Genomic DNA, 120,966 nt, shown 5'->3' on the forward strand with positions numbered 1-120,966 from the left:
TTGCTTTTTTTGCAACAGCATCACACTGTTAACTCATATTTAGCTTGTGGTCCACTATAATCCCTAGATCCCTTTCTGCTGTACTCATTCCTAGAAAGTCTATCCCCATTCTGTATGTGTGAAACTGATTGTTCCTTCCCAAATGGAGCACTTTGCATTTGTCCTTATTAAACTTCATCCTGTTTACCCCAGACCATTTCTCCAAATTATCCAGATCATTTTGAATTATGACCCTATCCTCCAAAGCAGTTGCAACCCCTCCCAACTTGGTATTGCAACTGCTGATGAAGAGCTGATGAAGGGCAGGTGAGGGAGGAGAAAGGCAGATGCACTTTCTGAAACAGAAAATCCTTCGAGGAGCCTTGATTGTCTGGAGTTGGCTTTGCTATGAAAAGAAGCTCATCAGGCACCTCTCAGAGGTACTAGTTGGCTTCAGTGAGTGGCTCACTAACAACCAACAGGCAACTATTAAGTGCCTGTGCACCAGCACTGGATGCTGATGAGGTTTCTAAGGAAAATCTCTAATCTCAGCTGGAAACCATTTCATCAAAGACCCCTAAAGGAAACAGAACCTTTCGCCGGGGTATTTCAATGCACATGTTGGAGGAGACTTAATTTTTGTTAATCAATTTTTGCTGGAAAGAACAATTTCAAGAACTTCTTAACCATCACAACATGACTTCAGATGAAGTCCTTGAGCAAATCCCTCAACGTCCTCCGAGGGATGGGCTTGAAGACCCTCCCTATTTGCATGAGGGACAGAGTGCTATTAAGCAGATAAAGAACAACAGGGATTTCCGCTGAAAAGTTTAAAGATGGTGGGCCAGAGCTAATTCGGCAGCTGTACCTGCTCATCCTGAAAAGCTAGATGAAGAGGAGGTACCCAGTGAAACGAGGGCTCCCCTGGTTGTCACCTTCTTTAAGAATGATGATAAAGCAGACTGTGGAACGCATTGTGGTTTCTCTCTCCTTCACTCAAGTAACTCAGCTCAGGCAAAGTTGTGGCCTGGATCTTTGCAACTCACCTTCTGCCTTTGTCAGAAGAAGTTTTGACAGAGTCACACAGTATTTTCCCGATCATGTTGCAGAATTAAGGAGATGTCCTTCACAGCCCAGCAGCTGCAAGAAAACTGCTGGGAGCAAAACCAGCCACTGTGCACAGCTTTCATTGATCTGATTAATGCCTTTGATTTATAGAGAGGATGGAAAGCTGTTTAGGCTCAGGAGGCTGAAAGCTAAGAGTAAGATTTCCACCACATCTATCTTGGAACTTCAGTATGCTGATAACAACACATTTTGCCCACTCTGAGAAAGATCTTCAAACTGTCCTGAATATGTTTGCCAGTGCTTACACATGTCTTGGTCTCACCCTCAACATCAAGAAGACCAATGTGCCCCCTCCATCAGCCCCCTCCAAATGAGGTGCCACATGCTCCAGCTGTTACAATCAGTGGGGAAATACTGGAGAATGTTGACCATTTCCTCTACCTTGGAAGTCATCTCTCATCCAAGACAGATACTGATGCAAAAATCCAACACCATGTGAGCTGTGCAAGTACAGCTTTTTCTGGTTTACAGTACAGGGTTTCTGAAGATCACAACAATCAAACAGACACTAAGCTTCTTGTTTATCAAGCTGTTATACTCCCAACATCGTTGTATGGGTCTGAAACCTGGACAACCTACAGGCATCACTTGAAAGTCCTTCAGAACCGTCACCAGCACTGTCTTGGCAAGATCTTGGAGATCAAATGGGAAGATGGATGCACCAACCTAAGTGCTCTGGAAGAGACAAAGACCACCAGTATTGAGGCAATGATCATCTGTCAGCAATTCCGCTGGGTTGGTCACGTTGTTTGGATGCCAGACCATCAACCGCCAAAACGGGTCCTGTTCTGTCAGCTGAAAGAAGGGTATCGTAACGAAGGAGGCCAATGGAACCATCGTAAGGACTTCATCATCATCATCAATAACTGTAGGCTCAACTCCCATGGGTGTCTGATTCCTCTCTCACTATTTCCTTCCATCTTTCCCTGTCCAGTGCAGAGTGCCTTAGTTTCTGCAGACTAGCTCCGCACCAATCTACTACGCCATCTATCCATTCTCTATGGGGTCTGCCTCTCCTATTCCAACCGTCCATTATGCTGAATACCAGGGTCTTGATTTTTCGTTCGCTGTTCATTCTGCAGATATACCCAAATAGTTGTAGCTTCCATTGTATAACCTTCTGCAGCAGGTTCTCTTTCGGCTGTATCTTCCTAAATACTTCCTCATTGGTGACCTTCTGCATCCACCCTATTCTCAGAATCTTCCCATAACAACTCCTTTCAAACGCCAATATTCTTCTTTTCGAATCTTTTGTTATCACCCATGTCTCACATCCGTACAACATGCTGCTGAATACACATGTTTTCAAGACGCCCAGCTTCGTTCTTAAGCTAATTGCTTTGTTTTTCCAGATCTTATCCATCGCCTTCAAACTCACTCTTGCTTTCGCTGTTCTAGTTGCTATTTCCTTCTTACAGTCTAGATCATACTTTATGTTGCTCCCCAGATATGTGACCTTCTTTACATTTTCTAGTTCAATACCATCCACACTGATTTTTCTTCCCACTTCCTTATCTCCAAATGCCATTGTTTTTGTTTTATCGATGTTCATAATCAGTCCGTACCACTTCCCTTCTTCGTTTAACACCTGTAAGCTGTGTCTACACGTGCACGCTACTTCGAAGTAGCGGCAGTAACTTCGAAATAGCGCCCGTCGTGGCTACACGCGTCGGGTGCTATTTCGAAGTTAACTTCGACGTTAGGCAGCGAGACATCGAAGTCACTAACCTCATGAGGGGATCGGAATAGCGCCCTACTTCGACGTTCAACATCGAAGTAGGGACCGTGTAGACGATCCGCGTCCCGCAACGTCGAAATTGTGGGGTCCTCCATGGCAGCCATCAGCTGGGGGGTTGAGAGACGCTGCCTCTCCAGCCTGTGTGGGGCTCTATGGTCACCGTGTGCAGCAGCCCTTAGCCCAGGGCTTCTGGCTGCTGCTGCTGCAGCGGGGGATTCATGCTGCATGCACAGGGTCTGCAACTCGTTGTCGGCTCTGTGTATCTTGTGCTGTTTAGAGCAAGTGTGTCTGGGAGGGACCCTTTAAGGGAGCGGCTGGCTGTTGAGTCCGCCCTGTGACCCTGTCTGCAGCTGTGCCTGGCACCCTTATTTCGATGTGTGCTACTTTGGCGTGTAGACGTTCCCTCGCTGCGCCTATTTCGATGTGGTGCTGCGCAACATCAATGTTGAACATCGACGTTGCCAGCCCTGGAGGACGTGTAGACGTTATTCATTGAAATAGCCTATTTCGATGTCGCCACATCGAAATAGGCTACTTCGATGTAGGCTTCACGTGTAGACGTAGCCGTACTGTTTTCGCTGGCTTCTTGTCATCTTCCTCAATGATAACTATATCATCCGCAAACCTCAAGTTGTTAATTCTTTTCCTGTTCACAGATACCCCTTCTACCTCTTCCTTCTTGTCCATCGCTTTCTCCAGATGTGTGATGCAGATACTTGGCGATATTGGATCTCCTTGTCTCGTACCTCTACTTGTTTTAAACCAACCTCCCAACTCCCCACATGTTCTAACCGCTGCCGCGCTATCATTGATATCTTTCAACAACCGTATTAGTCTTCTATTCACTCTGTATGACTCCAACTCTGCTCAAGTCACTTTCTGACCTATACTGTCAAATGCCTTTTGAAAATTGACAAAGCAAGTGTATGTGTTCTTGTTCTTTTGTTGAGCTTTCTCCGCTATCAGTCTTAGTGCCAATATCTGCTGTATGGTACTTCTATCTTTTCTGAACCCCGCTTGCTTGTCTGCTATATGTTCTTCTATCTGCAATCTTAGTCTCTCAATCAGTATCATCATCAGCACCTTGCCTAGATGACTCGTTAGGGCAATGGTTCTGTAGTTCTTGCACTCCAATGTACTTCCTTTATTGGGTATTGTCACTAGCACAGATCTTGTCCATTCCTTAGACTCCTTCCCTTCTTTCCATGCTATGTTACATAGTTGGTGTATTTCCTGAATCATGCTTTCTCCGCCATATTTGATCATCTCTCCCATGATCTTATCATTTCCAGGGCTCTTGTTGTTCTTAGTCATTTCACTGCTTTTTTCTACTTCCTCCTTCAAAATATCAGTCTCGATCTCAATGCTCCGGGGAGATCTCTCTTTCAGTCCTTCAATCAGTCTCTCTGAGACACTCGGGTCCAATTGTGCTTTGTATAGATCGGTGCAATATCTCGTCCATCACTGCACAATCTTCTCCCTGCTCATGAGCACTTCATTCTCATTTAGATCACCATCTGCTTTGGTTGCCATTTCCTATTAATATTCTTAATTGTCCTATACACCTCCCTGGTCTTACGTTCGCCGTAATACCTCTTTGTATCTTCACAGTGCTCCTCTAACCATTTCTCCTTATCCTTTCTGGCTTCTTTCCTTACCTCATTGCATTTCACCCTATGTTGCTGTTCTGCCATCTCAGAGACATCTCTTCTGATCCTCAACACTCTCTTCTCTTGAACCAACTTCAGTGTCTCCTGGGTAATCCACTTCTTATTGATCTTTTCTTCTTCTGGAACAGTCTGCTCAATTGCCTCTTCTATAGCGATGGCTATCCCTGTGACTCTCTTATCTAGGTCTTCCTCTGTGGAGATATTCTTAATCTTCTCTTCGAGCATTGCTCTTTATGCATTCCCTGTTCCTCACATAGCCTCACCACATCTCTTCTTTTCTTAAACTGTGTCTTACATTTTCTTTCGAGTTTTATCTTGATGTTTGCAATCACTAGACTGTGGTCTGAGTCTATATCTGCTCCTTGGAAAGTTTGCCACTGATGTTATCCATCTTCTTCTTATCAAAATCATATCTATCATGTTCTTGGACTTCCCATCATTTGATTGCCACATCCACTTCCTACAGTCCTTTTGTTGGAATCTCGTGTTGCAGATCACCATATCATGCTCTGTAGCAAACTCTAGTAGTTTCTCACCTCGTTCGTTTCTTTCTCCATATCCAAACCTTCCAATGACTCTCTCCCAACCTTCATTACCTGGTCCAACCTTCGCATTCCAATCTCCTCCAATGATCAATAAGTCTTTCTTCGGTATCTCCTCCACCGTCTTTGTCAAGTCTTTATAGAATAGCCCAATCTCTTCCTCCGTACTGTCTGAAGTAGATACATACACCTGAATGACTGAGATGTTGGACAGTTTTGCTTTGAATCTCACTACCATCATGCTTGCAGTCACTAGTTTGTATCCTAATAATGCTCTTCTAGCTGTTTTACTAAGAAGGAATCCAACTCCTGCTTCGTGTCGTTTCCTGACCAAATGACTTCGCAATTGCATATCTCTCCTGATCCTGTCCAATGCATCTCTGTCAGTCCAAGTATATCGCATCAGTATCTCTCCATCTCCTTTCGAAGCAGCTCTAATTTTCCAGTTGTCCACTGTGTTCGGACGTTCCATGTTCCAACGGATAGCTTATGTGTTAGTTGTAATTTTCTTTCAGCAGCCAACTAATTGACCCAACCCCCATTGCTCAACTGGTATCACGCACCTTGTTCATCCGGGCAACATCCAAGCTGGCATCTTTACTTGATGAAGGATAACTTGAAGAAGTACAATATTGACATTGACACTTGCCCAGGATTGCTGAAAATGGAGATAAGTCCTATGCGATGGTCTCCAGCATTCTGACCATGGACACTGACAAGCTGAGGCAGACAAGAGGCACAGGAGGAAGGGTAGACTGGCTTCCAGTCATAGTTAATAGCCTCCAGCTGTACCTGGAAACATCTGCCCTCCCTGTCATTGAACTTGTGGTTCAAGGATAGGCCTTAGCAGCCAACCGAGGCCCCACAGCTCCCATGGAAGATGATCATGCTCAGCAAGAAGTGATCACCACGATGCCACCTAATTCTTCTAATGCAGTCTCTGTTCAAGGTTACACCTAATTTAACCGACATAGACAATTGGAAGTGTCTGTGTTATTTCATGATTAGGTTTATCTGGGCAAAGAAAAAGGTGACCCAGATGGCAAATTTGTTAATGGACAGAGATTTTTATGAGTTTTAATGACAACTAATTAATGGGTTTCCTGGTTGTGACATTATTGGATTTTAAGATGAACATGCAAAGCATTGTTGCAAGCACTGTGCTATGTTTGCACCAAATCTTGTGCAAAATGGGCCAGGTCAGGTGTCTGCTGAAAGCTTCTGATTCACTGATTCTGTATATGCTGCTCGTGTTCATGTATCATTTTTATGTCTGAAGATATAAGTTTTGGCTCTGTGCTTGTATTTAAATTTTGTTTCTGGGAGACTTCAGTAGGAGGCTTGGCAACCTATTGTGAGAGGTTCCTAGTCAAGGGAAGCCATACTTGCAGACAAAGAACATTATCAGGTTCCAATCAACAGCTGAGGAATTTGGCTGTGACCCTGCGGTCCAGCGGACGGACAATGGCTGATGACCTAAAAAGGACTTGGACAGGTGAGCTGCCCATGTGACAGGCTCCATCTCAGCTCTGCTTCCACACAGGGAGAACAAAGGAGTTCCCTCCACATGGGCAAGGAGATAAAGAGGACCCCGAGGTTCCTTCATCTTTGTCTTCAGTCCAGCTCATCACTTCAGGAGCATCTCTGCTATCAGAAGGGTTGATGACCCATCCCAGTAGAGGATGCTCTCCAGAGACTGTAAGAGACTAGCCCACTCCACCTCTTCTGCAAGCCTTTGTGACTGGTGTGTGTAATGTGTGAAGTCAACCTTACCTCAATTCCTGGGAAAATAATGGAGGGGATCCTCAAGGAATCAATTCTGGAGCACTTGGAAGAGGGGAAAGTGATCAAGAGTAGTCAACATGGATTCACCAGGGGCAAGTCCTGCCTGACCAATCTGCTTAGTTTCTATGATGAGGTAACAGGGTCTGTGGACATGGGGAAGTCAATGGATGTGATATACCTTGACTTCAGCAAAGCTTTTGATACAGTCTCCCACAACATTCTTGTCCATAAGTTAAGGAAGTATGGATTGGATACATGGACTATAAGATGGATAGAAACCTGGCTTGGCAGTTGGGCCCAACGGGAAGTGGTCAATGGCTCAATATCTGGATGGCAGTGAGTTGCAAGCAGAGTGCTGCAAGGCTTGGTTCTGGGGCTGGTTTTATTCAACATCTTTATTAATGACCTGGATGAGGGACTGAATTGCACTGTCAGCAAGTTTTGCGGAAGACACAATACTAGGGGGAGAGGTAGCTGTTGGAGGGTAGAGAGAGAATCCAGAGTGACCTGGATAAATTGGAGGATTGGGCCAAAAGAAATCTGATGCAGTTCAACAAGGAGAATTGTAGAGTCCTGCACCTGAGGTGGAAGAATCTCAACCATTGTTATAGGCTGGGGACTGACTGGCTCAGAAGCAGTGCGATGGAAAGGGACCTAGGGGTTATGGTGGATGAAAGGCTGGATATGAGTAAACAGTGTGCCCTTGTAGCCAAGAAGGCTAATGGCATGCTAGGGTGCATTAGGAGAAGCATTTCAAGCAGATCTAGAGAAGTGGTTATTCCCCTCTATTTGGCACAGGTGAGGCCACATCTGGAATGTTGTGTCCAGTTTTGGGCCCCCCTACCCCCGGTATAAAAAGGATGTGGATTTTCTGGAGCAGGTTTAGTGGAGGGCAACAAAAATGATTACGGGGCTGGAGCACATGACCTATGAGGATAGGCTGAGGGATTTGGGCTTGTTTAGTTTACAGAAGAGAAGACTGAGGGGTGATTTAATAGCAGCCTTCAACTTCCTGAAGGGGAGCTCTAAAGCGGAGGGTGAGAAACTGGTGTCAGTGGTGTCAGATGGCAGAACAAGGAACAATGGTCTGAAGTTACAGACAGAGAGGTGTAGGGTGGATATTAGGAAAAATTACTTCACCAGGAGGGTGGTGAAGCACTGGAATGCGTTGCCTAGAGAGGTGGTGGATTCTCCATCCCTCGAGGTTTTTAAGTCCAGGCTTGACAAAGTCCTGTCTGGGATGACACAGTTGGGGTTGGTCCTGCTTGAGGCAGGGGGCTGGACTAGATGACCTCCTCAGGTCCCTTCCAGCCCTGTGATTCTGGGATTCCATGAGATTGCATTAACAATTCTACTCTCAACCTGTTCATTCTTTCTTCTTTTTATTAAAAAACCTTTAGACTTTAGACTCTAAAGGATTGGCCCAGCATGCTCTTTTGGGTAAGATCTGAGGTATATATTGACCTGGGAATGTGGCTGGTCTGCAGGCACCAAGATGGGCATAAAGCCCATCTCCCTGGGTTCCAGGCTGGGCACACCTCCCATCCCCAGGGGCCACAGGATGGGCACTGCTCTCTGAGTTCAGCCTCAGCTCCATCTGGTCCCTGCAATGGGGCTCAGACCTCATGGACTCCAGCACGTGAGGAAGCCTTCCTCAGCCCCACCAGTCTGCAGGTACATGCCTGTTCTCCATCCATGTAGCCTGTGCACCCCTCCACAGAGTTTGCTCTCAGGGTGGGAACTCTGTCATGGGAGAACTATTTCGTATTTTCATTTGTTCACATTCCCAGAATGAAAAATGAATTGCAAGCTCGTAAATACAGGGCTGAGCTCCTCATTTACATATTTCTGTGGTTGTTGGAGCAGGGGCAGCCGCTCTTGTGCCAGCCATGTCCTAAGCCTCCCCGTCCGTGCACCTTCTAGGCAGCCTGGCCTGGCGTGTGCACCTTGGCATGTGTTCCCTGCAGAATCACAGGACTCAGGATTCTTATGTCACCCCACTGCCTGCCAAGCATGTCTAGGAGTGACAGGCTCTTGGCAGGGCCAGAGGTTATTTGGAGAAGTGGGGATGGGGAGGCACAGGCCTGGCGGGGCCAGTAGAGACGCTGGGTAAGCCCTGGGCCCACTGGAGTCAACAGCAGAGCTCCTGCCAGCCGCCACAGGGCCAGCGTTCCTCCTGGTGTCGAGGTGTAGGGCTGCCTGGGGCTTGCCTGGCCCCCAAGGGCTTGGCCCAGGGCAGGGAGCTCCAGCCTAGATGCATGAGGGGACCCCGGAGAGCGGTGGGGGGAGTGGGGCAGGCAGGGGGGAGGCAGAGGGCAGCAAAGGGCAGGTTGGAGAGAGAGCAACGTCCTGGCCCAGGTGAGGAGTGCCGGGGGGTGGGAGAAGCAGGGCATCTCGGATGTATGCACGTGAGGAGTGTCTGCCAATGGGGAGAGCATCCCATAGAGACTTCCCTCTCCTGCCCCACGGTGCCTCATTGCCACCACCTGCCCCATCATCTCCTGTTGCCCTACTCATCCCACCCACCCACCCTTCGCCCTCCCCCACCCCCTCCTCCCCTTCTCCCTCTCCCACCCCGCCCCCTCCTCCCCTTCGCCCTCCCCCACCCCACCTCCCATTTGCCCTTCGCATCTTTCATTTCTCCTGAGCCACCCACCCCCCTCCTGTCCCCCTTTTCCCGCCAGGGATGGGGTCGGAGGGACCCCAGGTTCAGCTGCCCTGGCTCTGTGGGACAGTCCCCACCGGAGCAGTTTACCAGCAGAGGATGAGCAAGCCCGGCTCGGGAGACAGTGGTGGGTCATGGTGGGCGGGGGGGTGGGGCAAGGCCAGTGAGGAGGAGGTGAGGTGAGCGGGCACTCGGGCCAGGCCTTTCAGAAGGGCCCAGCACCCTCAGCTGGGGCCAGAGGTCCCAAGGGCCAGGAGGTGGGGTGCATGGCAGGTGCTGAGCACTTGTACTAGACTGGGAGTGTCCTCGACCGCCCCGGCCATCGCTCCCTGCCGCTCCGGGGCTGAGGCGCTGTCAGCCCAAAGCCCTGGCACAGCTGGCGCAGTGAGCGGGGTGGCTGTGGGGCTGGCCAGCCCCACTCTGGCAGCCCACCCGCAAGCAGGGAGAGGGGGGCACTGGGCATGGGCCCTGCTCACTGCCACAGCTGCTGCTGCTCCTCAGGGGTCCCAGCCCTGCTCCCCTGCCCCCAGGAGGTGAGACCCTGCCCCTGCGCGGCCCATGGGCTGAGCCCAGGTTTCAGGCCCACGCCCAGAGCCAGGCGGCTGGTGCAGACAGGGACCGATGGCAACACTGGGACCCACCCTTCCTTCCTGGGCACCCGCTGCCAGGCGCTGACTGTGCCGGGCCATGTTTGCTGCTTGTGCCATGCAAGGGTTAATGGCCGTAAACTCCAGGGCTGGAGCTGACTTCTGGTTTCAATTTAACTTCCCATCTGCGTGTGGATTAGACTCAAGGATGTTCATAGCCGCTTAATAATCCCCCCACTTCGGTGCTGTGGAGCTGAGCTGTCAGCCACCGAGCCAGGAGAGGAAGGGGCACGTTAACCCTCTGCTCCCAGAGGAACAGGGCTGCTCCCCGCCCTTTGCGCCCACGGGACTCAGGCTGGAGGTGCCGGCCAGCCGCACAGGCTAGGCCTGCAGGAGGGGGCTGGGCTGGTGGTCGGCTGTTTGTGGGGCACAGTCAGGGACCCCGCCTTGGCCTCACCCCTACAGAAACAACTGGTCCAAACTGGTGCATAGAGTGCCCCGCCCCCCCCCCGCACCCAGCCCCCTGCCCAGCCTGGGCTGGGCCAGAGGAACAGGAATGCCTCTGCAAGGGAGCCAGCCCTGCGGCGTGGGAGCCAGCAATTACCCATCCAAGCCCACCGAGAGCAGGCCAGGCCGGCCCTCCACAGCCCACCGGGAGCCAAGGTCAACACGGCTCTTGTCGTCTGCTCGGCCCCAGTGCGCAGACCCCGAGGAATGCGCCTTGGCTTGGGGCGCGCGCACTTGACGAGCAGCCCGAGCCGTGCAGAAGATGATTTTGGAACTGAAACAAGAGCGTCCTGCTAAGTTGTCTAAACATAGCCAGGGAGAGGAACGTGGGCACTGACGCCTGGCCCTGCGTCGCAGCGCCCCGCCTCCCCAGCCGGGCTTGGGGGCCACAGGCTCCGGCCGCAGCCCCATACAACGGCAGCCAGCAGAGGCGGCAGCTGCCCTGCAGAAGCTCTCCCCGCCCTGGGGGTCCCAAACAGCCCCGTGAGCCCCTTTCTGCTCAGGCTCCGAGCGCACTCCCCAGCCCTGCCGGGACGTCCCTCAGCCCAGGCCTGCCGAGATCCCAGCCAGGCCTTGCCAGGCCTGTGGGCAGAGCCTGGGGGCAGGAAACGCCCCTGCAGACACGTGGGCAGTGGTGCGGTGATCAGATCCGCAAGGCAGCTTCTGTTCCATCTCAGAACTCCACCCCACACCAGGGACCTGCCCCATGGCCCATTCCTCTCCCTGGCATCGCCCCACGGCTCATCCCCCTCCCCATCTCCCCAGCACCACCCCACGGCCCATCCGTCTCCCCAGCACTGCGCCACAGCTCATCCTCCTCCCCGGCACCGCCCCACAGCTCATCCCCCTCCCCATCTCCCCAGCACCACCCCACGGCCCGTCCGTCTCCCCAGCACTGCCCCACTGTGATGCAGTGGGGGCAGTGCAGGTGAGACTCAGGCTGGATGTGTGTGAGACAAACAGAGCAGCTCCCAGTGGCTAAGGATGACCCTGGGGCTATAACCTAGGCTGGCAGGTAACACCTCTGCCCTGAACAAAGAGGAGGGAGGAGCTCAGCTGGGTGTGAATGGAAGCGGCAGTTAGAAGCTAGAGGGGAGAGGGAGCTGGAAGGCAGCCAGCCAAAAGCTACACCCCAGAGGGGCACCCCTCAGGCTCCTCTCCCCAGGACGGGTTGGAAGGACTGTCTCTGACTGCTGCACTGATGTTTCTATGAGAAACTGGGCATCTGTTGCCTAATAAACCTCTTGTTGTACCTGCTGAGTGAGAGTCACTCCTGCCATTGGACAGGGTGCAGTGCAGGGGGACCCCTGAACCGCATCACACTGGTGTCAGCAGTGGGATGCACTGCACCCACGGATGAGCTCCCAGTGGTGGCTGACTGAGCGCAGGAGAAGGAAGGAGCTTCACAAGAGCCGGAGGGGGAACAGAGCGATTCCTGCAGCTGCTGCTGGTGAGTGGATACCCCGGGAGACAGCAGGGAGATGGATTATACCCAACTCCTGAAGGCAGAGCTAGCAGGGCTGTGCAGAGAGAGAGGCCTGACCGCGGGGAAGGCGACCAAGGCCCAGCTGATTGCCCAGGTGGAAGCAAATGACCGATCCAGGGGCGCAGATCCTGTCCCGGCAGGAACTGGCCATTCACCTGCTGGAAGCGTTTCGGATTCTCAGACAGGAGCAGGGGCTCAACGCTGTCAGACAGACACGGTGCCCACCAGGTCGCACTCAGCTAGCGGTGGTCCATCACGGGCAGAGTCACCCGCCGCAGAGCTGCGACGGCTGGAGCTCGAGGTGCTATTAAAAGAACTGGAAACCCACGAACGGCAGAGGGAACATGAGCGCCAGGAACGGGAAAGAGAGCGTGAGCACGAGTGCCAGCTACAAGAGAGACAGCGGGAGGACAGAGAGCGAGAGCGGGAGCATGAGCGGTCCATGGGGGAGGTGAGACGCCAAGAGGCCCCAGCTGCGGTAAGCAGGGAGAGGGCCAGGCGGCTTGGGATGGCCAGTCACTTGGAGACGCGCGTGCTGGACCAGTGTCAGGACCCAGGGGACATGGATGAGTTCCTTACCGCCTTTGAGCGAGCCTGTGAGCTGCACGAGGTTCCCCCAGCCGAACGGCTCCGACACCTCACCCTCTTGCTGGGCCAGAAGGCCGCAGTGGTGCTCAGCCAGCGGAGGGGCTGCAGCCTGGGGACTATGAACAGGTCAAACAGGCCCTGCTGCATAAGTTCAGGCTGACTCCGGAGAGGTACAAGAAGAGGTTCCAGGAGGCACAGAAGAGGCCAGAGGAAACCTATGTAGATGCAGCCTCCCGCCTGATGCAATACTACCAGAAGTGGGTGTTCGGGATGGGAGTCCAGTCCATAGAGGACCTGATCGAGCTGGCGGTCCTGGAGCGATTCTACGAGATGTGCTCACCTGACCTGAGGCTGTGGCTCGTGGACCGGAGGCCTGGGGATTCACACAGTGCAGGGAAACTGGCAGATGACTTCACAAACAGCCGGGCCATGTTTGAAAGTGAGCCCCACAAAGAGAGGGAGTCCCGGAGGGAGAGGGAGTCCCGGAGGGAGAGGGAGTCCGGGAGAGACCGAGAATCTCAGAGAGACCGGTCCCTAACTGTACGACAGAGGGGACCACCTCTTGGGCAGGCCCAGGAAAGAGGGGCCAGCCACCCACCCCCCAGAGAGCCAAACAGAGCCCGGACAGAGCAGCCGGCCCGAGGGACACAACAAGACCCAGGCTGTTACCGCTGTGGGCGAAAGGGGCATAGAGCAGCCCAGTGCCCCAGGCTCCCAGACAGGTTGAGCAGGCCGGGGGGTCATGGAGTCAACTGGGTGGGGTCCCAGAAGTCAGAGGGGCTGGCGGCCAAGGTGGGCGGTGCTGACAATGGGCACTCGGATTGGGCCAAATCCGCCGCACAGACCAGCTCCTCAGGGGGACCAAATGCTCAGAGGTCAGTTTACAGAGTGTGGGCGGCAATGCCTCTGTGGAGTGAGTGTCTCACACCCCTCGAGGTAGACGGGAGAAAGGTCACAGGGTTCTGGGACACAGGCGCTGACGTGACGCTGGCCCGACCCGGGGTGGTGGCACTGGGCCACATGATACCCAATTCCCACCTGACGGTAACAGGAATTGACGGGACCCCTTTCAAGGTGCCCATGGCGAGGGTGCACCTGAAATGGGGGAAGAAGGAAGGCCCCAGGGAGGTGGGCGTGCACAGCCATTTGCCGGCGGATGCACTGATGGAGGTGACCTGGAGAACAGGCCAGGTGAATACCCTCGTGCCCTGGTCTTGACCATAGCCAAAGAAAACGAGGGGTGCGCTCCCCAGATTCAGGGGTACAGGCCCAGCCAAAGCCACAGGAGCCACAGAGGCCAACCCTGAGAGAAAGGGGGCCCCCAAAAACCAGATCTCACAGGCCGGTGGTTCTCACTCAGGCAGGAAAGGGGAAGTGGCTTCTGCCCCTGCCCCAGCCGAAGAGTTCCAGGCAGAGCAGCAGAGACCCCTCCTTGCAGAAGCTGAGGGAATTGGCCAGTCTCAGCCCAGCTCCACAGCTGGGGGAGGGCTGCAGGGAGAGAGTCCTGTGGGAAAAGGGATTCCTGTACCGGGAATGGGCTCCCAGACTCAAAGCGGAGCCACGGAAGGTCCAGAGGCAACTGGTCGTTCCCCAAAAGTACCGGCACAGGTTGCTGTACCTAGCCCATGATGTCCCGCTCGCAGGACACCAGGGGATCCACCGCACCAGGAGAAGGTTGTTACAGAACTTTTTCTGGCCAGGGATCTTTGCAGCTGTCCGTCTGTATTGCCTGTCCTGCGATCCCTGCCAGAGGGTGGGGAAGAGCCGGGACAAGGGGAAAGCTGCCCTGAGGCCACTGCCCATCATAGAGGAGCCTTTCCAGAAAGTGGCTATGGACATAGTGGGACCCTTCAGCAAGGCAACGTGTTCGGGGAAGAAATATATTTTGGTGGTGGTAGATTTTTGCCACGCGATACCCAGAAGCAGTGGCCTTGACCTCTATCGACGCTGACACCGTGGCGGATGCACTGCTGTCCATTTTCAGCAGAGTGGGGTTCCCCAAGGAGGTCCTCATGGATCAGGGGTCCAACTTCATGTTGGCCCTGCTGCAAAGCTTGTGGGACAAGTGTGGAGTCCGGCACACCTGGGCCACAGCCTACCACCCCCAGACCAATGGGCTGGTGGAGAGGTTCAATGGGACTCTGAAGCAGATGCTGAGAACCTTCATGAATCAGCACCCCCATGACTGGGACAAGTACTTACCCCACCTGCTGTCTGCATACAGGGAGGTGCCCCAGGAATCCACGGGGTTCTCCCCGTTTGAGCTGCTGTATGGAAGGAGGGTATGGGGACCCTTGGACTTGCTCAGAGAAGAGTGGGAGGGGATGGCCTCTCCTGATGGGGAATCAGTGGTACAGTATGTACTGACCTTCCGGGAAAAACTCACCGAGCTCATGGGCCTGGCCAGGGAGAACCTCTCCATGGCCCAAAGGAAGCAAAAGGTCTGGTATGACTGTAACGCCAGGGCCCGAGCCTATGCCACCGGGGACCAAGTGATGGTTCTCGTACCCGTGTGGCGGAACAAGCTGCAAGCGGCCTGGGATGGCCCCTTCAAGGTTGTCAAACAGCTGAAAGAGGTGAACTGCACAGTGGAACTGTCAAACCGGGCCCACAGCCACTGGGCCTGTCATGTGAATATGATGAAACCTTACTGGGACAGGGAGAACTTGGTGGTGGCCGTGTGCAGGCACTGGGAGGGGCAGGGGGATGATCCCTTGGTGGATTTGCTCACAGGGACTGGAGCCGGCTCCTTGCTGGAGTCTATTCCCCTTTCAGAACAGCTGACCCCTGCCCAGCAGACGGAGATCAAGGAGGTGTTGCATTCACACCAACAGCTGTTTTCTGACAGACCCAGATGCACTGACCTGGCTGTCCACCTCATAGAGACAGGCACCCACGCCCCTATCAAGTGTGTGCCATTCAGAGCCACAGGGAAGACGGCTCAGGACATAGAGCGGGAGGTTGAAGACATGCTGGCTCTGGGGGTGATCCAACCCTCGTCCAGCCCCTGGGCCTCTCCCGTGGTGTTAGTCCCTAAAAAAGATGGTTCTGTTCGGTTTTGTGTGGACTATCGCTAGCTCAACGCCATCACTGTATCAGACGCCCACCCCATGCCCAGGCCTGATGACCTTTTAGACAAGCTGGGGGGAGACCGTTACCTCACCACCATAGACCTCACCAAGGGGTACTGGCAAGTGCCATTAGACGAAGATGCCCGGCTCAAGTCGGCTTTCATCATCCTGTGGGGCTCTACGAGTTCCTGGTCCTGCCCTTCGGCCTCAAGGGGGCACCCGCTACCTTCCAGCGTCTGGTGGACCAGCTACTGAAAGGGACGGAGAGCTTTGCCCTGGCTTACATGGACGACATTTGCATCTTCAGCCAAACGTGGAAGGACCATGTCCCAGGTCAAGTGGGTCCTGGACTGACTTCAGAGGGCCGGGCTGACTATCAGGGCAGGGAAGTGCAAGGTGGGAATGGCTGAGGTGACCTACCTGGGCCACAAGGTGGGCAGCGGCCGCTTAAAGCCAGAGCCAGCTAAAGTGGAGGCTGTCAGAGATTGGCCAACACCCCAGACTAAGAAGCAGGTCCAGGCCTTCATTGGGATGGCGGGGTACTACCGGAGGTTTGTGCCCCACTTTAGCTCCATCGCAGCACCCCTCACGGAGCTGTGTAAAAAGGGAAAGCCTGACAAGGTGGTCTGGACCGAGCAGTGCCAAGAGGCCCTCTGCGCGCTGAAGGAGGCTCTGGTCAGGGCCCCAGTGCTGGCAAATCCAGACTTCAACAAGCCCTTCCTGGTGTTCACCGATGCCTCAGACGTGGGGCTGGGGGCTGTGCTAATGCAGGTGAATGACAAGGGGGAGAAACACCCCATCGTGTACCTGAGTAAGAAGCTGCTGCCCCGGGAGCAGAACTACGCAGCCATAGAGAAGGAATGTCTGGCCATGGTGTGGGCACTGGGGAAGCTGCAGCCGTACCTGTTTGGACGGCGTTTCACCGTGTACACCAATCACTCACCCCTGACCTGGCTGCATCACATGAAAGTGGCCAATGCCAAGCTCCTGCGCTGGAGTCTGCTCTTGCAGGACTACGACATGGAGGTGGTCCATGTGAAGGGGAACAACAACACCATAGCCGATGGCCTGTCACGCAGGGAGGGCCCCGAACTTCCCCAGGTCACTGGCTAAGTGACCTGACTCAGTTCGGTCTGGAAGGGGGGAGAGATGTGATGGAGTGGGGGGAGTGCATGTGTGAGACTCAGGCTGGATGTGTGTGAGACAAACAGAGCAGCTCCCAGTGGCTAAGGATGACCCTGGGGCTATAACCTAGGCTGGCAGGTAACACCTCTGCCCTGAACAAAGAGGAGGGTGGAGCTGAGCTGGGTTTGAATCGGAGGGGGCAGTTAGAGGCTAGGGGGAGAGGGAGCTGGAAGGCAGCCAGCCTGAGAAGGGGGAAGCTACACCCCAGAGGGGCACCCCTCAGGCTCCTCTCCCCAGGACGGGTTGGAAGGACTGTCTCTGACTGCTGCACTGACTCTTCTGTGAGAAACTGGGCCTCTGTTGCCTAATAAACTTCCTATTCTACCTGCTGAGTGAGAGTCACTCCTGCCAGCGGACGCGGTGCAGTGCAGGGGGACCCCTGAACCCCATCACAGCCACAGCTCATCCCCCTCCCTGGCACCGCCCCACGGCCCATCCCTCTCCCCAGCACCACCCCATGGCCCGTCCCTCTCTCCCTCTCCCGGGCACCACCCCATGGCCTGTCTCTCTCCCTTCTCCCACTTTGGTGGATGCCCATTGGCCTGCCTGTCTGAGGACTGGGCCATTTCCCCCTACAATCAGTTTGAATACTTTTTCTGAACTTTTTGTGGGGGGTCATTTAACTCCTGCCCCATGGCCCTAAGCAGCCTTGCTCTTTGCTGTAGCTTCCTTCGGGTGGGGCCGAGGTCATCTCCTGTAGCTCCCCCCAGGCGGAATTCCCTGGTCTGTGGCTCAGGGGCTGCGGACTCTGCCTCGCAGAGGCTGGGTGGTCCGTGAGCTGCTCAGGGTCCCAGGACGGAGAGCTGCAGGCATTTTCCGAGCCTCCTCCCCACGGGCACTGGGGCTCGGAGCAGCGGTCGGTACACGTTGCTGGTGACCCCCGTAGAGCGTGTGGAATTATCACCGTCCCGCACTATCCCCTCAGCCCCTTCTGGCCAGGTCTGCGCTATGCAGGCAAGTGAAGGCAGCCAAGAGCTGCTGCCCTCTGCATAGCACCTGCACGCCTGGCCTTGCCCATACTAGGCAGCAGTGGCAAAGCCCAGTGCCGTGCCCCCGGCTTGCTAGCCCAGCAGGCCACGCTCTGACGCCCAGTGCATTTTCTTCTGGGAAATTTTCACCAGCTGCGGTGGGAGAGAAGCAACTTGGCCAGCAGCCCCTGGGAACAAGGCATCAATTCCCAGCGTGCGACTTGCTCCACCCATAGCCTGCAATTTTCATATCGATTTGTTCAAAGTTCCCCCAGCCTGGTTGGGGTTTGCGCTCGGTGACAAAGCATGCAGCCCCCGTGCTCTGCACTAGTCAAGCGACCGGTGCAAGTCCAGGCTGCGGGTGTCTAGCCACAGACCCTGCCCCTCTCCTGCAGGAAGGAGAGAAGTCACAGGCACCACAGCAATCTCGTCCAGGACGGTTTGCTGAGGGACGCAGTGAAAACCAGTTCTGGGTTGTTGCTCTTTGGCCAGCTGCAGACAGGCCAGTGCTGCTGCTGGGCCCGTGAAATGAGCCTGCCTGGTAGGGCTGCAGCCCACTGCGGGTTTGGGGGGTGAGTGGGAGCTGCAGCGCGGGAATGCGATAGGTTGCTTTCCTGGCTCTGTGTGCCCAGCTCGCCCCAGCCCTCCAGCACAGCGACACAGCCCGAGAGCGGCACTGACAGTGGAGAAGTAAGTGATGATTGCGCTCTGGACGCCAGCAGCACCAGCTTGAGGCTGATCCATGGAAAATCATTCCAGAGTCGGAAAATGCCCAGTGGGGCTCGTTGTCCAGCAAGTGTGGCAGGTCATTAATCACCCCCTGCTCCATGGGACTTTGATTCTTGGAGAAATAGAGGAAATAATGGCTGGATCTGCCCCCCAGGGGTTTTGGAGTGTGCTGGGACAAGAGCTGGCACATGTATCCCTACTGGGCACCAGAGGATGTAGCCCATAGCCACCAGCAGAATGGGTGACTTCCCATGATAATGCCAGTATCGGTCAGTTACTGGGGATGCAGTAAGCTGGCCTGGGAAGATGCATGTGGCATGAAGCTGTGGGAACACAGGGGTGTTTAGGGAGCTCCAGCCGCAGAAAGAGGCGCTATTGAAATGCCAAGTGAGTCCGGGAGACCCAGCCTGACTCTTTCCCCACCTCATGTGGCCATAGAGGGGCCACCTCACAGCACCAAGGGAAGCATCAGCTCTGGACTCAGCAGGGCAGAGTATCAGTTGGATGCACTGTGGCGGAGTGACAGGGCATGGGTGGTGATTATTCACTAGCCTGGATCGCAGTGATCACATCCCCATGGATATCGGCGCCTTCCGTGTCTTGCATAACAGCTGTGAGGCAAAGGGTGAAACCTGCTGTCCCAGGCGGGGGTGGCCTGGCCAGACAGAAGGGCTGTGAGAAAAGTCCCGTGTGGAGCTATGCAGCTGGTAGAGGGTTGGAAGAGCACTCCAACAGGCAGGGATCAGGCACTCCAGTCTAGGCTGTAGCATTCCCTGGACCTAGGCCTGGGCCTGCAGCGGCTGCTAAGAACTTGCACATTTATAAACACCAGAGGGATTTCCCAAAGCTATGAATTCTGTGCACTCACGAGCCCTGTTTGCTTTGACAACGGCTTTGCATTCTGCACTCTCAGTTGTGAACTAAGGAAGACAACCTGATTCTCCAAAAATGGAACTTTACCGAGCAACAAAAAATAGCACCGAAATCTCCCCAGGCAGCATAATACAAACTTAACCTCACTTAACAGGCTGGCAGTGTGTAATTAGGAAGGCGGTAAACATTTAGGTCCATTTCAGGGTACAACCCTAGTATGCTGTGGCCTCATGTACACAGCTGGGGTTCTCGCAGGTCAGGGCATGGGACACTGGGCTTTCCCTGCTGCCCATGGCTCATCTGGCAGGGTGATGCTGGCTTAGGGGCCACGTGGAAAGATGAGGACATGAGGTGCAGGGACCATGGAGTTCTCCGAGGAGCTCAAAGGGTGGATCGGCTGGGAGTTTGCACCTGTCAGCCAGCTTGGATCTGCCTGAGAACACCTGTGCTGACGTGGTGCATCTCCCTCTCCTCCTGGTGGGACTCTTGGGCTTTTGTCCCATCCTCTCTTTCCTTCTCCAGGCTGCCAGTCATATTCACCGCCCAGCATGGCACTGCCTTGCTTGACCTTCCTTCCCATACTCCATAGTCCCCTTCTTCCTCTTGCGCTTCAGCAGCCCACATTCTGTGGGCATGGAGGGGCAGGCTCCAGGCTGCTGTGCCTGAAGGTGCTGACAAAAACAGGCACGTTTTTATGGTGGATTTACGTGAGGGTAACGTTAAACTACGAAGCTTCCTCCCCATTGCCAGAAACATGTAATGAGAAACGCTGACTGACACCAGCTTTGCACGCATGGGGTCTCCTGGGCCCGACTGCAAAACTGCTCGGCCGGCAGAGGCCCCGCGAGCTGTGAATTTGCAACCATTTCTGGCAAACGTGTGTCTAACCAGCTTTTCAAAATCCCCAGTGATGGAGATTCCACAACCTCCCCAGGCAATTTATCCCAGTGCTTAGCCACCCCAGCAGGAAGCCCGACTCACACCTCCCTTGCTGCAATGGAAGCCGTTGCTTCTTGTTCTACCAATTCTCCTTGGTGTTAATAAGCTTTTAGGTTCTTGACAGCTGTTACCAGGTCCCCTCACTGCCCTCTTTTGCAGCCAAAACAAACCCTATTTTTTCAACCTTCCCTCATAGACCACGTTTGGGAAGGATGAGGTGCGGAGCGGTGGGGAAGGGTTTTCTGTCGCACAAAGCCATGAAATGTTGGCCTCTGTTCCGTGGGTACAAGCCGAGGGTGACAGTGCTGAATACTGGCCAAGTTTTCCACAGGCAAAGGGGTTTGCTGATCTCTCACTTGAAAGAGTCACAACAGCTCCAAGAACACAGCTGCTACTGCTGTCCGGAAGTCGCCTGGGTGTGGAGGCCCCTAGCCTGTGTTCTGCCATGAAGCCAGGCCGACTGACTGCAAAGGGGCGTGGGAAAGTGTCCCCGCACGGAGGACCCCACCCCTACACATCTTGGGGAGAGGCTTGCAAGTGTCTGCAGGAGCGATTTGTGGAGCTCTCTCAGGAGAGAGGATACAAGGGATCTCCCCAGGTACTTAAACCAAGAGCTCCGCCGGCCCCTGCAGAGGAACGAAAAGGTGATGCCAAGTCTGCCTCTCAGTGCACAGGTAAGACGATGAGAAGCAGATACCTGCATCTTGTTTGCCAGAAGCTGGCGTGACCACGTGGGCGCTCGCACCCCAGAGGCATGAGCCGCCAGGTGTGCTGGGCAATCGGGAACAGGCAGTTTGTTCCCGCTGGTTTGTGGCTTGTAGCCCGTGTAACCCAGAGACCGCGGAGGCCATGCTGGTGCCCACAGCAGTCCCTGGCAGAGGGAACAGGGCCCTGCGTGGCCTCAGGAGGCTGGGCGTGGCTTTGCTGCATCCCTGTCCTGGGACAGTCCCGTGGCCTTCGCGGGACACGTACCTAAGCAGGTCAGCACAAGGGGACTCCCGCTGACCCGATGTCACGGGGCCAGGCCTGGTGGCCCCCAATATGTTACCCATAACCCCTCTTGGGTCTGCCTGAGCCGGGTTCTGCCGCTGTCCCACGCCCTGCTGTTGAGCCCGGGTTCGTGATGCCCTGAGTCGTCTCTTCCTAATGCCCCCTTCGTCCACCCCAACAATCTCCAAAGAGAGCATCCCTCGGGCCAACACACGGTCCTCCCCACTCCCCTGTGCCCCCAGCTCCCCCTCTACATCCCTCAGTCCCCCATAGCTCCCCAGCATCCACCTCCCCATGTCCCTCAGTCCTCCCTGCCTCCCCAGCACCCACTGGGCCCCCAGCTGCCTCTTGCTCTGCCCCCACACATCCCTCAGTCCCCTCTGCCCCCCTGCCTTAACCACCCCCCCGCCCCCAGCTGCCCCACAGGCTCCTTGGTCCCACCTGCTGCCACCCCCGCCTCCTCCGGCTCCCTGGGTTGTCTGGGCACTACCACAGCATCTGCCGCAGCGGGTGAGAGACCAGACCCGAGTGTGGGACTCGGCTCCGCCCCACAGTCGTTCCAGTGCCTCCCTGCCCAGCCCTGCTCTGCAGCGCTCCCTTCGCGCTCCATGATACCCCCGGCTTCCTTCACATCCCCTTACATGGCCAGGAGGCCAACGGCGTTCTAGGTCGGGAACTGGCTGGGATTTAACTAGGCTTTGACTTAGCCCCCAGAGCCTGGCTCCCCTTTTGGCACAGCCAGGGGACGGAGGGTGGGACCGAGGGACCGGCAGGGGGCATTGGCTTGTACCATATGCCTTAGAGGACGCTGCCCCACGTGCAGGGGCAAATGGTAACTCTGCTAGTGGGCAGCACAGGTGGAGGGGCACGCATGCTACCCCCTTGAGAGCAAGGAGCACCTTTGGCTCAGGGCCCAGCAAGCGGTGCCCAAACGCAGCTGAGACACGCGACAATGCTGCCTGGGAAGCGTGGGACGGAGGCGGCCCTGGAGTCAAGCTTTCCAGAGGGGCTGAGAACATACGACGAGAGGCGGAGAACTCAAAGGGTTGGTCTCAGGAGTTAACAGTGTGCAGCGCTCGGCAGCTGCCCTGGCAAACCGCAGAGCAGAGGGTCAGCCCTTCGACGTCAGTGGGCCGGCCTTCAGCGCGCGGGCTGCCCAAAGGCGCGGGAGGCCACTTGCCAGTTACCTGCGTCTCACTCGCCCACCGCAAACAGCTCGCAAGGGGCGCTTGGGAAATCGGACCCTGGATGAGCAATGGCTGGTGCCAACGGATGGTTGGAAATGGACCTAGTGACAGGTAACCCGGACAGCACTGCTCAGGGTAAGTACCGCCTGCCCTGCCGACGTAGCACAGCGTGGTGACTTCCAGCTCCGACTGCGGTAGAGGCCCATGGCTTTAGCCCTCAAGGTCACAGGTTCAACCCCTCCTGCCCCCTGGCTGGGTCTCTAGCTGCAGAGCAGAGCTCCTCCTGCGTTGTCACTGGTCTCAGCCCCGCTGGGGTTACAGACCCTTGAACGCAGGCGGAGAGCCAATACCACACGACAGCATGAACTGGGAGAGAGAAACTCTGGGGCACCCAGAGGATGCTGGCCTCAGGAACAAGAAATCAGCCTGGGTGGGGTGCTGGACCCAGCCCGGCCTGAGAGAGAGCTGCTGCACATTTGCACTGTCTCTCCAAAGGTGCCTGACAACTGAACTCAGATGGCTCAGACATGAGTTGTCACCTGGCTTGAGCAGTGGGCGGAGGCCTGGAAACACCAGCAATGTGCGGAGGACAGAGGAACAGCCCCGGGGGGCATTGCCAGGCCCTGACCTGGGGCCGCTGACATTTATCATCCGGATTGTAATGCTTGGATTTATGATCTGGAAGAAAGGGGTGGCCAGAACATTCTTCAGCTCGCAGAGGGCGCCAAGCTGGGACGTGTTGTGAATGCAGAGCCCATAAAGAGGAGCTGGAAAGTCAGAAAGGGGCGGCGGAAGTGAAATGAAATGCACCCTGGGGAACCTCAGCTTGTTCGTGCTTCCTGCGGCCGGGGCAAAGCCGCACTGCATTCAGATGGTGTCAGCTCAAGCCCCTCTCCCCCAGGCCCTGCTGGGTGCGGGACTCCCAGACTGGCAGCTGTTGACAGACGGGCTTTTCTTTTCTGTGGTTTTTTCCTTTCTCTCCTGGACTGCAGGCAAAGCAAGTGCACTCAGCCCGGATGGCTGCATCAGAAGGTGGCGAAAGGGTGACAGCAGCTGTCCCTCTACTGGTGGCCTGGGCCAAAGCCGTTGCAATCAAAGGCTGGGGTGGCTGGCTCCATCCCAAGCAGGGAGGGTGCTGGATGGACCCCGAGCTGATCCAGAAGGGCAGTTCCTGTTTCCTGTTTTCCTCTGGAGTCCAACTGCCCGGAGGGGTTGGACCCTGGTGGCTAAGACAGCAGCAGACACACTTGGGTGTTCTCCGGTGAGAAAGGCTGTGGGCTCATGGGCTCCCATAGGCAGTGCACAGTCTTCTGCTATCTTCCCAAGGAAGACAAACCCAGCGGGAGGGGGCTACACCTGTCTCATACAGCTGGAAGGGACCTTCAGAGGTCATTGAGTCCAGTCCCTGCACTCACAGCAGGACCCAGCACCATCCCTGCAGGGAGCCAGTGAGGTTGCACAAAGGATGTTCACTGTGGCATCTCCTCACTCGTGAGTCTCCTGCTGCACTGCCCAGTGGGATCTGCAGCAAGTTCCTCTCTCACTTGGCCTTTTCCACCAGGAAATCTGGGCCCCCATGGAAGCTCGCGGCTGTGCCCCTGCACCCCCAGGGTCTGGCCCAGGCCGGCCCATCTCTCCAGAGCCGCACAGCATGGGAAGGTCACTGCGGGCATTGAAACCACCCGACAATTCACCCTTCTGCTGTCTGCAGGAGCAGGAGCTTCACAGTCACATGGGAGCAGAGCAACTATGTGCCCAGCAGCCTGTGTGGGGAGTAGCAGGGCCCAAAACACCTCACCCGGCTGAAGCCTGAGTTCCGGAGGGGGTGGCAGGAGAGCCCATTTGTGACGGCTATTAGCACATACCTCCAACAGCCGCTGAGGAGACGCAGGCTGGGATGCCTCTGAGTGACTCTCCTGGGTGTGCGGCTACGGTTCCCGGCAGCAGCTAGCCAATCACCACGTTTGGGTCAGGAAGAGATTCTCCCCTCTGGTCAGATGGGCAGAGATGCTGCTGCACAGGCGGGGGTGACTTGCAAGTTTAACTTAATGCAAAGGGTCCTGTGGCACCTTATAGACTAACAGAAAAGTTTAGAGCATGAGCTTTCGTGAGTAAACTCACTTCTTCAGATGCTGACCAGCATCTGAAGAAGTGAGTTTATTCACGAAAGCTCATGCTCTAAACTTTAATGCAAAGGGTGAATTCTCAGCACCCAGGAGCCGAGTAACTCAGGTGGAGGCGGGGGCCTGTTTCAAGCGAGGGTGAGGTTCTGTGGCCTGCAATATCAGCCGGAGCAGCATGCAAAAGCCTGAACAGGCTGGCGTGCTCTCGTACAACACGTGTACGACAACTTGGACGAGCAGTGCCGCGTACGCCTCATTGGTGCTCGTGAGAGGAAGAAAGCAACAGCAGCAGCCACACCAGCAGAGCCAGGACAATTCCCTGGCCCCCACTGGGAGCGCCCGTGCCATTCCAAGCTTGGACTCCTCAGCCACATGCGAGTCCACAACCCACGGGCCTGGGCAAGCTTAAGACATCATCATCGAACACGACGGACGACCTACTACAACCTGCAGGTGGTCAGACTAGCTGAACACGATGCTCCCTTCCGGCTGTAAAGCTGGAGACAAAGTACAAACCGGGGACTGACTGGCCCAGTGGCAGCACTGCGGGAAAATCATCCGACTCCACCAGACCACAAATCGAGGCCCTGGTTCTAAGAGCACCTGGGCCAGAGCCAGTGGGTGGAGACCCCAGCGTGAGAGGGGTCACAAGAGGGGGAATGTCCCTCTGGGGAGTGTGGATCGTAGTGTTGTAAGGGGGAGTCGGGAGGTGATTGTTCCCCTGGTGAGCACCCTGCTGGTGCGCTATGTCCGGCGTTGGGCCCCACTGAAGAAAGTGAACAGACTGGAGCAAGCCCAGCAGCAGGGGACACAACCGGCTTTCAACAGGTGACAAGTTGTTCCGAAGAGGCTGTGGCTCAGCTGTGTTCCAGGTGCCCCAGGGTCGGACAAGAACTAATCAGCCTAATTTGCAGCAGGGAAATTTGGTAGCTGTAACGCAGATGGCACCTTCCGCTCCCAGTCACCCGCTCCAGCTGACTGCGCCCGCAGTCCTTAAACAATCCTGGGGTGATGGGTGTGAAGCTGGGCTGCTGGTGCTCCCGGCAGCAGGGGGTGAGATGCTGAGTGCTGGGCACAGCCAGAGGGCCACATCCCGCAGAGAGCACCCTGGTGCTGAGAGCAGCCTGGGGCCAGAGCCAGTGGGTGGGGACATCAGTGCAGGGCAGTGACAGCTGAGACACCCGCCAGAAGGGGGCGCCCTGCTCAGGCCTGAGCTAATTCCCGGTATGACCAGCAGGAGGTGCCGCAGCCCTGAGTCCAGTCCTGTTACAGGGCCCTACCCACAAGGCGTCCACCCGGGAGACGCCGTCTCCTGCAGGTTTTCCTGGGCTCCGTCCCTGCTCAGTCCCCACCGGCAGGTCGCCAGCAGCTCCCTCAGTGCTCCCCTGCCCATGCTGAGCTGGCCCTGGCCCTGGCCCTGGCCCTTCCTTCTGCAGCTCTGACAGGCCACCGCCTGCTGCTCTGGGCTTCTCCTTTCCTGGGATGGTGGGGCAGAGCCTGGAGGCAGGGGGCCTTTGGCCTAGTACACCCCACCCCACCCCACCCCCAGGATCGGGGCAGTAGGTCTATAGATGGCGCTTTCCCATTGGCCCCACATTCGCAAGGCCTCCCTCCTGGGGGGCCAGTAGTTGTAGACTCCCGGTGCCCCAATCTAGCGGGTCCTTTTCTCTCTTCGTCCTCTCCACTTGCAGCAGAGCTTGGTCCCTGAAAGCTCCCTGTCTGGAGAGCTAGCCAGGGTCCACATCAACACACGCCTCCGGGCACAGAAAATTATTGCACATGCTGATGGAAAAGATTTGCAGGAGCCTGGCTCCCAACCCCTGCTCCGGCACTAGGGCAGACCACCCACGTCCCAGGCACGACAGTTTTCACAGTGCACTTAAGCCACAGGTGTGAGCCTGCCGTGAGCAGAGTGGCCCTGGCTGGTGCTCTGGGAGGACCGCCTGCCTCCGGGCACACTTCTGTGCTTCGCAGGCCTGGGGATCGTCCAGCTGACCTTGGAGAACAAACTATTGTGGGAGCATTTGTACTCCAGGCAGTTGCACAGCCCTGTCCCCGGTGCACCTGCAGGAACGGGGTGGTGGCAACTGCCAGGGACTCTGGGCATCTCCTGATCTTGATGCATGCGCAGTCCTGTGCTCTTGGCCTGCAAAGGTGAGTCTGGTCGCCAGCTGCTGCGTGGCAAAGCCTTGCCCCGAGCATCTCCCTCCTTGGCCTGTGACTGTCCAGGGCTGTTGAGCTGGGGGCCCTTCCCCCAATCCATCTTGGAGCTACTTAACAATGTGCACTGTGCTTGCCTGGGGTTAGGCTGACCTAAGAGAGCTCTGACGGGGGCCGGGCCCTATGCCCTGCCTCAGAGGCGCACGTCCACCTGCTCCCACTGATGCAGACTGGAGGGAGCAGAGCAACTGTGCCCATGGGGCCGGCAAGAAGAAATGCATGTTGAATTAGCTGGTGGAGACACATCCCTGCATTTGGAACCCTCCTGGGTCTTCCCTTCCATATAGACAATGGGGTATGGGAAGGAACTTGCAACTCTCCAATCCAAGTACTGTGACCTCTGCAGAACTGCCTCCCAGCCAGCCACTGCAGGCAGATGTGTGCCATTTACAGCTCAGCCCCATGACAAAGGAATACTGGCGCACGCTCAATCTCTGCTTTTATTGAAGTAAGACCAGTCTCTCCAGCTCTGCTTGTCCCAAACAGACACCCCCGGGTCAGGGAAAAGAACGCTACAATCACACAATGCTAGGACTGGAAGGGACCTCGAGGTCATCAAGTCCAGTCCCCTGCCCTCCCAGCAGGACCCAGCACCATCTGCAACATCCATGCTAGATATTTATCCAACCTGCTCTTAAATATCTCCAGCGATGGAGATTCTGCAACATCCCCAGGCAACTTATTCCAGTGCTTCACCACTCTGACAGGATGTTTTTCCTAATGTCCGACCTAAACCTCCCTTCCTGCAATTTAAGCCCATTGCTTCTTGCCCTGTCATCAGAGATCCAGGAGAACAATATTTCTCCCTCCTCCTTATAACACTATTTTAGCTACTTGTAAACCTCCATCATGACCCCTCTCAGTCTTCTCTTTTCCAAGCTAAACAAGCCCAGTTCTTTCAGTCTTCCCTCAGAGCTCATGTTCTCTAGACCTTTCATCATTCTCGCTGCTCTCCTCTGGACCTTCTCCAATTTCTCCACATCTTTCCTCAAATGCGGTGCCCAGAACTGGACACAATACTCCAACTGAGGCCTAATGAACACTGAGCAGAGCAGAAGAATGACTTCTTGTGTCTTGCTCTCAACACTCCTGCTAACGCATCCCAGAATCATGTTTACTTTTTTTGCAACAGCATCACCCTGTTGACTCGTACTCAGCCAAGGTAAGCTGTGAGCAAGAGGCATGGCCTGCTCACAGAACTTTGGCATGGACAGGGCTGACAGTGAAGAAAATACTAGTTGGTGCAAAACTCAGGCCACAAGCACGTCCCAGAGGGATGGTAATGGAACAGCTCATTAACAAACAGCTTGGAACCAACACGCTCCCGCAGATAACTGGATCAAACCGCCCCTGGCTCACCACAGACCCTCCAGTGACAGCATGATGGGTAGTGATGTTTCGATTGAATCCCCATGCATGAGGTAATGGGAGGTATCCAGGGACATCAGAGGACAGCAACCTGACACGTCAGGAGTGATGTGTACTTCATTTGTACCTGTGTATAAAAACGTACCCTTGGGCAGGAGTGGTCCTGGTCCAGCCAAGGGGGCAGTGAAGGATCCCATCACTGGCTGAGTTTAGCCCATTGCTACGGGCACGCGTTCCTAGAGTAACTGTAAATATTGGCTCCCCAGAGCTAGGACTGTGTTCTGCGGAGACAAACCCGGCCTGGCGCCGTTGCACTGTACCTGATTTTGTAGTCTTTGGGATTCCCCCCGCATGTGTAGTGAGCAGAACCAGCACGCCCCGCGAGGGGTGGACGCACGCCAGCGAGTGGCTATCCTCATTGGGCACCGCACCAGTGACTTCTGAGCACACGGGCAACCGGCCCTTTTGGTCAAGAAGGAAGATGGCAATCTCTGACTGTGGGCTGAATTGTAGCCCAGTACTCCTAGTTCCTGAGCTAGTGGCACCTGGGGGCAGCGTGTATATGCACTAAGCTGAACCCTTGAGGTTCGTACAGCCTTGTGAGAATCCCAGAGGGATAGAGACATGGACGGCATCTTCAGGCCCCGGCATGGCGCTAAGAATGCCTTGTGGCATCTTTCACCTTGACCAATGCCCCAGTCAGATCAGACCATTGTATAAACGCGCTGTGAGATGTATCGCACCAGTACCTGGCAGTCTGCCTAAAAGGCCTATTGATCTTCAACTCCCTGCAGCAGCTGATCACTCATGTCCAAACAGCCCTGGGACTCTTATGGCAGCACGGAGTTTATGCCAAGCTCAAGGAACATTGCCTGTGATTGGACCTTCCTGGGCTTTCTTGTATCTCTAGAAAGGATCCATCCAGACCAGTATGTGGCCTAAGCCACCCAGGGCTGGGCTGACCCCACAGTACACACCCTGTGATGCTGCTGGGTTTGCCCATTTTTATTGACAATTTAGCCTTAACTTTTCAAACCAAGTCAAACCTCCCCTCCAGAAAAATGCCCGATCCTGTGCCTCTGCCGAGGTCCAACAGGCTGAACCAGCTGAAATGCGCCTTTACCTCAGTACCCAGATTGGCTCACCTGGGTGGCACGTGAGGCTTCATTGTAGAAGCTGATGCCTCCAAGAAGGCAGCTGGGGTTGTTCTCTTCCTACAACCTTGTCCCCAACAAGCGTTACATTCATGTGCTTATTACTCGAGGAAGTCCACCCTTGCAAAGCTGTTACGGCATGCCTGGCAAGAAACTCCTGCCAATCCAAACAGCTCTGCAGAAGAGAAGGCTCTCATCACCCAGCCCAGGTACCCACTGGCCAGGCACTGCTGGAAGGACGGGGTGTTCACCCCAACAAGCCTCACAGGGGTTAATGGGGCTGAGCAGAGACCAATTCCCTGGAGAGCCACAGCTGAGAGGAATTAGCTGGTCCAAGCAACCCCTGAATGATGAGAGAACCTAGCTGGGAAGGACCAGTCAGGGCTGGAATTAGAAAGGGGCTGCAGAGAAAGTGCCTCCTGCCACTAGACATTGTGGGGAAATGGGGGGAGGGAAGGCTTAGGGAAAATGCAGCAAGGGTTTGGAGGGTGCAGATCTCGGCCCTGAGCAGGAACCTGGAGCAGGGAGGGGCCCAGGTCCCCTTGCCAGCTGCTGGGAAGGTGGCACTGGGACTGGCCTAGGCCTGGCACAGCAGGTGGGCCCCTGATCCTGTGGGAATTGATACTCTGGAAAGCAGCAAACATACACTGTCCTTGGCAGAGGACCCCGCCGCGCAGACAGGTACCTGCGCCGAGACAGCGAGCGAGAACAGCAGCAGAGCTAACCCTGGGACACGGCCGGTCGTGCGCGGCCCCAGGACATCATAATATCCACACAGGGCGAAAGCCACAAGCCAGTGGCGGCTTCTCTGACCACACTGGTCTCCCACTTGGTAACATTGCCAGGTTGCCTCCAGCAGCCCTGGGATCCACTTGGCAGAACGCTGGGAATCCTCATTGGTCCCAGCTTCTGTTTAAATCAGCGGGAGGCAACCTGCAGGGGCCTCCACCTCTCGCCCCCAAGGCACTGGCACCTCATGCTTTGCACTCCTCCCCCTCCTTCCCAGCACGTTCAGACCCACTGAGTCGCACCGCATCCCCCTCCTTCCCCTCCCCCTCGCCCAGAGCTGGAACGCTGCCAAGCAGCTGTTTGCAGCTGTCCAGCTGAGGGAGGGAGGGAGGGGACGAGCAGGTAAATGCAGGGCCCAGTGCCCCACTGAGCGAGGGGTGCGTGGGGGGAGGGGCAGCCAGGGGGACACAGGGCTGCAGGTGAAGCCCCAGGGGGCTGCAGACTGCTGAGGCCCCCTGAGATGAAGGGGGCTGTTCAGGTGCCCCCCCCACTCATCTTGGTTGCCCGTGGCTGGTTTAGACCATACACAAGCCCAGAAAAGGTCCATGCAGCTGGGCTCTCCTGCTTGGAATTGCTTCTCCTGTCCCTGGGGTGTCACAGCCTCTCCCCTCCTCAGAGCTGACCCAACTCTGCGTCTGCCTTCTGCTCTGACCACTAGGTCGGGCCACCCAACTCCTAGCTGTGACACTAGGTCACCTCACCGCAGGGCTGGCCTCTGCCCGGAGTCCACATCCCTGCTGCCCTCCTGTATTTCCAGCCTGGGTTACAACTGACCCTGCAATGACCTGCTGGAAACTGAGCCTCCGTGACTATCTCTTTCTCTGTTTTTCACCCTACAGCAGAGTGTGGTTCCCCCCACCCTCACCCTCACACCCTCAACCCACAACAAGCTCCTCCCTCATACCATCATGGTGCCACATCTAGTGACGGCCAATAGACCGAGATTTCCTTAAAGCCCCAGCTCCCAGAGTCAGACCAACATAAGAATGCCATACTGAGTCCGTCCAGCCCAGTCTCCGGTCTTCTCACAGTGGCCAATGCCAGGTGCCCCAGAGAGAATGAACATAGCCTACTCTGTCACCCATCCCCAGCTTCTCACAGAGGCCAAGGACACCATTCCTGCCGATCCGGGTTAATAGCCATGGATGGACCAGGCCTTCAGGAATCTATCTAGGTCTTTTTTGAACCTTGTTAAAGTCCTGGTATCCCGCAGTCCAGTGACTGTGGGGGAATCATAGAATCTAGAACTGGAAGGGACCTCGAGAGGTCATCGATCCAGCCCCCTGCCCTCACAGCAGGACCAGTCACCATCTAGACCATCCCTGATAGACGTCTATCTAACTGGCTCTTACATATCTCCAGTGAACCTCCCTAGACAATTTATTCCAGTATTTCACCACCCTGACAGTTAGAAGCTTTTTCCTGAAGTCCAACCTAAATCTCCCTTGCTGCAGTTTAAGTCCATTGCTTCTTGTCCTATCTTCAGAGGCCAAATAGAACAAGTTTTCTCCCTCCTCCTTGTAACACTCTGGCTACGTCTACACTAGCTAAAAACTTTGAAATGGCCATGCAAATGGCCATTTCGAAGTTATTGGCTAATGTAGACATGGCCTCTGTGAGGTACTTGAAAATCGCTGTCATGTTCCCTCTAAGTCTTCTCTTTTCTAAGCTAAACAAACCCACTTCTCTCAGTCATCCCTCGTGGCTCATGTTCTCTCGATCTTTCATCATTCTTGTTGCTCTTCTCTGGACCTTCTCCGATTTCCCCACATCTTTCTTGAAATGTGGTGCCCAGAAATGGACACAGTGCTCCAGCTGAGGCCTAATGAGCACTGAGTAGAGCAGAAGAATGATTTCTTGGTTCTTGCTCACAACACTCCTGTTAACGCATCCCAGAATCATGTTTGCTTTTTTTGCAACAACATCACTTTGCTAACTCATATTTAGCTTGTGGTCCACTATGACCCCTAAATCCCTCTCCACAGTACTCCTTCCTAGCCAGTGGCTTCCCTCCACTCTGTATGTATGAAGTTGATTGTTCCTTCCTAAGTGGAGCACTTTGCATTTCTCCTCATTAAACTTCAACCTGTTTGCCTCAGATCATTTCTCCAGTTTGTCCAGATCATTCTGAATTATGACTCTCTCCTCCAAAGCAGTTGCAACCCCTCCCAGCTTGGTATCATCTGCAAACTCAGTAAGCGTAGTCCCTATGCCAATATCTAAATTGATGATGAAGATATTGAATAGAACTGGGCCCAAAACAGACCCCTGAAGAACTCCACTTATGATGCCCTTCCAGTACGTCTGCAAACCATTAATAACTACTCTCTGAGAATGGTCATCCAGTCAGCTTTGCAATCACCTTACAGTGGCCCCATCTGGGTTGTACTTGCCCAGTTTATTGATAACATTGTGCAAGACTGTATCAAATTCCTTACTAAAGTCGAGGTACACCACATCCACCGCCTCTCCCTTACCCACAAGACTTGTTATCCTGCAAAGAATCTCAGGTTCGATTTTTAAAAAGTGAGTTGCTGGTCCTGTTTGCAGAGAAGGGCTGGGAAACGTAACCCACAAGGGCTGAGAGGCTAACAGACTGATACAGGGACCCGACATCTGTTGTCCTTTAAAAAGCCCCTGGGTAAGCCAAACGTCGACTTCTGAAGTCTGTGATGCTGCATCCAGGAGCCCCCAGAGTGATCCAGGCAGGGTGCGGGATCTACGCCTGAGGGGTGGGTAGCAGGAGGACTCAGTGGGCAAAACCATCCTCCGGGGGAGTCTCTTGGGAAGGCAATGCGAGCGCGAGCACCCTTTCTGTGCACCCCCCTGGGCCGTAGCTCTCAGCTGAAGCAGGAGCAAGCCTGGGAGGTAAGTGCGCCTGAGCATTTCCATCCCCGTTCCCCTTTCTCAGATGCTCAGAACATGTCCGCCTATGTTCAAGGGGGGCAGCGCTCCCTGTTAGCTGAGCGCGTGGGCGGCCACGCAGGAGAGAATCAGGTGCTGCCCAGCTGATTAGCAGAGCCCCTTGTATTTCTACCAGTGGTGCACATCTGTAATGCTTTGGTGCCCATTCGAAAATTTATTCCACACGTGGTTGGAAACAGCTAGAGGGAACCTGGATGGGAACTCTGCACATTGGCAGCTCAGAAGCAGCCTCATGGGGGTGTTTGTTTCAAAAAAGGGGGAGCCCAAAAATGCTGCTTTCAGGGCTGGGGGGAGACCTGGAGAACTCCCAGGATTCCTGGTCCATTGAAGTGGGAGACACTTGAGCCGGGGATGTTTTGACAGCAGTGGGGATGGAAAAGGAAAAGGAAAAAACTGGGGGCAGGCATCAGCAGCAGCCCCCGGGAACTGTAACGGCAATGGCTGGGGAAGTCTGGCAAGGGGGAGAGTCAGCCACAGCTGGCAAGGCTGTAACAGGCACCAAGGTAAGCGGGGGGCCAGTGGCATTATTGGAGGGGTGCCAGAAACAGAGCCAAAAAGGAGAGACTCTGGAAAGAAAGAGAAGACAGAGGGTAGAAGCAGCGGGGGCAGCCACAAAGGGGCCGTGTATCGAAGGACGACAGCCAGTGGTCTGGGTGGGAAGTGAAGGGAAAACATCTAAACAGTCTCTAAGTAACCGACGCGCTCAGCAGAAACAGCGTTAGAAACCAGAAGGTGGCAATAAAAGAGCAGCTGTCGTTAAAGAGAACAAGCCCCAAGAAAGATGGAGGCTGAGCTGCAGTGACATAACAAAAACCAAAACATTGGGACAGGACCTGCAGGCACACGGGAACAGGGCGACGGTCAGAGAGCCTGAAAGGAGAGGCGGGATTAATGCTCCATCCGCAGCGCATCGAGGACTACAAGTCTGGCTCTGAGCTGGAACTCAAACTTGTAAACAAAGATTGTGCAAGAGGCTTGCTCAAGATGTAAGGAAACATCTTGCAAACGTTTCCTCTGAACGGCGGCCGTAAAGGCTGAAGGCTGAGACGCTGACCAGAGACCGTCCAGCCTGGGAGCATGTGCTCTACTGGACCGGCTGTCGTTCCAAATTCTCTTATTCCACCAAGTCACCTGCCACCTGGGCCGGCAGGCTCATCCCAGCGCTGGGATGTAAGATACGGTAGCTAGCAATGGATTCGTTTACAGCGTAAGCCCAAGTAGCAGTTCCTGCAAAAACAACCAGCTCTGAGTGACTTGTGATTATTCCTCCCTCCCTCCCAACCCCACTCAGTTGAATTTTCCTTTGCCTCCAAGCGACTGAGATAAAACATAACTTCCCCTGCCTCTGATGCTGAGTGCCCCTCCTTACAACTTTCCAACCCTTTCCTCTTTGGGTTGATATTTTGCAGGCTCACTCACCGCCCCGGAGCGATTTGTTTGGGCAGCTGATTACAAATCTGTCCTTTCTGAGTGTGAGTGAAAAACAATCTACTCTGCTCCACCATAAAAATCCACTTGCTTCATAACAAAAAACAGCTTTCCACATTTTAGCAGCTCTGCTGCAGAAATTGCTGGGGGCAAAGAGCTAAGACTTGGCATGGATTTGGTGCTGATTGAAAAGAACTTGTGAGGGTTCCAGTAAACATTGTGTTTGACTTATGGAGAATTAGACTCCACACGTGCCCAGTGCATGTTTAAGTGATGGCACCTTTTAATCACCCTTGGAAAGTACATGGCCAGCACGCAGACATACAAAAGGTCAACAGAAGAATGTCACAGACTAGCCTGGACGACCTGTGCTCTAGAGCAAGAGAGGAAACACCAGGAGCAGCTCCCACCGCAGAGGTACCAGTGCAAAGGAAACCTGCAGCTCTCCTGGAGAGTGAGCAGCGAAACAGGATGCTGGAGCTGTGGAAGCATGTTCCCTGCCAGCTGTGGGACCCTCTGCTGAGACAGATCCAAACGGTTCAGGCCGCATAGGCGGAGACACATGCCCAGTGGAAGCAGAAAAGCCTGGAGCCTCAGTATCTCTGTATGTCTGTGAGCTCCAAGGAGGGCCAGCGCCCCTGGGGGCAAAAAGCAGCGCAGGAGGCAGCGGTACCGATGGCAGAGGAGAAGCTCTGTGCGATGCTACAGGCACAGAAGCAAACTGAAACCTAGAGCAGGATGGAAGCATGCGAGGTCGTGTAGCCCATTCCCCTGTGCCCAGACAATTCCTGGGCCTGTGCGTGCTGCCAGGCATTCCCAGTGGCAGTGGTGTGACAGCAAGCCTTGCTGGGGTACAGCCTCCAAAGGACACTGTTACACGTGCCCTGCTTCATTTACATACCTGCCCTGTGTGCCTCGCGGCGGCAGCAGAATCCCTCTCTCCAGCCACCACCAAGAGGGTATTGCTGGAGGGGGTGCCAGGGTGGGGTATGGTTCAGGCCTCCGCAGCTGCTCTACCAAACCCAAACACACCCCAGGAGTACACCAGCAACGAGCTCCTCCAGCAACTGAATGGCTTGGCGGGGATGGGCCAGCTGGGGTGGTCCCCGAACAGCCCCCGCAACGCTGGCAAGGCAGCAGTGTGCTTTAAGAAATCCCCAAGCCTGGGGCATAGACGCCGGAGCAGTAAGAACACTGAGATCCTACCCAGGAGATACCCAACCGTTTGCCTTGGCAGAAGCGGTCTCTGGCGCGTGCCAAGCCCCACCCAGGAGCCTAGGCAGCAAAGCAAGAGCAGCTGCCACCTGCCCAGGAGAGCAGGGGGAGATTTCATATGCGGAGGGAAAGAGACGATGGAGGGGAGGGGCCATAAAGTTGTGACTGGCGCGGGAAGAGGGGAGGCAGAAGTGCTACTTACTCCTTCCCCTACACAAGAACCAGGGTCACAAATGGAGCGTGACAGGCAGCAGCTTGAAACCAAGCAAAGGAAGATTTTCTTCACGCGGCGCAGAGGTAACCCCAGGAACTCCCTGCCTGAGGATGGTGGGAAGGCCAAGCCTAGAATGGGGTTAAACACCAGCTAGACACAGTCATGGCAGATAGGTCCAGCAGTGGGTGTTAGCAGAGCTGTCCCCTCTGGGGTGGCTACCCTAGGCCCTGCCCCTTGGGGGCACTGTGGCAGCTGCTTCAGTGGCCCTACAGAGGGGCCCCGTTGAGCCCAGAGCGACCTGGGGGATCACATGGGCACTGGTGCTGGATGGCAGCAGCGACTGGGCCCCCTGAATTCAACGTGATGGCCCGGAAACCTGCTCCACCCTCATTTCCCAGGTCCCTGTACATGTCCTTCCTCCTCCGCCTCGACTGACCTGGGCTGCCTCCGTTCAGCTGGTTCTTCCACTGGAGCATGCAGAGCAGAGGAAAGGAGGCCTGGCCTACTGGGCTATTGGCCTGTCCCCGTTGGCCCAGTGTGAGGTCGGTACACCCCTTCCACACACGCTCCCCCTCAAGTCAGGACTGGATGGGTCCCCTCTTCTCCCTCCCCCCATCTGCCCACGAGAAGAAGCCCACTTTGTGTGGGCTCACCCTGAGTGGTGAAGTACCTCAAATTCTTGGGTAAAAGGGCAAGGTACCACCTCACAATCCTGCCGTTAGTGTCTGGAGCCATCGGAGGGCCTGGCCTGCAGGGGATTCCCAAGCACACAGCACCCCAGGGCTCCAAAACCCACTTCACAGCCAGTGCCTCTGTGATGGAGTGGGGGGAGTGCATGTGTGAGACTCAGGCTGGATGTGTGTGAGACAAGCAGAGCAGCTCTCAGTGGCTAAGGATGACCCTGGGGCTATAACCTAGGCTGGCAGGTAACACCTCTGCCCTGAACAAAGAGGAGGGAGGAGCTGAACTGGGTTTGAATCAGAGATGGCAGTTAGAAGCTAGAGGGGAGAGGGAGCTGGAAGGCAGCCAGCTGGGGGAGGGGGAAGCTACACCCTAGAGGGGCACCCCTCGGGCTCCTCTCCCCAGGACGGGTTGGAATGACGGTCTCTGATTGCTGCACTGACTCTTCTGTAAGAAACTGGGTCTCTGTCGCCTAATAAACTTCCTGTTCTACCTGCTGAGTGAGAGTCACTCCTGCCGGAGGCCACGATGCAGTGCACAGTGGTCCCTGAACCCCATCACACTGGTGTCAGCAGTGGGATGCACTGCACCCATGGATGAGCTCCAGCGGTGGCTGACTGAGCGCAGGAGAAGGAAGGAGCCTCACAAGAGCTGGAGGGGCCAGGGGTGGAACAGAGCGATTCCTGCAGCTGCTGCTGGTGAGTGGATACTCGGGGAGACAGTGAGGAGATGGATTATACCCGAATCCTGAAGGCAGAGCTAGCGGGGCTGTGCAGGGAGAGGGGCCTGACTGCGGGGAAGGCGACCAAGGCCCAGCTGATTGCCCAGCTCGAAGAGAATGACCGATCCGGGGGGCCAGAGCCTGTCCCAGCAGGAAGCGGCCAGTCACCCTCTGGAAGTGTTTCGGATTCCCAGACAGGAGCCGGGGCTCGACGCCGTCAGACAGACGCAGCACCCACCAGGTCGTGCTCAGCTAGCGGTGGTCCATCGCGGGCAGAGTCCCCCGCCGCAGAGCTGCGACGGCTGGAGCTCGAGGTGAGATTAAAGGAACTGGAAGCCCAGGAATGGCAGAGGGAACATGAGCGCCAGCTACAAGAGAGACAGCGGGAGGAGAGAGAGCGAGAGCGAGAGCATGAGCGGGCCACGGCAGAGGCGAGATGCCAAGAGGCCCCAGCTGCAGTAAGCGGGGAGAGGGACAGGTGGCTCAGGGTGGCCAGTCACTTGGAGACGCGCGTGCTGGCCCAGTGTCAGGACCCAGGGGACGTGGACGAGTTCCTTTCCGCCTTTGAGCGAGCCTGCGAGTTGCACGAGGTTCCCCCAGCCAAATGGCTCCGACACCTCACCCCCTTGCTGGGCCAGAAGGCCGCACCGGTGCTCGGCCAGCTGGAGGGGCTGCAGCCTGGGGACTATGAACAGGTCAAACAGGCCCTGTTGCATAAGTTCGGGCTGACTCCAGAGATGTACAAGAAGAAGTTCCAGGAGGCGCAGAAGAAGCCATGGAGGAAACCTATGTAGATGCAGCCTCCCGCCTGAGCCAATACTACCAGAAGTGGGTGTTCGGGATGGGAGTCCAGTCCGCAAAGGACCTGGTCAAGCTCACGGTCCTGGAGCGATTCTACGAGATGTGCTCACCTGACCTGAGGGTGTGGCTCGTGGACCAGATGCCTGGGGATCCACACAGTGCAGGGAAACTGGCAGATGACTTCACAAACAGCCGGGCCATGTTTGAAAGTGAGCCCCAGAAAGAGAGGGAGTCCCAGAGAGAGAGGGAGTCCCGGCGAGACCGGGAATCTCAGAGAGACCGGTTTCTGGCCGTACGACAGAGAGGACCGCCTCTTGGGCGAGTCCAGGAAAGAGGGGCCAGCCATCCACCCCCGCAGAGGGCCAGCCAGAGCCTGGACAGAGCAGCCGGCCTGAGGGACACAGCAAGACCCGGGCTGTTATCGCTGTGGGCGGAAGGGGCATAGATCAGCCCAGTGCCCCAAGTTCCCAGACAGGCTGAGCAGGCCGGGGGGTCATGGAGTCAACTGGGTCGAGTTCCAGAATCCAGAGGGGCTGGCGGCCAAGGCGGGTGGTGCTGACAGGGTGTCCTCAGATTGGGCCGAGCCCACCCCACAGACCAGCTCCTCAGGGGGCCCAAACGCTCAGAAGTCAGTTTACAGAGTGGGGGCAGCACCGCCACTGCGGAGCGAGTGTCTCACACCCCTCGACGTAGACTGGAGAAAGGTCACAGGGTTCTGGGACACAGGCGCTGACGTGACACTGGCCCAGCCCGGGGTGGTGGCACTGGGCCGGGTGATGCCCAATTCTCACCTGACTGTAACAGGAATTGACGGGACCCCTTTCAAGGTGCCCATGGTCAGGGTGCACCTGAAATGGGGCAATAAGGAAGGCCCCAAGGAGGTGGGCCTGCACAGCCATTTGCCTGCGGATGTACTAATGAGGGGTGATCTGGAGAACTGGCCAGGTGAACGCCCTCGTGCCCTGGTCCTGACCCGTAGCCAAAGAAAACGAGGGGTGCTCTTCCCAGGTTCGAGGGTAGATTCCCAGCCAAAGCCACGGAAGCCACAGGAGCCAACCTTGAGAGACAGGGGCCCCCAAAAACCAGGTCTCACAGGCCAGTGATTCTGGAGCCAGGCAGGGAAGGGGAAGTGGCTTCTGCCCCTGCCCCAGCAGAAGAGTTCCAGGCAGAGCAGCAGAGAGACCCCTCCTTACAGAAGCTGAGGGAACTGGCCTGTCTCAGCCCAGCTCCACAGCTGGGGGAGGGCTGCAGGGAGAGATTCCTGTGGGAGAAGGGATTCCTGTACCGGGAATGGGCTCCCAGACACAAAGCGGAGCCATGGAAGGTCTAGAGGCAACTGGTGGTTCCCCAAAAGTACCAGCGCAGGCTGCTGTACCTAGCCCATGATGTCCCGCTCGCAGGACACCAGGGGAAGGTTGTTACAGAACTTTTTCTGGACAGGGATCTTTACAGCTGTCCGTCTATATTGCCTGTCCTGCGATCCCTGCCAGAGAGTGGGGAAGACCCGAAACAAGGGGAAAGCTGCCCTGAGGCCACTGCCCATCATAGAGGAGCCTTTCCAGAAAGTGGCTATGGACATAGCGGGACCCTTCAGCAAGGCAACGCGTTCAGGGAAGAAATATATCTTGGTGGTGGTAGATTTTACCACACGATACCCAGAAGCAGTGGCCTTGACCTCTATCGAAGCTGACACCGTGGTGGATGCACTGCTGTCCATTTTCAGCAGAGTGGGGTTCCCCAAGGAGGCCCTCACGGATCAGGGGTCCAACTTCATGTTGGCCCTGCTGCAAAGCTTGTGGGACAAGTGTGGGGTCCGGCACACCTGGGCCACAGCCTACCACCCGCAGAACAATGGGCTGGTGGAGAGGTTCAATGGGACTCTGAAGCAGATGCTGAGAAACCTTCATGAATCAGCACCCCCAAGACTGGGACAAGTACTTACCCCACCTGCTGTTTGCGTACAGGGAGGTGCCCCAGTAATCCACAGGATTCTCCCCGTTTGAGCTGCTGTATGGAAGGAAGGTACGGGGACCCTTGGATTTGCTCAGAGAAGAGTGGGAGGGGACGGCCTCTCCTGAAGGGGAATCAGTGGTACAGTATGTACTGACCTTCCGGGAAAACTCACTGAGCTCATGGGCCTGGCCAGAGAGAACCTCTCCATGGCCCAAAGGAAGCAAAAGGTCTGGTATGACCATAATTCCCGGGCCCGAGCCTATGCCACCGGGGACCAAGTGATGGTTCTCGTACCCGTGCAGCGGAACAAGCTGCAAGCGGCCTGGGATGGCCCCTTCAAGGTCGTCAAACAGCTAAATGAGGTGAACTATGTGGTGGAACTGCCAAACCGGGCCCACAGCCACTGGGTCTATCATGTGAACATGAAACCATACTGGGACAGGGAGAACTTGGTGCTGGCCGTGTACAGACACTGGGAGGGATGGGGGATGATCCCTTGATGGATTTCCTCAAAGGGACTGAAGCTGGCTCCTTGCTGGAGTCTATTCCCCTCTCAGACCAGCTGACCCCTGCCCAGCAGATGGAGATCAAGGAGGTGCTGCAGTCACACCAACAGCTGTTCTCTGACAGACCCGGACGCACTAACCTGGCTGTCCACCAAATAGAGACAGGCACCCATGCCCCTATCAAGTGTGTGCCATTCAGAGCCACAGGGAAGACAGCTCAGGACATAGAGCGGGAGGTTGAAGACATGCTGGCTCTGAGGGTGATCCAACCCTCCTCCAGCCCCTGGGCCTCTCCCGTGGTGTTAGTCCCTAAAAAAGATGGGTCTGTTCGGTTTTGTGTGGACTGTCGCAAGCTTAACGCCATCACCGTATCAGATGCCTACCCCATGCCCAGGCCTGATGACCTCTTAGACAAGCTGGGGGGAGCCTGTTACCTCACCACCATAGACCTCACCAAGGGGTACTGGCAAGTGCCATTAGACGAAGATGCCCGGCTCAAGTCGGCTTTCATCAACCCTGTGGGGCTCTACATGTTCCTGGTCCTGCCCTTTGGCCTCAAGGGGGCAACCGCTACCTTCCAGCGTCTGGTGGACCAGCTACTGAAGGGGATGGAGAGCTTTGCCCTGGCTTCCATGGACGACATTTGCGTCTTCAGCCAGACGTGGGAGGACCATGTGTCCCAGGTCAAGCGGGTGCTGGACCGACTCCAGAAGGCCGGGCTGACTGTCAAGGCAGGGAAGTGCAAGGTGGGAATGGCTGAGGTGAACTACCTGGGCCACAAGGTGGGTAGCGGCCACTTAAAGCCAGAGCCAGCTAAAGTGGAGGCTGTCAGAGATTGGCCAACACCCCAGACTAAGAAGCAGGTCCAGGCCTTCATTGGGATGGCAGGGAACTACCGGAGGTTTGTGCCCCACTTTAGCTCCATTGCAGCCTCCCTCATGGAGCTGTGTAAGAAGGGAAAGCCTGACAAGGTGGTCTGGACCGAGCAGTGCCAGGAGGCCCTCTGTGCGCTGAAGGAGGCTCTGGTCAGCGCCCCAGTGCTGGCAAATCCAGACTTCAACAAGCCCTTCCTGGAGTTCACCGATGCCTCAGACATGGGGCTGGGCACTGCGCTAATGCAGGTGAATGACAAGGGGTAGAAACACCCCGTCGTGTACCTGAGCAAGAAGCTGCTGCCCCGGGAGCAGAACTACGCGGCCATAGAGAAGGAATGTCTGGCCATGGTGTGGGCACTGGGGAAGCTGCAGCCGTACCTGTTTGGATGGCGCTTCACAGTTCACACTGATCACTCCCCCCTGACCTGGCTGCATCACATGAAAGGGGCCAACGCCAAGCTCCTGCGGTGGAGTCTGTTCCTGCAGGACTACGACATGGAGGTGGTCCACATCAAGGGGAACAACAACATCATAGCTGATGCCCTGTCACACAGGGAGGGCCCCGAACTTCCCCAGGTCACTGGCTGAGTGACCCTGCTCAGTTCGGTCTGGAAGTGGGGAGAGATGTGATGGAGTGGGGGGAGTGCATGTGTGAGACTCAGGCTGGATGTGTGTGAGACAAGCAGAGCAGCTCCCAGCGGCTAAGGATGACCCTGGGGCTATAACCTAGGCTGGCAGGTAACACCTCTGCCCTGAACAAAGAGGAGGGAGGAGCCGAGCTGGGTTTGAATTGGAGGGGGCAGTTAGAAGCTAGAGGGGAGAGGGAGCTGGAAGGCAGCCAGCTGGGGGAGGGGGAAGCTACACCCCAGAGGGGCACCCCTCGGGCTCCTCTCCCCAGGACGGGTTGGAATGACTGTCTCTGATTGCTGCACTGACTCTTCAGTAAGAAACTGGGCCTCTGTCGCCTAATAACCTTCCTATTCTACCTGCTGAGCGAGAGTCACTCCTGCCGGCAGCCAGGGTGCAGTGCATGGGGACCCCAGAATCCCATCAGAGCCTCTTTTTCTGGTGCTGAACACCTTGTCTCACACCAGAATAGCTTCCTACTCAGGGCACCCTCATCCTCTTGCTCAGTAGCGGGTCCATAAGGCTTTGAATTTTGCATATCCCAGATAGTCCGGCCAGAAGAGATCATCACCCAGCACATGTAAGTACCTACCAGGCAGACCTGAACCTGAGACCTCTGGAGCTTAGTGCAGGCACCTCTTCAGCTTGAGCTAAAGGCCACCTGGCTCTCAGCTTAGGCTGTGGAGGAGGCTTATTTGTTCTCTGTGAAGTGGTCTTGGTACCACTACGTGGGACAGTTAGCCACACCGAGGTGTGTGGGTTACACATGCAAACCAGGAGATCACATTTATTTTCCAAAAATCTATGCAGAACCTCCTGGAGCCATCTGGGTTTGGAACAAGGATGACAGGACTTCTCCACTCCCTGGAGGAGTTTTCCACAACTCCCATTGCTTCCAGCTGCTCCTTGCTGATTCCCCACGTCTCACTGGGTAACAGCTGCAGGTGATCTCACATCTCCTGTCCTGGGCTGGTGCTGTTCATTTGTCAGGGCTGGGTGACAGAAGGGCCAGAAATGTCTGGATGAATTGTTGTGGTTGTCACCCTTGTTCTGCACTGTGCTCCTGTCCCAAGGCAGCCGTTGGTGTGTTGGGAGACTTTGGGGCGGTTTGCTCAATTCAGAGTCAGCCAGGGAAGAGCCAATTAGCTCCTGGGCCTCCCAGAACGCTAAGAGGTTTATGTGGTACATTAAGGTATCACCCACCATCCAGGTAACCTCATAGTCTGCCAGACCCAACCTTTCAGCACTATGTTTGGAACCGGTGAGGCCACATCTGGAATATTGTGTCCAGTTGTGGGGGCCCCCCCCCGGCATAAAAAGGATGTGGATGTGCTGCAGCGGGTTCAGTGGAGGGCAACGAAAATGATTAGCGGCAGGAGCACATGACCTAGGCGGAGAGGCGGAGGGATTTGGGCTTATTTAGTTTGCAGAAGAGAAGACTGAGGGGTGATTTAATAGCAGCCTTCAACTTCCTGAAGGGGAGCTCTGAAGAGGAGGGTGAGGAACTGTTCTCAGTGGTGACAGACGGCAGAACAAGAAGCAATGGTCTGAAGTTACAGAGGGGGAGGTGTAGGTTGGATATTAGGAAAAACTACTTCACCAGGTGGGTGGTGAAGCACTGGAATGCGTTGCCTAGAGAGGTGGTGGATCCTCCATCCCTCAAGGTTTTTAAGTCCCAGTTTGACAAGGTCCTGGCTGGGATGACTTAGGTGGGGTTGATCCTGCTCGAAGCAGGGGGCTGGACTCAATACCTCCTGAGGTCCCTTCCAGCTCTCTGATTCTATGAGCCTTTGGACCACTCCAAACAGCCCCTGCCACATAGCGAACAGTTTGAGCTCAGATGAGCGAAGACCTGATCACCAGGTATGAAGGTCAGAGAGAGGCCCTGACTGTATCATGCTCCTGAGTCTGCTGTGCTTTGATTCACTTATCCTGAGCAAACCTCCAAACCTCTTAAAACTGACAAGATAACTCATGAGTCTTGTTCCTCCCAGGGCTCTCTAAGAGTCCCAGGAGCGTCCCGGGTTTCATCCCATGCTAGACACTTTGCTGGGGGAGATGCCTCACCCAAACACAAGCTATTCGGCTCATATGGGGCAAGTGGATGACATTTTCCTGCGTGTGTTAAACAGGAGGTCACACTGGATGATCTAATGATTTCTGGCCATAAGCTCTAGGAGGCTAGGAAAAGTGCTCTTTTCAAATACTGCATTGTGTGTGTTTAATGACAGGCTCAGCAGGATTCATGTGTATTGTTTTACAAGTTTGATGAGTGATGACATTTTATGCATTTTTTTCTATTTTTAATCATTTAAATTTTCACACCTTTGCAAAATGGAGGCGTTCAAGCGTTTTTGCAGTTTTTATCTATTTCTATTTCACCGTTGCAGAAAATTATGTGAGGCAATGGAAGAAAACGGTATGAGGCAGTAGTTAGTTAAGGAGAGTAGAGAGTGAGCTTCGAACCCAGCTAAGGCACCAACGGTCAACATCACCTGTCAAACAACACGAAATTCAACTCCATTAGGAAGTTCTCACGCAGCATGCTCTTCACGCTGCCTTTCCCTGCACGCTGCTTATTGTCCACGGAAATCCTCTTTGTGAGTTTCTGCGTGCACAGTGAAACCCACATTTACCCACAAGTAGTGACAAAAACCAAATCCTTCCAGACATAATCCTGAGATGGATGCCCGCTCTGCCCTGCTGAGTGGAGCCCTGCCCCCTGGCCTCTGCTGCCCACCCACATCCTCAATCCACTTGCTGTACTCACTCGTCCTGTTCGATCAAACCAATGACACAGCAATGTCTGGGGTTGGGAAGGCCCTGGTACGTATGCACAGGGATCCCAGCACAGTCTTTTTTTCTCAGTATCAAAGCCCCTAGTTCATCGTCAGAAACGTCTATAAAATTCCTGTCGCACAGGAAGCATCAAAGTATCGCTCTGCAGGGGCACCGGTGAGTCATCATTTCTGTTCTTTGCATTCAGCCTCGTGTTCCCCAGGCCAGGTCTACACTAGACTTTAAGGTCGACTGTAGATGTGCAATTCTAGCTATGGCAAGTGCAGAGCTAGAATCCACTTATGTCTGATCAGCTTACCTGGCCGTCTCCCGAAACTCTCCCGTTGACCTCCCATACGCCCCGTGATATTGAGCAATGCAGGGTCGACTGCTGACCCGACAGGTCGATTTTGCACATCCTCGCTAGGCATGCAATATCGAACCCCAGAAGATGGAGCCAGTCCCACAGTGAAGACGCGCTCTCAGTCTACTCCCATTCGGTCCCCCTGGAGCGGTAACTTTCCAGGGTGCTTTAGCAGTCCGAGGATCAATTAATTTCCCAACACAGTCACTGCACCTATGACCCTTTCTAGACCCTTCTGTCGACTGGGGCCTGGCGTTCATAGGGCAGCTGCTGTTCTTGGCAGGATGTGGTCGGATACCACCTTCTGAGAGTCTCCCCCAAACACAAGAGTTCCTTTTCCTGGACTCAGTGTTTTGCTTTATTCGCTTGCAGTCCATTTTCCCCAGCAGGCTGCAGGGTTTGTGCAAGCCGATCTCTGTGCCATGTTCCACTGTGTCCCGTATGAGATAATATCTACTGACACCCTGATTCAGCCAGCACCACCCTGGAGCTGCCAAGTAGTCCTCTGGAATTCTTTGGAAGCACAGCAAATTCCTAAGAGGCGATGTTGGGAACAGAGCCTGCCCACAGGCGTGTTAAATGGGCGCAGTTGGGAATTCTTGAGTTGGAAGACTTTGCCAGACCTATTGCATGCATTGAAACTGGTGAAAAATACGTCACCTGCACCACTCTCTAGGGTTTTATATCTGGCTGAGTGGGAAATGCTCCTTCCTCTTGCTGGCTTTCCATTTTCTGGGGTCTAAATATAAGCACAGAGCTCACGATTCCTCCTCCGCCATCACCAGGAACTGTACTCCTCTTCTTAGCTCCTCCACTTCTTCTGTCATGTTCATTGTGATGGCACATGGGAGTGCTTTCGGCAATGCCTTTCTCGGCATCACAGCCGCATATAGGACTGGTCGGTGCCTTGCCTCTTGCAGTGCCTTACGATGCTCCCATTATCATGCCAAATCTTTGGAATCAGCCCTTCCCATTTCTTCACCAAAGTTCTCACATTCTGAGTCAAGACTTGCTCTATGGCCACGGTGTCCAACCAGCTCTGAAGCAGCAGCCACTATAGTTGGCTTAAACAATAAACGTATTTTCAGAATAGTGTGGCTTGTTTCCTATAGCAGCAGCCACCCTAGTGAGTTGTTACAGCGAACTAGCCGCATTATTCTGAAAGTATATTTACTGTTCAAGCCAACTAGCCACACTCACCCAAACAAACAGCCACATGTGGCTAGTGGCTAGTGTGTTGGACACCACATTTTACAGTAAATTACCTGCATCTCAACTGATGGCTCGACTCCCAGCCTAGGATAGGGCTTACATCCCCTGTAACTTGGGCAACGGTGCAGTTTATTCTCCAAGGCAACAGCTTCCCACTGCCGACATGGGCGGCCCTCTGTCCATTTGCAGGTGGGTTTGTTGCTCGGCAGACTGCACCACAGCCTGGGAGTGCGGGGGGTGGTGTGATCTGGGTGCCAGAGGCGTGCCATCAAATGAAATGGCCAACTGGTGTCTGCCAGTGTCAGCTGCTACCTGGAATTGACACTCAGTGCGTCATCCCCAGGGCTGTCCCTGGAGCTCTCCATCGCTTGTGTGGTTTGTTTGCCTACATTTCTGTACCCAATAGTTGTCCTTCCAACAGACTCTGCTCCTTTGCCCAGCCCTGGACAATCTCTGTACAGAGAGAGAGAGACAGAGAGAGAGAGAGCCTCTTTCTTTGCCCCACCTGACTGATTCCAACACATCCACCCCATCCTCATCCTTCCTCTTCTGCCAGCGACCTCACGCGTGGTTTCCAAGCTCTCCTCTTCCTCCCACACCACCTGCCCGGCAGGTCAGCCGATTGCACTGCCCCACAGGTTTGCAGGGCTTTTTCTGATCTCAGCTGTTCAGACGCTCCCAGCAACTGCTCACTGCAGCCCCCAGGGGCTGTCCCTCAGCAGGGAATCCGGTAGAGCCAAAACGGCGGTATTGGTATCTTAGCCTGACATCTGCAGCTCGCTCCCCCATCACTTGTGCCTTCGGTATCTGGGCGCAGCAGGGATTTTTCAGAGGCCTCCCTTGTTCTCATCACACAAAGAGCTCTGAACTGGGCTGGGACTTTGTCCAAATCCACACTGTCTGCAGGTGAGAGTTGGAAGCTCTTCTAAATCTCCGGCTGTACCAGCTATGATTAACAGTAAGGCCACTTCCCTGGCATGCTCAGTGTGTATGCATACATTGCAGACATAAACACAACGAACCTCTGTCTGAAATGCTCCCAAACCTTCAGTCTCATAGGGGTATCAGACTGTCCATCCCTACTGGCTGGGTATGCGCAGTTCAGGCATCTGGAATGGCTGTGAAAATTCTTCTTGCTTACATGCAAATCCCTCCACTCCTTGCCCTGCGTGACTTTCTGCACCCAAAGGCAGGAGATCTTGCATTTAACAGCTACGTTCCGTTTGTTTAAACATTCCATCGCACAGCACGGACATCAGCCGAGCAGCGCGCTCTGCTCTTGCCCACTGCCCTTTTCTCCATGGCCAAGCCTGCATCATCACGCTTTCCCTGTGGGGGGGGGTTGAGAGTTTGCAAAGGGAAAGCAAGAGCAGGTGAAATAAAAAGACCACCTGAGTGAAGACCCTTCCCCCAGAGCTGAGACCTGGCCCTGCTTGTTTGGGTTTCCATGCTGTGTGCATCTATTGGCTTCGCACCTTCCAGCAGACGTTCCCAGCCCGGAAGGAGACACGCCGCCCCAGGCTGCAAACTGACCCCGGGTCTCCTGCAGCTGCAGCTCCCAGCTGCTTCCCTCTCCAGTGGGCCCAGACAGCCGCAGCACCAGCCAGGAGTACCCAGGCCTGTGAGCAGCACTTCACAGATTCGGGAGCCATGTGTTCCAGATTGTTGGCTCCCACGAAGGAGTGAAATGAACTTGCTGCTAATTTGCAAGCCCCAGGGGGTATCAGTGTCCCTCGGTGCCATGCCTGGCCCAGCAGGAGAGCCCAGTGGACACCAGGCACTTGCCAATGAGGGCTGGGCTCACAGAGAACCAGCACTGCCGAAGGCCCCATGTGCCCAGCCGGGGGGTTTCCAGCCATTGAACAGCGTGCAGCAAGTGGCACCTGATGCTTTGGCTGTGCCACCTGCTGAGGAATGCAATGACCCGCTGGACCCAGGAGGTGCTGCGTCCCTGCCCGGCCTACAGCGGGTACACTCGTCTGCCCACAGCTGGTCCCCCCTGCACGCAGGGGGCAGCAAGGACTCAGCACACTGAGGATGCCTGTGGGCACAGCCAGTTCTGGGCTCTCTGCAGCCAGCGGGCGGTGGAGGGCAGCTCCAACCCCCGGCTCTCTGCTGCCAGCAGTGGGACACAGCCCCGGCCCCGGCTCAGCCTTTCACGCGTCTGGGCAGCTGCCAAGGCTGCCCACGGGCCTGACTCGGGTCCCTCCTGCCGCCCGCGGGAAGGGACCGGCCCTGGCGCTACAGCAGCTCCCGGCTCAGCCCCGCGCGAAGCTCCACTGCCGGGCACCTGCTTGGACGCCGTGCGGCTGCCCCCTGCTGGCCGCCGGCCTCGCCGCAGCCCTGCCCCGCCGCTCGCTCCAGGCGCTGGGCGCAGCCAGCCGGAGACCCTGTACCCCCCCGGCTGCCCCCCACAGGCTGCTGTGATCCCCCGTACGCCCACCCGCGAGTCTGCCCCCCACGGGCTGCTATGACCCTCCTCGTATCTGCACTCCCGGGTCTGTCCCCCCACGGGATGCTGTGACCCCCCTCGTACCCCGACCCCCGGGGCTGCTCCAGGCGCGGGGCGCAGCCAGCCGGAGACCCTGTATCACCCCTCCCCGGGTCTGTCCCCCCACGGGATGCTGTGGTCTCCCCCGTACCACCCCCTCGGGTGGTCCCCTACGGGCTGCTGTGACCCCCCGTACCCCCACCCCCGGGTCTGCCCCCCCAAGGGCTGCTGTGACCCCCCCTCGTATCTACGCCCCCGGGTCTGTCCCCCCACGGGATGCTGTGACCGCCCTCGTACTCCCACCACTGGGGCTGCTCCGGGCGCGGGCGCGGGGCGCAGCCAGCCGGAGACCCTGTATCCCCCCCGGGTCTGTCCCCTACGGGCTGCTGTGACCCCTCGTTCCCCCACCGTCACGACATCTCCCTCATGCACCGCTCCCACCCCGCAGCCCTCCCGGTCTGGCTCCTCCCATTGGGCGCTCCGACCCTCCCCGTCCGCACCCCCCATCACACCGCCCCTCACCGCATTCACCCCCGGGGTGCTGGTCTCCCGCTCCCTGCCCCCCCACGGCCCTGTGCCTCTCTCTGCCCACCTGCGCCCTGCCGTGCCCGGGAGCGGGGCCCTGGGGCGGGGCGGGGCTGGACGCTGCCCTGGGCCCGGGAGCGGGGCCCTGCGGGGAGCGAGCGAGCGCCTCCCGGCCCGCCAGCCTGGGGCCCAGCCCGGCCTTCGGGCGCGGCGGAGGCAGAGCGGGGGGCGGCCCGGGCCTCGCCCGCCCCTCGGCCACGGCTCTTGGCAGCTGCCCGCGGGCTTGGCCGAGGCGCGTCGGACCTGGAGCGTGATGGGAACGGGAAGGAGCCCAGCCGCCCGGAGAGGGTGTGCCCGTGCCCTGGGCCATGACGTCGCGTCCCGGCCCCCCGCCCCCGCCAGCCCCCCGCCGTCCCTCCCCCCCCGCCTCGCCAGTCCCCGCGCCCCGGCCAGCCCCAGCCATCCCCTCCCCCAGCCCCCCCGCCGTCCCCTCCCCCGCCCCCCGGCCAGCCCCCCCTCTCCCCCAGCCATCCCCTCCCCCAGCCCCCCCGCCGTCCCCCGGCCAGTCCCCCCTCTCCCCCCGCCCCGGCCAGTCCCCCCGCCGTCCCCTCCCCCCGCCCTCCCTGCCGTCCCCTCCCCCGCCGCCTCCCGCCGGCCCCGCCCCCCCGCTCCCCTCGGCCCTGGAAGCCACCGGCGCGCGGCGCGGGATAAAACGCCCCGGCGGGAGCGCAGGGCGCAGAGCGAGAGATGGCGGGGCAGCTGGCCGCGTCCCTGCTCCCCGGCGCCCTCCTCCTCCTCGCCTCGCTCCCCGCGGCCCGGCCAGGAGGTAAGGAACCGCGGCCGCCTGCCCGCCACCTGCTCGCCCCGCGCACCCCCTGGGGAACGGCCGCACCCTGCGCTGGCCCGGGCTCCCCTCCCCAGCCGCCGCTCGGTGTGCGCGGGGTGCCCGGCGGGGCGGGGCGGGGCGGGGCGCTCTCCCCGCAGGTGCGGGTGTGAGGGAACCTGCCCGGCCCCCGGCTGTGTGGGTGTGAGAGACACACCCCGCCTGTCACCCCCGAGTGCGGCTGTGCCAGGCGGGAGACTCCCTGGCAGCGTGTGCCACAGCCTGGCAGAGACAGCCCCCAAGTGTGCTACTCTGTGCACGGGCATGGCACAGCCCGTGCGGACCACTCTGGGGGTGTGTAGCTGTGACACGGCCTGTGCGGATCTCTGTGTGCAGGTGTGACCCAGCCAGTGCAGCTCAGTGTGTGTAGCTGTGACAGCCTGTGTGGATCTGTGTGTGCAGGTGTGACACAGCCCGTGCGGACCCCTCTGGGTGTGTGTAGCTGTGACAGCCTGTGTGGATCTGTGTGTGCAGGTGTGACCCAGCCAGTGCAGCTCAGTGTGTGTAGCTGTGACAGCCTGTGTGGATCTGTGTGTGCAGGTGTGACCCAGCCAGTGCAGCTCAGTGTGTGTAGCTGTGATGCAGCCTGTGTGTCTCACTCCTGAGGGCCGGGAGCGCGGTCTGCCATTCCCCAGGCACAGCCGCAGACTGGCGGTTTGGCAAGCGGGGGGGATGTAGCCGTTGGCTGCACTGCCCCCTCCCTAGAGAAGAGCCCGTCAGACTTAAGCTGGGGGTCAGAGACCCCTGGAATGTGCAGGGCAGGTGTCAGGACTCATGAGCCTCTGCAGGGGGGCAGGTGCTGTTATGGCCAGGCCACCGGCTGCCCAGACCAGTCACGAGTCTCTGCCCTTGGCTGCCCGGAGCCGGGCCAGGAGGCACTTTGCAGGGCTGCTGTGGTTTGGAGGGTACCTGGGGGGTGGGGCGGATGCTGGCAATCACTAGGGCAGATTAGTTGCTCCCACCTCCCCTCATGGGCCAGGCCGTGCCTGGAAGGGCAGATCCCAGAGGCATTTTCAGGGACATTGCCCTGCCCCCAGCAGAGGCTCAGCCCCAGGCCTGGCGAGCAAGGCTCCAGGCTGGCACCACATGGTGGATGTTCGGCTGGGCGAGAGCCTGGTCACTGAGACGGAGCGCTGCTGCGGAGCTCTCGGTGGGCTGCTCCAGTGCCATGCAGGGCCTGCGGGAGTCAGCACTGCTGGGCAGACATACAGGCTGGAGGAGTGTGCACCTGCCAGATGAGACTGGAGCTTGGCCCTGCCATCAGGTGGGGTGAGCGTGGCCCTGGTGTGGGGTGAGGTGAAGCTGGGCGAGCATGGCCCTTGTGTGGGATGAGCGTGGCCGTGGCATGGGGTAAAGCTGGGTGAGCGTGGTCCTGGCATGGGGTGAGGTGGGGTGAGCGTGGCCCTGGCGTGGGGTGAGGTGAAGCTGGGCGAGCATGGCCCTTGTGTGGGATGAGCGTGGCCGTGGCATGGGGTAAAGCTGGGTGAGCGTGGCCCTGGCGTAGGGTGAGGTGAAGCTGGGCGAGCATGGCCCTTGTGTGGGATGAGCGTGGCCGTGGCATGGGGTAAAGCTGGGTGAGCGTGGTCCTGGCATGGGGTGAGGTGGGGTGAGCGTGGCCCTGGCGTGGGGTGAGGTGGGGTGAGCATGGCCCTGGCGTGGGGTGAGGTGAAGCTGGGCGAGCATGGCCCTTGTGTGGGATGAGTGTGGCCCTGGCGTGGGGTGAGGTGGGGTGAGCGTGGCCCTGGCGTGGGGTGAGCTGAAGCTGGGCGAGCATGGCCCTTGTGTGGGATGAGCGTGGCCCTGGCGTGGGGTGAGGTGGGGTGAGCGTGGCCCTGGCGTGGGGTGAGGTGGGGTGAGCATGGCCCTGGCGTGGGGTGAGGTGAAGCTGGGCGAGCATGGCCCTTGTGTGGGATGAGCGTGGCCCTGGCGTGGGGTGAGGTGGGGTGAGCGTGGCCCTGGCGTGGGGTGAGGTGAAGCTGGGCGAGCATGGCCCTTGTGTGGGATGAGCGTGGCCCTGGCGTGGGGTGAGGTGGGGTGAGCGTGGCCCTGGCGTGGGGTGAGGTGAAGCTGGGCGAGCATGGCCCTTGTGTGGGATGAGCGTGGCCCTGGCGTGGGGTGAGGTGGGGTGAGCGTGGCCCTGGCGTGGGGTGAGGTGAAGCTGGGCGAGCATGGCCCTTGTGTGGGATGAGCGTGGCCCTGGCGTGGGGTGAGGTGGGGTGAGCGTGGCCCTGGCGTGGGGTGAGGTGGGGTGAGCATGGCCCTGGCATGGGGTGAGGTGGAGTGAGCGTGTCTCCCAGGTGGCTCTGGAGACAACACTCAACAAGGTGCTGCTGGGGGGGCCAGTGCTCTGTGGGACTGGCTCTTCTGTGGGGCAGGGGGTGAGAGGTCTCAGGCCAGGCCATGGAGGAACAGCTGTGGCCCCCTTCAGCAGGCTGCATGAATGTACTTTGCACCGGGCTCTCAAGGGCCCTGCTCTGCTCTGCTCTGCTCTGGCTGTGCCCACTGTGGGTGAGGCCAACATGTCCAGGGAGATCAGTTCCAGGCACCCAGGGGAAGGCGCAGGACCGCAGTTCTCATATGTGCCGAGGGCCGTGCCATAGGGGACTCGTCGGCGAGCCTGGGCTGGCTGCCTGAGTGGACAGGTTGCCAGCACATGACCTGTCTCTGTGGGGCCCGTGCCATGTCTCAACTTTCTGCCCAGTGGCTTGGCTGTCCTGCCAGTGGCAGGGGGCCCAGATCCTGCCTGCTTTGCAGCCTGAGCCTAGGTAGTGCCCATGCTGGCTCAGCAAGTGAGACTGGGCCTGCCTAGAAGGGAGGTGCAGGGGATCTGCCACTAGTGGGCTCGACCCTGCCAGGTACTGAGTGCGTGCAGATCCCACCACAGCATGTGGCAAGGGTGCTCAGCACCTGCACTTGGGAACTGCTCTTTGTCCTGACTCCTCTTGCCCTCCTCCTGTGGGGTTGCTGTGCCCACAGGGCTGGCCCCCTCCGAGACACTCTTGGAGACTCCGAGCATGGCTCGCCCTGCCCCAAGGGGGTGGAAAGGAGTTGGGGAGAGCTGGGGTGGCAAGCACTCTTTCCCCAGTTCCATGGGGGAGCCCTGCCGAGCTGCTGCCTGTTTGCAGACATACATTGCACTCCACGGCGCTAGCCACAGCATCAGGCATGCCCAGGTCAGGCAGGGTGCCCTGCCCTGTCGGATCTGGTCCACAACAGCAGCAAAGGACAGGACCATGGAGCAGAGACCATGGAGAGAGATTCCCATGCCCGGCAGGAGCCAGGTGTGCAACCCAGGGCTGGATCACATGGGCCTGGAACTCAGCCTCACACCTTCCAGCTGCAGCTCTGGGGATACTACAAGTGTGCCCACGGTGGACCCAGAGCCCCCCGAAGAGCCTGTGTCTCACCTGCCTGCCCAGCTCCACACTAAGGCGATTAGCACAGGCCACTGCTCTTTGAGCAGACTCAGTCTGTGACAGTCACATGCTCACCCAGCAACTCAGAGGCAAGTGCCAGGTGGTGAAAAGCCAACCTGCTTGCAGGGAGCGTCTGGGGGACTGGCAGCTCCTGTCACCATGCTCTCAGCTCTGTGTCAGAGCATCCTCTCTTGAGACACAGCAAAACAGAGAGACCTTTGTTCTGGAAAATGCACTCTCCCCACCTGGGCTCCCTCCTCATGTGGGACTCTACCGAAACGGTGCCCCCACCTCCCAAATCATTGGCAGGCCATCGCTTAGAGAACTACCTGGGAGCTCCCCTGTAGCCAGCATTGCTGCATTGTCCGTCCTGTGCCTCCTGCTGGGACAGGTGGGAACTGGAGCTGCTCTGTGCTGGGCAGCGCCTCCTGCTGGGACAGGTGGGAACTGGCGCTCCTCTGTGCTCGGCAGCGCCTCCTGCTGGGACACGTGGGAACTGGAGCTCCTCTGTGCTCGGCAGCGCCTCCTGCTGGGACACGTGGGAACTGGAGCCGCTCTGTGCTCGGCAGCGCCGCCGGCTGGGACAGGTGGGAACTGGAGCTGCTCTGTGCTGGGCAGCGCCTCCTGCTGGGACACGTGGGAACTGGAGCTGCTCTGTGCTGGGCAGCGCCGCCTGCTGGGACAGGTGGGAACTGGAGCTGCTCTGTGCTGGGCAGCGCCTCCTGCTGGGACACGTGGGAACTGGAGCCGCTCTGTGCTGGGCAGCGCCTCCTGCTGGGACAGGTGGGAACTGGAGCTGCTCTGTGCTGGGCAGCGCCTCCTGCTGGGACAGGTGGGAACTGGAGCTGCTCTGTGCTGGGCAGCGCCTCCTGCTGGGACACGTGGGAACTGGAGCCGCTCTGTGCTCGGCAGCGCCTCCTGCTGGGACAGGTGGGAACTGGCGCTCCTATGTGCTCGGCAGCGCCTCCTGCCGATGGAACTGGGCTCCCTGCAGCCAGGGCTTGTGCACTCTGCCCTGCACCTGGAGCAGCCTTTCACAGACAGTGATGCTCCTACTTGTGCAGCACCTCCTACTGGCTGTGACCTCAGAATTGCTCTGAGTTTACCCTGCCCAGCCTCTTGTGCAGCAGATAAGTACAGTGCACAGCAGCTGTCTGTGGGACAGGACCTCCTGTTGCCCATACCCAGGCAGCTAGCTGGCGTCGTGTGCCATCCAGGTGTCTCCCAGTCTCAGGCTGCACACCTGAGGATGGCTTGTGGGTTCTCAGGGACGGCCAGTGTCACGGAGTGTGGGGGGGTCACCGGATCCTGCCCCCATCCGCAGTCACACACCTCACTTCGTCACAGCCAGCCTCTCCTGCTCAGTTGTTTGCCTTTTTCCTGCTCAGGAACTCTTGCCGGAGCACATCTTTCACTGAGAGACGTCCATCTGCAATCCAGTCGTGGCCCACCCAGGCGAGTGGTCTGGGATTCAAATCCAAGTGCCCTGGCATGGACACAAGCAAGGGCCTAGCATGTGGCCCCCTTCTCCCCATGAAAGCCCCTGAGAAGAGGCCTGGCCCTGCAGGGGCTCGGCCGGCCAGCTTTGAAAGAGGGGCTGGCAGTCCCGTGCCATGTTTCTGTCTAAAGGAGTCCAACTCAGTGCAAAGATTGCCAGTGTGAACACTCTGTGTGCTTCCGTTAACCCTCTGCAGCGCCGCCAGCTGTGCAGCCCAAGGCAGCAGCCTGGAAGGGAGTCCAGGCAGGAGTCCCGGACAGCCAGAGGCGATGAGAACCCACAGGGCTGTGGTTGGAAACTGCTGGGCACTGTTCACCATGGCAAGACAGGAAGGGAGGGAGAGGCACAGCTGCTGGCCAAGGCAGTGCAGAGCTCCAGGCTGGGACATGGCCCTTATTCAGGACATGTGCACCAGGCTGCTGCAGGGCTCCGTGAGCTCTGCTAGACTCAAGTTGCAGCATGTGGGGCAGGGTCTCAGCGTCACTTCCCCCTTCTGTCCTGTAGGCAGGGGCAGGCAGACTGGGACTGCAGCTGGCTAGCTCCCAGGGCCAGGGCTGCACGGCTTACTGCTGGGGTGGCTGGAAGCCACAGAGGGCCCCCAGCTGGACATGAGCTGCTCTGAGCAGCCAGGGAAGGGGTGCGTGTGAGGTGAGTGCCCCAGCCATTTGCTTCTGCCAGACTATCTCTGCCTGTGGTCTCCCAGTGCGTAGCTCTCAGGCCTGAGGTGCAGCCTGCAGTTCTGCCATTTCCAGCAGCTGGCCCTTGGAGTGAGGCTGTGGCCCAGACAGGGCACTGCTGTGGGGAAGCACGCCGCTCTGCCATCCCACTGCACCCTGCCCTGGGGAGCTCCCCCCAGCTCACCACGGTGCTTTCAGCAGCTGTGGCTGTGTTGGTCGGCAGTGCAGGACAGGGTGGGGCTGCACAGACACTTTGCGTTTGTTTTTACAGAAGGAATTATCAGGGATTTGTTTTTCCGAGGCAGCAGGAGGCAGGCAGGGCAGGAGCCAGGGCTCTAATCCCTGTTTGGAAGGGTCAGAGCCAGCCAATAACATAGCTTCTGCAGAAGGAAAGTGGGGCAGGGCCAGGCTGGGGAGCCCAGGGGACGGACAGACGGACAAACGTGGGAGTGAGTGTCTTTGGCTGGGGGAACGTGTTATCAGGGTCTGAATTCCACGCAAAGTGAGATCAGCTGGTGTGGAATCTGGAACCAATTCCAGCGCCTGCCGAGGCTGTGTAATGTGCTCCCCACGGGGCAGGCTCCCTGCAAACTGCGCGCCGTGGGCCTCGGGCAGGGTGTGCGAGGGCCTAGGAGAGCGGCACAGACTGCTGGGCTCTGCCCGCCAGGGCTTCTGAACACTGTGCTGCATCTGGAACCACCCCCTCGAGCTGGGAGGGGCAATGCCTGGGCTGTCCACCAGGTCATGGGTGGGAATGGGCCTCTGCCATCCATCCACCCACTACTGCTAGTGGCCAGTGCCCATTTGGAGGCTGGAAATTTGATCCCCTGACTTATGTGCACCATGGGACTGTGCGTGTGAACCCTGCACTAGTGTCTTGTGTGTGTTTGGCTCTGGGAGCACAAACCCTGGCCCTTGTGTTCTGTGGATGCCTGGGGCCTGGGAGTGTGAACCCTGGCACTCATGCCCTGTTCATGCCTGGGAGCTGGGGGTCTGGCTGCTCAGGATTTGTCACCTCCCCAGGGGCAGGAGCGGCTGAAACGGAGCTCTAGGAAGGCTTGTCCCAGCTGGAGCTGTGCCCAGCCCAGAGCAAGTGAGAGAGCTGCTGTAGGGAGCCCGGCTGGGCCTCAGCGCGGCCAGTGGGGAGGGAAGGAGTAATGCTAACCCAGCGACAGCAGCCGCACCCAGCTGGCTCTGCCTTGGCCCCTGAGGCCCTGGGAAGCTAGGGAATCCCCAGCTGTGTGTGTTGGCAGAGACTGGGCAAAGTGCCCACTCAGCTGGGCTAATGTGTGGTGGCTGCCAGGTGGGAGCAGCGCCCCTCAGACCAGCCCTGGCCCAGCCGGGTGCACAGGGACCAGGCCAGCTTCTGCAGGCAGTAGAGAGAGTATTTATGCCTTCCAGCTCTTACCACAGAGCGCAGCCTCAGGAACCAGCCCGGGCATGCAGGAGAGCCATGTGCTTCATTTCACACAGAGCCGGACCAGCCCCCAGGCAGAATGAGGTGTCCACACAGCTAACCCTGCGCTGCACAGAGATCCTGGGCCTGCCTCTAAGGTGCTTGGTGGTCTGGGCCTGGGGCATCCCAAAGGCCGTGCCCCATTCGGGGTTCTCAGGCGGACTCAGAGAGGCCGTGCAGCTAGAGGGAGGGTTCACTCCCAGCACTGTGGCAAGACACGACCTGCCCAGCACTCTGCACTCTCAGAGGAATGGCACTCCCATGCAGCCTGGCCCCGGTCTGTCTCCCTGTAGGGGCACCGAGCTGCAGCAGGGTGATGGGCCACGTTAGGTCCTGTCCCGGCTCTGCATGGGCGCTGCTGTCAGTAGGGTTGGGGCCAGGATCCTGCCTGAGGGCAGCAGTGGGGCTCTGCTAGCCCCATGGCAGTGCTCTGGTTTGGTGGGGCTCAGCCTGCCCTCTCCAACCAGAGACATGGGCTGACTTGAATCCGAGGCTGGCCAAGAGCCTGGGATGCACCTGCATGCCTCCTCTTTCCAGGCCTGTCCCCAGACCCAGCCTGGTGGGGTGTTCTCTGCCCACACAGGTACAGCTGCCCAGAGATCAGAGCCCTAGAAATGGGCCTATTATCCCCAGACAGGGCCTGGGGCCACTGCCCCCCATCAGAGGAGACGCTCCTCAGAGCCTGACACCAGCCAGATGACTTAGAGCCAGGCCAGCATCCTGCATCAGGCGGGGAGAGCCAGGCAGCCCCTTCCGCCAGTGTGCACAGCCCTCCGCCAGGCCCTCAGTGGTGCATGACATCCACCAGGGTCCTCAGAGGGGTACGGCCCTGTGCCAGGGTCCTCAGAGGGGTACGGCCCTGTGCCAGGGTCCTCAGTGGTGTATGTCCCTTTGCCAGGCCCCATATGGTGTATGGCCTTCCACAGGGTCTGGGGCCAGTGTTTTTTAACATCTTTATTAATGACCGGGAGGAGGGACTGGATTGCACTACCTGCAAGTTTGCGGATGACACAAAACTAGGGGGAGAGGTAGATAGGTTGGAGGGTAGACCTAGGATCCAGAATGACCTGGATAAATTGGAGGATTGGGCGACAAGAAATCTGATGCGGTTCAACAAGGAGAAGTGTTGAGTCCTGCACCTGGGGTGGAAGAATTCCAAGCATTGTTACAGGCTGGGGACAGACTGGCTCAGCAGCAGCACAACGGAAAGGGACCTAGGGGTTATGGTGGATGAAAGGCTGGATACGAGTAAACAGTGTGCCCTTGTAGCCAAGAAGGCTAACAGCATATTAGGGTGCATTAGGAGGAGCATTTCGAGTAGGTCTGGAGAAGTGGTTATTCCCCTCTATTCAGCACTGGTGAGGCCACGTCTGGAATATTGTGTCCCGTTTTGGGCCCCCAGTATAAAAAGGATGTGGATTTGCTGGAGCACATTCAGCGAAGGGCAACAAAAATGATTAAGGGGCTGGAGCACAAGACCTATGAGGAGAGGCTGAGGGATTTGAGTTTGTTTAGTTTACAGAAGGGAAGACTGAGGGGTGATTTAATAGCAGCCTTCAGCTTCCTGAAGGGGAGCTCTAAAGAGGAGGGTGAGAAACTGTTCCCAGTGGTGTCAGATGGCAGAACAAGGAGCAGTGGTCTGAAGTTACAGAAGCAGAGGAGCAGGTTGGATGTTAGGAAAAACTGTCACCAGGAGCGTGGTGAAGCACTGGAATGTGTTGCCTAGAGAGGTGGTGGATTCTCCACCCCTAGTGGTTTTTTAAGTCCTGGCTTGACAATGTCCTGGCTGGGATGACTTAGATGGGGTTGATCCTGCTTTAGGCAGGGGGCTGGACTAGATAACCTCCTGAGGTCCCTTCCAGGCCTGGGATTCTATGCTTCTATGATGTACAGCCCTCCGCCAGGCCCCTCAGTGGTGTACAGCCCTTTGCCAGGCCCTTTGGTGGTGTACAGCATCCGCCAGGCCCCTCAGTGGTGCACGGCCCTGTGCCAGGCCCCTCAGTAGTGTACGGCCCTGTGCCAGGGCCCTCTGTGGTGTACAGCCCTGTGCCAGGGCCGTCTGTGGCGTATGGCCCTGTGCCAGGCCCCTCAGTGGTGTATGGCATCCGCCAGGCCCCTCAGTGGCGTACGGCCCTGTGCCAGGCCCTTCAGTGGCATATGGCATCCGCCAGGCCCCTCAGTGGTGTATGGCCCTGTGCCAGGCCCCTCAGTGGCATATGGCATCCGCCAGGCCCCTCAGTGGTTTATGGCCCTGTGCCAGGCCCCTCAGTGGCGTATGGCATCCGCCAGGCCCCTCTGTGGCGTGCAGCCCTCCACTTGGTCCCTAAGCAGTGTACAGCCCTGCACCTTGCGGGGGGCGGGGTGTGAGAGAGAGAGAGAGAGAGAGAGAGAGAGAGAGAGAGACAGGCTGAGCAGCTCCCACCGGCTGCGGATGACCCCCCACGGGCAGTAGCCTAGGCTGGCAGGTAACACCCTGTCCCCAAACAAAGAGCATGGAGGAGCTCGGCTGGGTTTGACTTAGAGGCGGCAGTTAGTGTGGAGGAGGCTGGGGAGGGAAAAAGGCAGGTGGGGCTGGGCCAAGCCGAGGGCTCTCCTCCCACCCCCTGCTTCGGTCAGACAGAGCCCTTCCGGTTCCTGCGCTGGCAGCTGTGTACTGCGCTGCATCTCTGACGCCTGATAACCCTTCTCCTCCACCTGCTGCATGAGCGTCACTCCTGGCTGCGGATGGGGTGCAGGGCTTGGGGACCCCGGAACCCCACTACATCTGGTGGCAGGAGTGGGTTCTACTGAGATTCCTGTGGGAAAGAGGATTCCTGTACCAGGAGTGGCTCCCCCCAGGGAAAGCAGGATCATGGGGTGGGTCCAGTGCTAGTTGGTGGTCCCCCAAAGCTATCGCCCCAGGCTGCTGCACCTGGCCCATGACAACCCACTCTGGGAGCACCCGGGAATCTGGTGCACCCAGCTGAGGCTGCTTCAGCCCTTTTATTGGCCGGGGATATTTGCACCGTGCAGCGGTACTGCCGGTCCTGCGGCTCCTGCCAGAGGGTGGGGAAAGCCCGGGACTGGGGAAAGCTGCCTCGAGGCACCTGCCCATCATAGAGGAGCCTTCCCAGAAGGTAGCGATAGATATAGTGAGGCCTCCTGGCAAGGCGACTCGGACAGGGAAGAAATACATCCTGGCGGTGGTGGATTTTGATACCTGCTACCCCAAGGCCGTGGCTCTGTCCTCTACCGAGGCAGACATGGGCAGACGCTCTGCTGGCCATTTTCAGCAGGGCGGGGTTCCCCAAGGAGCACCTCAGTGACCAGGGGGCCAGCTTCATTTCCACCTGCTCTGGTGCTGGCGAGAGCAGCCTGGGACCCGGCTCTCCTGGGCCTGGGGGAGTCGCTCCGGGCCCGACGGGCTGGTGGGAAGGTTCCGTGGGACATTGAGGCAGATGCTGGAGGCCTTTATGCACCGGCCCCCACAGGACTGGGAGGAGCACTTGTCCCACCTGCTGTTTGCACCCAGGAGGTGCCCCAAGGGCCCACTGGGTTCCCCCCCGACTGAGCCATGGTGCAGAAGGGGCAGGGGACCCCTGGGCTTGCTGAGAGCTGTGGGAGGTGGGGGCGCCCCTGGATGGCGAGTCAGGGTGGAGGACTTCCTGGCTTTCTGGGAAAGCCTCGCTGAGCTCATGGGCCCAGCCAGTGAGGCCCTGGGCAGAGCCCAAGGGAAGAGGAAGGGCTGGTACAGCCGCAGAGGGTGGGGCCGCGCCAGCCCTTCAAAGTCGTCCAGCAGCCGGACAAGGTGGAGCGGCTCCCGCAGGGCCGCAGCAGGTCCGAGCCAAGGGGAACGCTGATGTCCCAGCCGGTGTCTTACCTGGCAGGGGCGGGGGGGGGGTCTGAACTTCCCCAGGGCACAGGCAGAGAGAGTGACCCCACTCAGCTCGCTCTCGAAGGGGGAGAGATGTGACATGGTGGAGGGTGACAGGCTGAGCAGCTCCCACCGGCTGCGGATGACCCCCCACTGGTGGTAGCCTAAGCTGGCAAGTAACAGCCCTGTCCCCGAGCAAAGAGTGGGTTTGACTGAGGAACAAAGGCAGGTGGGGCCAGGCTGAGCCGGGGGCTCTCCTCCCCACCCACCCCGCTGAGGTCAGAGGGAGACCTTCTGGCTCCTGCGCTGGCAGCTCTGTACCGCGCTGCATCTCGGACGCCTGATAACCCTTCTCCTCCGCCTGCTGCATGAGCGTCACTCCTGGCGGCGGATGGGGGTCAGAGCTTGGGTGCCCCTGAACTGCTACAACAGCCCTCCGCCAGGCCCTGAGCGGCGTACGGCCCTCCGCCAGGCCCTCGGATGTACGGCCCTCCGCCAGGTCCTGAGCGGCGTATGACCCTCTGCCAGGCCCTGAGCGGCGTACGGCCCTCCGCCAGGCCCTCGGATGTACGGCCCTCCGCCAGGCCCTGAGCGGCGTACGGCCCTCCACCAGGCCCTCGGATGTACGGCCCTCCGCCAGGCCCTGAGCGGCGTACGGCCCTCCACCAGGCCCTCGGATGTACGGCCCTCCGCCAGGCCCTGAGCAGCGCATGACCCTCCACCAGGTCCTGAGCGGCGTATGACCCTCCGCCAGGCCCTGAGCGGCATACGGCCCTCCGCCAGGCCCTCGGATGTACGACCCTCCGCCAGGCCCTGAGCGGCGTACGGCCCTCCGCCAGGCCCTGAGCGGCGTACTGCCCTCCGCCAGGCCCTCGGATGTACGGCCCTCCGCCAGGCCCTGAGCGGCGTACGGCCCTCCGCCAGGCCCTTGGATGTACGGCCCTCCTCCAGGCTCTGAGCGGCGTATGACCCTCCGCCAGGTCCTGAGCGGCGTACGACCCTCCGCCAGGCCCTGAGTGGCGTACGGCCCTCCACCAGGCCCTCAGATGTATGGCCCTCCGCCAGGCACAGAGTGGCGTATGACCCTCCGCCAGCCCCTGAGTGGCACATGACCCTCCGCCAGGCCCTCGGGTGTATGGCCCTCCGCCAGGCCCTGAGCGGCGTACGACCCTCCGCCAGGCCCTTGGACGTACGACCCTCCGCCAGGCCCTTGGACGTACGACCCTCCGCCAGGCCCTGAGCGGCGTACGGCCCTCCGCCAGGCCCTGAGCGGCGTATGACCCTCTGCGAGGCCCTGAGTGGCGTATGACCCTCTGCCAGGCCCTCGGGTGTATGGCCCTCTGCCAGGCCCTGAGGGTGGTGGGGCCCTGAGGGGTGTATGACCCTCTGCCATGGGTCTCAGGGCACATGTAGCTCTTCTGGCTCCCCGCAGCGAAGCGAGCAGGCCTGCCAGGCACTGACCCTGCGCTGCTCCCCACCTGGCACTTTTAGCTGTAGCTCTCGAAGCACCTCTGCAGAGCCCGTCCCCATTGTTATAACCCATTAACAGCGGACAGACAGTGGCACCGGGAAGTGGGGGACTGGCCCGTGAGCCCCGGCACTGCCCCAGAGCTGGTGGCTCCCCGTGCCCTGCAGCTGGGGCGCAGCCCTGCTTTCCCTGTGGGCCCGGGAGGTTTGCGGGGTGCAGTGCAGGGTGTGCCTAGGCTGGCCGGGTGTGACGCTGCCTGTTTCTTTGGCAGGGGTGCCTGGAGTCGGTGGAGGAGTTCCGGGTCTCGGCTACTACCCAGGTAAGCCCCCACCCCACTGGACGTGGGAGGTGGCTGTGGGTGAGGCTAGGCGGGCTCCCCAGGCGCAAGTCACACGCTGCCCTGCGTAAGGGAAGCAGGAGACGCTGGGAGAGGGTGGATGGAAGTTCCCACCAGCGACGCTGGCCCCGGGGAGGGGGCCCAGCGCCAGGAGCTCAGGGAACGTCTCCTTCATCCCAGCAGGGGTGTTTGGCGGCATCTGGCCAGCCGGAGCCCAGCGCAGGGCAAGCAGAGCTGTCCGTACCACCTCCCCACACAGCCCTGCAGCAGGGCCTTAGCTGGGGGCCCAGTGCCCTGGCTGAGGCGCTCTGGGGCCCAGGAGACAGGCCCCAGGGAGCTGCGAGGGTGTCGCTGCTCAGGGAGCACAGCTGCAGCCGGGCCCCGACCAGGGCCTGTGGGGGTGCGGGCGGTAACACCTGGTAGCCCAGCGGCCAGGCTTGCTGCAGCCAGTGCCTTTGTCTTGCCCCCAGCTCGGGCGTGGAGCCTCGCGGGACGTGAGAGTCGGTGGTTCAAGTGTGGCAGTGCCCAACACATAGGTGTCGACATGTGGGGGTCCCCACTGGCTGCTGCCCTGGGGGGACACTGCCTTGGCAAGCACAAGTGCACGCGTGCCTTCCCCTTCCAGCCTCCAGCTCACTGCAGCCAGTGCCAGTGCGTCCCCCGAGCCAGCTCAGACCCCTGCCCCCACGTGCTAGTTCCATCCTTTGCCAGCTGCCACCAGGGGCTGGGCAGAGCCCCCTGCCCGGGGCCTTGGGACCGTAGGCCCTCTCTTGCCGCTCACCACATGGAGCTCTCCCCACGCCCCTGCCCCACAGCTGGAGCCCAGCCCAGGGACTCACCTAGCAGGCACCTGGGCCTCAGTGCCCCAGGGCAGGGAACTCACCAGGCTCTTGTGTGGGTGGATGGGTCCTCCGTCATTCCCTGGGTCTGGCAATCCGGGAGCCTTGGAGCACAGGCAGGAGGGTTGCTCTGGAGCCGGGGGGCAGAGGGGCAGCCAGTGCCTGCCTGAGAGCAAGGCCCAGGCCATGGCCAAGCTGGTGGCCTTTGGTCATCTGCACCATCCTGGGAACTAGCTCCAGGCAGCCTGTCCCAGTGCCAGCAAGGGCTGGTCAGGCCCCAACGAGCCTGACGTTCAGTGCCAGCTGGAGGGGGCTGAGCCAGAGCCAGCGCTGCTGTAGGGCTGTGGCGTGCGGTACCTGGTGGGGTGGGGAGAGGATCCTGGCTTCCCCAGCCTACTGTGAGCAGCCAGCCCGGTGCCAGGGAGCCCCAGAGCCATTGTGCCCGTCTCAGGGCAGACATCAAGCTGCACTAGTACAAGCCCCACACCAAACCAGTAAGTGCCAGGAGGCCGTGCCTTGGAGAGCAGGGTCCAATGCGTGGCCACCCACTGGCTGGGCTGGGCTGGAGGTGCTCGGGGGCAGAGCTCCCATTTACAGGGAGACGTGCAGCCCTTGGGAGGCTGCTCAGAGCCCTGCACAGCCCCGGGCTCCGTGCAGCTGCATGGGTCTCACCGACAGCAGCCCAGCCGGGGCCGGCAGTGCCTGCAGGGTTGTCGGCCAGGCAGGAGGCTTCCCAGGAGCCCCTCTGACATGGCTGTACTGGTGCCCGCAGACCCCCAGCCCCAGGGGATGGAGGTGCTGAGGAGCGGCCCGGTTGTGGGCCCAGGCTAACTACACAAGGCAGCAGTGCACATCACCGTGCTGTCCAGCAGGGTGGCTGGGCCAGTTCACATGGCATCGCCAGAGCTGGGCATGCAGCTGGCCCCAGCCCTTGGGGCGCCAGGGAGGGGGCAGGCCCCTGGGAGGCAGGTGAGAGATGCCAAGGTGCCTGTGGGTGAGGCTGCTGGGCGATCGCCCGTCTGAGGGGGCCGATTGGCTCTGATCTGCTGCCCGTCACACCTCAGCCCTGCCCAGAGCCTAGGTGAGCAGCCAGGCGACCGGCTCCCAGGCCCGTTCAGCTGCAGCACCGAGGGTGGCTCCGATTTCAGCCTGTGGCAAGGAAAACAAGGCTTGTGTTTGTGGGTAATGAAAGCCAAATGGCGTGAGCCGGCGGGAGCGCTGGCAGCCGCCCACCGCCCAGGGCAGAGGAATTTGTGCCTGGCGGCAGCGAGCACATGATTAGGTACAGATGTTGGAAGGCAGCGAGGTCCTGAGCGACTTGCTCCACATTAGTAAACATTTCAGACCCCGCCCTGCGGCCGCCTCCTGCAGCGTGGGGGACCGAGGCCGGGGAGGGCTGCAGGGACGGGCACAGCCACGGAGGGCAGACAGACCCACGGGCAGGCGGCAGGCCAGAGGGGGCAGTCTCTGCAGCTGGCCCAGCACATGGCTGGTCTCCTCACCCCTGTCCTGCCTCCAGGGCACATCCCATGGCGTGGCACCAGGGCTCCCCTGGGCAGAGAAGAGGCGCTCTCCGCAGCTGCCCACCTGGAGCAGCCGAAAGCCAGGGTTCAGCCCCTCCGCTCCTGCATGCTGCGCCCAGCAAGGAGCCGGTGACCAAGGCTGCTCCTCCTTAGGCCTCACCTGGACTGGGAGAGGCAGAGCGCCCCTAGGTTCTCGCTCTGGCACTCCGCAGCCTCAGGCAGCGTCCGAGCACCCAGCCTGTTCCATGGGGCTGTGGTCAGCCTCTCCGCAGGGAACCAGGGCCGGCGCTTTGCAGCCTAGCGGAGAGCACTGGCTCCGGGCGCTGGATGCTGGAGCTACACGCTGGCACTGGAAACAAGGCGTGAATGTTAGCAGCCAGCGTACCTAGGCCCTGGGAGGATTTCCTGCAGGCTGTGGGGCTGGGGGAGTCTCAGCATTGCACTGCCCTCCTAGCTCTGGAGCGGGTTAGTTCCCACAAGCTCTGCCCGGGATCGGTCCGTGGCCTGAGCAAGGGAGGGGGTCAGACTAGCTGGTGCCTTCCGCCGGTGAGCCCCCTCCAGGCTGGTTATCTGGGCAGATGTGGGTGGGAGGTTCTGTTATCGAAACTCCAGCTGGAATTCTGGGGCGGGGGGCAGCCCTGGCCGAGGAGGCAAAGACATCCAGGGCACAGGGGAGCCCCCGGCCGACAGTCTCCGTGGCTCCAGCCCCACGGCTGCCCTTGTGAGAAGCTGCTCCTGGCCGGGGCCATGCGGGGAGCACAGGACAACAATGCCAGGCTCTTCCCAGCCTTCAGGGCCCAGCGGTGGCAGCTGGGGGAGGTCCCCCCACACCTGCCACCCCCACTTCGGTCTACTCAGAGCCTGGTGGAAACAGCTGAGATGACCCAGTGCCTCCATCTCCCACACGAAACAGGCCAGGCTGGGCAGCCACCCCCCAGGCCCTGCCCTCTGGCCCTGTCCCCCTCAGCTGTTGTCCTGGGGCTCAGGGGTTCCTGGTCTCTGCTCCCCGTCCACAGGCAGGAGCGACTCTCACTCCCCAGGTAGAACCAGGCGTTTATTCGCCGGCAGAGACACAGCACACTGCCGAGGTGTCAGTACAACTGGCAGAGACAGTCAGTCCAACCCATCTTAGGGAGGGGAGGCCCGAGGGGAGCCCCCCAAGCCAGGGCCTTGGTTCCCCGCTTTGTTCCTTTCCTCCAGTCCAGGCTATGTGCCTTCCCACTCCCCCTCACTAACTGCTGCTTCATTCAAGCCCGGCTTGTTCCAGGACAGAGGTGTTACCTGCCAGCTTAGGTCGCCGCCAGCGCAGGGGGGTCGTTCTTAGCTGGTGTGAACTGCTCAGCCTGTCTTGCACACACGCACCCCGCTACGTCACACTTCTCTTCCCTTTCAGGCCTTGGTGGGCTTGGCGCCATCGGCCTGCAGCCAGGTGAGTGCATGGACGCTCGGGGCCCTGCCAGGGGGCTGGCACAGGACCCCGCACCTGCGTACCTCCTTGTCTGTGATGGACACGGCGGGTCCTTATCCCCGTTCGCCCAGCTGGAGACGGGCCCTGAGACGGGCCAGGCTGTCAGTGGGGCCAGCCAGCCTTGCCGTGCGTGTGGGGCGGGAGCCAGGGCTCTGCACAGCCCTGAGCGACAGGGTTCAGCTGCAGCCCCAGCAGGGTCTGGCCCCACTGTATCAGGAACCTCCAGGGGCATGTGGGGTGGGCAGCAGGGACAAAGAGCCACAGGGCAGCTGGGTGCTCCAGCAGTCTGGTCTGGTAACTGGCCCCAGCCAGCCAGTGCCTGCCGGGGCTGGGGGCGAGGGTGCCATGGTGTCTGGCAGGGAGCTAGTTGTGGGGTGGGGCCCAGGGCGTTCCGGGGGCAGCTAGAGGTGGGGCTGGGCAGGGGCGTGCTGGCAGAGGGGCACTCCAGGCAGGCTGGGAACCGCCTGCTCCCTGGAGCAGCCCCCTGCCATCCTGGTGCCTGCTCTCATCCTGCCCGTCAGGCCCTGACCCAGATCAGTGGGGCGGTGAGCTCGCTTACGCAACAGCCTGCGGGGAGCAGGGATTGCAGCTGCCCCACGGGGCCCCCGAGGAGGCGGCCTCACTCCCTGCACCTGTGCCTAGCCCCACGCCGGCTGACAGGTGCCCTGGAGGCCTGCTGGGAGGAGCCGCCCATGGGCATGGCAGCCGAGCTCCGCAGCCACGTGGGTCCACGCATGAGGCCCTGCTTCACCAGGGAGCCCCTCTCCCACCTGCGCAGAGAGGGTGGAGGGGGCAGGGCAGGGCTAATCCCTTCCAGAGCCTTCCCCGTCACAGCTGCGCCTCCGGCTCTCTCGGGCAGGTGGCATAGTCCAACCCGGCCTCTATCCCGGAGGTGTCTACCCTGGCGGCCTCTACCCTGCGGCTGGGCTGGCAGCTGCCTACAAAGCTGCTGCTAAAGCAGGTGAGTGAAGATGTCCTTCTCCTGCAGGGGCTGAACCAGGGTCCCTGCCAGCCACCTGCCCCCACCAGTGCCTGCTGCCACTTCCACAGACCAGTTGCATTCATGTGCATGCTGGCTTAGGAGTGGGCCTGGGACAGGCCCCTGGCACCTGGGACGGGCACCAGCCCAGGAGCTCAGGCTGCCCCAGGGGATTTGCTGAGTGGCCTGGCCCTGGCTCGAGCAGTATCTCCTGCTGCCTCCCTTCTCTTGCTGGGGTTCCTGCCTCTCTGGGGCAGGTCCTGGTGTCGGCCCGGTCTGAAGCGACAAGTGAGGGGCACTGGTCTCTTGGGCAAGGGCTGAGCTGGGGCAGGGGCTGCTGCTGGTGCCCGTGGGCCATGTGGCTGGCATAGGAGCCGCTGCCTGGGAGCACAGCGCTGGGCACTGGGCAGACCAGGACCCCGGGGCCGCCCAGCAGGTGCCACAGAGGCTGCTACTCCCGTGGGGACTCCAGGCGCCCGCAGGAGGGAGGGCAGCATGCGGACGCCCAGTGCAGCGTGCACATGGAGGCTGCACTGCCCGGCACCCTGGGAGCACGTGGTCCCTGCCCTGGGCTCCTGCTGGCACTCTGCCGCACGCGGCGAATAAGCCCTTGCTTTGGTGACAGTGCCGGGGCGGGTGGCGTCGGTGGTGTTGGGGTCTCCCCAGGAAAGGTGCGTCGCGGTCCTGTGCTCCCCCTCCCCAGCCACAGCTCTGACTGCCTCCTGCCCTGCCCTGCCTGGAGAGGAGCAGGGGCCCCTCCTGCTGCCGCTCATGGCCCCTGGCTCTCCCACAGGTGCTGTCCAGCCGCAGGTTGGGGTGCAGCCTGGAGTAGCTCCTGGAGCGAAACCTGCCAAGGTCCCAGGTAGGTGCCAGCGAAGGAGACAGCGGGGCTGGGAGGAGGGCACCAGGTAGCTGGCCAGACGGTCACGGCTCTTTCTCTCTGGCCTGGCAGGTGTCGGCATTCCTGGCGTGTTCCCGGGCGGCGTGCTCCCAGGGACAGGTGAGTGGGAGCCAGGCCCCAGGGCTGGCCCTGCTGATAAATTCTGTGCCAAGGGATCCAGCAGTGCCAGAGCCCGAGATTCCCAGACCATCCTGGTGGGAGCACGGGGCGCTGCCCAGCCAGCCGGAGAGTTCCCTCCATTCTGGGGGCACCTGGCCCTGTCCAGACCAAACTGAGCCCTAAAACTGTCCACTTAGGGCATGGATACAAACCCTGGAGGTGGATGGGGGGGCATCTGGGGCCAGGGCAGGGGGCGGAGAGGGGCTCGTTCGGCAAAGGGGGCCTAGAATCCCCTGGGCATCACTGTAACCCCAGGCACTGGCTTCCTGGCATTTGGGAGGAGCTGCCCCGGCAGGAGCGCTGGCTCAGGGAGCTGGGGGTGAAATAGGGCTGGATGGGTGTGGTGCTTTTCTCAGGGTGCCCAGAGCCCACAGGCTCCAGCCGTGCCCTGCTGGAGCTCAGCCCGTCCCTGCCAGCGCCCTGCAAGTGCTGGTCTGGAGCTGCCTCCCCGGCGATGTCCAGGGACCCCAGGCTGGGATCCCTGGGAGGCTGCTGCTGAGTCCAACCCCTCTCTCAGGCCATGTGCCGCTCTGCTGCCTCCCCAGTGGCTCCACTCTACCCCCCACTGCACCGCCCCGAGAGGGGCCAAACCCAGTCGCTTGCCTTCTGGGCACCAGCCGCCTGGCACAGGGCGGGAGCCCTCCCGGGCAGGGTCACCTGGGGGAGCCCAGCAGATCTCAGCAGTGGGCACTGCGGGACGCCAGGGCCCTGCTCTCCGCAGCCCTCTCCACAGCTGCGGTGCTGCTCAGAGGCAGGGCACCCTGCTGTCTCTGGCGTCACCTTGCTGGATGGCCCTGGGGATGGCACAGGCACACCGGCATTCCCTGTCCAGGACATACGTCACCCCTGTATCTCCAGCACGCTCAGAGCCAGACGTGTCCCTGCCCCAGCGCCGCCAGGGTGCCTCCTCCGCCAGATCCTTTCTGCAGAGCGCTCGTGAGAAGGGCGCGTTCTGCGCAGCCCAGCCGACCTCCTGGCAGCCGTGGCTGCAGTGACCCCTGGGGTCGCGCTCACCTAGAGCAGGAGGAGAGGGAAGGATGGGAGAGACAGGAAGTGACAGGCTCTCATCCAGGGAGGGCCCAGGACAAGACGGCAGCAGCTGCTCCGCAGGCACAGGAAGGAAGGCAGCCAGGCTGAGGCCACAGCTCTCAGTGCCGCGCCGAGGACTGCACTGGGACAAGGCGGATGCTTCATGCCGTCAGCTCCGCCGTGCAGTGCAGGGGCTGGGGGTCTCACGGGGGGTGCGCCTGCCCTGCAGTCAGGTGGCTTCCTCTGCTCTGTGTTGCAGGGATCCGATACCCTGGCATCGGCGTCCTGCCCGGTGTGCCCACTGGGACTGGAGTGAAGCCGAAAGCCCCAGGTACGCTGCCTTCCCCGGGGAGCAGGGCTGCTGTGGCCTGTGCAGGTTGGGGGTGGCCAGCGCTGTGCCGAGGTGATAGGAGTCTGCCTCCTTCATCATGCCAACAGGGTGGGGTGCGGCGCATTTCCTGCGCTTGGTCACAGGGCATGGGGGAGCGTGGGTGAGGAGAAGGCCCATATGCGCCCTCTCTGGCTGGTATGGACCAGCATGGAGCCAGCAGCCCAGCTAAGACCCACATGGACCAGTTGAGGCCTGTATGGACTGGCTCCACCCCATATTGCCTGGCTGGGAGGCTCATGTGCCTCTTTCTCTCTTTAACAGGAGCAGTGGGAGCCCTTGCAGGAATTCCTGGTGAGTCGCCTGCTTGTCCGCAGGCTGCGCGTTCGTCTGCACGGTCCATATTCCCAAGTGGTGTCTCCCCAGCCCCAGGGGCTGCCCATGCTGCGTTCACCTGCATGGTCCATATACCCGAGTGGTGTCCCCCCGGCCCCAGGACCTGCCCGTGCGCAGGCCAGGCCTTAGCCCCCAGCTGTGCCCACATGGGGCGTTCTGCTCTGGACCCCCGACGCTCCCTGGCTGCCCCTCAGCCGGTGGTGGGTTCGCAAAGAGCACTGGGCCTTTGCCACAGCCAGAGTCTCTGCTGCTGTCTTTCAGGGTTCGTAGGCTTTGGGGGCCAGCAGCCCGGCGTCCCTCTGGGGTACCCCATCAAAGCCCCAAAGCTCCCAGGTAAGCAGCCAAGCTGGGCCGGGGGGTCCCCCTTAGTCTGGCCTTTGGCGAGAGCTGGAGCTGCTGCTGAGTACCCCTCCCCTGCTGCACTGTGACCTGCACCCAAGTCCCTGCCCTTCCTGCCACCGGGCCCTGACCGCGGCCCAGGGCAGGAGAAAGACCTGTGCCTGGGTTGAGCCAGGAGAGGCGGCCAGCACCGAGCTGGTTCTTTGTTATTTGCATTGCTGCGAGCCCATTCCCGCTGCACCCAGTGCTGTGCAGACGTTCAGGGCTGGTGCAGCACTTACCTGCAGGCCCCAGCACCTGTGTATATTTAGTGTGCATTGGCATCTGGCCAGCGGCCCCTCCCGTGGCCTGACCACCACTGAGCCTCGGCAGCAGAGAGCCTGTGCAGACCTAGACCGTGGCTTGCCTGGGTGCCCTGGGCAGGGACCGCCTCGTGTGTGAGGCCCTGGGCCATGCCCCACTCTGGCTGCCCACGGGGCAGGGCTGGTCTGCAGGGAACAGTAGTGCAGGCCAGAGGGGAGGGCAGGGTCATGACGCCTCTTGTTCTGCCCCGCTCCGCGGGAGAGGCACAGGCGAGTGCAGGAGCAGGGCAGGGCTGCCTCGGGTGTGTGCCTTGGCTGGGCTGTGCGGGGACATGCAGGCCAGGGCTGGGCAGGTAGCACAGGCCCCAGCCCCAGCAGCGCTCAGCCCTGGGAGTGCTGCGTTCTCGCTGGCAGGCTGCGACGCGTGTGCCTGCCAAGGGCTGTTGTGCAATGGGGCTCTGCAGCAGACGCTGTCTGGCGGAGGAAGCTGCTCAGTGCCAGGCCAGGGGAGCTGTGCTACGGGGTCCTAGCGCCTCATCCCCCCTTCTCTGACGATACCTGGTTTCCATGGTGACACAAGAGCGGCCTCCCCGGCAAGAGGCAGCCGGTGCGGTGAGCCGCAGGGCTGGCCGAGCGCCAGGCAGACAGGGCGGCCTGCCGTGAAACCTCGCCAGAGCAGCCACTTCCCCCTGCCTGGGGCCAGGCCGACTTCCTCCCGCAGAGGCAGAGTTACACTCAGGGCCCATCTCCTACCCAGCAGCCCGGGAAGCTGAAGAGCTGTTCAGGGGGAGAGCTCCCCAAGCCGTCTGGCCTCTCCCCCGCAGCCGTTTCCGCTGCCTAGCCGCTGCCCCAGACGGCCTTTGATGGGGTGCCTGTGCTAACGAGGGAGCCGCCAGAGTATGGCTGAGGCAGCACCTGGCTCCTACAGCAGGGCCCCACCAGTGGCCTGGAGCCCAGACACGGTGCTGACGCCGGTGGAGCCACCAGGAATAAATCGCAGGAGACAGCCCCAGCAGGGAGCCAGGCTGGCGCTCCAGGGAGCTGGCCCCCCTCGCACTGCCGGGCTCTGCACCGCCCCCCGTCCCAGCGGAGCACCCCCACGAGTGGCAGGTTGCTCCCAACACCTGGGCCGGCCCGGGGAAGGGCTGTCTCTCCCAGGCCTTCTAGCATGGGTAAAGCCGCACCCTCCCGGGGCTGTGTAAGGAGGCTGCCGTCGCCCACAGTCCCCCCTGCGAGGAGATGCAATGTGATTTCTGCGGCCGGCTGCGTGACTAGTCCTGGTACCGCCTGTGAAGATCGTGGGTGGCCTTTCTACAGCCCATCCCTGGTTATTTGACGCTGATGCGGGGTGCTGGCTAGGGAACGGTTGTGGGACTAGGCGCAATCTAGGCCTCTGCCAGCTATGTGCGGGGTCGCCCGCCCGCGCTGGTGTTGTTTCAGTCGTCCATCCTCGCCCTTTGGTGGGTCCGTGGGACTCATAGCCATGGAGTTTTCCATCATGGTTCGAATACGCAGCATCCAGCCTGTTCCGCTCGGCTTCCAGAGCACCAGCTCGTCTCTTTGTAACTTCTGAGCCAGGCCGCTACTGCCTCTCCTGTGGGTTAGTTTGCAGACTCCCGGGGCCCCTGCTGTTAGCAGGAATCGGCAGCAACAGCCCCTTTCCTGGCCATTACAGAGGCAGCCATTGGCTTCCCTGGGGCGTCGGTGCCATGTGAGAACACCCCTCCGTGAGCTACCTGAGAAGCAGTAATTGCCTTTTGTGCCAGTTCTCTGAATTACCAGCAGGCTCCTGAGGGGCAGTTCCCATGGGCAGTGCTGGTTCTCTCTGTGGGACACTTGAACGTGGCTCTTCCTTTGGCCATGTGCCTGAGACGCTGGCTCCCTGTGTGCATGTGACTCGGCTGCTGGGCTGTCACCCTTGCAGTGCTTAGATTGGCCACCGGTGGCCCTTTTGCTCGGCCATCTGACCTGGCAGCTGCGGCTCTTCGAGCGACTACTGGAATAGGCACCGGGCACTCGCGGGCTGTTTGGAGGAGGCCTTGTTTGGCCTTTCTGGTGGCTACAGACTCAGGGACACCCCTCTCTGGGGGTCCCTTGCCTTGGCCTGACCGGCCCTTTCCGTGAGTTCCTGGAGGAGACAGCCGCCTTCCTTCGTGTGCGTTACGGGAATCAGCACAGCTCACTGCATGGGCAGCAAGAGCCCTTCTACAGCTCCGTCGTCAGCAGCGATGGCCACGCCGACCGGCCGGTGGCTCACCCTGGTTCCAGGCGTATGTACCAGGGGCTCCAGAATCCCTCTGGAGCGTCTCTGGCAAGGCAAAGATGGCTCTCACCAGCCGTAGTGGGGCAGGAAGCAATCGCCTTGGCCATGGCAGCGCGCCCCTCAGCAGAGGTGGAGTAGCTATTCGAGGAGCGTGACAGGCGTTTCACAGGACGTTTGATGCAGGGATAGTCGCCCTTCCCGGGGTTCCTTCCGAGGCGCAGAGCTCCCTTTCTCCCGCGTACGGCAATCCGCCTCCCACAGGCTCCTGGCCGTGGCTGAGCCGCCCCTTCCGTGCTCCCATCGCTGGAGACTCGGTGCCCTTTCTGGGGAGCGATTGCCCTCCTAGGGGTTAGCTGAATGGGCGCTGAGGGCCCTTTCCCTCAGCCAGCAGCCCGGAGGGGCAGCCTCCACCTGCCCATTGCATGGCGGGACAGGAGCTGATGGCTTTCTCCAGCGTCTGGCTCCAGGACAGCTGGCAGCAAGGCCCCGGCTGGGGCAGAGAGAGGCTCACCAGCGGGCCTGGAGCGCAGCCCTGTGTGGATGTCACCGCTCAGGCTGAGGCTCAGGCTAGCCCTCTGAGCTCCCCCCCACAGCTGAGCCAGCCCGAGCCTCCCCCAGGAGGGCCAAGAAGATGACAGGAGCTGGGAGCATTTAGGCCTCTCACCGGATCTGATGCGGAGCTGTTAGCTGCTCTGAGGCCTCCCGGCCCGTCACTGTAGCAAGTGTGACAGCCCCAGCGGCTGGCAGTGGGCGCAAGACACGTTCGGACGGGAATTCTTCAGGGCAGTCCTGCCTGGGCCGTGCAGGGCTCAGACCAGAGGACCGAGCTCCCTCCGGCCTTCCCATCTCTGGAGCTGTGGGTGAAAGCCTGGCCTCACGGGCACCCTTGGCCAGTGGCTGTCTAGGAGAGACGAGGCTCCCTGCAACCTGGAGCACAGCTGAGAAATCCTGTACCTTCGCAGGCTGCCTGGCAGTGACATCCGTGTGCTGCTCCCCTGGGGCATGGAAGACCTGAACCCCCCAGCAGGGGCGGGAGCCTAGCCCAGGGGCGTGCTCTCAGCAAGGGCCGGCTGAGCACCACTCGGCCTGCACACCCGGCTGTGTGAACCCCGCACACTGCCCACTCACACCCCCGGCCTGCACGCCCGGCTGTGTGTACCCCGCACACTGCCCACTCACACCCCCGGCCTGCACGCCCGGCTGTGTGTACCCCTCACACTGCCCACTCACACCCCCGGCCTGCACACCCGGCTGTGTGTACCCTGCACACTGCCCACTCACACCCCCGGCCTGCACGCCCGGCTGTGTGTACCCCGCACACTGCCCACTCACACCCCCGGCCTGCACGCCCGGCTGTGTGTACCCCGCACACTGCCCACTCACACCCCCGGCCTGCACGCCCGGCTGTGTGTACCCTGCACACTGCCCACTCACACCCCCGGCCTGCACGCCCGGCTGTGTGTACCCCTCACACTGCCCACTCACACCCCCGGCCTGCACGCCCGGCTGTGTGTACCCCGCACACTGCCCACTCACACCCCCTGGCCTGCACGCCCGGCTGTGTGTACCCCGCACACTGCCCACTCACACCCCCGGCCTGCACGCCTGGCTGTGTGTACCCCGCACACTGCCCGCTCACACCCCCGGCCTGCACGCCCGGCTGTGTGTACCCCGCACACTGCCCACTCACAACCCGGCCTGCACACCCGGCTGTGTGTACCCCGCACACTGCCCACTCACACCCCCGGCCTGCACGCCCGGCTGTGTGTACCCCGCACACTGCCCACTCACACCCCCGGCCTGCACGCCCGGCTGTGTGTACCCCGCACACTGCCCACTCACACCCCCGGCCTGCACACCCGGCTGTGTGTACCCCTCACACTGCCCACTCACAACCCGGCCTGCACGCCCGGCTGTGTGTACCCCGCACACTGCCCACTCACACCCCCTGGCCTGCACGCCCGGCTGTGTGTACCCCGCACACTGCCCACTCACACCCCCGGCCTGCACGCCCGGCTGTGTGTACCCCTCACACTGCCCACTCACACCCCCGGCCTGCACGCCCGGCTGTGTGTACCCCGCACACTGCCCACTCACACCCCCTGGCCTGCACGCCCGGCTGTGTGTACCCCGCACACTGCCCACTCACACCCCCGGCCTGCACACCCGGCTGTGTGTACCCCTCACACTGCCCACTCACAACCCGGCCTGCACGCCCGGCTGTGTGTACCCCGCACACTGCCCACTCACACCCCCTGGCCTGCACGCCCGGCTGTGTGTACCCCGCACACTGCCCACTCACACCCCCGGCCTGCACGCCCGGCTGTGTGTACCCCTCACACTGCCCACTCACACCCCCGGCCTGCACGCCCGGCTGTGTGTACCCTGCACACTGCCCACTCACACCCCCGGCCTGCACGCCCGGCTGTGTGTACCCCGCACACTGCCCACTCACACCCCCGGCCTGCACACCCGGCTGTGTGTACCCCTCACACTGCCCACTCACACCCCCGGCCTGCACGCCCGGCTGTGTGTACCCTGCACACTGCCCACTCACACCCCCGGCCTGCACGCCCGGCTGTGTGTACCCCTCACACTGCCCACTCACAACCCGGCCTGCACACCCGGCTGTGTGTACCCCGCACACTGCCCACTCACACCCCCGGCCTGCACACCCGGCTGTGTGTACCCCGCACACTGCCCACTCACACCCCCGGCCTGCACGCCCAGCTGTGTGTACCCCGCACACTGCCCACTCACACCCCTGTCCTGCACGCCCGGCTGTGTGAACCCCGCACACTGCCCACTCACACCCCCGGCCTGCACGCCCGGCTGTGTGTACCCCGCACACTGCCCACTCACACCCCCGGCCTGCACACCCGGCTGTGAGAATCCCGCACACTGCCCACTCACACCCCCGGCCTGCACGCCCGGCTGTGTGTACCCCGCACACTGCCCACTCACACCCCCGGCCTGCACGCCCGGCTGTGTGTACCCCGCACACTGCCCACTCACACCCCTGTCCTGCACGCCCGCTTGTGTGTACCCCGCACACTGCCCACTCACACCCCCGGCCTGCACACCCGGCTGTGTGAACCCCGCACACTGCCCACTCACACCCCCGGCCTGCACGCCCGGCTGTGTGAACCCCGCACACTGCCCACTCACACCCCCGGCTTGCACGCCCGGCTGTGTGTACCCTGCACACTGCCCACTCACACCCCCGGCCTGCACGCCCGGCTGTGTGTACCCCGCACACTGCCCACTCACACCCCTGTCCTGCACGCCCGGCTGTGTGTACCCCGCACACTGCCCACTCACACCCCCGGCCTGCACGCCCGGCTGTGTGTACCCCGCACACTGCCCACTCACACCCCTGTCCTGCACACCCGGCTGTGTGTACCCCGCACACTGCCCACTCAAACCCCCGGCCTGCACACCCGGCTGTGTGTACCCCTTACACTGCCCACTCACACCCCTGTCCTGCACACCCGGCTGTGTGTACCCCGCACACTGCCCACTCACACCCCTGTCCTGCACACCTGGCTGCGTGTACCCTGCACACTGCCCACTCACACCCCTGTCCTGCACACCCGGCTGTGTGTACCCCTCACACTGCCCACTCACACCCCCGGCCTGCACGCCCGGCTGTGTGTACCCCGCACACTGCCCACTCACACCCCCGGCCTGCACGCCCGGCTGTGTGTACCGCGCACACTGCCCACTCACACCCCTGTCCTGCACGCCCGGCTGTGTGTACCCCTCACACTGCCCACTCACAACCCGGCCTGCACACCCGGCTGTGTGTACCCCGCACACTGCCCACTCACACCCCCGGCCTGCACACCCGGCTGTGTGTACCCCTCACACTGCCCACTCACACCCCCGGCCTGCACGCCCGGCTGTGTGTACCCCGCACACTGCCCACTCACACCCCCGGCCTGCACGCCTGGCTGTGTGTACCCCGCACACTGCCCACTCACACCCCTGTCCTGCACGCCCGGCTGTGTGTACCCCTCACACTGCCCACTCACAACCCGGCCTGCACACCTGGCTGCGTGTACCCTGCACACTGCCCACTCACACCCCTGTCCTGCACACCCGGCTGTGTGTACCCCTCACACTGCCCACTCACCCCCGGCCTGCACGCCCGGCTGTGTGTACCCCGCACACTGCCCACTCACACCCCCGGCCTGCACGCCCGGCTGTGTGTACCCCGCACACTGCCCACTCACACCCCTGTCCTGCACGCCCGGCTGTGTGTACCCCGCACACTGCCCACTCACACCCCCGGCCTGCACGCCCGGCTGTGTGTACCCCGCACACTGCCCACTCACACCCCTGTCCTGCACGCCCGGCTGTGTGTACCCCGTACACTGCCCACTCACACCCCTGTCCTGCACGCCCGTCTGAGTGTACCCCGCACACTGCCCACTCACACCCCCGGCCTGCACACCCGGCTGCGTGCACCCTGCACACTGCCCACTCACACCCCCGGCCTGCACACCCGGCTGTGTGCATCCCGCACACTGACCACTCAGACCCCCGGCCTGCACACCCAGCTGTGTGTACCCCGCACACTGCCCACTCACACCCCCGGCCTGCACGCCCGGCTGTGTGTACCCCGCACACTGCCCACTCACACCCCCGGCCTGCACACCCGGCTGTGTGCACCCCGCACACTGCCCACTCACACCCCCGGCCTGCACACCCGGCTGTGTGCACCCCTCACACTGCCCACTCACACCCCCGTCCTGCACACCCGGCTGTGTGTACCCCGCACACGGCCCACTCACACCCCCGTCCTGCACACCCGGCTGTGTGTACCCCGCACACGGCCCACTCACACCCCCGGCCTGCACACCCGGCTGTGTGCACCCCTCACACGGCCCACTCACACCCCCGGCCTGCACACCCGGCTGTGTGCACCCCACCCACGGCCCACTCACACCCCCGGCCTGCACACCCGGCTGTGTGTACCCCTCACACTGCCCACTCACACCCCCGTCCTGCACGCCCGGCTGTGTGTACCCCGCACACTGCCCACTCACACCCCCGGCCTGCACGCCCGGCTGTGTGTACACCGCACACTGCCCACTCACACCCCCGGCCTGCACGCCCGGCTGTGTGTACCGCGCACACTGCCCACTCACACCCCTGTCCTGCACGCCCGGCTGTGTGTACCCCTCACACTGCCCACTCACAACCCGGCCTGCACACCCGGCTGTGTGTACCCCGCACACTGCCCACTCACACCCCCGGCCTGCACACCCGGCTGTGTGTACCCCTCACACTGCCCACTCACACCCCCGGCCTGCACGCCCGGCTGTGTGTACCCCGCACACTGCCCACTCACACCCCCGGCCTGCACGCCTGGCTGTGTGTACCCCGCACACTGCCCACTCACACCCCTGTCCTGCACGCCCGGCTGTGTGTACCCCTCACACTGCCCACTCACAACCCGGCCTGCACACCTGGCTGCGTGTACCCTGCACACTGCCCACTCACACCCCTGTCCTGCACACCCGGCTGTGTGTACCCCTCACACTGCCCACTCACACCCCCGGCCTGCACGCCCGGCTGTGTGTACCCCGCACACTGCCCACTCACACCCCCGGCCTGCACGCCCGGCTGTGTGTACCCCGCACACTGCCCACTCACACCCCTGTCCTGCACGCCCGGCTGTGTGTACCCCGCACACTGCCCACTCACACCCCCGGCCTGCACGCCCGGCTGTGTGTACCCCGCACACTGCCCACTCACACCCCTGTCCTGCACGCCCGGCTGTGTGTACCCCGTACACTGCCCACTCACACCCCTGTCCTGCACGCCCGTCTGAGTGTACCCCGCACACTGCCCACTCACACCCCCGGCCTGCACACCCGGCTGCGTGCACCCTGCACACTGCCCACTCACACCCCCGGCCTGCACACCCGGCTGTGTGCATCCCGCACACTGACCACTCACACCCCCGGCCTGCACACCCAGCTGTGTGTACCCCGCACACTGCCCACTCACACCCCCAGCCTGCACGCCCGGCTGTGTGTACCCCGCACACTGCCCACTCACACCCCCGGCCTGCACACCCGGCTGTGTGCACCCCTCACACTGCCCACTCACACCCCCGGCCTGCACACCCGGCTGTGTGCACCCCTCACACTGCCCACTCACACCCCCGTCCTGCACACCCGGCTGTGTGTACCCCGCACACGGCCCACTCACACCCCCGGCCTGCACACCCGGCTGTGTGTACCCCGCACACGGCCCACTCACACCCCCGGCCTGCACACCCGGCTGTGTGCACCCCTCACACGGCCCACTCACACCCCCGGCCTGCACACCCGGCTGTGTGCACCCCACCCATGGCCCACTCACACCCCCGGCCTGCACACCCGGCTGTGTGCACCCCTCACACTGCCCACTCACACCCCCGGCCTGCACACCCGGCTGTGTGTACCCCTCACACTGCCCACTCACACCCCCGTCCTGCACGCCCGGCTGTGTGTACCCCGCACACTGCCCACTCACACCCCCGGCCTGCACGCCCGGCTGTGTGTACCCCGCACACTGCCCACTCACACCCCCGGCCTGCACGCCCGGCTGTGTGTACCCCGCACACTGCCCACTCACACCCCTGTCCTGCACACCCGGCTGTGTGTACCCCGCACACTGCCCACTCAAACCCCCGGCCTGCACACCCGGCTGTGTGTACCCCTTACACTGCCCACTCACACCCCTGTCCTGCACACCCGGCTGTGTGTACCCCGCACACTGCCCACTCACACCCCTGTCCTGCACACCTGGCTGCGTGTACCCTGCACACTGCCCACTCACACCCCTGTCCTGCACACCCGGCTGTGTGTACCCTGCACACTGCCCACTCATACCCCCGGCCTGCACACCCGGCTGCGTGTACCCCGCACACTGCCCACGCACACCCCCGGCTTGCACATCCGGCTGCGTGTACCGCTCACACTGCCCACTCACACCCTCGGCCTGCACACCCGGCTGTGTGTACCCCTCACACTGCCCACTCACACCCCCGGCCTGCACACCCGGCTGTGTGTACCCTGCACACTGCCCACTCACACCCCCGGCCTGCACACCCGGCTGTGTGTACCCCTCACACTGCCCACTCACACCACTCGGCCTGCACACCTGGTTGTGTGTATCCCGCACACTGCCCACTCACACCCCCGGCCTGCACACCCGGCTGTGTGTACCCCGCACACTGCCCACTCACACCCCCGGCCTGCACACCCGGCTGTGTGTACCCCTCACACTGCCCACTCACACCCCCAGTCTGCACACCCGGCTGTGTGTACCCCTCACACTGCCCACTCACACCCCCGGCCTGCACACCCGGCTTTGTATACCCCTCACACTGCCCACTCACCCCCTGTCCTGCACACCCGGCTGGATTGGGCGTGGGAGAATGTGGTCCCCATGGCACTTGCAGGCAGTGCAGAGCCAGGAGCCCTCTCCTGCGCCGGGCTGGCAGGGCTGGGAGGTGAGGCCAGGACAGGGTCTCCGGCTGAGGTGGAAGGAGGAGGGCTAGACTCTGGCCTGCGGGGGCAGGAGGGTTCTGAAGTCGAGGGCAGAGGCTTGGGCTGCGGGGTTGAGGGCTCTGCCTGGGGGTGCTGCCCCTGCTGGGGGACAGCAAGGAAAGGTTCAGGGTGCAGGCAGGGTTGGGCTGCTGGGGAGCCGAGGATGAGAGGCGTGGGGCATGGGGGGTGCAAGGTGTGGGCTGTGTCAGTGGCACTTGCCGTGGCTCCCGGGAAGCGGCCGCGGCAGCCAGGGAACCGGGCAGCTCCATTGGTTGCAACTCCTGGCCAATGGGAGCTGCAGAGCTGGCATTTGGGGTGGGGTGGCGCTTGCGCCATGGGGCCGGCCCTGGCAGCTGCTTCCAGGGGACACGCAGAGCCAGGACAGGGGGGAGCCTGCCTTCGCCTGCTGCACTGCCCCCAGGGCTCTTTTCAACCCGCTCTAAAACCAGGGGTCTGGCAGCCCCACCTGAGGGCTGGTCCCACCCAGAGGCTGGGCCCCTCGCTGGAGACGGGGCAGGGCACCTCCCTGCAGCCAGGCTGCGGCTGTTCCCTGTTGACAGGGGCTCTCTCCGTCCTTGGTTCAGGCATCCCACGCCATGGGGCTTCCAGCCCTGCTCATGGAGGCCGCACAGCCGGGCTTGGAGTGGCTTGCCTGGTCACACTGCCTCAGCCCCCCACGCCGCTGCCCTGGCCCCCTGCGCCAGTCCCCCATCCTGGCCCCCCTGTCCCAGCACTGATGCTTTGGTGCCTCCCCAGACCCCTTGCCCCAGCTGGCAGGGCAGGGAGGGTGGAGCTCGCAGGCCCAGCCGTACTTACTGCCGGTGTTTTCTCTCACTAGGGGGCTATGGGCTGCCCTACAGCACTGGGAAGCTGCCGTACGGTGAGCCTCTTTCGCTCTCGGCCTCCCCGGGATGATTCAGTCCCTGTGGGTCCGGGGCTTCAGCCTCCTGAGCCTGCACTTGGCTTCCCCCCAGGAGCCCATCAGTGCTCCAGACCTCACTTGGCCACCCGCCGGGGGCTCCTGAGGGCAGGAGTCTCCTGGCAGCTGAGACCTGGGCCTGGCCAGGCTGAGATGCACCAACCCCGGATGGCTGGTGCAGGGAGGGGCCGACAGGCTGCTGGGCAGCTCTGCGCAGGGCCGCGGGCGGGGTGGGGCACGTGTGCCTTCGGGGCAGCTCTGCCTTTGCAGCCCCTGCTGCCTGCTCGCCTGGCCTGGCCTCCCACCTGGGCAGGGGGCATCTCCGGATGCCCAGCCGGGGGGTCACTGGCTCTGCTTTCCCTCATGCCGCCGGGAGGTGGGGGTGCTGAGTGCTGCTCTTCCAGCACAGGGAAGCTTTAACACACAGGTTCCCGCTCCCCTCCCGCTGTGACACGGGCGGCCTGCGGCGCCCCGGTGCTGTGGGCAGCTGGGAACAGGGCCGCGCTGGTGGAGCCCCCCCAGGGCTGGGCACGGGGAGAGTGCTGAGAGCTGGAAGGTCCCCCAGGTGGAGTCGTCAGCCTGGCTGCTGGCACCAAACCTGGCTCCAGGCAGCTCTGCAAACTGAGTGCCCCCCGCAAGGATGGGCCTCTTGCCCAGCCGGCCTCGTGCCGAGACACCAGGGTTGGAAACTGAGCGGCACAGCCGGCTCTGCAGGGCTGCCACCCCCCGGGCTGCCCCACTCCCCTCACGGGGCTCTTTGTGGCTGCAGGGTACGGACCAGGCGGGCTCGGCGCTGCTGCTGCAGGGAAGGCAGGATACCCCACGGGGACAGGTGCGCTGCTGGGCCTCGTCCAGGGAGCAGCTCTCCACACCAAGGGGGCAGCTGGCGCAGCCTGCCCAGACTGCCCAGACTGCCCGCCTCGGCATGGGGCTGGCTGTTGGGGAGGGGGAAGGGCTGACTCTGGCGGCCGGGTGTGGGGCTGGCTGTGGGGGAGGGGCAGGGCTGGCTCCAGGAGCCATGGGGGAGGGGCTGGCTGTGGGGAATGGGGCGCTAGCTTTGCAGGGTGAGTGTCTAGGGCTGGGGAAAAGGGCTGATAATGGAGGAGAGGGTCACGGGGCTGGCTCCAGGGGCGGGGAACGGGGTGGCACTGGGATCCCCTCTCTCCCCATCCCATGAAGGAGAACAGCTCTGGGCCCAGGCCTCCGGGCGCTGCCAAGTCACTCCAGAGCAGGCAGCCGCATGCTGAGCCCACAGGCAAGTTCCCCTCCTGTGGCCGGGCGGAGCCAGGCTTGGGGCACAGGGCAGGAGGCACAGGAGGCTGAAGGGGTCAGGGTAGGGGCTGTTCTGCTGGCTTGTGATGGAGGCCGGACCCCTGAACATCTCCTTGTTTATGACTCCAGGTGTTGGAGCTCAGGTAGCAGCAGCTAAAGCAGCAGCTAAATATGGTGAGTTGCTTGAGCCTAGAGGCCATGGTGGTGGGCATGGGCCCAGGGGTTAAAGCAGAGACTGCAGGAGCCGGGCAGGTAATGGGCTCCCTCAGGAAGGCAGGATGGAGATGGGTAATCACCCTGCTCCTTGCAGACCAGCTCTGAGTACCGCTAGGCTAGACACGCCTGAGCCATGATGGGCACCAGGGCAATCACTGCTCTGGGCTGTACCCCTAAGGCAGCTGAGCTGCCCGGCTCTGCGCTGCCATGTCCAGAACCTGCCTCCGCCTGGGAGAGCGCGCGGGTGCTCAGGCTGCCAGGAGGAGCAGAATGCTGGGGTGGCACGGCACAGCCAGAGCGCCATGATCCCACAGAGCCCTGCCTGGCTGGGGGCTGGCAGTCCAGCCTCACTGCACCGACCCAAGGCACTCGGAAGGGGCACCAGTGGAGATGCCCGGGGAGCAGGGCCCCTTGGGACACTGCAGGGCGCTTGCTGCTCCCTTCGCGCTAGCGGGGGCCCTGACTTGGTAACCCAGAGCCCGTATCTCCGGGCAGGGGCCGTTCCGCACCCTGGTGCCCAGTGCCAATGCTCAGCTGCTCTCTGCAGGTGCTGGCCTCGTGCCAGGGGCTGCCGGCATTCCCGGAGTCGGAGGCCTGGTGCCTGGCGTCGGGGGCATCCCAGGCGTTGCAGGTAACTGTGCTGGAGTGGCCCAGCCGAAGGGGCTGGGGGCTGCTTCCTGCCTCAGAGCCTGACGCTTCCCCTGTGTTCCAGGAGCTGTGAGCCCGGCGGCGGCGGCAGCAGCAGCGGCGGCAGCCAAAGCAGCGGCCTATGGTGAGTGGGCTCTGATGTCCCTGCTGGCCCGCGGTGGCTGGCTCGGCCCCCCGCGGCCCTGGCGGTGCCGTGTCTCTGGTGGCACCGCTCAGTGGTGAGCTCAGCACACGTTCTGTGCACCCGTAAGCACTTCCCCTGCCCAGAGCCCACAACCCGTCTCCCAGGCCGCGCCTGGAGCACTTGCTGCGGTGCCAGGGCCAGGCTAGGCAGGCTCTGCCCTGCCCAGGGACGCTCTCCTCCATCCTGCTGCAAAGCCCCGAGTTCCCCAGGCCCGCGGCTTTCAGCTCCCTGCGCTACCCGGCAGCTTGGCTGCATCCTGCGGCTCCCTCCCAGCCTACCCAGCCGAGCTCCTGGCAGCCAGGCTGTGGTACACGAGACAGCGTTCGGACACTCAGCTGCCCCGGTGCCCGAGGCCTGCTCGGGCCGATGCTCCAAGCCCACGGAGAAGCTCACCCACTGACGTGCCAGGCCCCAGGGTGTCCCCAGGCAGGTGTGTGCGTTCACGCTCATGCTCCCGCAGGCAGCTCTGAGGAGGAGGGCAGCGCGGCTGGTACGTTCCCTCCCACTAGGCGTGTGCAGCTTTCCCCGGCGGCGAGGGGCAGGAAGGGCGCGATCTCAGGTGCTGGAAAGCCCCGCTCCCAGGAGGAGCCGGGAATGCACTCCCTTCCACTCCAGCTCTCAGCCCTGGGCTTCAGGGGGTGCACCCATCAGGTCCATTTCCTCAGCCGCACGGAGCTGGCTGTGCCTGGCTTCGGCAGGACACCGACCAGCGTGCAATGCACCAGCGTGTGCACAGAGGGCTCTGGGGAGCTCTTGGCTTCCAGCTCTACGGAGCCACAGTGCAGTGGGCCAGGACGAGGGCGTGATTGCCATCTAGTGGCAGCTCTGAGTGCCCAGGAATCCTTCCCAGGGGCCGGCTGGGTCTGAGCTTGGAGCCCAGACGGCGCCGCCCGGGACCCTAGCAACAAACCCAGCATTGCTCTCTCCTTAGAGACAGCGAGGCTAGGGCAGGCTCTTTGCCTGCCGGGCCCCAGTGTCCAGCCCTGCAGTGACCCCCTGCACCATGTGTGAGCAGAGCTGGCAGGGCCATGGGGCGCAGTGTGAGTTCACGGCCCCAGCTGGGCCTGTGGCACCCCAGGGCTGCAGCCCACACTCGCTCCAGGAGTGTTGCTGTCCCAGGCTGGGATGGGCCAGGCTCTGCGCACTGCGCCCACTCCCAGCTCTCTCCTGCGCAGGGTACCCATCTGGGCAGCCCCTCAGCAGCAGCCGAGTCCCGGGTGGGCTTGGAAGGAGGCAAAACTCCCCCGTCTGTCAGCTGGCCTGGTTAGGGGCAAGCCAGACATGGGGCTTCTTCATCACCCCTTAACAATCTGCCAGTCAAGCTGGCCTCCATCTGCACTGGTGCAGCAGGGGGTTCCCCTCCCTGAAGAGAGGCCAGCCTGGAGCAGGACCCCAGGGCTCCCTTTTCCTGGACTTCCCCTCTCCCTTCAGGGCAGTGGTTCTGTCCCTGTGCGGTACCTCACACAATACCGCACACGGTTTGCTTTCTGCTGGCGCCCCCCCAGGCACTGGTGGAGCCCCAGGCTGCTGCCGGGGGTCAGTGGCCTTCCTGGTGTGGTGCCCGGCATTGGCAGCATGCTAGGAGCTGCAGGAGCAGCAAGTGAATGTGGTCGCCTGGTTCAGTCCATGGGCCAGCGGCATTCTGTGTCTGCGTGCCATCAGGCTTCTGAGATTTCCTCTCCTTCCTTCATCCCCAGGACCTGGAGGCCCAGCAGCTGCAGCCGCTGCAGCAGCAAAAGCAGCCAAGTATGGTAAGCTAGCTGCCTCCTTTCTCAGTGCACAGGGCACCGGGAAGGGTCCAGGCTTCCCTTTGTTATAAATGTGGACGGCTCTTGCACTCTCCTCCCAAAGAACGCGGTCTTCTCTGCCAGGGCCTGTGCTCGGCAGGGCTGTGCTAACGGCCTGCTGAAATCCTTTCTCCTTTGCTGATGGCACTCCAGACTAGCCCTACAATGACTCTGTCTAGGATCAAAATCAGGTGACCTGGCCTACAGCTAGCCAGTGCTGCTCCAAGCCGAGCTGCTGACGAGGGCAGCGTTGCTGGTAGATTCCCTCCCTCTAGCCATGTGCTGTCCTGCGTGTATTCCCTGTTCGGATCCTGGCGGAGAGCAGTGGTTTTCAGTGGGTGTGCCACGACTGTCCAAGTGTGCTGTGAAATTTCATCAGTTTCCTCTGCCACAGCCAGGGCAAATGCCAACCCCATGGGACCCTTTGCGCTCTGGGAGGCAGCTGAAATGTTGCTTCCCAGCCCGAACAAGCTGGTGGGGAGCCCCCCTGTGACAAGGAGAAGGGAGGGCAGGAGCCTGCTGGAGAGGGGATGTGGTTTAAATGGCAAGAGCTTACACAGTTCCTCAAAATCCCATTTCATCTTTGTTTAGCTTTGTGTATGCACGATTCTGTTGCAAGCCTCTCTCGTATGGCCATAGCCACAGTCATGGGAGTAAATGTGACGTTAGTAAGCAATTGATTCAGATGAAGAAAGCGGTTGTGCCATGGATTGTTTGTCTCATCGAAATGTGACCTGTTACCGAAGAGGTTGGAACCACTGGCATAGATTGGCCGTGTTGTAGCCTTCTGGGACTTGGTCAGGTTTCAAGATGTGTTATAGAACTACAGCAACGGCTCAAGGCCTCCTCAGGCAGCTCTTTTAAAACTCTTGGATGTCAGTTATCCCGTCCAGCAGATTTGTTTAGCTTTAGCAGTTGCCTTTTAACACTCTCCCTAATTCCAGCTGGAGTAGAAGGTGTTTTATCCCCCTTGAGAATGAATTTCTCTCCCAGTGGATTGTCCCTCTAGTGTAGGCCTGAGATGAACTGGCAGAATTCCCCTCACCTGGTTCCCCTGGCACTGTGAGTTTGCATTGACTGGGACTGGGCTTCTCTTCTGTAACTCTGCAGGTGCGGCTGGCATTGGAGGTGTGGTGCCTGGTGTTGCAGGCGTCGTTCCCAGTGTTGGCGCTGTCCCTGGTGTGGTACCTGGAGTTGGTGCTGTCCCAGGTGTGGTGCCCGGTGTTGGCGCTGTCCCTGGTGTGGTGCCTGGTATCGCTGGTGTCCCTGGTGTGGTGCCCGGTGTCGGAGCTGTCCCAGGAGTTGCAGGTGAAGTTGCCTGATTGGACCCACCAGTGGGCCTGTGGGGTTGCATTTTCCCCATCCCAGGGGCCTGACTCTCTCTCTCCTGTGTCCCAGCACCTGGAATCCCAGCAGGAGCAGCAGCAGCTAAAGCAGCAGCGAAAGCCGCCAAGTACGGTAAGCTGGCTGCCTCCCCTTCTCCCTCCATGCAGCCCATAGAGAAGTGTGGCTCACCTGTCACTCCTGGAGCCGGATAGCTCCTGGGATGTGAGCCCAGTGATGGCCTGTCCCTTTGGCAGTGAGCGGGGGAGCCCCTGCCACTTCTGAGATGTGCCCACGTCCCTCCCCTCCCCTCCCCGTCCCCCAGGAGTGTCACCCCATCCCACAGCACACAGCAGAGAGCTCCCGTCCTTCGGCCACTGCCCAAGTGCAGAGCCCAGCGCCGGCCAGAGGCCAGGCTCCCTGCAGCCCTCAGAGAAAAAGAGGGTGCAGCGTACGAACCCCTACCACTGGGGCAGCTGCTGCCTGTGAGCGTCATTTGGAGGGCTGCAGGAGAAGCCCTGCGCATGTGCCAGTCGGTGAATACACAGAACCTCTCACCAGAGCACAGGTGTGATAGGTTCTCTGGGTCTCAGCAGCCTGGGCTCCCTCTTGCTCTGTGATGCTTTACCATGCTGCAGACCCCTTCAGGTACTGCCCTCATGCAGCCATCCCCAGGCAGGGCCCTCCAGCTGAGCTGGCAGTCACTCAGGAGCTAACAGTGGAAAGGTCCAGCCAGTTCTCCCAGCCAGGGACCTCAGGGCTGGCCCCTCCTGCCTTGGTCAGAAGCCTGATGGATGTGGGTTCCTCACCCACTCGGCCATCCCTCAACGCGTGGAGAACAAGCACCTGCCTTTGTAAACCGAGCAGCAGTTCCCCGAGCGCTTCACCTGCAGCACATGCTGTTAGGTGAAATATAAAACGGGTGGATTAGCTGGAGACAGGTCAGTTTTCAGCCATCAGAAGCAGTAAGTGTGTGGGTCAGAGTTGGTCACCTCAGAAATAAAAGTACAGCCACAGTCTGAGCTTTACCAGCTAGACCAGAGTTACAGCCTGCAGCGAAGAGTCCCTCCACACCCCACCCGGAACCTCCTTTCAGCCTGGGCCCCCTCGCCAGTTCAAGGCCCCCTCTGCAGGTGCGTGTCCCCAAGTTGGGTTGTGACAGGGAGAAGTCGAGGGAGGACGCCACTCCCCATCTTTAGAGGTCCCCCCAACGAGTTATTACGCAGGTCCAAGAGTCTCCACTGTTTACAGCCTCTTCTGAGATTTCTTCCTGGGGTACAGACCTGCGCTGGCCTCTGGGAGACTGAGTGTCCGTGTTGGGCTTAGGAGAAGCAATCGGATCTGGAATATGACAGGGATCCTGGGCACAGCTAAGGGGACCAACCCAGGGTATATTGCGTACAACCGGGCCACTTGCAGCCCCAGGCTGGGATTTCCTTCTCACTAGGGCCAGCCACAAACGTACCTCCGCCAGCCCCACTGGCCAGCCAGATGTCACACAAGCCAACCCACAGATTTCCCCGTCGCTCGACCAGCCCAGACCAACAGTCCCCTACCCAGGTGAGAGGACATTAAACCTATTTCACCAACACCACGTAGATTCTTCCGGGCCCCAAAGGGTCCAGCCATAGTCCCAGGTCAGCATATAATTGGATCGTACCCAAATCACCACGCTGAGTGCCAGTCCTTCAGATCAAAAATTGAAAGGTTTATTGACAAAGAAGGGAAGACCAGGGAGAGGAGAAAAACTGTTACAGAGACCCATGGCGCACGTCAGTCACAGATACTGATGCAGCCAGCAATGTTCTGTGCTGATTCCTGGAAGTCTTTGCAAGCATCCTTCAGAGGGACGAGCCCTCAGACCAGACAGGCTTATTTCCTGGTGGCTGAAAGAGGAACAAAGAAGGACCCTGCCAGGGCCCCTCTTCTAGTTTTTCAAGTGGAGGGAAGAAGTCCTTTCTCCTTCCCATTAGGCACTGGAGAGTCAGGATCACCTGACTCAGGTGGGCAGCTGTGGCACTGCCATTGGTTGCATTGCAAGTGACAGTCACACATTCCTGAGATGTGTATCTGACACCTGGGAGTCTGTTGCTTTCATAGAATCCCAGGGCTGGAAGGGACCTCAGGAGGTCATCTAGTCCAGCCCCCTGCTTCAAGCAGGATCAACCCCCACTAAGTCATCCCAGCCAGGACCTTGTCCAGCCGGGACTTAGAAACCTCAAGGGATGGAGATTCCACCACCTCTCAGTAACTCATTCCGGTGCTTCACCTCCCTCCTGGGAAGTAGTTTTTCCTAATATCCAACCCACTTCTCTCCTTCTGCAACTTCAGACCATTGCTCCTTGTTCTGCCATCTGTCACCACTGAGAACAGTTTCTCACCATCCTCTTCAGAGCTCCCCTTCAGGAAGTTGAAGGCTGCTATTAAATCACCCTCAGTCTTCTCTTCTGTAAACTAAATAAGCCCAAATCCCTCAGCCTCTCCTCATAGGTCTTGTGCTCCAGCCCCTGAATCATTTTCATTGCACTTTGCTGGTCCCGCTCCAGTGCACTCACATGCTTTCCGTACAGGGGCGCCCAGAACTGGACACAGTACTCCAGACGTGGCCTCACCAGCGCCAAATAGAGGGGAATAATAACTTCTCTAGATCTTCCTGAAATGCTTCTCCTAATGAACCCCAATATGCTGCTAGCCTTCTTGGCTACAAGGGCACACTGTTGACTCATATCCAGCCTTTCATCCACTGTAATCCCCAGATCCTTTTCTGCAGCACTGCTACTTAACCAGTTGGTCCCCAGCCTGTAACAATGGTTGGGATTCTTCTGTCCCAAGTGCAGGACTCTGCGCTTCTCCTTGTTGGAATTACCAGCTTTCTTTTGGCCCAATCTTGCAATTTATCTAGGCCACCTTGGACCCTATCCCTACCCTCCAACCTATTTACGTTTCCTTCTATCTTAGTCTTATCTGCAAATTTGCTGAGGGTGCAATCCATCCCCTCATCCAGGTCTTTCATAAAGATGTTGAACAACACCAGCCCTACAACTGATTCTTGGAGCACTCCACCTGAAACTGACCACCAACCACACACTGAGCTGTTTACCACTACCCATTGGGCCTGACCACCCAGGCAGCTTTTTATCCATTTTACAGTCCATGTATCCAATCCATACTTCCTTAACTTATTGTGGGAGAATGTATCAAAAGGTTTGCTGAAGTAAAGGTACATCACATGCACTGACTTTCCCATGTCCACAGAGCCAGTTACCTCATCATAGAAGCTAATCAGATTGATCAGACACGACTTGCCCTTGGTGAATCCATGTTGGCTACTCTTGATCACTTTCCCCTCTTCCAAGTGCTCCAGAATGGATTCCTTGAGGATTCCCTCCATGATTTTTTCAGGGACTGAGAAAAGGCTGACCGGTCTATAGTTCCCTGGATTGTCCTTCTTTCCTTTTTAAAAGACAGGCACAACATTTGCCTTTTTCCAGTCATCCGGGACCCCTCCTGAGCTCCACAACTTTTCAAAGATAACAGCCAAACGCTCTGCAATGACATCTGCCAATTCCCTCAGTACCCTTGGATGCATTAAATCCAGGCCCATGGATTTGTGTGTGTCTAGCTTTTCTAAATAGCTCTTAACCTGTTCTGTCCCCACCAAGGGCTGCCCAGATCCTTCCCACACTGCATTGCCAAGTGCTGTAGTGGGGGAGCTGACCTTGTCCATAAAGACTGACACAAAAAAGAACATTGAGTTCTTCAGCCTTTCCAACATCATCTGTCACTAGGTTACCTCCCTCAACCAGTAACAGCCTCACACCTGCCCTGATCGCCCGCTAATTGCTAACATGTCTGTAGAAACCCTTCTTGTTGCCCTTCATGTTCCTTGCTAGCTGCAACTCCAATTGTGCTTTTGCTTTCCTTATTACCCCCTGGCATTCTCCAGCTGTATATTTATACTCCTCCTTAGTCCTCTGTCCAAGTTTCCACTTCTTACACACATCCTTTTTGAGTTTAAGCTCACCAAGGATTTCCCTTGTAAGCCAAGCTGATTGCCTACCATATTTGCTTCTCTCACTGCACATCAGGAAGGTTTGTTCCTGTGCCTTCGATAAGACCTCTTTAAAATACTGCCAGTTCTCCTGAACTCCTTTACCCTTCATATGAGCTTCCCAGGGGATCCTGCCCATCAATTCTCTCAGGGAGTCGAAGTCTGCTCTTCTGAAATCAAGGGTCTGTATGTTACTGCTCACCTCTCTGCCTTTTGTCAGGATCCTGAAATCTACCATTTCATGGTCACTGCAGCCCAAGTTGCCACCAACTTCTATTTCTCCTGTTAGTTCTTCCCTGTTAGTGAGCAGCAGGTCAAGCTACGCACAGCCCTTGGTTGGTTCCATCAGCACTTGTACCAGGAAGTTATCCCCAACATTGTCCAAAAACTTCCTGGATTGTCTGTGCTGCTGTATTGATCTCCCAATAAATGTCCGGACGATTAAAGTCTCCCATAAGAACCAGGGTCTGTGGTTTGGAAGCTTCTCTTAGCTGCCTGAAGAAATCCTCATCTACCTCATCTCCCTGATCTGGTGGTCTATAGCAGACACCAACCACAACATCACCTCTGTTGCTACCGCCTCTAAGCTTAACCCAAAGACTCTCAACTGGCTTTTCTCCCCTGCCTGTCCCTCCTGAACAGTTCATACCCTTCCATGACAGTGCTCCCATTGTGCAAGTCATTCCACTAAGTCTCTGTTATTCCAAACACCTCACACTCCTTTGACTGTGCCAGGTCCTCCAATTCTTCCTGTTTGTTTCCCAGGCTTCTGGCAGTTGTGTACACACACCTGAGAGAGTTAGCTGATTGGTCTATTTTCTCCTTTCAAACCAGGGGTCCTCCTTTTTCATTCCTTCCTCCTCCTCCGCTTACCTCAGGGCTGGTGTCAACATCCCTCAAAGAAGCTAGTATAAAGCCCTCCTCACTAGGTTTACAAACCTGCCTGCAAAGATGCTCTTTCCTCCATTCACTAGGTGGATCCTCTCTCTTCTTTGCAATCCTTGCTCTCGAAACAAAGTCCCATGGTCAAAGAAACCAAAGCCTTTCTCAGACACCACCTGCACAACCACACATTTACTTCCATGATTCGACGATCTCTACCTGGTCTCCTTCCTTCAACAGGGAGGGTGGATGAAAACACCACTCACACTCCATGTTCCTTGATGTTCCTTCCTAGAGTTACGTAATCTGCAGTGATCTGCTCAAGGTTGTTCTTTGCTGTGTCGTTGGTTCCTACATGGAGAAGTAGGAAGGGGTAATAATCCACAGGTTTGATGATTTCTGGAAGTCTCTTTGGTACAACCTGGATTCTAGCTCCTGGTAAGCAGCAAACTTCCCAAGATTCTAGGTCTGGGTGGCAGATGGATGACTCCATCCCTCTTAGGAGGGAGTCCCCGACCACCACCACCCGTCATCTTCTCTTAGGGGTAGTGGTCATAGAACGCCCATCCCTAGAACTTCTCATCCCATGCTTTCCAGTCAGTGGGGTCCTCTGTGTCCAGTTTTGGACCCCCCAGTATAGAAAGGTTGTGGATGTGCTGGAGCAGGTTCAGTGGAGGGCAACAAAAATGATTAAGGGGCTGGAGCACATGACCTATGAGGAGAGGTGGAGGGATTTGGGCTTGTTTAGTTTGCAGAAGAGAAGACTGAGGGGTGATTTAATAGCAGCCTTCAACTTCCTGAAGGGGAGCTCTAAAGAGGATGGTAAGAAACTGTTCTCAAGGGTGACAGATGACAAAACGAGAAGCAATGGTCCAAAGTTACAGAGGAAGAGGTGTAGGTTGGATATTAGGAAAAACTACTTCACCAGGAGGGTGGTGAAGCACTGGAATGAGTTGTCTAGAGAGGTGGTGGATTCTCCATCCCTCAAGGTTTTTAAGTCCCGGCTTGACAAGGTCCTGGCTGGGATGACTTAATTGGGGTTGATCCTGCTTGAAGCAGGCGGCTTAACTCAATGACCTCCTGAGGTCCCTTCCAGCTCTATGATTCTATGATCGCTTCCCTGAGAGCTGTCTGCTGCAGCATTCTCCACCATAGTGTCCGTGCAGCGAGCCGGAAAGCAGTTGCTTTCCTCCGCCAGAACTGGAGATACCTGAACTGGCTTTCTTCCCCTGGAGGTTACATGCTTACAATTTTCTTCCTTGTTCTGTGCTGCCCTCACTGGCTGCTCAGCCTGTTGTGCCTGCAGGACTAGATGCTGCCTTCTGTTGAGGAAATCTTCACCTTCTCTGATGGACCAGCCATTCATCATGGCTGGGGTGATGATCACACCTCCTTTTGTGTCCTTCTGGCTATGAATTTTTCTAATACAGCTACAGAGCCAACATCTATATCATCATATACAAACACGGCACGGTCATACAAGTAACATCGATGGATTCAGGGCATCACCAGCTTTCAGTAGACACCTCACTTGGGCCATCTGTCACAAGATTTTGTACCAGTGTGCACAATGGTGACAGAAATGGCTAATATATGCAGTTTAAAAATCCAGTCACGTGACGCTTAATGCAAAGTTACATAAAAACCAAGGTTCTATATGGAAAGAATAGAGAGATTATCTCTTGGCGATCACTCGATAACGAATTGGACATCTTCCTGTCACCCTCCTATTTGTGAGTCTGTTGATGGCTGACAACCCCAATTCTGGAGCCGCAGGTCTCGTCACAGAAGGGGCAGGTGTCCGTAGCTGTTGGAGGGGTGTGGAGAGATTTGATGCTCATGTCTGATGTAGTGCCCATCTTTAAAAAAGGAGAGGACAGTCCAGGGAACTAGACCAGTCAGCCTTACCTAAATCCCTGGTAAAATAATGGAGAGGGTCCTCAAGGAATCTATTTTGGAGCACTTGGAAGAGGGAAAAGTGATCAAGAGTAGTCAACATGATTCACCTGGGGCAAGTCCTGCCTGACCAATCTGATTAGCTTCTATGACGAGGTAACAAGCTCTGTGCACATGGGGAAGTCATTGGATGCGATATACCTTGGCTTCAGCAAAGCTTCTGATAAGGTCTCCCACAACATTCTTGCCCATAAATTAAAGAAATGTTGATTGGATCCATGGACTATAAGATGGATTGAAAGCTGGCTTGATGGTCGGGCCCAATAAGTAGTGATCAGTGGCTCAATATCTGAATGGCGGTCGGTTTCAAGTGGAGTTCCCCAAGGCTCAGTTCTGGGGCTGATGCTGTTCAACATCTTTATTAATGACCTGGATGAGGGACTGGATTTTACCCTCAGCAAGTTTGCAGATGACACTAAGCTAGGGGAGAAGCAGATACGTTGGAGGGTAGAGCTCGGATCCACAGTGACCTGGATAAATTGGAGGATTGGGCCAAAAGAAACCTGATGCAGTTCAACAAGGAGAAGTGTAGAGTCCTGCACTTGGGACAGAAGAATCCCAAGCATTGTTGTAGGCTGGGGACTGACTGGCTAAGCAGCAGTACAGCAGAAAGGGACCTAGGGGTTATGGTGGATGAAAGGCTGGATATGAGTGTGCCCTTATAGCCAAGAAGGCTGGTGGCATCTTAGGGTGCATTAGGAGGAGCATTGCGAGCAGATCTAGAGAAGTGGTTGTTCCCCTCTATTCAGCACTGGTGAGGCCACATCTGGAATATTGTGTCCAGTTTTGGGCCCCCCAGTATAAAAAGGATGTGGATGTGCTGGAGCAGGTTGAGCAGAGGGCAACAAAAATGCTTAAGGGGCTGGAGCACATGACTTATGAAGAGAGTGAGGCATTTGGGCTTATTTAGTTTGCAGAAGAGAAGACTGGGGGCTGATTTAATAGCAGCCTTCAACTTCCTGAAGGGGGGCTCTAGAGAAGATGGTTAGATGCTGTTCACAGTGGTGTCAGATGGCAGAACGAGGAGCAATGTTCTGAAGTTACAGAAGGAGAGGAGGAGGTTAGATATTAGGAAAAACTACTTCACCAGGAGGGTGGTGAAGCACTGGAATGCGTTGCCTAGAGAGGTGGTGAATTCTCAATCCCTAGAGGTTTCTAACTCTCGGCTTGAAAAAGTCATGGCTGGGATGATTTAGTTGGAGTTGATCCTGCTGTAGGCAGGGGGCTGGACTAGATGACCTCCTGAGGTCCCTTCCAGCTCTAGGATTCTATGATTCTTCTTCTCCGCCTCTCTTTGTCTGCGCTGCAGCAGAACCTCTCACATTGTGCTGCCCCTTCACAAATTACCGCTTTCCACTGGTGATGGTCTTGGGCAAGATTCTCCTACATATCGGTCCCAAAACTGCACTTTTTACGTGTGCCTTCAGCATGTCCTTATATTGCTTCCGCTGGCCTCCAACGCTCGTCTGTCTTTCCTCCAACTCAGAAAACTGAATCTGTTTTGGGAGGTGCTGGTCAGACATCTGAACCACATAACCAGTCCAACAAAATTGTTGATGAATGATAATGGCTTCAATGCTGGTCATGTTCGACTCTTCCAGAACGCTGGTGCTTATGTGTCTATCCTCCCAAGAGAGATTTAGGATTCTTATGACACTTGTGTGTTCTCCAGGTTTCACATTCGTACAGTAGCATTGGAACAACCACTGCGCGGTGTACAAGGAGCTTTGTCTTGGCGTAGATGTCCCGGTTCTTGAAGACCCTTTGTTGCAGGCGAGCGAAAGCAGAGCTTGCACGGCTCAGACGAAGTGGATTCCCACATCAATCTTGACTTTAGCAGACAGATGACTTCCAAGTTATAGGAAGTGCTCCACATTTTCCAGCTTTTCTCCATTGACTTCAATAGAAGGTGCATAAGATTGTCCCGTCGGCGAGGGTTGATGGAGCACCTCGGTCTTTTTGGTGTTCAGTGTGAGGCTGAGAGTCTTGCATGCTTCAGTGAAGGCATTTAAGGTGGTCTGAGGAGTTGTGGGAGAAAGAGCAACAACCATACTGTCATCCACGTCCTGGAGCTCCATGGTCGAGGTTGTGGAAGTCTCGCTTTTAGCCTTCAGTCTCCTGAGATTGAAAAGCTTCCTGTTCATTCTACAGGCAATCCTCACATCATCTGGCAGCTCGTCATCAATGAGGTGAAGGGTCACGGTGATGAAGATGCAGAACAGCGATGGGGCCATGATGGGGCCATGCTTGACTCCCATTTTGACCTCAAAGGGGTCGCTCTGGGATCTGTCGTTGCTCTGTACTGTGGCAGTCATGTTGTCGTGAAGCAGACTCAAGGTGCTAATGAATTTTTTGGGGCAGCTGCTCTCTGAGAAGATGGTCCACAGGGCGCTACGACTGACTGAGTGGAATGCTTTGGTCAGGTCAATGAAGCTCATGCACAAGGCTTGGTTTTGTTCATGACACTTTTCTTGCAGTTGCCAGGCAGTGAAAATCACACTCCAGCATGGTCCTAGAATCCCTTGGCCAAATCCCTCAGCAGCCTCCAAGGGATGGTCTGGCAACACCTCCCGCCCGGAGTGAGGCCAAGCTGCCATCAAAGCGATGAAGTGCAACGAGGCAACCGGACTAGATGGAATCTCCGCTGAAGTCTTCAAAGCAGATGGGCCAGAGTTCCACTAGCAGCTCCACCTCCTGGTTCTCCAGATCTGGGATAGGGAGCAGATGCCGCAGGAGTTCAGAGACGCACTGATTGTCAGTCTCTTTAAGAAGGGAGACAAGTCAGACTGGGGAAACTATTGTGGGACCTTCCTTCTGGCAACAGCAGGGAAAATCTTAGCTCGAATCCTTGCAGCTGGCTCCTGCTACTCTCAGAAGAAATTCTCCCTGAATCCCAGTGTGGCTTCCGACCATTCCAAGGAGCAGTGGACAGAGATTATATGGAGGTGATGCATACTCATGTGAAAATTATTAATACAGAGATGTATTTACACCTTTAAAGAGACACCAACACTTTCTGGCTTCTCCCTCGTGGTGTCTGAAAGCCACTTGCGGGGGTCTCCAGTCTTACCACGTCAGTAACAGCATGTAACAAAACTTCATAATTTCCCAGACCACGACAGCCCCTAAGAGCCAGACCTAGGATATTCGCAGTCAGTGACCTGCATACAAAACACCAGAGCGTACCTGTATCGCAGGGTAAGTGGCCCAGACAGACAGTCACACCCGCTCAGCTCTGTCCGTCAGCCTGTTTGAATCTGGTTCATATGTAGAGGCCTAAGTTCCTAAGACAGCAGGGAGACAAGGGTCCTGGGGAGTTCCGGGGGTAGGGGGACTCAGGGGGTTGCAAAGCCAGAGGAGTTGGTTCCCCTGCCCCAGCCCAGCTCTTCCTAGGAGGGTGGGCAAGGCAGGGGTGTTTGGGGGAGAGGAAGGAGGGGGTAAGGTGAAAAGGGACGGGAACTCCTGGGAGAGCAGTGGCTGTCGGGTCAGGAGGACAAATGCAGCTGGGTGGGGGGGCTGTGTTTGGGGAGAGGAGGTGTGGCAAGAGAGGGAGGGGATGGGAGGCATGAGGGGAAGTGGGATTTGAGGGGAGGGGAGGGGCACCAGGCAGGGAGGAGGGGGTGGTCTGGGTGAGGTGTGTGTTGAGGTGTCAGAGAGGGGTGCTCAGGGACAGGGAAAGGAGGCATCAGAGGGAAAGCCGAGTTGGTCTGTATCTCCAGAAACGACAAGAAGTCCTGTGGCACCTTATAGACTAACAGATGGTTTGGAGCATCAGCTTTTGTGGGCAAAGACCCGCTTCAGCAGACGCATGAGTGGGTCGTCCCAGTGTGGGGTGGTCACCAGAGCTGGTCCCACCCCAGGTGATTTCGCACCAGCACCTGCTCCCAGCGGGACCCATCACCGAGAATGTAATTAAAGATTCTGCTCTGAAGTGTAACTTGGCCCGGGGCCAAGCGCCGAGGATCTAGGAGCTGTGGCTGGCCCCTGTTGGCCTCCTGCTTTGTCTGCACTCTGATGGGGCAGCATGAAGCGTCAAGACCTCTCTTTTGGATCCACATAGCTGTCTTTGTCTAACAGACTTGTATGTTCATCCCAAACTGTGCCAGGCCTGTTCTCTGCAAGACCCTGGCGAAAGGCATGCTGCCATCCCTAATACTTTCCTGACAGCCCTTCCATGACTTTGTCCAGGATCAATGTCAGGCTACCCGGCATGTAGCTCTCTGGGTCATCCTACTTCCCCATTTGACTCCTGGCATAGATTGGCAATTTTGTAGTCTTTTGGGACTTGCCCAGGTTTCATGATGTATTGCAGAACTACATCAGTGTGTCGGGGACCTCCTCAGGCAGCTCTTTTAAAACTCTTGGATGTCAGATATCCAATCCCGCAGATTTGTTTAGCTTTAGCAGTTGCCTTTTAACACTCTCCCTAATTCCAGCTGGAGTAGAAGGTATTTCTTCCTCCTTAAGAATGACTTTCTCTCCCAGTGGACTGTCCCTCTAGCGTAGCCCTGAGATGAACTGGCAGAATTCCCCTCACCTGGTTCCCCTGGCACTGTGAGTTTGCATTGACTGGGACTGGGCTTCTCTTCTGTAACTCTGCAGGTGCGGCTGGCATTGGAGGTGTGGTGCCTGGTGTTGCAGGCGTCATTCCCAGTGTTGGTGCTGTCCCTGGTGTGGCGCCCGGTGTTGGCGCTGTCCCTGGTGTGGTACCTGGAGTTGGTGCTGTCCCTGGTGTGGTGCCCGGTGTTGGTGCTGTCCCTGGTGTGGTGCCCGGTGTCGGAGCTGTCCCAGGAGTTGCAGGTGAAGTTGCCTGATTGGACCCACCAGTGGGCCTGTGGGGTTGCATTTTCCCCATCCCAGGGGCCTGACTCTTTCTCTCCTGTGTCCCAGCACCTGGAATCGCAGCAGCAGCTAAAGCAGCAGCGAAAGCCGCCAAGTACGGTAAGCTGGCTGCCTCCCCTTCTCCCTCCATGCAGCCCATAGAGAAGTGTGGCTCACCTGTCACTCCTGGAGCCGGATAGCTCCTGGGATGCGAGCCCAGCGATGGCCTGTCCCTTTGGCAGTGAGCGGGGGAGCCCCTGCCACTTCTGAGATGTGCCCATGTCCCTCCCCTCCCCTCCCCTCCCCGTCCCCCAGGAGTGTCACCCCATCCCACAGCACACAGCAGAGAGCTCCCGTCCTTCGGCCACTGCCCAAGTGCAGAGCCCAGCGCCAGCCAGAGGCCAGGCTCCCTGCAGCCCTCAGAAGCACAGGGAACCTCGGACAGTGCGTGGGTGCAGAGCGTGACCCCCTGTCACTCTGTGCAGGCTACCACCCTGTGGCTCAGTTTAGGGATGTGGGTGAAAACATTTGGATGTTGCCAGGCAGTGAATTCCCAGAGCCCCTTGCCAGGACCTGGGGATGGGTTATTTATTCAGCTCTTTCCTAACCCGTTTTGAATCCACGTTAAACATAATGGCCTCAGTTCCCAGCTGCCCCATGCAGGCAGTGAGGGAGGGAGGGGCCGTGGGAGTGCAGGGGACTCCACGCGATGCGAGGCTGCCTGAGTTACTCTGCTGCCCTCTCGCCGGCGCCGCCATCCAGCGCTGAGTGGAGCAACAGGCGTGATGCAGGAGGGGAGCAGGAGTAGAGAGGAGAGCAGGCAGGCGCCTGGGTGAGTGAGGGAGGAGAGGGAAGGTCATTGGCAGGGCGTGTTGGGCTGGAGAGGGGTGCTCCGGGGGAGGGAGAGGAGGGTGGTCACCAGAGCTGGTCCCACTCCAGGTGATTTTGCACCAGCAGCTGGTCCCAGCGGGACCCATCGCCAAGAATGTAATTAAAGATTCTGCCCTGGGGCCAAGTGCCGAGGATCTAGGAGCTGTGGCTGCCCCTGTTCGCCTCCTGCTTTGTCTGCGCTCTGATGGGGCAGCATGAAGCGTCGAGACCTCTCTTTTGGATCCACATAGTTGTCTTTGTCTACCAGACTTGTATGTTCATCCCAAACTGTGCCAGGCCTGTTCTCTGCAAGACCCTGGCGAAAGGCATGCTGCCATCCCTAATACTTTCCTGACAGCCCTTCCATGACTTTGTCCAGGATCAATGTCAGGCTACCCGGCATGTAGCTCTCTGGGTCATCCTACTTCCCCATTTGACTCCTGGCATAGATTGGCAATTTAGTAGTCTTCTGGGACTTGCCCAGGTTTTATGATTTATTACAGAACTACATCAGTGTGTCGGGGACCTCCTCAGGCAGCTCTTTTAAAACTCTTGGATGTCAGATATCCAATCCAGCAGATTTGTATAGCTTTAGCAGTTGCGTGTTAACACACTCCCTAATTCCAGCTGGAGTAGAAGGTATTTCATCCCTCTTGAGAATGAATTTCTCTCCCATTGGACTGTCCCTCTAGCGCAGGCCTGAGATGAACTGGCTGGATGGCACTGGATGTTTTCAGTGCCCCTTCCTTTGGTGTGTGTGGCATGCTGGGAATGCACAGCAGCAGAATTTCCCCAGCCCAGCTCCCCTGGCTCTCTGGGTTTGCTTTGACTGGAACTGGGCTTCTCTTCTGTAACTCTGCAGGTGCGGCTGGCATTGGAGGTGTGGTGCCTGGTGTGGCAGGCGTCGTTCCCGGTGTTGGCGTTGTCCCTGGTGTGGTGCCCGGAGTTAGTGGTGTCCCTGGTGTGGCACCTGGTGTCGGTGGCATCCCTGGTGTGGTGCCCGGTGTTGGTGGTGTCCCTGGAGTTGCAGGTGAAGTTGCCTGATTGGATGCACCAATGGCCCTGTGGGGTTGTGTCCTCCCTATGCCAGAGGTCTGACTCTCTCCCCCGCCCCTGTGTCCCAGCAGGAGCCGCAGCAGCAGCCAAAGCAGCAGCTAAAGCAGCAGCTAAAGCAGCGGCGTATGGTGAGTCATCTCTCCCTCTGGTATTGTTGCGCAGCCCTGCCCTTCTCGCCAGGGCTGCCCTCGTGCCGGGGAGCACTTCTCTCACTGTGGTAGCCCTGTGGCACCACTGACTGCTGTTCCCACAGCCCTTTGTGTGTTGTGCTGAGATGTACTGCGCGGGGTCTTGTCAGGGGAAAAGGCACAACCCCACATTTCTTGGTGATACACATATAGCAATCAACACATCATGTGCATGTGATATATTACACACACATACACACACACACACACACTCTCTCTCTCTCTCTCTCTCTCTCTCTCTCTCTCTCTCTCTCTCCTGCCTCGTTGCTGTTACCAGTAGCTGCTCCCCCTCACTGCCCTGGTCCCATGAGTTAGATGGGGGAGGGGTGGGGCTGAGCTTGATACAATATTTAAAAGCTCCAATGAGAAAACGGCTAAAACGAAGCTGCGTCTACACGTGTGGCAGACTCCCTGGCGCAGAGCAGATGAAGACCCCCTGCTGCGCAGCAGGAGACCAGAGTCCCTTGGCACAGGGCAGTGCCTCATGGGGAGCGCCCAGCCTGCATTCCCCTTCTGTGGATCAGGTGCCCCTGCCGTGGCCTGTGTGGGCCTTCCCCCGCTGTACCAGAAAGCTCAGCTCTGTTTCACTGTTCAGCCCTGTGTCCGTCTCCTCTCGGGACAGAGCACTGACGGATCCTCGTGCAAACCGATCCCCGGGGTCTCTCTCTGGGAAGGAGTTGCTGCTGCCTGCCCCACGAGTACAGGCATCTGCTGGGCTGGCAGCAGGCCTTCTGCTCCCTGTCTGCAAGAAGCACATCATGACACATGGCGCGGGAAGGAGCCTAGCCCCGGTGGTGAGCAGGAGAAGAAAGGCCGCAGGATCTCACGCACCAGCCACTCTTCTCCGCCCTTCTCAACCAGGAGCTGCCTCTGCCCAAGCGCTCTGACGCTGGCTAGTGTGAGCAGGCGCTGGGGAGACTGGGCAGGCAGTCACCAGGAGGACTAGGACCGCGGTCGGCCTACGTCTGATGCATGCTGTGTACTTCAGAGCAAGTGGTTTAGGAAAGAGCTGTCTTCCACCAGAGAGTTCAAGCATCGGAAGCAAGCATGGAATGTTTTACAATAGCTCTGCATGAATTAGCTGACAGCTGATCTGGGGAATGCAGAACACCAGAATCTCAGAGACAGGCTGGTTATGGTGTAAACAGACAACTACAGCTAGAGGAGCGATGAGTGCAGACAGATTTAAACCTGCTCACAGTCACGCAAGAGCAAAGGAGGCTGAGCTAGTTCAAGAGCAAGAGCAACGTGAAACATCTGCAGCTAGTTTAGGAGCCGTAAATGAAAACAGCCTTCCCACAAACCCCCAAGGCCACTGGGGAATCCGACGCCTGTCGGACAGAACCTACAGGACAGAGAGAAATTTATAACCCGTCAGATGGATACTTAGCCAAAGACACAAGGTGTAATCAATGTACGTGTGAATAGTATGGACACGTTGCAGCTGTTTGACATGCCATGGCAGTCAGGGGGTTGGCTGGCCTTATAGATCATTGAGTTCCTTTGTTAATACACCAAACGTGCTGACACAGGCCAGACTGGAGAATGACACTGTCTAGTCACCAGAAAACTATTGGCTTGAACACTGACTCGGGAACAGGTGTGACCATCATCTCAAAAGCGGTTTCCAGTCCCCTTCCGCCCCTCCCTGAGCTACAGTCACCTGACACGGCTCGGGCGAGCCCTCGGGATTCCTGAGCCGTGTGGGCCCCTTCACCCCAGAACACAAAGGCGAGAGCTGTGCATTCAGAGAGCACATGGACCAAGCCCACCGACCTTCTCAGCCGCTGCGTGCCAGGAACATAGAAGAATGCAATGGAGGATTTGATTTGGGCTTGTTTAGTTTACAGAAGGGAAGACTGAGGGGTGATTTAATAGCAGCCTTCAGCTTCCTGCAGGGGAGCTCTAAAGAGGAGGGTGAGAAACTGTTCTCAGTGGTGACAGACGGCAGAACAAGGAGCAATGGTCTGACGTTACAGAGGGAGAGGGGTAGGTTGGATACAGTAAGGTCTCAGAGTACACGAGGGTTCCATTCCACGTGCCCTCGTGTAACCCCAATTTTGCACAAGTCGGGGCCGGCTTTCTGCCCGGCGGAACACACATTCTGCAGCCGGGGAAGGAGCAGAATGGTAAGTCCTGAGGTGGGGTGGCAGGGGGGGTGGTAGAGGAGAGTTAAGCCTGGTGGTGGGTTGGGGACGCTAAGCCTGGGGTGGTGGGGGGTGCAGGGGGTGAGGGCTGGGGTGGAGCTGGAGCTGTGCACGGGGGTGGTGAGCCAGAGCCCTGCTCAGGTGGTGAGCCGGGCCTCGGAGGGGCAGGCTGAGCCAGAGCTGGGCGTGGGTGGAGCTGGCAGGGGGTTGAACCAGAGGTGGGGTGTTGAGCTGAAGCTGCGCACAGGGGATGTGGGGCTTGAACCAGAGCCGCGCGCAGAGTGGTTAAACCAAGGCGGGAGGATGGAAACGGGACCAAGTGCGATGGGTTTGAACCCAGGCGGGCAGGTTGAACTGGAGCCATGCTGGGGGGTTTGAACCGGGGCTGGGTAGGTTGAGTCAGAGCGGCGCCTGAGGGGTGGTGAGCTACAGCCAGAGGTGGGAGTGGGGGTGAACAGGAGCTTTGCACGGGTGGGGAGCACAGCTGGGTGAGGGGGGCTGAGCTGGGGCCGTGCGGAGCAGAGGGGGGTTGAGCCAGGGCGGGGGCAGTGAGTTAAGCACAACTGGAAATCACAGTACAGGGCTTACTACAGGAATTGGGGTCAGACGCATAAGAGTGGGGTCACGTCCTCTGAGACCTTCCTGTGTTAGGAGAAACTACTTCCCCAGGCGGGTGGTGAAGCACTGGAATGTGTTACCAGAGGGGCGGTGGATTCTCCATCTCTAGAGGTGTTTAAGTCTCGGCTTGACCAAGCCCTGGCTGGGATGACTTAGTTGGGGTTGATCCTGCTTTGGGCAGGGGGCTGGACTCAATGACCTCCTGAGGTCCCTTCCAGCCCTAGGATTCTGTGGTTCTGTGAGACTGGTCTTTAGAAAAGAGCGGCAGTATCAGTACACTGGAGACACTGGCAGATCATGCTCTGTACAGACATCTCTACCCAAGAGGCCTTGGAAGGGAGGAGCTGCGGATTTATGCAAGTTCAAAGGACGTCATTTCCTGGTAGGCATGTGTCACATGCCTGGATTTTTATATTGGACGTGGAAGCCATTTATGTGCCCAGTGTATCTATTGGCACCAAAAATTGGGCTGTGGGAGGCCATATGAGGTGTCTAGTGACAGCTGAGGATGCCCTGAATTTGTGTGTGCTACTTATATGTCTGTGCCATGTTTGTAGGTAGAGTTATGGGTTTTGGCTCTGTAGTTTGACTCAAAAAGGCTCAGACAGCTGACACACGTTTCTGGAATGTGGGTCTTCTCTCCTGGAAGGCATCCAATGGTAACAGGCCACAATGGCCCACCTGGGTCAGGTGGCTTTGGGCTAAACAATGGGATGGAAACCAGATGCCCAGACATCCATTCTACACATGTATATGGACTGGAGTGTGCTGGCAAGCTCAACAGCCAGTGGCAGAGTGCCACAGCAGCCTACCTGAACCAGGTCACCTGGACTCTCCAGGCCTGATGGGAAGGAGAAAGGGGATTTCCCCTCCACAGGGGGAAAACTATAAAAGGGACCTAGCAGTGTCCATCTTTGAAGAGAAAGTCAATGTCCTTTGTTCCTGGTGTTCCTGTTCATGTTCCTGTTTCCAGGATCTGTGTTCCACTCCAGCTCAACAGATCTCCAATTCTCCAGTAACAAGAAATCTGTAACCTGGAATCTTACCCCTTTGGGGATGGACTTTCAGAGAAAGGGAGCATAGAACACTGCTGGCTGCGTCAATCAAGCAATAACTGTAATTGATGTGTGTAAAGTATCGCTTCAAAATTTTTTCTGTCTAACCCTGTTCTTTTTTTTTTTTTTGTTAATTAATCTGTAGATGTTTAGATCTCAAGGATTTGGCAGGCGTGGTGATTTGGGGCCCAGAAGAATCTGAGTGGTGTTGCTGACATAGGTTTTAAGAACCTCTCACCTGAGTTTGGGGCTGTTGGTCTGAGCTGGTAGAGCAGCTGGGAAGTCTGTGAGTTTGCTTGTGTGGTTTCTGGCTGGCCAGCAGGGCTGGCGGAGGTGCTGTTGTGGCTGGTTGGATTTGCGTTAGTGAGAAGGAAATCCCAGCCTGGGGCTGTAAGTGGCCCAGATTTAAGCAAAGACTCTGGATTGATTTCCTCAGCTGTGTCCAGAAGCCCTGTCCCATCACAGTATGGACATTTTTTTGCGAAAGGCACAACACATGTTAAGGAGAAACTGCAAAGCACGTTTGCTCACTTTGGTGTTCCAGGACAGCCAGTCATGGGCAGTGGACTGCAGTTCACTGTTGCAGAACTGACGTCATTCTGAGCAAAGTACGATTTTCTTCCTATTACTCGCCACCCACACTGCCCACAAACAAACGGAGAGGATGGGGGAGCTGACACTCAAGAAAATCCTAGGGCAGTAAGATCCATTCCTTGGTCTTCTCACTACAGGTCAATACCAGTTGTGGCTACTGGACACAGTCCAGCACAGCTTCTAGTGGGCAGACAACTCAGAACTCCTGTTCCAACTTTGGGAAAGAACTTCTCTCTGGAGTAGTCAGATGTGAAGAGAGTAGCCAAATTGGAGATAAAGGCAAAAAAACCTCCTGGAACATTTTGACAACGGACATCACTGGAGACCATGTTCCTGTCAAACAAGATGGAGAAAAAAGATGGAGAACTCCAGCTCTTATAAAGCGAAAGAATTCAGCTCCCAGATCACGCGTGATTGAGACCAACAGCAGAGAATTAAACAGACGTGATCAACGGCTACAGTTTGTTCCTCAGAAAGAACAAATTGGCGAAGCAAACTGGGCAGATGGTGGCTGCAGTATGAGGAGGTTCAAAGATTCCAACCTGAGCAGAGACGTTTTTTGCAACCGGTGGGCAGCCAGATAGCCTAGTAGCTAGGTATTCAGATCCCGTCATTAGAAAACTAGCACCCTGAACAACTGGAGCTGTGCAGGTGGGATGTGGAATTTCAAGGGGGAGAGGTGATAGAATGCTAAGTGGTACCCTACTGACTCGCCGTGAGGTGGTGCGATGGGTAACACCCTTGTGCGAGCAGGACAGACAGCACATTAAGGGTCGCCTGGAAGAACCGTCTCCAGTGCCGCTTGCTGAGAAGGAAGCTCCGTGGCCAGCCCAAAAGGCTGACCTGCTGGTAGCAGCCCTGCCTCCTACCGGGCGCCTGGAGCACATGGCGCTGGCCTCTGCAGAGTGGGGCACGTTGTGCATAGGGAGGGGGCACTTCACAGCACTCCCCAGGGGCCCTGCTTCCTGTGCATCGCAGGGGTGAATGTATGGCCATGGAAAGGGGGGGTGGGGCTGTTTGGGGTGGCTGCAGGCAAGGCCTGCCTGGTCCTGAGCTGAGAGAGTAATGAGGGAGCAGGTGGCAAACCAGGGTCTCCGTTCATGTCTCTCTAACACCAGGGGCCCTGTTGCAGCCATCATGGGCCCCCAGCTCTGGGGGGAAAGCCAGCTTCCTGCCCTGGCCTCACTGCTGAACTCCTCCACAGGGACTGGACGCATCCCAGGTGTGGGCCTAGCCCCCGGGGTTGGAGGCCTGGTGCCCGGCATTGGAGGTACATTTTGCTTTCATTGGGAGACAGGACCTGTGCCCTGGTCTGGGACCCTCACTGGTGCACTCATGTAATGTCACTGCAGGGCGAAGGGGGGTACGACAGCCTTGCTGGGCCTCTGGGAGAGGCGGGGGCCTGCCAGGCTCCATGCTTCCAGAGGGGGCAGGTGGGAGCAGCCAGCCCAAGGCGCTCCATGCTGTCCCCTCCAGATGCGTTACACAGTGATGGAAAGGGCCCAGGGCTCTTGGCAACCGCCAGTTCTACCGCAGCAGCCTCCCGGCCCCCTCCCGTCTGAGCTGTCAGGCCCTGAAGCAGCTGCCTGCTTTGCCCCCACCCTTCTGCCCTGGTGGGGAGGCTGGCAGAGTGCCATGGTGCCCTGCTGCAGTCAGGTGCACGCCCAGGTGCATCAGAGGGCAGGCAGGCCCCTCGGCCCTGCGGCAGGAGCAGGGCTTTCCAGGGCTGGGACGGGCCCAGAGCTCCTGGGACTCCCTCCCTGGGGACGTGGCGCCACCCGCCTTATGCCCCCCGTCATTCTCTCCCCAGGAGTCATCAGTCCGGCAGCCGCCGCAGCCGCCAAAGCCGCCAAGTACGGTGAGTCCATCCTTCCGCCTCCACAGGTGGCTGCTGGCCACAGCCGGCACATGGGGCTCCCAGTGGGGCCTGGATTTCCAGCCCACCTGGGCAGTCTGCTCACACCTGCAAAGGGGGAGGCCAGCGCCTGAGAGAGGCCCCTGGCTCCCCACCCCTGCCCGGACAGACCCCATCTCCCCACCCCTCCCTGGACAGACCCCGTCCCCGGACAGGGCCCCCGTCTCCCCACCCCTCCCCGGACAGGGCCCTCCACTCTCTGAGCACATTTCTATTGCACTTCCTACCCGAGCGCCTCACCCCACCTGCTCCGGGCTGCTCCCTTCTCCCAGCCTGTGTCGCTCCTTCCCCAGCCAGGCCTGATTTCACCTCTCTGACTGCCGGGGCTGGTGGGGTAGAGGCCTGGTGCCCGGGGCTGACAAGGGCTGGTGCTGGGTGCTGGGGTGGGGCTGGTGCTGGGGGTTGGAGGGAGTCTGGTGCCGGGGTTGGGGGAGCTGGTGCGGGGAGTTGGGGGGGGCTGGTGCTGGGGGTTGGAGGGAGTCTGGTGCCGGGGTTGGGGGGGCTGGTGCGGGGAGTTGGGGGGGGCTGGTGCTGGGGGTTGGAGGGAGTCTGGTGCCGGGGTTGGGGGGGCTGGTGCGGGGAGTTGGGGGGGGCTGGTGCTGGGGGTTGGAGGGAGTCTGGTGCCGGGGGTAGGGGGGCTGGTGCCGGGGTTGGGGGGGCTGGTGCGGGGAGTTTGGGGGGGCTGGTGCTGGGGGTTGGAGGGAATCTGGTGCCGGGGGTAGTGGGGCTGGTGCTGGGGGTTAGGGTGGCGGGTGCCCCTCCCTGTCTGGGTGATGTTCTACCCTCCCCCGCTCTTAGAGCAGGATGTGGGTGCAGAGGGGGGCACACACAGCCCCCTGCCCCCTGGCTCTGGCTGTGGCCCGCCCAGGGACGGGAGCAGGTGGAGCCGACGGGCACAGGCAGCAGTGCCAGGCAGGGCAGCTGGCGAGGGAGAACCGTGGGGCACAGGGTCAGTGTGGGTGCAGCCAGGGCCGGCCCAGGGGTAGGGCGGCTGAGCCGGGCCATTTGCCAGGGCAGGCTCCTGACCCTTCCCCTCGCCCTCCGCCAGGTGTCAGTCCCGCTGCCGCCGCCGCCGCTGCCGCCGCCGCCGCCAAAGCCGCCAAGTATGGTGAGTGAGGCCTCCCGGCCCCCCTCTGGGGCAGGCTGCCCCTCCCCCTCCCACCCCCACCCTCCCTCTCTCCCTGCTGCCCTGGGTCTCTCCTCCCCTTGTAGCTCCAGCCCTCCCGCCTCCCCCTTTAGCCCTGCTCCCTCTGCTCCAGCAGCCCCCGCCTGGCCTGGCCCTTCTGGCTGTGGGACCCTGGGCCAGCAGGTGGCTGAGCCATGGGTCTGACTCCCGCCTGGCCACAGGACAGCAGCTGGCACAGCTGACCGCTGGCGGGAGGCTGGTCTCCAGGCCATGGCTGGGGCTGGTGCACCCAGGACATGAGAGCCTGCTGCTCGGCTCAGATCTCAGCCCTCGTGCACAGCGCACGTTGCTGCTGGCGGCCCCTGCGGTGTCAGTGGGGGGGCAAAGGGCTCTGGGTCTGGTCTGGGTAATGGGCCCCATCACAGGATTGCAATGCTGGCCTCTGAACCCAGGCTGCACCCGGTCCCAGTCCGTCCCAGCCTGAGCCCTGTCCTTCTCCGCAGGTGCTGGCGTCATACCCGGGGCCGGCGGGGTGCCGGTCGTGACACCTGGGGCTGGCGGGGTGCCTGTTGTCACACCAGGAGCTGGGGTCATCCCAGGCTTCGTGCCCGGTGCAGGAGCAGTGCCCAGCCCAGGCCTTGTACCTGGAGCAGGTAAGTTCACGTCCTGTGACACTGGGGTCTGGTTCCCAGGGCACATGCAGCCTCAATGCCGCCCTCACCACAGAGGCATGCCCGTTGGCGGGCATCTCCTGGGCACCAGCGGGGAGGGAGGGCTGGGCCTGCCCTGCAGTGCAGACCAGTCCCTACAACCATGCCAGGGCAGCGGGTGGCAGATGGGCAGTGGATGCTGGGCAGCTCCTGTTCTAACTGCTGCGCTCTTCTCCCCTGCAGGGATCCCCCAGGTCGGTGTGCAGCCGGGCGTCAAGCCTCCGAAGTATGGTAGGCGCCTCCCACTGGGCCAGCCAGGGGCCCTTCTCTGCCCTCCACAGCCCCCCTACCTGCTTTGCCCTCTGGGCTGGGGCCGAGGAGCTGCCCGAGCCACCCCCGCTCTCACCAGACTGACAGCTGCTTCCCGCAGAGCCGCTGCAGCCGCCCCGGGGCCCCTTCTCCCCTGCCTGGCCTGCCCCCCTAGGAGCTTCCCACAGCCAGTGCCGCGGCCCTGGTGCACCCTCCTGCCGGACGGCAGGGGAGACCTGAGAACATGAGAACAACCACAGGGTCCATCCGACCCAGTCGCCTGTCCCCCGACAGCGCACAGGCAATGGACGGAGCAGGGTGATTTACAAGCATGGGGCTGGGGCAGCTGGCTCATGGGGCCGTGGCCGTGGCCATGGCCCTGACCATCTTGGCCACCAGCCGCTGCTGGATCTGAGCTCCAAGAACGGAGATGAATCTTGTCTGAGCCCAGTAATGCTTTGGGCCTTCCCACAAGCCGAGCAAGGAGCTCCCCCGTGGCCTGCACATTGTGCCTGCTGCTCTGAGCAGGCACCAACCGCAGAGCCTTGCAGGGGTGTGCATACCCTCTCGCACAGTGCTTGGGGCTGAGTCCCTCCCAGTCACTGCCTAGCCAGCCCCAAGCGCCCACGGGGGCCTGGCAGAGCCCGGAGAAGTCAGCGTGTGTGCATGGGGCAGGGGTGGGCGTGGTGCACACAGGTGCCACCGGCCGCCAGCGCGCACCGAGAGCCTGCTCCCCTCCACCCCGGCCCCACTGATCGCCTCCTCCCCCAGCACCTCCCGCCTGCAGGGCCCCATCAGTTCTCTGCCCCTCCTGCCAGCTGGTGGCACTTGGGAGGCCCCGGCAAGAGGGTGTGAAAGGGGGCGAGTGGAAACGAATGGGTGTTGAACACCTGGAGAAAGGAGGAAGCCAGCACCTGCGTGTGTGTGTGTGTGTGCGCACGCGCGTGAGTGTGCGCGCGAGTGTGCACGGGTCGCCTACGCCAGTTGCGTGTGCAAACGTGTGTGTGTGTGCAGGTCATTTACATGTGTGTGCAGGTCATGTCCATGCGTGTACATGCGTGGCTGTGGCCATGGCCGTGCCCATGCCCGGCTAGCTGGGTGTGCCCATGCACGAGCACAGCCCTTTGGGAAGCCGCAGGCTGCACGGCCGTGCCATCGGTTTGTGGTGCGAGGGAAGCAGCCTCACAGCTCGATGTGTCCCTGGGCGGCTCTGAGGGGCTGCCCTCACTGCAGGGCTCCCACCCAGGGGCTCTGGGGCCTGGCAGCCAGCAGGCAAGGGTGCTGCAGCGCCTGGCCAGTGCCAGGGGGAAGCTGGCATCTGGGTGCAGAGCAGCCCTGGGAAGGGGGCTTCTGGGGCCAGGGCCATGGGCCTGGGAGAGGAACCTCACTGGAGCTAGGACAGGCGACGCCAGGGCCCAGGCCCCAAAGCCCTTGGCCATGGCAGACCAGGCCGCTGGGCCGGGCCCTTTGCAGCAGCGCACCAGGAGTGGCGGCTCCAGACTAGGGCCACCTGTCCGGCACCAGTGCAGGAAACAGGGCAGGAGTTGCCTGCCCCAGCCCCGGCTCTCCCAGCAAGGGGTGTGGCAGGGGGGCTCCCGGCTTCCCCAGCCCCGGCTCTCCCAGCAAGGGGCACAGCAGGGGGGGCTCCCAGCTTCCCCAGCCCCAGCTCTCCCAGCAGGGGGCATGGTGGGGGGGCTCCCGGCTTCCCCAGCCCCGGCTCTCCCAGCAGGGGGCATGGCGGGGGGCTCCTGGCTTCCCCAGCCCCGGCTCTCCCCCCAGGGGCTGCGGTGGGGGCGGGGCACGGCGCTGGGATGCTGCACTGTGCTCAAGGCAGTAATGACTGGCTGTTTGCTGTTGCAGGGCTTGGTGTTGGGGGCCTGCAGCCAGGTGAGTGAATGGGGATGTGGGGGGCTTGCTTTGCCTGGAGAATCCCTTGCACACCCCACCCCATTGGGGTGCTGGGACCAGTGGCGCCTTCGGAAGGGCCCACTGTGTTGAGCCTCAGAGAGGTTACAGCGAATCAGGCAGGCGGGTTCCCCAACAAGCTGCCAGGACCTATGGGCATTGCCCCCGGGTACAAGGCAGCCCAGCTCCTCTAGCCAGCCAGAGCCTGGCACGGATTTCTGGGTCCTGGCACTGGTGCCCTGGGCTGAGTTCCCACAGCCCAGCCCAGGAGGTGGGGCGCAGGAGTCACAGCCATTGCTGCTGAGGTCAGGCCAAGCCGTGATCAGATATGGACAAGGCGCTGGGGAATCCTACTCCTGCGCAGGACGGGGCCAGGCAAATAAGGCCCTTGATGGTGCCAGGCCAGACCTTGGGTCTCCTCTGGCACTGCCCCGGCACCGCCAGGCACCCCCAGCAGGCCAGGACACTGGTGTGACCTGCAGGCCCAGAGCATGTAGTGGGCTGCATGGCCCGGCCCCCTCATGCCCAGCCAGGGCTCTCCCCAGCTTCACCTCTCGCTTCGTTCCAGGGGCTGGAATTCCTGGCTTCGGTTTGTCTCCCATTTACCCAGGTATCTCCTGGCAGCGGGACCATGAGCCGCGCCCAGCATCTCTCCACCACATGGGCCTCCTAGCTGCACGGGGGCTCCCAGCACTGCCTGTCTGTGCTACAGTCAAGGGGCAGGGCCCGTACTGGGGGATGCACCCGCTGGGTGTGGCCAGGAGGGGGCTGTGCCCAGGGTTGTGCCCAGGCTGGTGCTGTCCTCCACTGCACATAGGCTGGGGTGGCCTGGAGGCAGTCTGAGCGGGTGAGGCGGGGGTGGCCCGGGTGGAGGCGCCAGGCCCATGGGTTCAGGTAGTACAGGCAAAGGGAGACAAGGCCTTCCCATCTGCCGGGTGTCTCTGCCCACCCACACTCAGCCCCTCCTAGCTGCAGGCAGGCAGCTGTAGGGACCTGCCCCGGCTGGGGCCTCCCGGGTTGGGGGCTGTGCTGTTATGTGTGGGGGTGGGGCAGGGAAACGAGGCACCTTCAGCTGGCGGGCGCTGGGGCTGGCGGCCCACTCTGGGGAGGGGCCAAGTGTGGGGCAGGGGGAGGCTGGCGGTGGTCTGAAGGGAGGCACGGCTCCCGCCCGACTGGCACTAAGGCAGCTGCTTTCTTCCAGGTGGACTTGCTGGCCAGCTGGGATACGGTGGTGAGTGGGCGTCATGCCAGCAGGGCTGGGCCAGGTGCACTGGGACCCGCAGATGCAGCCCCCGACCCCCTGCCGGAAGCGCAGTGTGGCTGATCCCCAGAGCCTGCTTACCCCAGCTGTCAGCTCCTGGGGGCAATGGCAGGCAGCGAGCTTGGGACGAGCCAGGGAACACAGAGCAGGGCACTCTCCCTAGGGCTCCCTGCAGCACAGCCCCTTCTGCCCGGGACAAGGGGGAAGGGGTCAGAGCAGCCCCCAATCCCTTGGGAACATTCCCAGCAGCCTGGCAGACAGGCCCCGCTCCAGCCCAGCCCTGGTGCAGGCAGCCGCTGGCTGGGCCTCCCCACTGCAGCCAGGTACCTGCCTTCGTCCCTGGCGCAGCAGGCGCCGTAGCCAGCCTGCTGCACTCACTGGGGCGGGCGCGTCTGTGCGTTGCAGCTGCAGCCGGGCACTGCTGAGCCGCGGAGCTGCCCCGCTGGCCAGAGGGACTTGGGGAACTATCCGGCAGGCACTGAGCTGCCTGTGGCTCCTGTAAGCCCCCAGTGCTGGGGACGGAGGCCCGGGAGGCACGCAGCTGAGTGGGGAGTCCATGGCCCACGCGCCATGCTCCCTGCAGCAGCGGGGCTGTGCACGCCTCGGGCGCTGGGCTGATGGCTTGTATTCTCCACCTCTCCACAGGAAAACCTCCCAAGAGCTTTGGTGGGGCCCTGGGTGTCCTGGGCTACAGAGGTAGGTGCCCCCGCAGGGGCTGGGCCAGGGGAAAGCCCCACTCGCCTTTCACACCTGGCGGGGAAGAAGCCACATGGCTGCTCAGCCTGGGGTCCCCCAGCCTCCCCGCTTTGTGCAGCCTGGTCCTGCTGCCCTGGCTGTGCCAGGTGCCCGTCAAGGTGCCCGTGTTCAGGCTCAGCTGCTGTGCCCAGCTAGCCAGAGCCTTGGCACCTGGTTCAGCCGCCCCACCTCCAGGGTCTCAGCCAGGCCACTCCCACGGTGGGAGCAGTCTCTGTCTTGGCAGGGCAGCCGTGCCCACCAGCGGCACTGGTACGGTGAGCCCTGGCCCTATGTTGGCTGCTGCCCTCGGGCTGGGGCGAGCCTGTGCTCTGTTGGCGGCCTACACCATCGCCGCCCGGCGCCCCGAGCGCTGGACTCACCCCTCCTTTCTCCGCTGCCAGGTGGTGTGGGCTGCGCACAAGGGAAGTACTGTGGCAGGAAACGGAAGTAACCCAGCCAGACTGCTGCCGTTAACCTCATGAACTTTGGTGCTACTGCATGGTCTAGAATGTAACTCTGAGTACAGCCCCGCCCCCACCCCGCCACTCTCCGCCGGCGCCCGGAGGGAATGCCACTGCCCCACCAATGCCCGGGGCTCCCCGGCCTCGCTCCAGCAGGAAGCACATAACAAACTGCGGGAAACGCTGTTCCCACTGGTGCTAAAGCTCCCTGCGGGCAAAGCCAGGCCAGCCTCTGTGGGGCGGGGGTAGCGCCGGGCAGGGCGGGACCGGGCCCTTGTGGGAGATGGGGGCTGAGGGGAGGAGGAGGTCTCCAAGAGGACAGCGATGTGCTGGGCCCCACCTGCCGCCAGCACCTGGGCCAATGGCCTGGCAGCAGCTCTCGGCCCATCACCTCCCAGCTGCTCCCAAAACTCCGTCCAGCTGGCAGTGGTGCCTGGTGCCAGGAACGGCTCCTCAGCCAGCCAGCCTGAATCCCCTGCCCCTTGTGTCTGCCTGTCCCCAGGGCCATGCGGCACGGCTGCCATGGAGGAGCTCGTGGGCTCTGGGCAGGCTCCCTGCTCAGACACGCGCACCAGCAGGGGCTGGAGGAGCTCGGGGGGCGTGACATTCACCCCGAGCTCTTTGCAGTGGTGCCTCTGATTGGCTGACCCATCCCCCCATGGGAGGGCAGAGCAGCACATGGGGAGGGGCTGGCGCTATCGGCAGAGCCAAGTAGCTAACACTGATGGGATTAGCCCTGTGCCCACCCTCCACCTGGCTGTACTGTATGGGCAGCCGGCGCCAGCCCTGCCCTGCTGGGACCTGCCGTTCCTCTGGCCCTGGGGGCCCAGGTGGGCCTGAGAGCCGTGGGCTGAAGGAATCGCACCTCTCCATGTAACTCCCTTGGGATAGCTCGGGTGGGACGTGTCCTACAGAGGGAACGTAACTGCTTCCAAACGACTAATAAACAATGATTGGAAAGGACTGCGGCCTCCTGTGCTTTGTGGGAGGCATCTCAGGGGCGCTGCCCCCAGACCTGCCCCAGGGCCCTGACCACCAGACCTGGTCTCTGCCTTGCCCACCCGCAGAATGTGCCCCCCTGGGATCCACTCCAGCCCCTGGGACTCTCACCACCACTGTTCCCTATCAGCTGAGTGCTTGGATGGCCAGCCGGGAGAGATCCCAATGGCACCTCGCTGGGAAGCAGAACGCCCACTGCCAGGTTTTGTTTCTACTGGTGGTGCGCGCTGAAAATTGGTCACACTTGGATAGAGAAGATGAGGGGAAACATTGGTCACCACCCTGCGCTAGGGATCTGCCCCGGTACCCACACAAATGTCTCATCCCTTCCACGCTCAGGGACACACACACCTTCACCCAGTCCATAGGACTCAAGGCGTGACCCTGGACATTTAAATTCCTACCCTCACCCACTTCCTAGGGCGCAGGGCGGAATTCCCTGCGGGTCTGCAGGCGCTGTGCCTCTGAAAAAGCCTCACACACACATATTCCTACGCTCTCTTCAGTCACAACTACCAAGAAAGCAGAATCCATGGCAAGCGCACGGTGTCATGCTCACCTACCCTGCTACGGCCGGTGCCTTCTCCTGTTGGGACACACAAAGCCCCTCTCTGGATGCTGGTTGCTGCGCCTCAGGGCCTGGCAGTGCTGGTCTTGGGGAGTGAGTCCTCCCAGGTTTGTCCCTTAAGGTTTTCCTTGTTCCACCCTTGTTCTCTTCCTGCTCTTTCCTTCTTGGACCTCAGTTTAAGTAGTGAAACTTGAGTCCTGCTTAGCGCTACCTTGACCAGTTATTTTAGTATAATTTTACTAACCAATTGTAACCTACGGTAACAGAGTTACCTAACCGGTCATAACCCACCACCTTCACTGACTTACACCATACAGAATTAGTTATACAGCAGGCAGGAGCAATCACAAACCACACATAGATCCTACAGAAACCAGTAGACGAGCGGAGACAATCGTCCTCAAATGGGGATTCCACAACCTCAGCTATTGAGAAGTCCTTGTCTGCCAGACAAACTGATACTAAGTTTTCTTTACCCATCTTGAGATCTGTTTCTTTATCTGGAGACACTGGGTGGCATGAGGCTGGGGTCTCCCTCTTAGCAGCCTGATGGGCCACTATTGTACTGAAGCGTAGTTGGACTGTGAGTATGTGCCCTGTAGCTTCACAGTTACTGGCGGCTGCTCTTTATTCTGGCTGCAGAAGAGCTCTCGGTCTCTCAATATGGCTATAGAGAAGCCCTGCTGGTGCTACCGGTACAGCCCTGCCGCCCCTGAGAGCTGCTCTGCCTCCCCAGGGATCTGCCCCATTTCTCCAGGGCAGCCGCCCCGCTCTATCCTCTGGGGGGTCCTCACTGCCTCCCTGCCCAGCCCACCTGGAGATCTGCCTCACTGCACCTGCCTGGCACTCAGCCCATTTCTCCAGCTGCACTGCTCACCTGCTGCACCTGACCCCCTCCTGCTGCAGGCATCTGCCCTGTAACGTGTCCATTCCACGGGGCGGGGGGCATCAACCTCTCATTGCCAGCCAGATCCTGTCTAGGTGTTCTGCTCCTCTGCTCGCTGCTGGCGCTCACTGGCCACTGCTGTGGGGAAGTTCACGGCGCCACTGCTGCAGGAGGATGTCATGGAGTATAGGGGGTCCCCAGGCCCTGCTCCCAGCTGCAGGCAGACATGACTCACTCAGCGGGGGGACAGGCGGGTTATGGGGTGACAGGGACACAGCTTAGAACAGACGGATCAACGCAGGAACCAGAAGCCGTCAGCACCATCCATCCTGGGGAGGGGCCAGAGGGGCCCTGAGCCAGGTCCTGGTCCTCCTGCTTCTGTCTCCAGCCAGACCAGACTGCCCACTCCACAGCCCAGTTCCAATTCACACCAGCCAGCCCCTCCTCGCGCCTTGTCCTCTTGCCTGCAGAACGGTGTCACCTGGTGGCCGAGGTTACAAAGCCCAGGGAGGGCCATTGCCTACGTGTGAGAAGTCATCACACCGGAACTCCTCTCACCACTGTGCACTGAGGCTGTGCCTGGGGAACCTGAGGCACCTACCTCGGGTTACTGCAGGACAGTAGAAAACACACACAGCCTGACCCAGGGAATCAGACCCTCACACCCCACGTCAGCCCTGGCTCTGCTTATCCCCCCATTGCAGATAAAGCTTTGCCACAGGCACCTGTCTGTACCTGTCACAGTCAGGGTGAGTTGGGCAGCAGCCAGCCTGGTGCCACCACACTGGGCCAGGCCAGCAGAGTGCCCATCCCTGTGGCCCAGACAAGCTGACCTCCCAGCCGTCGCCATGGGGACGAGGCCCTCATGCCACAGAGGCAGCCCCACACCCACCTGTAGACAGAGAACTGGGCTTCTGGGTCCCCAGAGGAGCTGGCCTGAAGGTCGGGCCATCTTCTCCCAAGCTGAGGGCAAGCTGCCTGCCCCAGTGGCCTAGGCAGCCTGCCCCTCCTGCAGCCAGGCTCACACCCAGTAAAACCCTCCCGTGCCCCATTCTGCCACAACAGACTGCTGGGACATTTCCTCTGCTTTCCACCAGTCGTGCCTTGACGTTTCCATCTGACGCACCATGGAGTCAAGGGTGGGCGGGGTTTGTTTATTTTTTGGCTATTATTGACTCCATCAAATCTGGTCTTACACATCGATTTGAGTCACTGCGACAAAGGCGTGCCCGTTCAGGGCTCCTTTGGGAGTTCAGAGAACTAATGACGAAGATCTATATTCAGCAGCTAACCAGTTTCAATAAAGGAACAAGAAGAGAATTTCAAGAGATCTCTGTGATGAGGTGGTCTTCCCGAAATGTACACATTCCACCCACTTTAAATTGGATGGCAAGCTAAAAGAACTGCTCCGAGAAATATTTGATCTCGGCCTGCTGATAGTATTTCCTCACAGCACAATTACATGCTGTATTTTTGTCAGTCCCCCGTCTCAGTGGCCTCAGGTGAATGCACATTCAATGTGTTCAAACAAGTGAAGAACGATCATTGTCCTGCAACAGGACAAGAGTGTTTGAAGGGGCTCACAGTGCTTAACATTCACGGTGATATTGCATGTCAATTAGATTTTTCTTCAGTTATAAACGAGTTTGCACACACCAAAGGCAGAGATACTTACTTACTTAGATGTCTGCAAGTCACCAGGGCCTGATGAAATGCATCCTAGAATACTTAAGGAGCTGATATAGGAGGCATAGGAACCTTCAGCTATCATCTTAGAAAAGTCCTGGAAGTCAGGAGAGATTCCAGAAGACTGGAAAAGAGCAAACATAGTGCCCATCTATAAAAACTCAAATGTGAAATTGCAGAACTATTAATGGTGGTTTGTAACCTATCCTTTAAATCAGCTTCAGTACCCAATAACTGGAAGACAGCTAATATAACGCCAATATTTAAAAAGGGCTCGAGAGTAGACCCTGGCAATTACAGACCAGTAAGTCTAACGTCAGTACCGGGCAAATTAGTAGAAACAATAGTAAAGAATAAAATTGTCAGACGTGTAGAAGAACACGATTTCTTGGGCAAAAGTCAGCATGGTTTCTGTAGAGGGAAGTCGTGTCTTACTAATCTATTAGAATTCTTTGAAGGGGTTAATAAACATGCAGACAGGGGGATCCAGTGGACATAATATACTTAGATTTCCAGAAAGCCTTTGACAAGGTCCCTCATCAAAGGCTCTTATGTAAATTAGGTGGTCATGGGATAGGAGGAAAGATCCTTTCGTGGATTGGAAACTGGTTAAAAGACAGGAAACAAAGGGCTGAAATAAATGGTAAATTTTCACAATGGAGGGGGGAAACTAGTGGTGTTCCCCAAGGGTCAGTCCTGGGACCAATCCTGTTCCATTTGTTCATCAATGATCTAGAGAAAGAGGTAAGCAGTGAGGTGGCAAAGTTTGCAGATGATATCAAGCTGTTCAGGACAGTCAAAACCAAAGTAGATTGTGAAGAACTTCAAAAAGATCTCAGCAAATTGAGCGATTGGGCAGCAAAATGGCAAATGAAATTTAATGTGGGTAAGTGTAAGGTAATGCACATTGGGAAAAATAACCCCAATTACACATACAAGGTGATGGGGGCAAATTTAGCTACAACAGATCAGGAAAGGGATCTTGGAATTATAGTGGATAGTTCTCTGAAAACATCCACGCTGTGTGCAGCGGTAGTCAGTAAAGCAAGTAGGATGTTAGGAATTATTAAAGAAGGGATAGAAAATAAGACTAAGAATATCATACTTCCCCTATATAAAACTATGGTACGCCCACATCTTGAGTACTGCGTGCAGATGTGGTCTCCTCACCTCAAAAAAGATATACTGGCGTTAGAAAAAGTTCAGAAAAGGGCAACTAAAATGATTAAGGGTTTGGAAAGGGTTCCATATGAGGAGAGGCTAGAGAGACTGGGACTTTTCAGTCTAGAAAAGAGGAGACTGAGGGGTGATATGATAGAGGTATATAAAATCATGAATGGTGTGGAGAAAGTGAATACAGAAAAGTTATTTACTTGTTCCCATAATATAAGAACTAGAGGACACCAAATGAAATTGATGGGTAGTAGGTTCAAAACTAATAAAAGAAAATTTTTCTTCACACAGCGCACAGTCAACCTGTGGAACTCCTTGCCGGAGGAGGCTGTGAAGGCCAGGACTCTAACAGAGTTTAAAATAGAGCTTGATAAATTTTTGGAGGTTAGGTCCATAAATGGCTATTAACCAAGGGTAAAGTATGGTGCCCCTAGCCTTTAGTCAAAGGCTGGAGACAGATGGCAGGAGACAAATCTCTTGATCATTGTCTTCGGTTCACTTCCTCTGGGGCTCCTGGCACTGGCCACTGTCGGCAGACAGGATACTGGGCTGGATGGACCTTTGGTCTGACCCAGTATGGCCGTTCTTATGTTCTTAAAAAAGGGAAAAAAGGACAACCCAGGAAACTACAGTCCAGTCAGTTAAACTTCTGTACCAGGAAAGATAATGAAGCAAGTAATTAAGGAATTAATCTGCAAACATCTAAAAGAAAATAAGGTGATAGGTAACAGTCAGCATGGATTTGTGAAGAACAAATCATGCCACACCAATCTGATAGCTTTTTTTTTTTTTGACTGGATAACAAGTTTTGTGGATAAGGGAGAGGCGGTGGATGTGGTATACCTAGACTTTAGTAAGGCATTTGACACGGTCTCGCCTGATCTTCTTATAAATAAACTAAGCAAATACAACTTAGATGGGGCCACTATAAAGTGGGTGCATAGCTGGCTGGATAACCGTTCTTAGAGAGTAGTTATTAGTGGTTCGCAGTCATGTTGGAAGGGCATAAGAAATGGGGTTCTGCAGGAATCTGTCTTCAAAACTGGTTCTATTCAATATCATAGAATCATAGGACTAGAAGGGACCTCAATAGGTCATCTAGTTCAGTCCCCTGCCTAAAGCAGGATCAGCCCCAACTGAATCATCCCAGCCAGGGCTTTGTCAAGCTGGGACTTAAAAACCTCTAGGGATGGAGATTCCACCACCTCTTCAGGAAACACATTCCAGTGCTTCACCACCCTTCTGAGGAAATAGTTTTTTCTATTATCCAGCCTAGACCTCTCCCTCTGTAACGTCAGACCATTGCTCCTTGTTCTGCCATGTCACCACTGAGAACAGTTTCTCTCCACCCTCTTTAGAGCTCCCCTTCAGAAAGTTGAAGGCTGCTATTAAATCACCCCTCACTCTTGTCTTCCGTAAACTAAATAAGCCCAAATCCCCCAGCCTCTCCTCATAGG

At 59.0% G+C, this 120,966-nt stretch overlaps 1 protein-coding gene across 4 annotated transcripts; it reads left to right on the top strand.

Moving 5' to 3' along the window:
• The first annotated feature begins 50,269 nt into the window (after nucleotides 1-50,269).
• Nucleotides 50,270-115,160, top strand: ELN (elastin). 4 transcript variants are annotated; one of them, XM_075013476.1, is made up of 31 exons: nucleotides 50,271-50,413; nucleotides 63,110-63,157; nucleotides 66,931-66,966; nucleotides 67,865-67,966; nucleotides 68,778-68,846; nucleotides 68,937-68,984; nucleotides 70,333-70,404; nucleotides 70,726-70,755; nucleotides 71,059-71,130; nucleotides 82,087-82,128; nucleotides 82,937-82,999; nucleotides 83,569-83,613; nucleotides 84,203-84,286; nucleotides 84,368-84,427; nucleotides 86,185-86,238; nucleotides 87,385-87,582; nucleotides 87,673-87,732; nucleotides 99,089-99,286; nucleotides 99,377-99,427; nucleotides 101,040-101,207; nucleotides 101,302-101,361; nucleotides 107,040-107,105; nucleotides 107,646-107,693; nucleotides 108,799-108,858; nucleotides 109,380-109,529; nucleotides 109,770-109,817; nucleotides 111,696-111,722; nucleotides 112,309-112,350; nucleotides 112,942-112,971; nucleotides 113,647-113,697; nucleotides 114,138-115,160. In XM_075013476.1, exons 1-31 carry the CDS (start codon nucleotides 50,335-50,337, stop codon nucleotides 114,185-114,187), a joined length of 2,211 nt encoding a protein of 736 aa, XP_074869577.1. In that variant the 5' UTR covers nucleotides 50,271-50,334; the 3' UTR covers nucleotides 114,188-115,160. The 4 variants fall into 4 exon arrangements, with proteins under 4 accessions (XP_074869579.1, XP_074869580.1, XP_074869577.1 ...); XM_075013477.1 differs by having other exon boundaries at nucleotides 50,273-50,413; nucleotides 101,305-101,361; XM_075013478.1 differs by lacking the exon at nucleotides 71,059-71,130 and having other exon boundaries at nucleotides 50,270-50,413.
• Nucleotides 115,161-120,966: the final 5,806 nt, after the last annotated feature.

Source organism: Carettochelys insculpta, chromosome 19 (genome assembly GCF_033958435.1).
Source record: "Carettochelys insculpta isolate YL-2023 chromosome 19, ASM3395843v1, whole genome shotgun sequence".
Taxonomy (NCBI): domain Eukaryota; kingdom Metazoa; phylum Chordata; order Testudines; family Carettochelyidae; genus Carettochelys; species Carettochelys insculpta.

Coding starts and splice junctions, on each gene's coding strand:
- ELN (XM_075013476.1), top strand. CDS start 50,335: ATGGCGGGGCAGCTGGCCGCGTCCCTGCTCCCCGGCGCCCTCCTCCTC. Junction 50,414..63,109: donor CCCCGCGGCCCGGCCAGGAG/GTAAGGAACCGC, acceptor TTTCTTTGGCAG/GGGTGCCTGGAGTCGGTGGA. Junction 66,967..67,864: donor CGCCATCGGCCTGCAGCCAG/GTGAGTGCATGG, acceptor TCTCTCGGGCAG/GTGGCATAGTCCAACCCGGC.